General features: G+C 36.5%; 2 protein-coding genes across 3 annotated transcripts; both read left to right on the top strand.

Annotated features, from left to right (window-relative positions):
- Nucleotides 1-7,197: 7,197 nt before the first annotated feature.
- On the top strand, nucleotides 7,198-59,960 carry kntc1 (kinetochore associated 1). Of its 2 annotated transcripts, none has more exons than XM_079872687.1 (60): nucleotides 7,198-7,579; nucleotides 8,601-8,721; nucleotides 8,824-8,939; nucleotides 9,328-9,409; nucleotides 9,542-9,654; nucleotides 10,256-10,366; nucleotides 13,293-13,386; nucleotides 13,489-13,541; nucleotides 15,036-15,148; nucleotides 15,254-15,305; nucleotides 15,624-15,728; nucleotides 17,182-17,225; nucleotides 17,373-17,438; nucleotides 17,756-17,831; nucleotides 17,922-18,044; nucleotides 18,435-18,601; nucleotides 18,758-18,869; nucleotides 20,258-20,401; nucleotides 20,757-20,813; nucleotides 21,104-21,175; nucleotides 21,284-21,403; nucleotides 24,010-24,153; nucleotides 24,950-25,045; nucleotides 25,747-25,850; nucleotides 26,337-26,439; nucleotides 26,598-26,732; nucleotides 28,101-28,220; nucleotides 28,462-28,534; nucleotides 31,162-31,229; nucleotides 31,327-31,655; nucleotides 32,615-32,787; nucleotides 32,924-33,021; nucleotides 33,645-33,786; nucleotides 34,028-34,084; nucleotides 35,008-35,171; nucleotides 35,808-35,912; nucleotides 36,006-36,134; nucleotides 37,334-37,450; nucleotides 37,553-37,662; nucleotides 38,948-39,179; nucleotides 39,417-39,506; nucleotides 39,604-39,772; nucleotides 39,913-39,971; nucleotides 40,694-40,910; nucleotides 41,326-41,399; nucleotides 42,744-42,954; nucleotides 43,228-43,340; nucleotides 43,524-43,579; nucleotides 43,720-43,798; nucleotides 46,965-47,089; nucleotides 47,275-47,410; nucleotides 48,116-48,211; nucleotides 48,530-48,586; nucleotides 49,636-49,690; nucleotides 49,788-49,851; nucleotides 53,612-53,741; nucleotides 54,423-54,512; nucleotides 54,593-54,747; nucleotides 58,463-58,565; nucleotides 58,658-59,960. In XM_079872687.1, exons 1-60 carry the CDS (start codon nucleotides 7,448-7,450, stop codon nucleotides 58,706-58,708), a joined length of 6,702 nt encoding a protein of 2,233 aa, XP_079728813.1. In that variant the 5' UTR covers nucleotides 7,198-7,447; the 3' UTR covers nucleotides 58,709-59,960. The 2 variants fall into 2 exon arrangements, with proteins under 2 accessions (XP_079728813.1, XP_079728814.1); XM_079872688.1 differs by having other exon boundaries at nucleotides 17,376-17,438.
- A 1,962-nt stretch (nucleotides 59,961-61,922) lies between these two features.
- On the top strand, nucleotides 61,923-102,349 carry hip1rb (huntingtin interacting protein 1 related b). The gene is made up of 32 exons (XM_079872694.1): nucleotides 61,923-62,334; nucleotides 72,039-72,102; nucleotides 75,149-75,291; nucleotides 76,269-76,325; nucleotides 76,445-76,531; nucleotides 77,652-77,728; nucleotides 79,567-79,628; nucleotides 79,876-80,016; nucleotides 80,367-80,424; nucleotides 81,710-81,785; nucleotides 81,913-82,071; nucleotides 82,267-82,319; nucleotides 82,478-82,550; nucleotides 83,734-83,917; nucleotides 83,997-84,085; nucleotides 84,296-84,412; nucleotides 84,496-84,597; nucleotides 84,801-84,995; nucleotides 86,060-86,207; nucleotides 86,320-86,406; nucleotides 86,505-86,612; nucleotides 87,967-88,103; nucleotides 90,067-90,177; nucleotides 90,505-90,563; nucleotides 90,690-90,720; nucleotides 91,341-91,403; nucleotides 94,161-94,261; nucleotides 94,374-94,479; nucleotides 95,629-95,752; nucleotides 95,887-95,948; nucleotides 100,192-100,425; nucleotides 102,051-102,349. The coding sequence occupies exons 1-32, from the start codon at nucleotides 62,242-62,244 to the stop codon at nucleotides 102,057-102,059; spliced, it is 3,210 nt and encodes a 1,069-aa protein (XP_079728820.1). The 5' UTR covers nucleotides 61,923-62,241; the 3' UTR covers nucleotides 102,060-102,349.
- The last annotated feature ends 11,376 nt before the right edge of the window (nucleotides 102,350-113,725 follow it).

Raw genomic sequence — 113,725 nt, forward strand, 5'->3', positions numbered from 1 at the left:
ATATGACAGTTCTCCGAATTAACACAACAAAATATGCATCCACAAATGGTATTTATCAAAAATATATTCACAAACATTGTATTTACTAGTGATGGGACGGTTGATACAAGGGCTCCAATACTCAAAGCACTACTGTATCACACACTGTACCGATGCTGCTTGTCCCGAAATGACAATACCACGTGAGTGATGACGTTTGAAGCTTCGAAAGTCATGCAGTATCTGAAGGTCAGGACAGCTGGTTTGAAAAAAATTGGTGCTTCGCGGGAATCGCTACTCCATCTGATGCATAAAAAATGGAAATGATTATGGAGGAGGCATTGTTTAAATGATTTAGGCCAAACACTACACTTCCCCAAAACATAATTTACTTTTTTTTTTTAAACAGAACACCCAAAATATTTTTTTTTCAGTTACAATTACTATAATTATGATCACAAGTATACTTTATATTATTGATCAATATGTGAATCCGTTGACCAGGCTTACTTATGATGTTGCTGTCAAGTACTTTTCTACTGGTTATTTGAAAAGGCGGAGGAGCCATTCAATATGTCCCGCCTTAGCTTCCTGTTTCAGTGGAAATGACGTCAAAGCATCATACAAAGCTGCGCGTTTCAAGGCACTTCAGTGTGCCTTTAAGGGTATTTACCACCCGGTTACATCTCTTTATTGGGATGAAGAAGTTGCTCCTCTGGAGGTTATAGATCTTCTGGACAGGATCCAAACTTTCCCAGTTCCCCCTAACAATCTCTCTGGGTTTCCCTGGTCTGTCCAGCAGTCTCCCCCACCATCTTATGATGGGCCCTGTTATGACCCACTTTTGACGGGCCCCACTTTCGATTCCAATTCTGGAATTGGATACATAAGGTCAGGAATCAGATACTTGTAATAAAATAAAAGTTTGACTCCGCTTATCGATTCCTTTGTGCGAATTTTAATGAGATTTCAAACCATTTTCAAGTGCAAGAAGACACAAAAGAGAACTCAAATTGTCTTGTAGACACCTATACTCATATAGTACACGTCTTCTTGCGCTTGAATGCACAAATACACACAAAATTATGTCAAAATATCCAGTAACACTTTATTTTGATGGTCCCTTTTGAACATTATGTGACTATATATTATGACTATAGACAATATTATGACTATAAGTAACGTTACACCTATGTGTCAAATAACTCTTATTAAGGTATTAGTAAACTGTGATGGTCCCCAAACAGACATTCTGACTATAAGTAACTTTGCAACTATGTCAATTTATTCTAACCCTAACCCTACCAGTCTACTAATACTCTAGTAAGACATGTAGGTGCAACATTACTTATAGTCAACAGAATGTGTTAAAGGGACCATCAGTCGGTTTTGTCTTAAGTGAATATAAACAGTTGAGAAAGAAAACGTATGTTTTTCAAGTGTTTTTCATGTTTTTCAAGTGCATCCTGAATTTTCGGTTTCAGGCCACTATATTCATTAACTGTAGGTGTATCCCCTAACAGTATCCTGCATTGGGTCTTAAAGTGAGAGCAGCCTAATAAACCTGCTGCAGTCTGTCATTAACATTAATCAAAGAATTAAGAAAAAGAAAATCACTCTCTGACATTGACTGAATAACTTTTGTATCTTCAATTAATGATTAATCTATATTTTATTTATAAAAAGAAAACTATGCAGTGTTATTTTACATTTTTACATACTTTCTGTACCAGAACTTTGTTCAGTTTTTTATTTATTTGTGCTATTGCTAATTTATTTGCGCTTATTTTATTACTGTTTATTTGTCTTTAATAATGTTTGAAATTGATATTGGTTAGTACAGTTGTTTTTACTGTGGTATTTTTGTTTAAACCATAGGAAAATGCTATATATCATCACCAGAAATGGATTAATGCAGTTATGAATGCGCACCATGCCAGATAGGCTTTGGCCAGAGGAGGACTGATCCCCCATCTGAGCCTGGTTTCTCCCAAGTTTTTTTCTTCTCTATTTCTGTCACCTGATGAAGTTTATAATACCGTTTTTTTTTTTTTTTTTCAAAAAACAAAAAATCACATAAACTAAAAACCTGTCCTTGATTTACATTATTTAATAATGTACAACACTTCCACATGAAGTAACACAAACATAATTTGTTCACACATAACTTCAAAAATGGGTTATTTTTATTTTAAGTGACCAAATAAAGTAATCTCAAAGTGATTTTATATGGTTCCCATGGTTCTCAATCTCTCCTCCGTTAGGTCCATGCCTTTCTGTGACAATAAACACCAACTTATCCATGTTAAACTGGCATTTTTCCACACTCTGTCAAACCGCAGATTCCCAGTCTCTTTAGTAGGCTATACTGCATTAGTTTATCGTGAGACTCTTTGTCAGGTGCATGGATAATGATGTCATTTGAAATGCTCTCTGCTCCTTTAGTGCCAGCCAGAACAGTGGCTATTTTATGCTGGTATGGTTTATCCGAATCTGCTCTCCTTACACATATGTTGCATTCACATTATCTGATCTCTACCTCCTTTTTTGGACACAAGATTCACTGTCTCTTTTACCTTCATTTCTGAAGTGATGTGCATTGCCGCCATCTGCTGTTCAACATGTTCGCACTGTGCTTGATGGTCTTTATCAGCAACAAAATCACAATCCTTCTCTCTCTCTCTCTCTCTCTCTCTCTCTCTCTCTCTCTGTGTGAATGCTCTTTTATAGATTTGCACCTCTGAGTTCTCTGAATTCCAACTTCCACCATCCAAGAGAACCTGCTGATTCTTATAGATGCTTGAAATTCTATCAAAATACTACTACTAATAATAATAACAACAAAAAACTCACAACATCACAATTAAGGTCTAGGTCCAGGAGGAATGAAAAATCAGATTTTTCTTATCGTATTGAAAACATCTGATATATTTCCTTTCTGAATATTTCAGGTTTGTAAATTATATTTATTGCATGTGAAAATTATGCTTTTTGATTCATTCTTCTACAAAATGAGTGTAATGTGTTTGTAAAGACATTATTCTAGGTTTTGGAAAAAGGCTAATTGCTTCCTTGCTTTAAAAAAGAAAGTTCCCTTTCGAGGGAACTCACGCTGCGTCGATGACGCTTTGGGAACGCATCTGCGTGATTGCGTCTAAAGCACGACTGTCAACTAGTCCAATGGCGAGACAGAATGTCACGTGCGGGTGACGTCACGACTAGGAAAGGATAAAAGCACATCCGAAATGACCGGCGTCAGCTTCTGTACCTCAGCAAGTGCTCTGTGTCAAACTGTGTGTCTTAGTTATTGTTATCTGTCCCGATTTAGTGCAGTACACAAAATCACACTTATTTTGGCGAACCAAACATGCAAACAGTGTGCTTCTCACTGCCTGCGCTTCCTAACGGGTGGGGATGCACACGACTTGTGTGATGTGTTTGGGAGAGGATCATGCTCTGTCAGCCTCTGAGGAGCATTGCGAGCATTGTGAGAGGCTGCCGATCTACACTTCACTCCCGCCTGTCACTTTTCGAGGAAAGTCAGGTTTGCGTTCCTCATTCTGGCCCCGCTGCTGCCGAGGCAAATGGATCTCTCGGAGGGGTTAGAGATGGGTGCATACTTCCATTCTTCCTAACTTCCACATACTTCCATGTCTCCATCCTTCCACAAAACAGGAAGTTCTTGAGGTTTACTTTTGGGGGCGAAGCAGTATCGGGTTCTTCCATTCTGTCCAGTTCTATCACCCCAAACGTTCACGTTTCAGTTTTCAGAGACTATTGGGTCTGATGAAGAGTGTGAAGAGTGTGCTTTCTCTATTACAGAGGACCACCTTTCTTGGTGTGGTGTGGGATATGTAAGGAAGTAAATACTTTTTAGGGAATAAGAAAAAGCCATAAAAAGTTTAAAATAAGTTATACTGTATGTCTAATTGCGCTTGCAGGTTCACCACCTGGTCCCGAAAGGGAGTGGTAGGAACCTTGGGCACATATCCAGGCCGGGGTCTCAGGATGACGTAAGAGTTAGCCGGCCCAAATTCCAGGCACGATTCGTCGACCGAAAATGCGTGCAGGTCCCCTACCCTCTTGATAGAGGCCAAAGCAAGCAGGAAAACTGTTTTTATAGACAGGACTTTTAACTCTGCTGCCTGCAGTGGCTCAAAGGGAGGTCTCTGCAGTGCCGTCATCACCAGAGATAAGTCCCAAGAGGGTATGGGGGGGGGGGGGGGGGCAAGGCGGATTCAGTCTCCTCGCGCCCCTCAGGAACCTGACGATCAGGTCGTGCTTTCCCACGGATCACCCATCAACTGCATCGTGATGTGCGGCAATAGAGGCAACATACACTTTGAGGGTGGAGGGAGACAGCCCTCGCTGCAGCACCTCTTGCAGGAAGGAAAGCACAATACCGATCGAACATCTTCTGGGGTCTTCTCGGAGAGAAGAACACCAATCAACAAACAGGTTCCACTTCAGGGCGTAAGCATGCCTTGTAGAGGGTGCTCTCGCAGAAGTGATGGTGTCTGCGACAGCTTGAGGTAGCTCATGAACCTCCGCGTCCCGTCCAGGGACCAGACATGGAATTTCCAGAGGTCTGGACACGGGGGCCATACGGTGCCCCGTCTCTGAGAGAGCAGGTCCTCCCTGAGAGGAATTGGCCAAGGAGGGGCTGTCGAGAGGAGCATCAGTTCGGGGAACCAGGTCCGGTTGGGCCAATAAGGGGCAATTAGCAAAACCTGCTCCTCTTCCTTCCTGACTTTGCACAGTGTCTGTGCGAGAAGGCTCACTGGGGGAAACGCATACTTGCGGAGGGCCAGCTGTGTGCCAATGCATCCGTGCCAAGGGTCCCCTCGGTCAGGCAGTAAAACAACTGGCAAGGGGACGAGTCCGGATCTATCTGTGCGCCCCCAAAGTGGTCCCAGATCAGCTGGACCGCCTGGGGATGGAGTCTCCACTCTCCCTGGGCCACAGGCTGTTGTGAGAGCTCGTCGGCAGCATGATTGAGCAGGCTGGGGATATAAGTGGCACGAAGCCACCTCAGATGCTTCTGACTCCAGGAGGCGGGCGAGTTGCGAGGGGAGCGTACACCACCTTGATGGGCAAAGAAAAAAAAATCCTGTTGCACTACCACACTTGACGGCATGTTTCTTGAAACATAAAAGCCTAAAATGACATTATATTACTATCTTTTGCTTTGTTTTGTTTTGTTTTCTTTTTCTTTTTTTGAATGCAGAAATAATGTCTTTGGTTTGTTACTTTTAGTTATTTGTGTTATTTATTGTTGTTTGTTAAAAAACAAGAAAACATATAATTTCCTGTGTTAAAATGAAAACCTGAAATATTTAATTGCATAGTTCAATAAATAAAGAATTATAATAAAGAATAATAAAGAAATAAAGAATATTTTGATTATATTTTTAAATTAATTAGTATTAATTAGTTCATATTTTCTGATTTTCATAGTATGTGTATGAATTCACTTTTACCATTAAGTGACATATCAACCATTTGTTGGAGGCCAATATTTTAAAAATTATGGGATGTGCTGAAAAAAAAATACATTGAGTGCAGTCACTAGCGACATAAGGAGATATGCTCTTTCTTGGTGGGGCAGTTAAAGTTTAATTTTTAATTTTTATGATTTAATTAGTCTGCTAAATAGCTTTTAATTAAACTCAAGAACCCAGTTCCACCAGGAATCCCAGTCTTTGTATTTGTATATCAGTACAAGATTACCCTATTGAAATCAATGTGATAAACAAGTTACGTCAAAAGTAATCAAAAAGTAATCAAAAAGAAGTCAGAAGAACACATTGTGAAAAATCGATTACATTACTTAAACTACAATTTTTGTCATGCATGTCATTTGGAATCAGTAACTGACTTCAATTTGTAAGCAGGGGAGCGCGGGGCACAACGTAACGCAGGGCTAGTTGTTACAGTTGTTTTAAATACTTCCACACATGCTAGGATGACGAAACTTGGTGTATTTACTAGTTGCCATATCAACACTATATAGAGAAAAAATTGCGCCAAAATTAAAAAGTTTTTTGGAAGATATCCATAGACATTTATTAAACCATAGCAAAAGTAAATTTCTTACTTAAGTTAATTTTTCATCTCTATTTTTTGTGTTTATTTAAAATTAGACAAATCTGATATTATTTTAATCTCCAATATGTTATTTAACAGTTGAGATAGTTCTTTAATGCTTCGCTAACTAGCAGAAGACACTAGCAGGGTTTAAATCCCAGTTGTGCAGGCGAGGGCATGTTGTAACACTGCGTTACAATGTGCCCCTATTAGAAATATGCTGTTATATTCTATAGTTTTATTAATTTTATTGAGAAAACGTGAGAAAAAGGTGAATAATGATTGAGAGTCAATGTTCAGAAATTACTAATTATTTATTTGTTTTGAATTATGTAGCTGTGTTTTCATGTGTTCGTAGTCAAAACTCAAAAAAATAGTTTATATTTAATTATTAAAAATTTCCATTATTTTATATGAAAAAGTTTTTTAATTGTATTTTATTTAGAAAATATTTTAGTTTGTTTTGTATATTTTTTTTATTAGATCAGATAACATTTTAAGCTGTTATATGTCATGTTACAATGTGCCCCACACGTTACAATGTACCCCACCTATGGGGCATGTTGTCACATTTCACTTCCATTCTTTCGGGGTATATCCAGAAAAAAGTATATACTGTATTAATAAAACAAAACCACATAATTGTACTAGACGTGGGAAATGAATGTGGGAAAAAATAAACACTCTGAATCATAAGTAGATTTACACAAACTGAGAAAGTCAAAAAGCGTTACTTTGTGCCCCGCTCTCCCCTACACTACCCAACACTGTTTATGGCAGCGTAGAATAAATGACATAATAATATCTCTGCAAAGAAATGGCTTCTCTGCTCTCAATAGATCATTTTATATAATAGGAAAGCATGATTCTGGCAATTATAATAAGAATGAGAATTTGAAATAGAAAGAATCCAGCACAGAGAAGAATTAAAACCTCTTGATATCAAGTTATATTCTTGTATAGCATATAAACTATTTAAAAGAAATAGCCCACATTTGTGTTACAGAATAAAGATTATGTTATACAAATGTAGACTATTTCTTTCTCAGTATTTTCATATAGCAACGCGTCACGCTCCAGCCCAGTAGATGGCGGAAATGCACCAATAGCTTGACAACCGCCGTTAAACCTAGTAGAAGAAGAGGAACAAGAAGACGAAGAAGACATCGGCGCCAAATTTCAACGTTCATGGCAGAGTTTGCTTTCACTTGCTGATGTATAGACTTTACTTTATGCAATCATGAGTATTTTTAAGAAATTGTACTAAATGGCAAATCGTCTGGAAACGCCTGTGACATTTTGCGACTTTTAATTCGAAGTGTCATGCCGGTTGATAGTTAAAATCACGCGTCGCGTTTCACCTAATTAACAAGCGTCAAGAATGTGGAATAACGTCGAACTTCTGCTGAACGAGGACACTAACACAGTCCGACTGTACAGCGATGCTGAACAAGAGTCCGGGAACGCGTTATATCAAGTGGATACCTTGGTTAAAATCTCATCCTCCGAAAGGGTTAGCAAAAACTGTCTTTGTTGCTAACTGCTATAACGAAAAGTGCTCTCATATTGACATGGTTTTGGAACAGTGGTAATGACAGCTGGGTTTTGACGTACCGTGTATTACGATCTCATCAATATACAGCAGGACGGGTCAAAAGTTTGGAAACATGACTATTTTCAGTTGTCACTTTAGTTCAGCACTATTTATGCTGATTTGATACTCAGTTATTATCAATGTTGGAAACAGTTGTGCTGCTTAATATTATTTTTGGAACCTGTGATACTTTTTTTTCAGGATTCATTGATGAATAAAAACAGCATTTAAAAAAAAGAAAGAAATTTTGTCTAACAATATAATCTTTACTATCACTTTGTATCCATTTAATACATAATTGCTGATTAAAAGTATTAATTTCTTTCAAAAAGAAAGAAAAAAAATCACTGACCCCAAACTTTTGAGTATTTTGTTACAAATGATTTCTTTTTCTTTTTCTTTTTTTTCCCTTTTTTTTTTATTCATCAAAGAATCCTGAAAAAAAGTATAAAAATATTAAGCTGATAATGACTGAGTATCAAATCAGCATATTAGAATGATTTCTGAAGGATCATGTGACGCTGAAGACTCCAGTAATGATGCTGCAAAATTCAGATTTGCATCACAGAAATAAATTATATTTTAAAGTTTATTCAAATAGAAAACCATTATTTTAAAGTGTAATAATTTTTCACGATATTCCTGTTTTTTCAGTATTTTTGATCAAATAAATGCAGGCTTGATGAGCATAAGAGATTGCCTTCAAAAACATTAAAAATAGTAATGTTTCCAAACTTTTGACCGGTACTGTATATGTAATAGTTTGTACATTTTTGCATTGCATTGATACCTTGTTTAAGTGTTTTACACTGAAATTAATATTTTTTTTCTATACATCTGTATTTGAGTTGGTCTGTATAATGATGATGATAATAATAACAAATATTGTTTCTTTTCCTTTGGTTGTCATTAGTATTGTTCTTGTTCTTTTATGCTCCAGGTACTGTCTAATCCAAAGGTCTACGCCTCCAGTACTCCAAACTGCTGTATTGTTGTTGCTGACACTGCGGTGGTTGTCTTTGATCCTGGTTTTCAGACTGTTCTGATTCACCTGTATTTTGGTAACACAAGCTCTGTCATGCACAGTTAACATTCACTGTCCACAGTACTGTATACAAGATAAGGAAAACCTATATCTTTAATTGCTCTCATGTGTGATTCAGACTCCATAGTAGATGCTGTTACTGCTTGCCCCCAAGGCCAGTTTCTTCTGGTTGGAGAGAGAAATGGAAGTCTGCACATCATCTATGTCCCTCTGAAGAAGACGGTGCTGACCAAAGTAAGCTGCAATAAATGGAATTGTATTAATTGCTAGTTTGACTCCAATAACACAAATTTCAGTTTTTTTCTTATGGTAACTTACATCCGAGTGGAACGGCTTCTGGAACGGCAAGAAAAAAATGTAGGACGGGACTTGATTTTGTCCTTCAGGAATTGATTGAATCACTGTGGTTTGTTATTGCTGTGATCTCATGTGAGTGACAGGTTGTCCTCCTGCCCTCGCACCAGTAAACCCAGTAAACACATCAACAGAGAAGAGATGAAGCTGGAAGGGGAATTAAAGAAAAAGATTACAAGGGCACATCATTTTTAAAAATGTGCACGGATAAAAAAAAATAAAAAAAGAATTAGCTATTTGATTTCATGGTAACTAATCTTTTTTCCAGACTCTGCACCAACAAAACCCCTCTGATGGTGATGAGACAACCTTTAAGAGCCTAATTCTACATGAGACACCTGGTTCTAAAGGTGAGTTTCTATAAATGCTATAGTAAGCAGTAAAATAAAGATATGCTACATATATAGATGTGGCCACTGACAGCATTTCCATAGTCTGTACTTGTTAAACTATTAAAACATTTTCTTTCTTTTGTGTTTTAGGAGTGTATGATCTATTTTTCATTGTCAACAATGGTTTCCTACACACGTCGAATGTGGCTTTGGGAAAAATACAGAGCGCGATTGAAAACATGGATCTAGTGGCTTTAAATAAGGTAGATGTTTCAATTAATCAAATGTCTCTAATGTTTTTCACACATTTTCTTTTATTAAAGGGATAGTTCACCCACAAATGGAAATTCTGTCATTAATTACTCACCCTCATGTTGTTTCAAACCTGTCACCCCTTCAAGGCCCAGAAAGGTAGTAAAGACATTGTTAAAACATAGTTAAAATGTTTATGTGAATAAAAGCCTAGATTAAATATCTTCATCATTTAAAAGTGATTGTGTCTCTTCAGAAGACTTGGATTAAACCACTCCATTCATATATATTACTTTTACTATTTGTTAGGAAAATTTTTGAAGCGTGACATTTTTGGGAGAGTCGGCTTTCATTGGAGGGACACAAATCTCTCAGGTTTTATTAAAAATGTCTTTGTGTGTTATGGAAGATTAACACGTTTTATGGATTCAAAAACTTGAGGGTGGATAAATGATGATAGAATTTACATTTTTGGGTAAACTGTCCTGTTAAAATGATCATAGCTGGTCATAGGAATGGTTGTCTCATGAGATATGAGACCAGTCTAAATCAAAGGAAACAAAAAATGAGAAACAGGAGAAGGGAAAATTAATTATTTTGTTTTCCCTACAGATCCAAGATGATATTCTAATAAACTTCTGCTCTACTGAAGAGATTCATGAAGATGGTTGCATCTCAGCAGGTCTGGTCTGCTTTGGAAGCACAATCCACCTTCTGATTGGGGTAACTTTGATTCTAAATCTTAAACTCAACTGCATTTTCTCTTCCTTCCCCAAAATAATCTGATGCTTCTTTTCCTCCCGCTTTCCAACAAAATGATTTGCTGTGGAATTATGACACAAGTTGATTTCTGAAATAAATTTCAGGTGTTAAGGGGCGATCACAGTAAAAATGTTATTCCATTGATTTCCATTTATACACATTTAAATGCAGGAGATGGGGAAACTAAAGCTCAAGTAGAGAAGTTTTGCTGCATCCAGAAGTTGTGAATTTGTATCACTTGAAGAGAAGACTTGTGACTAGGGCTGGGTGATAAAACGATCGATAAATTTCCAATATAATGTTTATGCGTCAAAAGCGGGTCCGTATCACATGCCCCATTTATCCACTCAGCTTAAAGTTCAAACGGCAGCTCAGAGCGAGCTTACTAGATCAGATGTGTTTACTTGCTGATCGATCTCGGTCATGTGACCACTAAACAGTGCAGTCAGAAAGCTTTTCAATCTACAAATTGCCATGGATTTACTGTAGTAACACTAACTGCACCATGGTATTGTGGCAGAAATGTGGGATATTCATATCAAATTTTATGATATATTTAATGTAGATGTATTAGATGTATTAAAGGAGTAATGTGATTAAGCTATAGCATTTGTGCATTTTTAATAAATGTTTGTAGTCTAATGTTTTTTTCATAAAAATACCATAGAAACCATTCAGTTACATTTTACCATGGTAGTAAGGTGTTATACATGGTTTTAATCTGTGGTTAACATGGTCTAAATATATGCTACTATTGAAAATCAGTGGTTCATTTTAATAAAACTCAAACAGTCAGAATATTACAATTTTACCATATAAAAATGGGGTGGTGGTTAAGTTTTTTTTACAGATGTTACTGTTTTTTTTTTTTTTAGGGATGAACAGTTATGAAAATTTTGGTGGATACCGATAATTATATATATTTGAATGCCGATAACCGATATATTGGCCGATAAGTCTAAATCCAGATTTTGATATACTTTGAGAGCCTGATTACAGCCATGTCCAAAAAACTTCAACATAAATAAAAAATATTCAATACAGTAGACTAGTTTGAACCGAGTGTAAGATTCCTAACTTTTAAAATAAATGTTACACTCTTATGGCCAACTTTCTTTATAATAAAACAAATGGTAACACTTGCAATAAGGTTTCATTTTGTTAGCATTAGTTAACATGAACCAACAATGAATGAACAATACTTCTACAGGATTTCTAAGACATTTTTAAGATGCAAAGTTTTATAACATAGTTAATGCACTAACATGAACACAAATATTTTAACAACAAAGGTTATTACTCTCTGTTAGTTCATGTTAGTTAATGCATTAACAAATGAGACCTTATTGTAAAGTGTTACCAAAAAATCTTATTACCTAACAAAAAAATAAAATACCTAAATAATGCATTGCAAACAATTCACTGAACAACATAACTTAGGCTACATATAAAGAAACAAATTGCATGTGCCATGGATAAATAAAATTAAATCGCCTCCGCATGGACAATAAGGAAAGAATTTTAATCACTATATTGTTGATAAGAATAAAAGGAGAACAATACAAGTGCTAGTTATTAATAACGCATCAATGTTTTAAAAAGAAATTACAGTAATACATCTTTAATTTTACTGTTTCAACTAACATCATTGCTGTTTGAGCTCGGCGCGCTGAAGCTGAAGAGAATGAACACCCGTAAACTGAAGCACTTTGCTAGGAGGTTAATTAATTCAATCGAGCGCATCTTATATAAGATTCATCAGATAATTATACAAAATAAACATAATGCTACAAGTTATTTTTGCACAAAATCACGCACAGATGAACTTGAACTAAATTAGGACAGCCCCAATATATATGTGTGTGTATGTATGTATATATATAACTTATAATGCAGTTAAAGCAGGAATCAAGGCTTCATTGAGACCGCATTCTTGCAATGCACGGAGAAGAGCAATTACACAGATGAAGACGAGCCACTCTTTGGTTTTCAACCACTCAAAGAATCAGACGCTGCGGCTTTTTATATAACACATTTCCCGTTAGGAATTATGATACCGCTTGTTTTGTTGGTCCGTTGGGTTGGATTGCTTTCTCACCTCAACCAAACCACTCCAGAGTTAGTTTCAATCAGACCGAGATCACCTCGTTCAAGCGATTGTTTTGGTGAGGATCAGAGCCCGATTGCTGTTTTCATAAATGCCTAAATGAACCAAGCTAAGGGAGAAAACACACCAGGTTTCGAAACAAAAGTTCCAAACAAGCCAGGTGTGAAAACGCCCTTAAAGGAACGCAAACTTTAAATCTGCAGTGTTGCAGTAAAGTGAAGTAGATCGCATATTTTTACATTTTTTAAGTATTATATGTTGAATTATGTTTTTAAGACACTGCAGAGTGATGTCTTATTGCGACTTTTGCAGTGTCCGTAAAATTTTGCGTGCTCAAAGTTTAGTGTGACAACGGCTTTACAGCAGACAAGAATGGGTGGGGAAGGAATTAGGTACATCAAGTATAAAAAGAAAACTAAGAATTGATGGCTTAAACAAGTTAATTATCTATTGCTTAACTATATAAGTTTTAAAAGACCTTTAAATGACCTTCCCAAACATATTAATGTTTCAGTAAAAAAACAAAAACAGATTCCTGTTGAATTTTTTTTGTTAAAGAATCATGGACAGACTATGCCTTTTATTCTCTCTGCTTCAAATGTTAAACATGTCTCCTTTGTTAAGGATATCGTCAAAGATATGGATATATTTTAAGTACTCTTCCTTAGATTTATTGATGGGAGAATTAAAATGCATTTTCAATTTCATTATTCCCTTTCCATGACTGATATACAGTCATAATTTGTAAAATTAAAATTTTCACCTTTATCTGTATGACAGGCTGATGGTGCTAATGTTCTTTCACTTTGGACCATTGGTCATGGGCAGACATCCCTGTCTCTCACAAAACTCCTTGACTCTGCTTTAATGTCAGGTACTAAATGTATTCTTGCTCTGTTTACATTGATTATTACTAAATATGACGTGTGTTAACATAGCTGTAAATAAATTAAAATGTTCTTTTTGTCTATTCAAGAGGTGAAGAAGATTCAAGTTGTGGATAATTGGATGTATGTCCTAAACAAAGAGGTAAGGCCTTGTGGAAACTGATGTTGATGCTAGAGATGTACCCAAATTTAAATTCTTGCCTGAAACCCAAAATATTTTGGACACTAGGGGTGTGTGACACTGACAAAAAAACAAAACAAAAAAACGGTTCTGACACACTCATTTCATTCACTCCTTCAAGGGGACTATATTATTGGACTAATGTAGGGAATAGTGAATGAGTGTATAGGAAGTGATTCTGACAAACACAAGGCTGTGAAAGCAGACTATTGCGCATACGAGTTTACCTGTCCAGCTGATGATTAATGTCCCGGAAAACGTCTGTAGTCCCATTTAGCAACATGTTAGCAACCACCTTTTTCAAGTCATGTAAAAGCATGAGTGGGGTATCACTGGTGTGTTTTATGTCATAGAGTAAAACGTAAAAATATCTTGAGCTTGTTTTCACCTGAGACCTTATTTCAAGCTCTTAACCAAAAACTAAAAAAAAAAAAAAAAAACATTGAATTTGGGATGATGGACCCAGAAGTGCTAAAATGCTAACTTGTTTAGCACTCTATAGACCCGCTGTACCTGAAAAATTTAAAGCAGTTTATTTCATTTGTACCTTTATTTTGTTTTTGCCCTATTCTTTGTAATTAGTTTTTTAATAACAGATAAAATAAATAATGAAATAAAATAAGTGAAATTATATTTGATTGGTCATATTGCTCGCATGTACTTTGGTACTTTGTCATTCGCACCCCTACAGTCAATGATCGCAGTGTTGATATCTGCAGTGTACATTATGACTAGTAATAATTGTATAATGAATATCTGCATAAATGAATTTTGATTTGTCAAAAATGAATTATGTAAGCTATTAGTCAAGCTTGGGGCATTAATTAGTAAAATGGCTTGCTATAATGTGTCAGCTGATGAGATCAGTGACATCATTAAAGATGTATCAAATGGAAATTTGACTACTCTGTTTTTTTCTGAAATCTTGAATCATCAGTCTTCAGGCCTTATAGCGCAAGCATGGTGTTGATGCTATTTTAGCTTCTTGCATGTCATACATTAGGCAGATGCTGTTTATAGAACTTTATTCTCTGTGGAATTTGTTATGAGCGTAGATGATACAGGCAGTTGTAAACAAACGTTCGTTTTATTTATTAAGTCCTTCCTGAGATCAGAGATGTAGGAAATGACATTTGAGTTTCCGGCTGTTATCTAGCTGAGATTTAGCTGCAATTCACACCATTTGAAGTCCAATGTAGTTCTCTGAACTGTTTAAAACTGTTTAATGTCAGCATTATTATTGTTAGAATAATTGACAATTAAATGACAGTTTGGTGCAATTTTCTGTATAATTTGTAAAAGTGTTTCAATGGGAACTTTAAAAATACATATTCTTAGTGATCTGATTGATATGGGCCGATCACAGTGTACAGAAAATCTGTTAATGGCATCAGCTTAAAATTTCCTGATCAGTGCACCACTAATTTGTATATAAAATATTCTTTTTCTTTCTAGGGCATGCTCAGCTTGTTGGACATCCACTCTTTTGTCATGCTTTGTTGCTGGCCGGATCAATACATTGTTGATTTCCTGCTGATCTCAGAGAGAAACTCCTCATCTATTACACAGCAAGTGTCTTGTTTGACTTCTTTTGTAAGACATAGAGAGACAGGGTGCTTGTTTTTCATGATTAATCCACACATTGACAGGTAAATGTCTTTTGTGTTGAACAGGCAAGATGATAACAGCTTGAAAATCATGACCTTGGTAGCTGAAGAAAACAAGGTATGTTTATTGCTATTTCAGTCATAGACGACTCTTGCTATACGCGAGAGACTGTCCATGAATTTTCTTAGCAATTATTTTTTCAGGGGTAGGTTGTTAGGTCTTTCCCCAACCCTCCCCATTACTCACACTCACACACACGTGCACTCACACCCACGGACAATTTAGCATCACCATTTCACCTATACTGCATGTTTTTGGGTTATGGGGGAAATTGGAGCACCTAGTGGAAACCCACACGGACACAGAAAGAATGTATATATGTAATTGAAAATACAGTTTTATTCCTCACTTGTTTTCTTTGTTATCTATGTCAAGGGTCATGCTAGGAAGCTTGTGATTCAGTCCCTGCCTTCTATGGAGGTTTTCTACTCACTAGAAGTTTCTTCTGAGTCTTGGTTGATCCAGAAGGGAATCAATATGGTAAATAAAACAATGCATATTTACAAAATGGAAATATATGAAATTAAACGTAATGTAATGCAAACCTGTAATATTTGGTGCTAATGTTCAACGGGTTGTCCTTAGAATTTCTTTGTCATATTTTGTAGGGGAGATACTGGTGGAAATAAAGCTAAAATTTGAATATTTGAAAATCGCGATTATGCCAGTGTTTCTTGGCTGAATCTCCAATGTCTGAGCTATGGGTGCAACTGTACACAAGAATGACAAAAGTGGTTCAGTAAGTTTTCAGCATGGCAGGAGGGAAAATCTAAATATTAGTTGCTGCTTAAAATTTCTGGAAATCCGTATAGGCTCTGATTGTATTTTTTATTTATGCAATAGTTCTTGTTTAGAACTCTATAGAAACGCTGTACCTGAAAAATTTAAAGCAGTTTATTTCATTTGTACCTTTATTTTGTTTTTGCCCTATTCTTTGTAATTAGTTTCTTTGTTCTTACTTTTAATAACAGATAAAATAAATAATGGAATAAAATAAGTGAAATTATAATTGATTGGTCATATTGCTCGCATGTACTTTGGTCTAAATGGAATGTCATTCGCACCCTTTCGGTCAATGATCGCAGTGTTGATATCTGCAGTGCAAATTATGACTAGTAATAATTGTATAATGAATTTCACATAGCTTTTTTTTTTTTGTGTGCCTATGTCATTTTCTCATGCTACATAAAAACATTAACAATGTCAGTCATATACTGTTGTAGGAAACATGCGCGAAGTCGTTGCAGAAACAGGGTTGTGTTGCAAAGTGCATTTTGAGCGAAAAATAACAATATACTATTTTTCGGCCTGGTCTACACTCTTCTTTGAATTTTGTGACCAGTGAAGACGGCAGCACGGAAAATAAAGTCACGCATGCCATCCTTCTACGTCTCTGCCACTGCTTCATAAGAGGTTGCAGTCCAGCGTCGCCACTGCACATTGTCTTGTTGTAAGACAACATCTGTATTGCAAACACCTCTATGTTGCTGAAATTTTTATGGCAATGACATTGGTAAGTCTATGCCATAAAAACCAAAGCAGATAGTCTGGAAAAAGACCGCCAGTGTATCAGTGTGGACAGTTAAATCATTTAGATCCAATTCTCATCGGATACACAAGTTTTTATTTCATCTTTAGAGGCCACTGTTGTACTGTAGAATGACAACAGGCCCTTTGAGTCTAGTGCTGGAGTAGCTGTGGGAGAAGGAACAACTTTTTTGACAACTTTGGACTCGTTGATATTCAATACTTCCAAAAATTGGTTACCAATGCAAATTAATCTGCAAAACCTATATATTGGTCGACCTTTAAAAGAAACGATACTTGCCAGTTTCTACCAGTATGTCATCCATCCCAAATATAGTTATGATTAGCCACCTGCCCTTGATATCTTGTGTTGAAGGTAATTCATAAATTCAACTCTTTTCCTCAGGACACTATCTATTTGCTGGAGGGAATTTTGGCGAACACCAAGAGGTGACTAACAGACACAGTTATGACAGTCTATAGATATTAAGGGCAATTAACTTTTGCATTTATATTGTGGTGTTAATATGTTGTATTGAATTCATCACATTTGTGGATAGCGAAAGATTAATTTCAAATAATCTTTCTGTCTTAAAGCAGCCATGAAGATCCAGTGTCTACTGTTGTGATAAGATGCTTCACAGAGGCGCTGCCGGAGAACAGGTGCGCTCTTGAGAACATAAGTAATACTGATTATAATTGAATTTACAATTTAATTCTGATTTGGTTTTAATTTTATGTTGGTTTCAGAAAGATATTTTTAATAGATTCCACTGAAGGAATGCACTTCTTGATTTTAATGCTTGTTTGGGTGGTTTTGCTCCTTATGCATTATTTATTTTGTTTATTTTATTTTCTATACGTTGCTTCACTTTAATACTAAACTTTAATACTATACTTTAAATTATACTTTTCTTCAGGCAAGCAGACTGCTTTTAATGCATTACTTTGTACACTATTTCTCTCTCTGCTTCCTCCAGACTGAACAAACTTCTTTATAAGCACAAGTTTGAAGAAGCAGAGAAATTTGCAAAAGCTTTTGGGCTTGATGTTGAAGTAAGACATTAGTACATTTTCCATATCAACATTTCCTATATAAAATATTTTCCATGGTAAGTTGACAAGGTTTCTTTTTGTTTGTTTTAGCTGGTGTATAAGGTTAAGCTGAATGTTGTGCTGGAAAAGCTCATCTCAACATCAGGCAGTGATCAAACCCTTGAGTGGCCTGAGCTCATTGATGAGGCTAAAACCAACCTGATGAAGATCATGGTAATATCAGATTTGCAACAAATGTGAATGCGCAGGCCTTCATGTGAGACTTACACAAAATGGTGTCTGGAGAAACTAATAACACTACTATCATTCTATCTTACACATATGGACAGTTAGTAATACTACAGTGTGATGTACTGTTGGGATGCATTTGTACATTTGCTGATATTAAAAGGGTGACATAAGTAATACAATTTTTGACATACTGTAGTAGTGGTCATTGGTCCTACTCTACCTTATCACTTTCATAGCCCACCCAGCAGTTATTACGATGCATTGCAATACTTCACAACTGGTTAATATTATATCTTATTATTCTTTAAAGGCAGTCATCCTATGTGATATATTGTGAATGTTTAGCACTTAGTCTTCTCATATGTCCCACAGGATGAGCAGTTTGTGGTGCAGTACTGCCTAACTGCTTCCTGGCCTACTCTCAGCATAGCTGAGGAGATGTTAAATTACACCTTGAACCGTTTCCCGTGCTGCCAGATCCAAACAGCCTTGGCTAAGCTCGCCACCTTCGCCAGCATGTATGGACCCAACAACTTTGAGTACGTTAAGCTGGCCAGCAGTTACTTTTTTCTAAGTTTTTCAAATGTTAGACATGATTTTTTTCCTTAATAAGCTTTTAAAACTTTAGAAATCATTTAATCACTTCTTGTCCTACACATCCTTCTGGCTAATTGTATTCTCCATCTCCATTACAGGGGCATCTCATGGATTGAGTTTTTGAACAGCACAGATTATCTTAAAGACATCCACGCTCTTCTGAAAGAAGGGAATCTTAGTGGAGCACAATATTTGTGGCTACGACACGAGGTAAAACTTGAAGTATGGTTTGTTCTGTTGCTTCAGTATTTGACCAGGAACCTGCCAATGGCTAGTGAATTGAGAATTTTAGCCACAATTTTATACTGGCCTTGAATGTGTATTTTACATGTTTCATTTTTACATAGTAATATTTATTTATTAGTTTTTTCTTTGTGTTTACAGCAAAGCACAAATCATTGTTATATACTCTAGCCTGGTGGTTCTCAACCTTGTTCCTGGAGAGCAAGAGCAAAAGTGCTGTCTTTTCCGGAACATTAGCATGATTGCGAATGTCTTATTGATTTTATGAAACCGGTCAATAAACTACAAAATAACATTTTCAGTTACATTTTAAAGACATTATTGTTTTTTTGCATTATTCTGTCAACAAATTTCCCAGTGAACCATAGCAGAACTGTTTTGCGTCTCTGAGCAACACAGCAGTGCTTTGCTACTGAATAAATCCGCCTTTTGAACTAATCAGTTTAATGAATGATTCAACGACTAAATTAATCAGCCCTTTGAATGAATAATTTAAATGAATAACTCAATGACCCAACTCATTTATTGTTACAGTGATTTGCCGACACAGACTGGTGGTTTTAGTTTCATATTTTAAGTTCATATTTAAAACAAACTTTGCTTGAGTTTTAAAACGAACTGCCATGACCAGCAGTTTTCACGCTACAAATCGAGTATATAAGCTTCACCATCAAGTTCTGAGCACAAACATCTGCCGGTCACAGACACTAAAAGCCTCTGTGCAGTGCAGGAGTCAGACGTGTACCTGCACCAACAATCAACACCATGTGGGAAATCATTGAGATTGAATCTAGAAAGGTCCATTGTTAAACAAAGGCAAATGCATATTAACAGTTCAGAGACGAAGGAAAACAGACAAAAAGCAAAACATTGAGAAATAAACAAACAGCTTTAATGTGATGGGGCAGCAGTTATTAAATGAACTTTATCCATCCCAGAATCCCGGGCAATATGAGTCAGTATGGAGTCCAAAACCACTATTTCAATATAAGAGCTTGTTAAACTTAAACTAAAAACAGAGTGCACTTTTAAGGCATGTTATGAATTTGTTACTCATTTCATTTTGGTAGAACTTTCCTCCATGTGGAGTTTTGACTATGAATGAATTTCTGACTTTGTATAAGTTTCTGAAGGTATACTTTATTTACTACTAAGGTAGAAGGTGCAGGTGCAAAAAAACAATAACAAAAAAAAAACAAAACCACTTCCCTAGACTATTTAAATTTGTTTTTAATTCTTTTATCTGTTTTTATTTTGTTTTATTAACAGTCAGCAATGTAACTTAAAGTTGTTACTACTGGTTCTTTCCCCATGATAATTAGGTTTGTCTTTTCTTTTTTTTCTCTCTCTCTCAGGGTGAGTTTGCCAGTGCATTCGATGAAGACTGCCTACATGCTCTGTTGGGCTCCATTTCATCAGACATCCCATCACAGGACCTAAGTCTGTGGTTTAATGGTGTTGTGGTCCCATTTATATGGAGAGTGTTGCCCAAAGGACAGGTATGAGGGCAGTTAATACACTTGATTTTAAACTACACAGTTTTTTCAGATTGTCTTAATGACCTTAGTTTTATGCGACTTTGAATCACAACACCAGTTATCGGGAATAATTCTTGCCCTGCAAGGTGGATAAGAAAGGGTTTTGTGTGTATGCCAGTTTTGATGAATCACTATAAATAAGGTAATACAATTCAAGCAAAATGTTTGAAAAGCAAATAGTTCTTGCACAATCTTACTGTAATTTTAAGTTCTGTTGTAATCTCTTGGTTGAGAATGGAGCAGTGATTTTTGAAATTAACTAGTTACCGGTAGTTGTGCTTCATATTAACACTTTTTATGTTTTAAATGTACACAGAAAATCCTCGCCAGGTGGTTGGAGCAGCGTGTAAGGAATCTGGAGTTAACCGAAAAGGTAGTTAACTCTTAAGACAAGTTTTTCAAAAAATTTGAATTATTTTGAAATATCGGGATATTACTTTTCAAAATAAATTCTGAATTTCTAAACACAACCTAGAAAATGATTAGCCAGCCCATTTGTGACCCTTTCTGTCTCTAAAGCATCATTTTCCATTTTGATAGACATCGATAGTCACACATTGTGTAGCCAAATCTCAATTGGGCCAAAGTAAATAGAAAGATTCTCTTTCTCAGGTAATTTGATTTATTTTATTAGTATAATTTTTATTTTTATTTTTTTTATAGGGTGACTGGCCTCATAATGGACTGGTTCTGGCTGAACTTGGCTTGCCTTCCCTCTGGAGGTCTATGGGTTTGGTAAATGTCAAGTTTGTCCCCAAATTTGAAGCTGTTTAAAAGTGTTGAGGACCATATTCCTGGAAAGTCGCAGCGACTTCCTCAGATAAGAATTAAGTTGTTTTTCAGGCTGAAAACTGTGGAGCAGAGGAAGTGCAAAATCTGAGGTCATTAGTGGCAAACCTCCGACAGCTGTGTGACCTCTACACCAAATATAACTGCCACCTTTCATTGTCTGACTATGAAAGGGTGAGTATGAAAGTTTAGACTAAGTTCTACAGATGGTGGCACTAGCAGCTGATTTTGTAGCGCTAGAGGTGGGTGGTGGGGGAGGGGGGTTAATCAAAGGTAATTAAATATTAAAATGACTTGTTTTGCATCAGTAAGTGCAGTAACTAATAATATCACATGTTTATTTCTTGTAAATTTGACAGGAAATGTCTTGAAACATTTGACTGTAAAGCACTGAGCTTAAGTTGAGATGCAGATAAAATCAACTTTTATTAAAGGGGTCATATGATGCGATTTCTTGTTTTCCTTTTTCTTTAGTGTATTAAGTAGCTGTTAGTGCAAGTATAAGATCTGCAGAGTTACAAAACTTACGATCGTATCGCCGGGTCCGTCACTTATTGGGTTCCCCGGAAACATTTCCGTTGTGTTCTGTCCTATTTGCAGCGCGTTTTTGTATTTGTTTGTGTTGTGAACTTTTGCAGCGCGTTTCTGTATTTGGTTGTGTTGTGAACTTTTGCAGCGCCTTTCTGTATTTGGTTGTGTTTTGAGTATTTGGAGCACACATGTGTTGTGAAACTGATGAAGATGTTTTCTTAATTTGCGGGTATTTTTCTATTTGCATGTGTTTTCTTCAGTTGCAGCGCGTTGAGCTGTCTCGGCCACCGTAGATATGCCATATTATAAGCATTTAAAGTTAAATTAACACACGATAAAATTATAGCTACTCCAATATGACATGGAAAGACATCTAAGCACAAAAAGAGATACATTTAATACATTTAAAGGTAGTTTTATCACAAAGGTCCATGTGTGAGCCACAAAGGCTCGTATGCTTGTGTGTGTGTGGAATGTCACGTAGCAGGAGAAAGTCCTTATCTCTTCGGTGCATCTCTTTGAGGCTTGCGAAGCTAGGAGAAGATGCTGTGTCGTGTTGTTCTGGTAATACTCCAAGGTGCAATAAAGTGTCGGGAGAGACCATCTATTGCAGACTAGCTGGAGCCGAACGCATTATTTGTATTTGGGAGTTCAGAGGCTAGAGCTTGGATTTTAAGGAGGAATGTGCATTTGTGTTCAGATTCAACGAGCCATGATTCATTAATTCAGAACCAATGAATGAATGATCTGCTCATACGCTACAGTGTTCTCACACCCATAGCGCGGCACAATGCATAAAAAGACAGTATAAGTCATTATAATCACTAATTATGTCCCCAATGAAATAAAACCTTACCAATCTGATACAATCTGGTCCAGTTGCGCTAGCAAAGTTGATCGATCAGCTTGGACATCTGCGTTTTCCGGTTCAGATTCGGGCTCAAATTGATAAGGTAGTACCGACATTATCACCTGTCATTATTGCTTTGGGAGCTGATGTTCCAAATATGGTATGGGGCGTGACATTTCCGTCACACGCTTAAGGTTTTTGGGCCAATCACAATGCACTGGATCACTGGCCAATCAGAACACTCTGCTCTTTTCAGAACGATGAGCTTTTTAAAAATCTACGTGTTTCAGAAAGGCGGGGCATAGAGGAGTAACAATAATGTACAGTATGTGTAAAATAATGACTTTTTTTAACCTAAAACTGCAGAAACACATTGCATTAAACCAAATACACAAAATAATGTTCTTTTTTGAACCATCAGATGACCCCTTTAACAAGAGTTACATGTAAAAAGTGCTTCAATTTCACTCTTAAAAGGTTGTACGAACCCTGAAATGAATAATGTAAAAACATTTGACTATTTGTGCCACAATACCATGGTTGCAGTTAGCATTACTACCTTAAATCCATGGTGGTAATTTTTGTACTGAAAAGCCTAGAATAGAACCATGGATGGAACCAAATCCCCATCCTACATTTTTCTTTTTTCGATAATCTAGATATATCGCTACTTCTGTTTCATTGCGTTAAATAGACGTTCTAGCACCTTAGGTTATATTTATACTGTTTTGCTGCTTATTTTTTTTTATCCCCTGAAAGTGTCTGGGCATCACTCACCTTATGTGAATGGCACTTACTGATTTCCAATAGTTCATTTAGTGAATGTATAAAGTTAGTTCCCCTCCCCACAGTTATAATTTACTACAAGAGAAATGTGATATTGCCCATTAATGGCAGGCGGGCTAAATGAAAATGCAAATTCACTCTCTGACAGTAGGTGGTACTTATTGAAAAGCAGAAATACAGCAGTTACCCCTGTACATAAACCATCCCACCAAATTTCAGATCTCTAAGTCTGAAATTTCAGACTTAAAGTTTGATGCCCAGACAAATCCTTTTGTTGCAGATGTCACTTGGTGTCATACTTTTCATCTAATGGATTCAGAAAGATTAGTCTCTGAATATTTTTTTCGAGGGGCAACATGACCCTTACAAGACAACATGCTAGTGTTGTGACAAAATTACAGTATTCTGTTTTAATACTAGTAGAATTCCACAAAGTCCACACGTTTTCTTTTTAGAACGGTTTCAGTTTTTTTGTTTTGTTATTGGACCCATTGAATTAGGTAAATTTATCTATAAAATGTTTTTTTGTGTGTTTTTTTTACATTTATTGATTATTCATGCACTGAGTATTCACATTGACACAAAGCATTGATTAACCTGTGTTCTGTGGCAGGGAAGCACACGTAGTATGGCCTTTCTGATGCTGGATAAGGTGAAGGCCCCAGAGCTGATTCCTGCGGTTATTGAGAACAGCATTGAACCTTATGCTCTTGAGAACGGATTGGACCTGGACCAAACCCTCTTACACTATATCAAGGTCACCTTTATTTTTCAGTAATTAGGAAAATGGTTGTTTATCGTGTTATTTATAGATCTACTCTTGTTGCACCAAAGTTTTATATTAACATGTTTTTTGCTGTGTTAAGCATTGTAGCCAATCTCACACATGTGATGCTTTGCAGAAGGCCCTGTCGAGGCCACTAGACAGCACTCAAGTGTAAAAACACTCTATATTATAATCAGTAGTAGTCATATAAGGTCATGTATTGTGTGCATAAATTCTGGATTCTGTTTGTAAGGGAACAAAGTTGAACGAAAAATGATAATTAAATCATACAAATGTAAAAATAAATTAATAATAATTAAATGTAAAATTATGTAATACATAAAAACAATCAGAATAAATCACTTACTAAAAAAGATTTTGTTTACCTGTATAACAGTTGACAATTAATCAACCTCAGACAACCATGTTAAATTATTGAAATATAAGATTAAATCCCTGTGAATCCCTAACTATATGATTGGCTTTATATTCCTAATGTTTCATCGCATTTTGGTAGTTTTAATGTTTTAAACATTTAACGTTTTTTTCTCAAGTAAATTATCAATTTTACATGAAAAAAAAACCTTGTGCAGGTAAATATGACTATTAAAAAATATATAAACGATAAAGAAGTCCCTAATATATTTGTGTACAATGTACACTACAGACATCAGTGGTCTATTAGTCTACCTTTTGGGACTGGGAATTTTTAATGAATTGTTATTATAATGTAATAGTTTTAATTTATTGTGTTGTCAGTTTATGTTTTGATGTGTTTAAATTTTAGGACCTGCTAGACTGTTGCAGCTCTCAAATCACCTCTCTCTTCACTGAATGGGAGGCCAAAGCCGTGGCTGTACTACACTGCATGACAGACACTAATGTAAGATCTGTTCAAACATCTAACACACAATATCCAATTTATATAAATTATTTATTTATTTATTAACAATTAGTGATGCAATTAGTGAAAATTCTTTACTCACGGTAGGGATCGACATATACTCTAGTGGTATCGATACTTTTAATACTGGAGTTGTATAGAGAGGATCGATCCTCAGAAAAATATTGATAGTGTTTGACTAGGAATTTTATGAAATATTTAGTGCAAAAAATGGCAAAGAGAGGAGAAGAGAAAAGTCACAGAGAGAAGTCATTTGTAGTTCTCTTTCTTATCTCACTATGGGAATGGTTAGACAAGCCTAGACAAGCCTCGAAAGAAGCCTCGAACCAATGTGTGTGGATGAATATTAGGGAGGTGGGACTCCTGCTTCACTGTCGTGACTCATGATTGGTCTTTCAAATGATAGATATTGTGATATTGGTGCTTCCAGGATTGGTCAAATTGGCTTTCAAATTTAATTACTCATTTTGATTTAAATTTATGTATGTATGTGTAGGCTATATCTAGAGAGCTGTCAATTTGAATCACATGAGAACTAGAGATTGCTGGGGATGCAGCAAAGTTGAGTAGGGTTCCTAAATGCTGTCAGTGTGAAGGCCTACTGTCAAATTTACTTTAACTTCCTGTTTTTAGTCACAGTAGATTCTGTTAGCAAAAGATTGTCTTTTTACATGTTTTAGAAGGTGATGGATGCTGTGATTGAAATAATGTACAAGGCTGTGGTGCCCTGGAGTGAAACCATCGAGAAACTTGTTCAGCAGCACTTGGAGAAGGAACATCCAAAGTGAGTGGTGTGGTAAAACATAGTTAATTTTTTTCTTTTTTCTTTATAAGCTCTTTTACATGACTTCACTGTAGAGTGAGGCTTCAAGGCTAGCTCCGGTGGCACATGTTAACAGCACTCAGAGTAGTTAACACTATTTCAACACATCTGCATTTTACTTTTTTAAAATACAGCACATCATTTTTGACTCATGCACTTTAAAAATTTGATTTCAGTTGGACTAAGGTAATAATTTCACTTCAAATAAACTCTGACTGATCTCATACTAGTCTGATTTTTGGGAAGACCTGAGTGATGAAATTGTTGCTTGACTCCATCCAGAATTTATACATTAATATGACATATTAATAGAGCATTTGTACCCGCAAATGGTCAATGTGACCTCAGACTTTACAATTGGATTACATATATCTGTGTGTTTGCAACATATAGCTGCAGTACATCAAATTCAGTTAGCACTATTTGTAAGTATTTTCTTATCTACAGACAGGAGTTACTGAGAGAGGGTTACAGATTGATGGAAATAAAGAAGCTTCTCAGATGCTATGGCATCCGCACCTTAGCCCTCTCTAACACTCGTGATATCATGGTAAGTTTGTCTTCATTAACTTAAAAGTCCTATTATGTGTGTTCATTTAACAATTTTACTGTTCCTTACTTTCTTAAAGATGTAAAGGTTTTGACCTTTGTATCAGCCACTCTGTTCATGCAAGTACCTGATATTTCATTGATGTTTGCTTTGTTTAGATGCTTGTGAGGCACATTCTGAAGCAGGACCTGCCCACCTCTCTCGAGGACTCACTGAAGTTGATTGAGGCCTACAAACTAAACCCTGCAGAGATCCACCATCTTCACTGCATCCAGCTTATACAATGCAATAAGGTATTACTTCCACAGAATTGGGACTTGGCGGTATATAGGTAACAACATGATGGACCCTCACATTTCTTCTAAGAGGCAGAACTCATAAATGGGTACATTTATATAGCGGTAAATGAGGGACCTACAGCAAACATCATGATTCCGTTTCCTTTTGCTCAAATAAGAAAGGAAAATCCTCGATAGACTTTCCAAAAGAGAAGAAAATATATAGAGATTAATTATGCCCGTAGAAGAGAGAAATATGTAAATTTTACCATCACTCCCTCTGCCGTTGTATTATAAACACACTTGCAGGGTAGTATATCCAAAAAAAATAATTGTGGAACACGTCATTACACCTGTCATTACCAATGTTTTTACATCTGTCCACCTGTCTTTTTAACTTTTTCTCAACTTTTAGCTATTAATTTAGCACTAAATGAAACAATCACAAGTCACGCGGAGACGTTCTTGACCACTTGAGTGATAATACAAGCTAAATAAATGAACTGGCTCAGCAAATATTTTAATGATCAATGCAGAAGAACTGATTCAAGAAAACGTTCAAAGTCAAAACGCAGTGCTATTGCGCATTCTACAGGCTTGCAGTTTCAGAGCAATTCATAGTCAATGAATACCAATTGCTTACGATCTACCGTTGATGAATTGACAATATTGACTTTATGTTGTTTGTATTGTGATGTTTTAGATTGTTCTAAGAGTGCATATTTTATCTCCCTTGTATGTTTAAGTGAGGAGCTGGAAAGTAGTTAAGGTATTTCAGGCTTTTTTATAATTAAATGTCCTGGATTATACAGAGCATATTTTTTTTCTGGTTATAATTGGTGTTTCGGGTTACAAAATGAAGTGTATCTGGCATATACTTTATTAAGAATATACATAATTCCATAATTATTAAATAAACAATATTTGAAGCAGAAACATTTAAAACCTAGTTAAAAAATTATAATAAATGAATCATGTTGCTTGTAAATGTCTCCTTGTATCCCTATATTAAAAAACAGATTTTTGATATATTTTTAATATGCCAGTAAATTTGCTCCAGAATTTCTTAAATTAGGAGCACATTTTATCTGAAATTATCCGAGGCTACTAATATCAGAATTGACCCATGCCTGAGGCACTTTTCAAATTTTTGGACCTGAACTTGCTCGGGTCTCGGGTCAGACCTCAGGTTTTCGAATCGAAGTGTACCAATGAAGACCTCTAATGAAACCACTGCAGTCTCCAACAAATTCATATTCAGTATATTTAAAAATATATATCTCCTAGCCCTAATCAGCAGTTACAACATGGAAATGTTAAGAAAGCAGTTTCAATTCAGATAGGAATCAAGGGTGATATATTTGGATATTGTTGTATTCACAGAGGGAGAAGTGCATTGCGCTGCTGAAGAATCTGCCCCATTCTGAAGCAGAATTTGTGATTGAGCGAATGGCCTGTTGGGCAAGACTTGAACTTCAAGACAAGCGACACATTTCTGAAGAGGTCAGAATTTGTGTGAGAGAAATGTAGTGTTAATTGGTTAAAAATAAGAATTTATATTTTGCATAAAGACTATAGATTTAAATGGACAAAGTTTCAATGGAAAAAAATCTTAATACTAAAGTAGGATTATTTTTTTATATGAAAATTTTTTGAATTGTTATTGTTAAACATACTTGGAAATGTTCATCTATATAAGCAAGATTGATATGTATTCTGAATTAAATGTATTTTCTTTCAATAGCAGAAGAAATTACAAATGCTAATATCACAGATTATGGTTGAAGCTTTGAAGTACCTGCAGAGCATTCAGACAGGTGAGTGCACAACCAAGTATTAGTACTGGTTTTCTGTCTAATAATGCAGTTTTAAAAGGATAGGTCACCACAAATAATTTACATTTGTGCCCCTACACCCCTTTGAACCCAAACACTAGAAATGAAGTACCCAAATTAAAATATAGTTTATGAAGCCCTTGGACTAGAAGCATAATTGTGGTCTCATTTGAAAGACAGTTGGCAGTTTGTTTTATTCAATTCAGACTCAGAATTACAGTCACGAAGAAAAATAGTTATAAAGGCTTAAATGTTACACTTTTATAAAATAAATGTCATTAAATATTTTGTTCAATTTTTTTTAATTGGCCTTGTTGCAGTCTAGAAACCCAGCGCAAGTTTGACCATATTCCATTTGAAATAAACATCAGCTATGAGAATTTGTGAGATTAAACCATGTTTCTTTTTCTCCATTATCACTGTATAACATCAGTTTAGAGTTTAAAATAACTTCCTTCTGTTGTCTGAGGTGGTTTCTTGTAGATTCATAGTTTTTTTTTTTCCTCAGTGGATGCATAAGAGGCTTGTTAAAGGCATTGATGGCATTTTTGATTTTATAAAAAACATATTTCCGGTCCTTGATTCTGATTGGTTGAGCCGCGTTCAAAGCCGTTGTAAATTACTCAACAAACATACACCAGTGACTGACCGCATTACATTAGTATTACTACGCAACTTTGTTGCTGCACGTGTTGCTTGGCAACCTCTTTGGAACTACATTGCTTGGCGGAGGAATAAATGTGTTATAACGTTATATTTTTTGTTGCTGCTATTTATTTTATGAATAAAATAAATATTAAAATGAATATTTTTGAGTAACCGTTTTATAAAAGCAATAAGCCCTTTGAAGCCGTGTTTTACAGTGAATTTAGAACAGCTAAGGTTTTTTTACAACGCCCCTTAGCTGTTCTAAATTCACTGTAAAATACGGCTTAAAGGGGCTTATTGCTTTATTATACACTCACCTAAAGGATTATTAGGAACACCTGTTCAATTTCTCATTAATACAATTATCTAATCAACCAATCACATGGCAGTTGCTTCAATGCATTTAGGGGTGTGGTCCTGGTCAAGACAATCTCCTGAACTCCAAACTGAATGTCAGAATGGGAAAGAAAGGTAATTTAAGCAATTTTGAGCGTGGCATGGTTGTTGGTGCCAGACGGGCTGGTCTGAGTATTTCACAATCTGCTCAGTTACTGGGATTTTCACGCACAACCATTTCTAGGGTTTACAAAGAATGGTGTGAAAAGGGAAAAACATCCAATATGCGGCAGTCCTGTGGGCGAAAATGCCTTGTTGATGCTAGAGGTCAGAGGAGAATGGGCCGACTGATTCAAGCTGATAGAAGAGCAACTTTGACTGAAATAACCACTCGTTACAACCGAGGTATGCAGCAAAGCATTTGTGAAGCCACAACACGCACAACCTTGAGGCGGATGGGCTACAACAGCAGAAGACCCCACCGGGTACCACTCATCTCCACTACAAATAGGAAAAAGAGGCTACAATTTGCACGAGCTCACCAAAATTGGACAGTTGAAGACTGGAAAAATGTTGCCTGGTCTGATGAGTCTCGATTTCTGTTGAGACATTCAGATGGTAGAGTCAGAATTTGGCGTAAACAGAATGAGAACATGGATCCATCATGCCTTGTTACCACTGTGCAGGCTGGTGGTGGTGGTGATGTAATGGTGTGGGGGATGTTTTCTTGGCACACTTTAGGCCCCTTAGTGCCAATTGGGCATCGTTTAAATGCCACGGCCTACCTGAGCATTGTTTCTGACCATGTCCATCCCTTTATGACCACCATGCACCCATCCTCTGATGGCTACTTCCAGCAGGATAATGCACCATGTCACAAAGCTCGAATCATTTCAAATTGGTTTCTTGAACATGACAATGAGTTCACTGTACTAAAATGGCCCCCACAGTCACCAGATCTCAACCCAATAGAGCATCTTTGGGATGTGGTGGAACGGGAGCTTCGTGCCCTGGATGTGCATCCCACAAATCTCCATCAACTGCAAGATGCTATCCTATCAATATGGGCCAACATTTCTAAAGAATGCTTTCAGCACCTTGTTGAATCAATGCCATGTAGAATTAAGGCAGTTCTGAAGGCGAAAGGGGGTCAAACACAGTATTAGTATGGTGTTCCTAATAATCCTTTAGGTGAGTGTATACCTCCTATAACAAATGTTAAAAAAACAAATGTCACTATATGATTTATACGATAAAACATAGGCATTATAAGACATATCAAGCCTTTCTAATTGAATAAAAAAAATGAAGACTTATGCAGTAAATATAATAAAACAAAGTGATTACTGAACAAACAATACTCATTTTGACTGGAAGAGAAGTGTGTACATAAGGTCAAAATCTGCAATTTAAACATTTTAATCGACTGATGTTACTACTACGAGCAATTTAATATATATATATATATATATATATATATATATATATATATATATATATATATATATATATATATATATATATATATATATATATAATTTTTTTTTATTTATTTTTTTTTTTTTTTTTATGAACTAGATTGATTGTTTTAGACAGTTTAAGTTTCCTGTCCTTTCTTCTTGTAGATGATGCGTTCAAGAAGACTGAATGTGGGAACAGTCTGAACATGTTCACAGCCATGTCTCATCTACAGGTCTTTATTTGTTCATAATGGATTTGAGGCATTTAATGCCATTTTGGACATGCATCTACAAATGGGTATGTTTATTTTTAAATGTTTTTGACTTTAGGAAGACTTTGACATCTTCTTAACACCAGAAGAATATGAGGATCCTTTAGTGAGACATAAGTTCAACCAGCAACTCATCACCGCATATGAGAATGCACAAGCATGGCGGCGCTCAGGAAAACAACACCCTGACAAGGTTTCAAGTAGTCACCTGAATGGTAATGCTGCAGTAGCCAATGATCCTGATGGTAAAACGAAGACACTCTCTACTGAAGCTGGGTTACACCGGCTGGCCAGGCAGCTGCAAAAGACAGAGCAGGAACTTTGGGCAGACCTGGCACTGAGAGCTCTGGATGCTGGAGATGTGGAGAAAGCCCTGCAGATCCTAAGGTAAGGGAGAAGGGAATGATGGGTGGGTATTTAAGGATCTAAATGCTGTGAAAAAGTGTGTACATTCGGAATAAGCAGTTATTTCTCAGTTATTTTCATATTAACAAGCATACTTTTCAATCTACAGTCTAATAAAAGTTCATCAGAAAAATAATACAACTGCACCTGATTCTGAATATTGATTGATCAATTGATCCAAAAAGTCTATAACAAAGTACAAAACAAAGTGGTAGTTGTTAATAAAAAAAATATTTTAGTATGCATAGCCTACAATTTAATAATATAGTATAATAAAATTTTGGTTCAAATGTGTGGATGAGGAAAATATAGCGTCTTGAAAATCTCTGCGTCTCATCAAAAAATAAAAATCTTGCGGCTCTGTCAAATGAAGGAAGGGCGTTTTGAGTTTCCAATGCTGATAAAATAAAGATAAAATACACAAATAACCTGTTACTTCTGTATCTGAATACAATCCTGCCAGACAAGCTGCTCCACTTCACTGTCCGCCTCTAATATTTCCTAATTTTATAATATTATCCGTGTAAATGGTAAGGCGAAAACTAGCAAATTTCAATGGTCTCATTACTCTCTACGTTTTACAAATATTGAGCTGGGAAAGATACAAAACAATTTGTAATATGCGCAAGTAAACTGCTCAAGTCAAGTCAACTTTATTTAGCGCTTTATACAATACAGATTGTTTCAAAGTAGCTTTACAGTGATAACAGAAAAAAGATTCAGTGTTGCACACTTTCTCACTTGAAAAGCAAGCACATTTCAGCAAATGGATAATTTGATGAGAGAATATAAAAATATATTAATTTGTGTTAAGATGAACAAATGTCTTTATTTTGGAATAACTAGAGGGTGAGTAAATGATAACTACGTTCATTTTTGGGTGAACATTCAGTTTAACTTCTAATATCTTTTCTCATACTTTTTCTTTTTACCTCATATAGTGAGCTATACCAGCATCACTCCAACTGCAGCACAGGACGGGTTCTGTTCAGCACTGCGCAGCGCCTCTGCCAGATGCTGGAGGAAAACGTCCCCATGGTTCTGCCTGAAAAGGTTAACCTCCCTGCTGTCATCCATAAGCTGGCCTGCCAGGCCATCACAGTCTGCCACAGTGGTACTGAAACACTTTCACCATTCATATTCTCTTAAAGTACATATCACTTGAGTTCTCAACCAGTCAGCTTATTTATGTATCACTCATTTGTCCTCTACACCAACTTCAAAAAGTACATGTATTTTCCCTTTCACAGACCTCTTGCTTGACTGTTTGGAGCTGTGTAAAAGCACCAGAAGTGCTGCAGATGTGTACAGACAATGTCAGATTGAAGATTTTGGATTTTTACCTAAGGTAAGCTTGCTAAACATTGTTTGTTCATGTATACACACACGTGAGTGTTGACAGCACCCCAATATATTTCATCAAGCTGTCATCACTGGAAGCATCAGTGGCAAGCCTTTAGTTGACAAATACTATCTTCATCTGGAGTGATATTCAAGCCACTTTGCTTTCCCCATACACTAAAAATATATGGAATAAGAATATATATAAATTCTGGAATAGATATTGAGTTTATATTGATATCCATTATACATTGAATTGGCTCTATCACTCTCTCTCCTCTCCACCTATAGCTGGTGTGTGGTGAGCGCACTGGCGCCGTTGTACTGTGGCTGCCGTCGCATCATCCAAGTGGATGCTGCACACTGGTGGTGGTTGAGGAGAGATCCCCTGATATAATTGTAAAGCGCTTTGGGTGTACAGTAGTACATATGAAAGCGCTATATAAATGCCTCATTCATGCCTCATTCATATTCAGTGTTTCCTACTGAATTTTGTGAGATTGTTGGGTGAAGAAAGGTTGCAAGTTCGTTCCTGTGTGGTGCAACATTAATTTTTTAGATTTCAAAAGCTGCAATTTAAAACGAGATGTGTAGACTTTTAATATACCCACTGTATATATTTCTTTTCAGGAATCTGCATTGAGTGGTGAAGAGGACACTTACACTGATTCCCATTTTCATGATGTCTTTAATGAGGACTGCATTGTGCTAGATCCAGTCTCAGTGCTTCCGCTCCAGTATAAAATCACCAGAAATCTGTTGCCACTTTCAGGTAAGAGTTTGCTGTTACTGGTGTGATATATGCAAACTAGTTCCTTGAGTTGATATGAATGATTGTTTTAAATTAGACCTTGGAATTACCCAACAAATTTTAATATGGGAATTGTTGAAGTGTAGGGCTGGAATTAAGAAACAGTTTTTGTTAATTCCTTCCTTTGTGAACATATATTAATTTATTCCTATGATTGAACTAAAACGTAATGATTTAAACATAAAACTGTCCTTTATTCTAGAATCGAGACTTTATCCTTTTGGCTGTTCCTGCCTGTCATACTGTGCTCTCAAAGAAGGTAAGAGCATCATATTATTGCTTTGACTAGTATACTGTGAGACTGTTTTAACCATGCTTAATCCCAAGGTAAGTTTCTCATTTATTGGTCTGCAAAATTCTGCCGGCTAATGCAAAATGCATTATTTGGCTGTCAAAAGTATTTTGCTTGGTATAGGAAACCTGGAGAAAGAACATTGTTCATTTACATATACTTCTGACATTGTAACAATCCAAAGCTGGTTGAAAATCAGCGAATGTGTAAATGAGCAGAGAAGGACAGTCCAACCACTATCCAAGAGTTTGGTAGCGCGCCAACTCTGGCTTTTTCCCCACCATTGAGGTCAAATTCTAAAGTACCAGATGCCAATTGGTATCCCTAAACCGGGCAAAGTCTTTCTTATTTTGACCACATAATATGGGAAGGGGTGAGCTAATCTATGTCTATTATAATAGGTTGTTGTTGTTGAATATTAGAATATTATGCATTAATTCACTTTCATGTTTTCATTATTTTTAGTGCATATTCAACATTACCAACTTTAATTGGTGACGACATTAGCTTCTTCTCTGTAGATTCTTTAGTTATCTGTTCAAGACTAGCAGCTTTAGGGGGCCATTGGAAAAGGGGTGTGTGTTAAACAGTAGTGCTAGTTGTTTAAGTGTAGTACTTGTCCAGGGATTAAAAGTGTATAGTATGTAATGTCACAACATACCTACCCAGGATTAATTACTGATTAAGGATAAATGGAAATAACCCAGGATTAAATTTTTCCAAGACTAAATTACCCTGGCTGAACCGTTTCAATTGTGAAACCCCCAAATGTGTAAAGGCTGTGGAATATAAAGAACTGTGGTTTATTATATTTAAAAAGCAAAATGTATTTTAAAATTTTTATCGTGTTGTGAGAGGCAGATTTAAATGAAATGTCCTTATTTTCACAGAAACTGATTTGGTTGGGCCTTTACTTAATCCCATGGCCTCAATGCTGCAAGTGCTACAGGAGTGCAGTCAGCTTGAACTGGCTCTGCGCCTTCTGATGGAGTCTTATGGCAGTATATTACTGCACTTTGTTTCTAACAACATGGACATCTCGCTAAGCAAAAGGGTGAGAATTCTGTAAAATAATTGAGTTAAAAAAACAAACTATTATGTCTTTTAGTCTGTAATGTTGGTGTGTGAGCATGAAAACGGTCTGCAAAGTTACAAAGCACAAAGACCACTCCAATGGGAGTTATTCTCTACATCAGTAAACACTGTTTCTGAACTCCCAGAAATGGCTTAATTGTAGTCTTGAGTTTTCTTCTGGGAACGAACACATCACAATATTCCTCATTTAAATAATTCCCACCCAAGGCATATGCAATTTAAATAAAAGTGTTAGTAGTGTGTTGAAACTCGCGGTCACAGTGATGGGCCTGACATTTATGAAACGCGCTTGAAGCGGTTGACCAATCACAAAACACTGGTCCAGCCAACCAATCAGAGCACATTGCTCTTTTCGAAAGGAGGGGCTTCATAGAGAGAGAAACTAAACAGAGCGTTGCTGACTGACTGGGAAGAGAGGTGCTGTGACAATAAAAAAAATTTGAAACATTTGTTTTTTGAACATTCAAACATGAAAACCTATTTTAGTAGACCCTAAAATCAAAATCAAGTCTTTGTTAAAGGGCATAATATAGCGTCTTTCAATATAATGCAAATGAAAGTGTTTTTTTGACGATGTTGTATTTCTCATTTCCAGCTTCATTCTAACAACCGCATGGCCAGAGACAAACAGACTCTTGACAGGATAGAGAAAACTGTTCTCTCGTCCGTCACGGTGGTTGTGGTCTCCTTGTTACAGAAGGTGTGCAAAGACACTTAAGATGCACAATTATATTATTTCTATGAAATGATGTAGTTCAGTCAGTTCATTAACTGTAACGGAGTTGTGTTTCAGGTGCTAAACTGGAGAGTGGTCGACTCTGATTTGGCCATCGGACTTTGCACCATTTTGTCCAAGGCAGCGGTCGTGGATATTCTGTGGAAGATGATCACCAGTGCCTGGCAAAATTACGACAAGATAAAGGTCAGACTGAAATTTGGTTTGTGACTCAAGCTTTCATTTATTAGTTGTGCTTGCCAGGTCAAACTCCTAACCCTAAAGACCCTATTTTAACGATCTGAAACGCAAGTATCAAATGCGAAACGCAAGTAACTTTGTGGGCGGGTCTTGGGCGCTGTTGCTATTATACCAGCGGGATAAATGACTCTTGCGCCCGACGCAAATCTAAAATGGGTTGGTCTGAAGTAGCTTCATTACTCATAGGTGTGGTTTGGGCGTAACGTGAAATAAACCAATCAGAGCGACATCTCACATTCCCTTTAAGAGCAGGTGCGCTTGTTCCATGGTGGATTGCTATTATAATGGCGGATTTGCCAGGCGCACGCCAGGAGCGGTTCACAGCCGAGGAGACCGACGTTCTCGTCAGGGCCGTAAAACACAGAGAAGTAACATTGTATGGGGATGGGAGAAACCCACCCTAATTAGCTTCAGTTAAACAGGCGTATAAAAATTTGGGTAAATGTGTAAGCTAGATTTATGCCTATTTTTTCACATCTTCATGGACACAACAATGATTTCCCTCGTGTGTTAATATTTTTCCTTGTAATAATGTATGGTTTTCTAAAAATGAAACCTGCTGCGTCTGTGTGTAGATGAGATAAGCAAAGTGCATGCGCGTTGTGCACACGCTACATTGATTATGGCCAAGCATGCGCCCTTAAAATAGCATATGAATAACATGCGCAATGCGCCACTGACTTTAGACTAGGTTTTTGCTGGTCAGTGGCGGAATTGTTTTCTAAACCTGCAAAATAGCACCAGGGAACGTTTGCGCCGGAGCACGCCGCCTCTTTGTGCTGAACCGCCCCCGGGAGCGCAAATGCATTTCATAGTTTACCGACGTGCGTCTGTTTGCGGGTGCAAAATAGGAATGATACATGCTTCTGTGTACAAAGTCAATTGCGCTGGGTGCAAGATAGGGCCCTAAGTATTGATTGGTAGGCAATTTTGGAGAGGCTAGCAATAGTAAGATAGCTTTAAAAGCATATGATCCCACCCTCCCTTCAGAGCATCTCCAAAGCCACACCTCCGTCAAAACATATAATCCAGGCGATTTTTGATTATTACTAATAAATTAAGCTACACTACTCCTTCACTCAAATTTTCTTTAGAAAATGTAAAAATATACTTGAATAATAAATGTATTCATTTATCTTCTATAGGTTGTTGCTATGGTCGGAGCCCATCTAAGTTTTTTGTATAAGGATGAAGAGGAGAGAGGAAAGTTTCTGTCTGTCATCACTGATGCAGAGTGGGGCATTCAGCTTGGCAAACTTGGGGTCAGTGCTGAAATTATGCAAAGTATTTCATTATTAAAAAAACACAATATGGCCAGAACTTTGTGAAAAACTTATACTATGTCCATTGACAATTCTTCTTAGGTTTCCATCCAGTCTGTGTTCAGGCAGTGCGCAGAGACGAAGAGAAACTTGATTCCTACACTTGTGAAAAATAAAAATATCACTCCTGACATCATACTGCATTACTGCAGGCAAGTCAGCTATTCACTATTTTGCTTTATTTATAATGGGTTATAAAACACATATTTGGTAAGGTTTCTAAGATCATCAATATTTATTAATAATAATGTATCATCAGTGTTTTTGAAAAGGGAATATGATTCTCATTAATACTGGGCATTACTTTTTGAGCTGAAGAGTGAATGAACAACAGTAAACTAAAGCACTATAGAAGTGGGTTAATTAACTTAACCAAACCAAACACTGTAAATGAGATTCTTTTAGATCTGCACAACAAAAACATAATATTACAGCTTACACCTGCACAAACGGATGAAAATGCAGAAGTGAAACTCAGCCTTGCTAGTCAGAATGTGTAACTTCAGTCAGATGCTCTCTTCTCATAACAACGTGCTAAAACACAGGTAAATGAAAGCACAATGAATTCTCAGCATTCTATTACATTTGTGTTCTCATAATGTTATGAATTTGTCAGATGGGAAAAAAAAAAAAAAATCAGTCAGCTGCACTTTTACAGTACAGTTTGTGCACTTACTGTGTACTTACTTAAAGGAGAACTCCGGTCATTTTTAACATTGAGCTAATTTTTTTGTAAATTTGGAGTGCTGTCAGTACAGAGAACAATGACAAAAATCGGTGTTGCCTACACCGTGTTATCCTCTTTTTAAAATTTGCACCCTGTTGACTTCAATGGGGCAAGTTTTAAACCTGCTTTTAGCCTCTTAACATCCTTGATGTGTCATTACAAGTGCCCAGCCATGTGACTGATTCCTTCAGAGTGAACACGGGTGAATCTGACTGCAGTAGATGTGAAAGATATTAATAAAAGTGATGTTAATTCAGCCAGCGCACATACCTGTATTTACATCCTGTTTTCGGTCGAAGTCCAGAGTAATCGATTGTCGAGTTCACGCGCATGATCATAGGTACTAAACCTAAACCTTTAAGAAAGTACTGGGTAATATAAGTTACCTATGCAGGTTAAGGTATGGTTTAGGTTCAGGTTTGGCACATAGTTATTACCTGGTTATTGTTCTTAATATAAGAAGTCAATAGTATTTACATGCAGAACAGGACTATAAAGTAAAGTGCTTCCGAATTTTCTGTATTAATTTGTCGCAAGTGTTTTGCCCGTATTTGAATCTCGCTTTGCACGGTATTTTAGAGTTGACGGAAATTTCCATAAACTTAACGGATAATGTCCTGGCAGAAATTTACCAGTACATTTTCTGTACTTGTTTTTTCTCACATTGTAGGCCTAATACTCAAGCTTTTTTTGTTGTTGTTATTCTGCAGCACATTTGGATTGGACAGCAATTCTGCCATCAATCTGTACATAACCACTCTACTACTGCAGGAAGATAGATGGTATGAGATGGAGATTGAAGAAGGTGATGCCAAAGGTACCCTGCGGGGTGAAGAGTCACTGCTACGAAAAGACGACATGCTAGAAAGAGCTCTTCAGATTGTTCCTCAGCTCGGCTCTACCAAAGACCTTGTAATCAGTCTCAACTCCGCCTTGACCAAGGTCTTGTATTGCATACTTCACCTCTGACAGCCTAATCCCAGTGATTTTAACTTCTATTCTCCATGGAAAATATTTCATAAGATTATTGTAATATTTTATAGGGTACAGGACATAAGGCATTGACTAATGTTTAGTTTGTGCGACTAAGTGACATTTGATTACTCAAATATCATTTTGATTTGTTATAGTAGATATTAATCTAATGGTGTATACTGTATATGAATGCAATATTTACAGTTAAATCCTTACAACTATGAGTGGATCGAGAGAGTCCTCAAAACTATTCAGATGGCGGATGAGAGCACAAACCTTCTACCCCTTGGTCAGGTCAGTGAAATTCCAAGATTAAACAAACAAACAGATGGCTGTTTGATTTGGCACAGGAATAAGTTTCATTGTAACATCTTTATGATTTATTGTTTAGATGGTTGGATTACTCCAGCATTTAAAGTCACATAGAAGAATCTCTCCTCCCACTGACCTGGAGAGCTCATATCTTTTGGAGAACGGTCTTGAACCCACTGCTTTAGCTAACACCCGCCTGCCTTTTCATCTGCTATTCCAGACCAACCACGCCTTCTGGAAAATTGTCTGTGTGTATCAGTGTGTTGATTTTTGGCAACCTTGTTTATTGTACCACTGCCTTCCAGATTTACCTTATTGTGTTTTTAATTTGTCCTTAATTACTAATTTATTTTCTGTTTCCTCTTTTTATTGTGTGCCGTGCCAACAGCTCCTGAACTTAGTGAGGACACTTTACCCACGCTGCTCTTCATCTGTAAATTGCTGAAGGTAACATACATGTTGACAGAGCTAAGATCACTGTTTGTTTCTTTTTTTTTATTTCTTTTTTATTTTTATTTGCTTGTCAATGATTTATTATTAGAAATGTAAAGTGACAGCACACAGTTTGCATCTACAGCGCTAATAAAACAAGGGCTTTGAAGTGCCCCTTTCACACAGAAATTCTGTAAATTTTCTGTAAAAGTCGTTCCACAACTGTTTTGGGATTGCGTGATTTTGTTCATTCACACTGCCAGAGCATTCCTGTACTCTGCATTTATTCACACACACCCTGGTCGGTCCGTAAAGCCAAAGTGACATCACAATACCACATCTTCGCCAGGAAGCCTCTCATAAACAATTGCATTGTATGTAGTACCGCTAAGCTCACGGTTCATTTAACTGTCTATACAATGACTATGGCCACCCCTAAAATAAACTGGCCACCCCACTGCCCCCCCCCCCCCCCCCACCACCACCATCCATCATCCATCAAAACCATGTTAATTGTTTACATTAAACCTAGTATAATATATTTAGCTCTACACATATTATCTGACATGGATAAATATCAAAATTCAACAACTCAACAATATTAGTGCAGTTTTTAAAAACATATAACTGACATTCATAAGAACAAAAGTTATGTGAAGAAACGTGTGTGTGTGCCACTTTGTGCCTCTTTTACAGGAGATATTTACAGTATTTTTTCTGTTTTGCTTTTTACCCAGCTTAATCTTGATAAGCTGTATGTTTTAGCTGTGAACCATGTGTTCAAGAAGAATCTTTTGCCTTTGCTAATGGATCAGTCTAAGAAAAACCAGCATCTTGGTCCCAGCAAAGAGTCGTCCAGTGTGACTCAGAGTATCTTTAAACATGCACTGTGCATTCAGAATCTGGAACTTGCTGCAGCCACAATTCATAAAATTGCTCAGGACCTTCCTGCAGGTGAGTCTGCTGGTATGACAGCACTCGATCCCTTCAACACTTTTTTTTTTTTTTTTTTTATAAAGCCTGTCTTGTTCAGTTTTCTCTTTTACATACCCCGTAAAATGAAATTGAATGTTGGCAAATGATGTCAAGCTAAGCTAAGATAATAGCCAAAAAGTAACATGAAAGTAGTTCATGTGACTTGCACATTATGTCGCAAGTCTTCTGAAGAAATACAATAGCTTTATGCAAGGAACAGACCAAAGTTATTCACGGACTGTGTTTTACAACGTATACTTTGGTGCCTGATTCTGCTGTAGTGGACTTGAGCAGAGTCATTGTAATAATAAATACATAAATAAGAAAATTGGTTGGACAGTGCTGTGTATCGCATTTGATTTATTTTTTACTTTTTATTATTATTTTATTTCAGGTGCAGAAAAGACTGATTTCTTAAAGTTCAGCTTGGAACTCGTACACAGGTTGCAGAAGTCTGATGCTCTGGAGGTATGTTGGCTTCCCAAAGAAAATCTAAATATATTGTTTTGAGGACAAACAATGTAAAACCATGTTTTGCAAGTGCACCATTTATATATTTTTAAGCTGTCTTGATAAATAGATAAACATGAACATGAAACATGGCTCATCTGTTAAACCCAACCCACTTTCCAAGGGAAGATAGAACTTGATTTGATCACACGTGGTCAGTTTAAAGACTTTAAGTACACCTGATATTAATGCATCTCCAGTAGCCTCTTGTGATCAGATTTTGTCGAGTGTGCTGGTTTTGTGACTACACATACTTTTAACATTTTGCACATTTTGATGCTAAGCATGACAACAATGAAGGATTAGATTTATTTAGTGCCTTTTCCAAGCAACACAATATTTTACATTTTCGTTTAACCATTTAGCAGATGCCTTTATCCAACTTACAAATGAGGAGAACAAAAGAAGCAACATATCAACAATAGGCAAGTGCTGTAACTAGTCTCAATTAGTAAATGCAAGTTATTCATAAATGCAAATTCATTCATAAAAGGAAACTCAACAGGTATAAAGTATAATTAGTAATCAAAGAAAAAAAAACACTGTTAATGAGAAGACCAGCACTGGACAGGTTGGTTTGAAAAGGTTAATGAAGGATAATTGTTAATGGCTGAAATCATGATTCATTGTTTAAATCAACAGCCCTAAAAAGTAGTAATAATAACTCTTTCCTTGAGAGTAAATTTGTGTTATGTTGGTGCATTAAATGTTGTTACAGTTTGCAGTGCCTCTATCATTAAAAAGGAACTGGGAACTTGTAGTTGCCCGATACTGTTTAAAATTCACTTAAAGGAGTACTCCACATAAACAAAAACAAAAAAAAGGCATTTGCTCACCCTCCTGTCATTCCGAAATTGAGACTTACTTTCTTCTGTGGAACCGTTTAGAACTGTCCATGCTAGTTTGCTGACTAGTTGAAAATCACGCAAAGTAGAAGCTGTTCAGTTTAAAGAAATAACATAAACACGTAGGAATGATTGAAGCAATTTCCCAATTTCTACCTGACAGCTCAAAATTTAAATCATAATTTTATATTGGCATACTGGCAGGCATTTGACGAATAAGCAAGGATGTATTTACCGCCATGGCTTTGCATTTTGGTTGACTATACTGTGTTTTATTGTGCAATGACACCTTCTCAGAAGAAAATTGGATTTCTGAGTTCATGATTCCTATAGTTTTATTAGTAAGGACTAAGGATGTTGTTAACCACATTTATTACACAAATCTCTGTCTGTCCCAATCCTTCATTACTCTGTCCCTCTCTCTTCTTGATTCTGTCTTGTTTGGATCATTTACCAGGAGAATTTGCAGGCTCGAGGTGAGGCACTCATCTCTAAACTGCAGTTGCAATATCAGCGCTCGGCCACAGAGAACGCTCTCCTTTCATCTCAGCTCAGCTCCCCAGAGCTCCTCAAGCTCACAGGCCTGCCTGGGCGCCTTATTGTAGCTCTCTTTGAGCATAGCTCAGTGGTGGACCGTATGAAAAACCCTGCTGGGATGACTTACCCTGGTAAGGACAAGGACTATAGTATATCTGTGCTGTAAGATCAATTTGATCTTGCATTATTTGCTGTATTTTATTGATCAAAAGTGACAGTAACCTAGTGACATGTTAAAGTCTTTACTAAGTTCTTTCGAACATTCTATTCATCAAAGAATCTTGAAAATAAGAAAATTCTTAAGAAAAACCTTATTGAATCTTAACAACCTCAAAAATGTTAATGGTAGTGCATGCATGTGTGCTTGGATATTTATTCTGCCACCTCTCTCTGAAACTGGACAGACATTCACAGCGTGGCCAAGGATATTGCCTCCATCAATGGTGTCGATCTTCTGAAGATCCGGAACATTCTTTTGGAGAAATGGTTGTGCCAAACAGGGCAGTCTAATGGCAAGGTGTGTAAAATATATCAGACATGCTGCAAATTCTGCGAAGTCTTTTGAGAGACCAACACATTTATTGCTATAGTTGTACAGCAAATTCCGACTAAAGCTTGATTAAATCTACACATGTAAACATACTTGGTATGAGGGTGCATTATTAAACTAGACTTAAATTCATACCTTCTTTTTCTCTAGGACATAAATCAGCAGGACTATGTGACTGATATAAATGATGACCCTGATCTCATGAGGTACTAATACAAAATACAAAAAGTTTTACCATGTAATATTACCAAATGGATTAAACATGTTTCTGTAACATGGTTAGATGTCTTATTGAAGTCTTTATCTTTCCCCTGTTTCATTTCCTCTCATTCTCTTTATACTGCAGAGTTGTTTATTTGCTGCAGATGCACCCCATGGATATAAGTGCTCGTTTGCTCAGTCCCATCCTGACAGCTCAAACGTGGGTAAGTAGGACTTTTCACCCTCAACAGAAACCTAAACATCAGGCCCTGTTTATGTGTGTTTTCGTTTTAACATGGCGTTTTAAAATGAAAACAATCCTCGTCCATACTGGCGTTTCTACTGCATTTCAGAAAAGACCTCCGTCCACACTATACACCCGAAAACGCATGTCACATGACCATTCATGCACACTGGGCATGCGCGTAGAAGTGTAAACAGTTGCTGATTGTTTCCGATAACTCTAAAATATAGGCTTGGCTCTTGCACATGCAGGCAGCTGCAGTAATATAAAATGCAGAGTTTAAGTGCACAACTGCTGCTAAAAAGGTTGTCTAAGTCAGCAAAGCTTGCAGTTCCGTCTCTATGTCATTGTTTGCACAGTCATCGGGGCTGGTATGTTTATGTTACAGAGCTGTTAAGAGCGACGGCTCTGGCCTGTTATTGTCATGTTCCAGTAGCGTAATGGTCATAGGATTAGGGGCTTGACGAATCAGGGAAGGATACGCAGTGATCCAGAAGACCCTATCAGGGAGCGAATGTGGGCAGCCACGCCTTCGTTTTCAACAAAGTGTTTTGTGTGAACTAGCACCTAATCATTGTTATAATATGGTAAAAACAAACATTTAAATTTGTAAAAAAAAATTCATTTTGTTTGGAATTGAATTTATTCCACGTAATATAAGAGGTGGTAATAGATTGAAACATTTACATTGTTATACTTTTTGGATTTATACACTTAAGGGTACAAAGTTAACTTTCTTGTTGTAATTATCATTATTATTTACTGTTGATGGATTATAAAAGTGTTTACTTTATGATGTTTATATCATATGTTGAAAATGTTTATACGAGTGAATGTTTTATCTTCATCTTTTTGAAAGAGCACTGGAATTACTAATAGTGTTTGTATGGTAGAACACTGATCGCATTATAACATCCCTGCTGAAAAGATCAGCATCGCTGGTCACTAGTGAGGTGTTTTAGATGCTGGTCTGTTGCATGGGATGCTGGTGTTCCCACCAGGCTTATGAACTAGCTTCACCATTTTCCTTGTTCATCCAGCATCACCAGAAAGGCCATATTGGTTGACCAGAACTTTAGCATAAAAAATAAAAGTAAAATGTTTTATTTTAAAAATACAGTAGCGACATTCAATTTTACATATTGAACTTAAATTTACAGTTAAAAAAAAAACACTTTAATGAACTGATGTAATGTTAATACACCAACTTTTCGTACCATACAAACACAGGTGGTTAAGAGAAATCCTCACAATAAATCAAAGTATATTTTCCACAAGCTGAGATAAATACTAATATATAGATGGTTGTATGGTGTCATACAAACGAATACAAAACACATCATGGTAACACACATGGCACTAAAATAATGCAATAAACATTAATTTAACATCATAAAATGTGTCATAAAACCCTAATTTATATAACTGATAACAATTTTTTTTTACAATTATTCAAGTAAAAAAAAAAAAATACAAACAATGCTGATTGTTTGCTGATCTCATGCTGAGAATTCTGGGAATATCAATTTATCAGTTTTTCACTGTAATTTATATGATTACTTTTTTTTGTAAAATTGCTAGGGCTGTGACGAGATCTTCTGTCATGAGATCTCGCGATATTAAAATGTGACAAGATTTCTCATCAAGGTGAAAATGCTCCATGACAGACCATGAGGGTGAAATACACAGAAAATGCCACCGATACATTTACATCACATTACGTTCCCCACCGTGGCACTGCCTCCACTTTCGTTTAGCTTTTTTATAGAAATAAAAACCATTTAATTCAGTTGGATAACGGTGGTTTCAATTGTAAACTATTGTAAACGTCTGCTCTGCTCATCCAGCACGAGCTGCAGAGTCACACACAGTGCAGCAGGAATCACAGTTCACTGATCACGCAACGAGAGTAAGGCGAGATGACTGACAAGGAAGACCATGGTGGAGGATTCGTTGTGCAACAGAGACTAATAAATGTCTTGTCTTGTAGAATGCACAGTCAGGACCGCCGCACACAGAGTACGTGCGATCGCGAATCCGAGTAAAGTAAAACGTGAGCTCCCTGATGCGCCCAAATTAGGCTAGATACGATAGCCTGTCTCCCAATATCAAACCTATCTTAGGCTGGACTGTGTAGTTGTAACCACTTCTTAGCTCTGGTCTTTGTTTTGGTCTCTGTTTGCACATTGAATATTGAAAGAGTACTTTGATTATGGTTGAACTTGTGATTAAGTTTGAGAAAAAAGTTTTAAGAAAAAAATGTTATTTTTGTTTCTGTTCAATTTGTGGAAAGGAGTTCAATAAAGAGGTCACACACAGCCTCAATCAGAAGTTCTAGAAGCTCATAATTCATGTATAGTCAGGTCTGAAGAGACTCATGTGAAATCATACACGAGAGAAGCCAGTCAGTTGAGTTTGTGGCAAAAACTTTTACAGTGCTTGTATATTGTTGTCTTTCAATGCATATGATAATTCATACTCAAAGTAGAACTGAAATGACATTCATTTACAATATGATTAGTTAAAACATTTCAAAATGCACCTGCAGACTATTTTTCCAGTCATGAATTTTGTCATTAAGAATTTCTTAAAAAAAACTGTGCAAAAATCTCGTCTCGTTCTCGTGAACCCAATCTCGTCTCTTCTCATCTCGTGAGCTAAGTGTCTCGTCACACCCCTAAAAATTACATTAAAGCTTCTGCTAGATCTATAAATATAAAATAGTAAAAAGTTATAGAACTTACCATTAACCAGTTAGCGTTTTTACAGACTTTTACCGTTAAAAATTACAATTATTATTTTACTAAATTTTAACTAAACTTAAAAAATGATATTAAAATAGAAGCAAACTTGAAGATGCAAAACAATATCTTGTTCACCAAGATAACTTTATCTCAGGCATGCATTAAATAAGGTTTTGTCAGATTGCAAGAGTTACTTCTGAAAATGTTTGAAGCATCATTTAGAATGTGTTGAAAATAAAGAAATCAGTGATGTGTTACACATTATACACCATAGTTTTCCAGCTAAATAAATGTTTATACTGTTATAATTGTTTTTTACTTACCTTATAAAGTAATTAGTGGCATATTTGTTGGCAGGGAAAGTAAAGGTCTGACATGCTTAACATTTGTTCATCTTTTCAGCCCCTGGGAGGATCGGGCCTTCGTCTGACCTTTGAACATCGTAGCCGTGCTTTGATCTGTCTCACTCACTTAGCAGATGCTAACACTTTGGAGGCACTTTCCAACCGGCCTAGTAGCAAAATCAAGTGAGCAGCATCTAGAAAATACTATTAAATTATTTCAGTTGTTTGCGTGCAATTTTAATAATAATAGAACTGTAACCATTTTATATGTCCAAGTGTTAATGCAAAAAAAAACCTTTTTGCCATTTAGTTTTAATCAAGATTGATGAATTTGCTGCATTAATGACCATATATTGATGTTTTCACAGATATTATTTGAAGTGTTACATGTACCTTGCCCAGATGGAAGCCCTGAACATTCCCTATACCTTGGAAATGTTCATCAGCAGCCCAAAAGAAGGCATGATCAAGGGTTTATGGAAGAACCACAACAACGAACCTCAGGTAGATATTGCAACTAATATTGAACCCCCTCATTTCAACAGACAAGTTCTGTCAGTTCTTACTACAGTTTTGAAACAAAGTTTAGTATGAGGAGGAGTGGTGGGGAAATTGAAAATGTTGAAATCAGTAAGATTTTTTTGTTAGTTTGTCTTTTTCTTTGGTTCTTTTTAAGAAATTAATACTTCTATTCAGCAGGGATGCAATAAGACATTTATAATGTTACAAAAGATATGTTGTTTTTATAACTTTCTATTTACCAAAGAACTTTGGAAAAAAGAAATTGAAGTTTTCAACATTGATTAAAGCGCTAAATTGAGCACTAAAATACATTTAAATAGAAATCGCATTCGGAAATCAGACTGAATGTTTGTCTTGATGTGAACAGAAGGCCATGCTGTGCTTGAGCATTTAAAGATGAAGTGTGTAATTTTCTCTGTTTTATATACTTTCTCCTATCCAATTTAATGAGCAGAGAAAACTGTTAGTAATCCATTTATAGTTTGACGACCTGAAGAGTATGAACACTGTGGCATTGCTCTTTTTGAGTGTCGTTGTAAAACATGTAAACACTAAAAAAAAATATAAATAAATAAATATTAGTTAAAGCTTCATGTATGTGTTTTATGTATATCTTTATTGTCATGCAGACTATCTCACAATTCCACTAAAGCATAATCTGCATACATTATTCATAATTTTTTCCAGGCTGTCCGTCTTGTGGCAGATCTTTGTTTGGAGTATGAGGTTTATGACTTGCAGCTGTGGAACAGTGTCTTGCAAAAACTTGTGTCGTTCAATATGGTAAGTCACATGTACATTACTATCCTTTTAAAGCTGTTGCAGTCATTAGAGTCATTTTGTGTACTAGTGCACAAACACTGCATCCTGAAACAATGGCGATAATATTTTTGATATTGGAAAAACCCACGAAAATTGTGCATGTGAACTATGAATCCTGTCTTTTTTTAGACGATTAGTCATGCTTTTCACTGGTTTGAACAGTGTACCTAAAGCTGGCTGATTCATGTGATGTTTCTTTAGGTGGACGGTACATTGCTGCCTCCTTGTGTTCATTGCTGTTGTAAATTTCAGAAAATGTTTCTTCTTTTTCTTCTATAGACAAGCTACTTGCAGAAGGTTCTTGAAGCTCTCATTGCAGTGCCAAGCCTTTTAGAGGTGATCATTTTCCTAACCTTTGTTTTTATTTAGATCTGGGGTGTCAGACTCATTTTAGGGCAAGGGCCAAACTAAAATATTATTTCTTGTGGGCCACAACATGCTCAACACAATGACAATAGAACAAGATTTAAATACAAATAACAGCATATTGTATTACTGTATTGGAATCTATATTTCATCAGTTGCCGGTGTAAAGAGGTCACAAGTGTAAAATGGTCTGTCGTCTTGTTATAAGTCTTGCAGCAGCATTTTGCGCAAACTGTAAGCGAGATAGAGAGAACTGACTAATGCCATGCAGTAGTCCAGACAGAATGAAATAAAAGCATGTATAGCATCCTTAACATTAGATTGCCCTGAAAGCCAATGCTCTTCCTGAGACATATACTCTACCCAAGAAATATATTTTTTTTAACCCTCAACAAAAAAACAATCCGAAACAATCTTTTTAGAAACATAATGCATCTCTGTGAGTCCATATAATGCAAGTGAATGGCTTCCCAAATGTTAATTCTCTAACAAAGCACACACAGCCATCATGATGGTAATCCATCTAAAGCAAGTGGATAAATCAATGTCTTCTGAAGCAAAACAATGTGGAAGCGCAGAGTACCGTATCTTCTAGAATGAGCCATAACTTCTAGTACTTACATCGCTTCAGAACACGTTTCACAATGCGTTTATTTTTACCTCAAGCCATATACTTTATCATATTAAGATTTTTACCCATTCATAGCAGAGGGCCTTCGATTTAAGTCCTAAAGAAAACACACCCTTTTAATGTAAAATATTTCAGTCAGAGGTCAGATCAGTTCAGATCAGAAACTAAAATCAGTTTAGAAAAGGGCCTTTATTCCTAAATTATCACAGTTTTTGATGTAAAAATCCAACATTATAATTGCACCTCAGGAAAGATGAAATAGAAATTGCTGGATTGGGCTCCTCCATGGGTAGTGTCTTTGACACTTCTGATTTAGGTCAATTTAACACGAAACTGCCAAGATTTTTATTTATTTATTTTATTTGTTTTTAATGTTATTTTCCTGCAGGGGCAAAGTCTTTCTAGGATATGGCGAAGTGTGATTCAAGCCCCTTTCTTGACAGGTAAAAATGGAAATACTTAGAAGTTTCTCTGCAATGTTGCATATACATTTTTATTTCTTATATACTTTTCACTGTTTGTCTTTTGATTATTTTACAGCCTCTCTTCCTCTCAGCCCTCAACAGCATGACGTTATGTATCAGACATTTGTCCTGCTTCTAAAGTAAGTTTTCAGTCCAAGGGTCTGTTTGATCAAAACAGAAAGTATAAGTATTGTAAGCAATAGCTTATTAGTGAAGTTGTTTACAAAAAAGTTGTTGTTAGGGTAGGTTTATCACTGAAAAATGTATTGTTCTTATTGTCTACTCTTATTGTAATAACTGAACACAATGGTAACAGCATTCTTACATGTGCTCAACGGCTTTTGGCTTGGTGGGATTGGGCAGAAGGTGCTCCCCGTTCCTCCTCTTCCTAATTAACTTACAGAATGCCAGTCTCTTTAAAATTTTCCCCTGCATTTGGCCTAAAACACTGTCTTCATTGTCATCCAGTTTGAAATGTTGACTACATACACAGGTTCGCAGCCTTTCACCTTATTTACGATTCTTTTCTGCCATTACCCACTGTCTACAACGCACTGGATCCTTAACTTGAAACTGAAAATAACTCACTCCCGCTAAACATTTACTCTTTGAATTCTTGTACACGGGAACAATACCAATCGAAACCATTATGACTAAAAGTTTGCTAAGAAGTATTTCCTACTAAAGCAAGGTGGTATTTGACTCTGGTGAAGCCTATCCATAGCAGACTGGTGGGAGTGGTAATTTTACTGGAAACCTTGCAGTTTAATAAATAAATAAATACACATTGGAATAGTGTTATCAAAAGACCCGGTACTTCGGTACCAAGTCGGGGTTACACTTTATTTTAAGGTGTCATTGTTTCAGTGTAATTATACATTTAATTACTGAGTAATATTAATTAACAACATGTACTTACTGTAGGGTTAGGGTAGGATTAAGATTTGGTTGAGGGTTAGTTGCATGTAATTATGCAAAATGTATTGTTATTACTATGGTAAGTACATGTAACATATGTAACAATGACACTGTAAAATAAAGTGTTACCGTAGTCCGTACTAAAAAAATTAAACCGTTACGGTACCAGCTTTTCTTAAGTACCGAAGTACTGGGTTAATCCGGTTCTTGATTCGCTGTCCGAAAGGTGCACAGTTGCGTCCTCTTCATAAAAACACTGAGACATGGCCACCGGCGGCGCTACTAATGCGGTGGCTCTGAATCCACTCGTTGACAAGAAAGGGGGAAAGATCCACATATGGAAATATTTTGGATTAGGCTAATGTCACGTTGCTATACTTAATTAATTTGTAAGTCGAATAACAAATACAGTCGAATAACAAAATAACACTTAATTAATTTGTAAGTCGCTTTGGATAAAAGCGTCTGCTAAATGACTAAATGTAATGTAAATGCTATAAGGGGCAGTTCACATAGCGCGTTTTTTGCTCTTGCAAATTCGTTGTTTCAAACGTAGGCGCGCGGCATGCATGCTCATAATAGAAGCGACACGCTCGTTTTTCCAGGCGCGCCTTTGTTCATGGTTGCATAGCAACGACCGATGCCACGGGAGAGCAAGCGCTTGTGGAAAGAAGGAGAAAGCGATGCGAACAGTGCTCTCCATGATGACGAGGAAGTAGGGTGACCAGACGTCCCGAAAAAATTCGGGACAGTCCCGAAATCTAAGCTTTTGTCCCGAATCAGGACCTAAATGTCCCGAAAATTATACTAAAGCAAAATCTTGAGTAGTTTTTGTCTGATAAAACATTAAAAACTGTGGAGGTTGAGTCGTCCTGCAGCCAGCACCTGATGGCTGCTCATTGGCTGCAGCATCTTTTTTGTTTCCTTTTTTGAAGTTCTGCAAAGATACCGTAGGCGTGAATTTAGATTTGCATTGATAAGCTAATTTTCATTAATTGGTTTCGTTGACATGGCTGGTGTCCGAACACCGTCCCGAATTTCAGCCAATCTCATCTGGTCACAGATGAGAAATAAAAAGCCATCCCTGTAAAGCTATGATCAGCTGTTCGGCCAAGCTTTCGATGTTGTTATGGAAAGGCCGAAGCTGATCGGTTGTTTTTTGTCACATGACCTGTTGAGATGAGATGTCGAGATTTTTTTCATCTCGCCGCGGCATAGCCTACATTTGAAAAAACGAATTTGCACACGCAAAAAACGCGATATGTGAACGGCCCCTAAAGTGGTATCGGGTGCGGTTGTATCGGGGTAGTTTTACGAGCACAGTATCGGACTGACACCCAAATACTGGTATCAGTATCAGTGCATCCCTATTTATGTCATTAAATCAGTCCATCAGAAAAGCAGTTCTAGGCTTATTCTTGGCTGGATCACTCTTAGCAGGTTTAAAAAGCCCTTTTAAAATTAAAGATGAACGCAGTTTTGGATTAAATAAAAGTACAGTTAAGTCAAATAAAACACGTTTTATCTCCTGTATTATAGTTTGGTAACACTACAGTAGGATACCATTCATTAACATTACTTAATTGTGCATGTTTGTTCACTTTATTCATTGTGCATTAAATAATGTTAACAGATAAAACTTTTAATTTTAAAAATGTATTAGTACATTTTTTAATTAATCCCAAGGAGAATAATTGCTACAGTATATAACTATTGTTAATTGTTAGGTCATTTTATCTAATGTTATCTAACAAATAGAATCTTATTGTAAAGTGTTTTTAATACTACAGTTTCCATCTTTGTAACCGTGATATACACTTTAATAGATGTAAATTTAATCTAAATTAAGCTTTGGTACCGAAATTGGTACCGAGAACTGTGGATTTTCACAGGTATTGGTACCGAATACTGAAATATTGGTACCGTGACAACACTACATTGGAAAATAAGTTCAAAGAAATTATTAAAATATAATGGCTAAACAAGCCATTCTCTTATTATTATTTTTTTCAAAAGTGCATACTCTTCCTGCCACTACACAGAATACTTTGACAACTTTGTCCCGCTACTTAATAATTCAATTGTATCTGTGATTTGATCATTTGTTTCTGCTGTCTTCAATATTTACTCAATACGGAGCACCTAAAGGGACGGTAGTGGAAAAAATATGGGATGGAAGGAAAACAATTGTTTTCAAAGCTACTGCATTGTCTCGCAAAACTATTGCATTCTCTCGCAAAGATTTTGTTCTCTCGCAAATCTTGTTGTGAGTTCAGGCAAACACTTCCTGTTTAATGTCCCGCTGGCGATGTTTCAGACAACTCCATACATCAACAATGGAGTGGTTCGTTGAGTTTTATTTTGAGCTTGGATTTAAGCATAAAGAAATCCAGTCAGTGCTTAGTTCAAGGAGTTCAGTAAATTTGGCAATATATTCACAGATTCAAACTTGTGAGCTAAATGTTGTTAAAACACAAATGACACCTCTTTCCAATCATAGTACTGCAGACAATGAGCTACAACCTTATTTTCCTCAAAATGAGCTTCATTATATAAATTGATCTCTAAGCAGTTGGCTGAGATTCAAGTATGAAGGTACCGTATGTAAAGTGCAAAACCCGAAAAGCTCTAAGCACTAACTGTATTTCTTTATACTTAAGTCCAAGTTCAAAATAGAACACTATGAAACGCTCCATTGCTAATGTATGAAGTTGTCTGAAACACTGCCAACGGGACATTAAACAGAAAGTATTTTTCCGAATTCACAAGATTTGCGAGAGAACGCAAAAGTTTGCGAGAGAAGGCAAATATTCTTAGCCAGAGAACGCAAAGTTTCTTGGGGGAATGCAAATGTTTTGCAAGAGAAAAGCAAAGCTTTGAAAAATAATTTTTATCCCATCCCAATTTTTTCCACCACCATGTCCCTTTAGGGGCTCCGTAACTCAAAGATGACCATTTCTCTCTTTTTTTTTTTTTTTTTAGATGTCCATTTTTATTCACTTTGGATCTGGTTGCCATTGCCAAGCGGTTTTCTCAGTTCAGTCTGCAGGCCTTCTCTTTGGGCACACTCTTGCTCATACCTTGTGTCAAAAAGAAGGAACCACAGATTCAAGTAGGTTCACAATTCATAACAATAAGAGGGATCATAAAATTGAATTTAGTTTTTTCAGTTGCCTTGATACTATTTCTACAAGTAAATGGTAAATATCTCGTCTTTTATGAGAAAGCCTGCTATTGACGAGATTGTACGGCTTTCCCTGTAGGGGAAAGGGGCGCTATTACACATCATTTTTCAGTTTTACGGAGAATCATGCTTTACAACCCAAAAAGGCTGAATGAAACCATAATAATATCATACCTTTTGTTTACCTTTGTTGTATGGAAAAGAGTTTCTTGGACATTCTGCACATACTGTATCTATTTAATGCTTTGCAAAATAAAAGTGCTAAGTTGTGTGAGTTTTGTATACTATGAGGGCAAGTAAATAATTATACGTTTTTTTCTCTTCCTTTAATTTTAATTACACAAACAGGCACTGACTAATATGAATTAACAACATTAGGATACAGTTAATATTGGGGTTTGGTTTTAGGTTAGTTGCTTGTAATTATGCATAATTTACTATTATTACTACTATAGTAAGTACATGTAACGTGTAACTATGTCACCTTAAAATAAATGATTTTTATTTTTAATGTATACAAGCTTTCCTGTTTCACTGATCTGTGATCTGAATAATGAGTTTGATTTTCAGTGTGTACTAAAACAATGTTTTGTGTGTTTTAAACAATAGAGCTTCCTGTTGTCCTGCAAACCTACCCTCATTCTGGATCAGATAGAGGAAAGCATGACCACTGGAGAGTTAGCCGGCATTCCTTCACAGGTTATTCCTTCTCTTATTGTTAAACAAATCTTTTCACAGTACTTCAGTTGTATATTTTAATTCATTTTTATTTGCTCTAGATCAGAGACACAGTGTTCACGTTCCTTTGTGAAAATGGCAAGTCCCAGACATTGATGAAGACCAAACACTTCACTTATTTGAAGAGGCACTTGATCTCGAAGGGTCTCTCTAAACTAGTGCAGGAGCTGCTGAACTGCCTTATGGAGCAAAATGGGTTAGTTGATCCTACTTGAAATTTCATACATTATTTTTTTCTGATTCAGTTCATTAGTTTGCTAAGTTAAACAGCATTTTTTTGAACTGTTGCTGTACTGGTGAAGCTGTTCTACATAACAGATAATGTACAGTCACCCGGTCAGTATTGCAAAATAAACCTTAACAGAGTGATCGGGAAGTATTAATACAAACACTGCAACAACTAAAGGATTTGTTTGTTTACTCATAATTTACTCACCCCCATGTCATCCAAGATGTTCATGTCTTTCTTTGTTCATTCGAAAAGAAATTAATGTTTTTGAGGAAAACATTCCAGGTTTTTTCTCTATATAGTGAACTTCAACGGGGAGCAACGCGTGACGTAGGAGGAAGTACCGACTCAGTGTTTACAAAGCAAACGTGCAAAGACTGAGTCAAACGCCCTTTACAAAAAAAGGTAAAACAACGATGTCGGACAATTTTGAAGTTGGGGGAGAAAATGAGATGGAGTTTTTCACCCTACCCTACATTCCGCCTACATCACGTGTGACCTTTCCAAAGTGACCACGTAATGCGTGAAGTCGTGGACGTACATCGCAAAGCTAGAGAAAGACAAGGATTTGTGGTTAAAAAGTATATCAACTTTATAAAGAAAATGCAATTTGGACCTTCAAACCGTTGATCCCTGTTGAAGTCCACTATATGGAGAAAAATCCTGTTATGTTATCCTCAAAAACCTTAATTTCTTGAAGAAAGAAAGACATGGATATCTTCGATGACATGGGGGTGAGTAAATTATCAGCATATTTCAATTCTGAAGTGAACTGAATCCTTTAATAGAGCTGGTAAGTCCCGCCCATCCGTAAAACCCCACTGGACCTCTAGATTGAAAAATCGTCAATGCAAGTGAATTTGAGAAAATAATTTTCTGGTCCCGTTTGAATTTTGCCATGAATGTGAACATATGTTGTCTGTGAATTTTTAATATAATGTTTCGTGTAAAGAATGCTACAATTTAGCTGGTAGAAGTTTGATACGGTTAGACTTTGTGTGAGAGCACTTTGTGGACTACAACTCTTCGCTGCTTTCAGACGGGAATCTGAAGAAAGAACAGCCCAATTTGGTTTGAATTGTGACATTTGGGTACAAAACACACAGGCATCTCGATCTGTCTCCATAGATTATCGCAGCATTAGCACCGTGATTTGACAAGTGGAGGGAAAATGTGTTATGGGGTGACGTCACATAGGCGACATGTAGTCTTTCTCGTTATGTCTTTTCTACAACTGCTAGCCAAAGAATCATACAATATACTGTCAAACTCGTAACATGAAAAATTATATAAAAAATTCACAGACAACATATGTTCACATTCATGGCACATTCATGGCACAATTTAAACGGGACCAGAAAATAATTATTTTCTCACATTCACTTGCATAAATTAAAATACATTCCCTTGAACTTGCATACAGACGTACTGTACATTTTGAGGTAATCATTACTTAATCACAGAGCCTGTTTTAAGTTAGGAGCTATAGCTACTATTAAAATGTGAGAGTTTAAAGCACGCAGTGTTTCTGACAAAGTGCACATTCTTCTGTGATTGAGTGCCATAGGTTGCCAACTCCAGTTTCAAATTAAGGTTTAATTTTACATTTACATTTCATACTTTATGATAGGCTTTTTTTCCCCAACTGAGTAACAGTTATTCAGAAGTTAAACATTCACATGAAGATACTGTTTAGGGAAAGTAACTACTTTCAATACATAATCAGTATTTATATTTGATTTGATGTTTGAGTAGTAACAATCAAGATATAACATGTATAACACAAAAGATTCTGGTTCTTTGTAATATATAGGAATGCACCTATTCTCTTGTCCAAGCAAATATAGCAAAACTAATTATCAGAGAGAACTGCTACAGATTTTACTCCGGCCTAACAGTAATGGGATGTTAATAAAGAGTCCCTTATATTCACAAGAAAAAATAAATAAATTACAGTGACATTTTATTTTTTTAGGTCACAAAAAACTGCTGTTGTAAGGCCCCCCAATTGGTCCAACGACAGTTTCGTTGTGCAATTAGTGGGTGAAGTTTTCTGCGCGTTTTGTCTTTTCAGAAGTAATTTAATTACAATTCAACTTTTTTCTGACTCCATTTTATCTCGACCTCATTCTAGGTTAGAATGACAATTTATTACTGATCATTTATATGATCATTTATCTAGACATCTTTTGAAACATTTCTATAAATACTCCTTTCTACCAAGACAGGAACCTCTTTCAAATGGAAACATGAGCTAACAATGGGAATCTGCATTAATCATGGTCCCAGACCTTGGCAGTTTACACTTTACTGAGGACAGAGGGCAATTTACATTAACGCCCGCCACAGTAAGCAAAATATCTCTAAACTCTTAAAACTAGGGATGCACCAAAATAAAAATTCTGGGCCGGAACCGAAAATTCTGGATGCACTTGGCCGAAATTAATTTATTTTAAATACATTTTTTGTATAATTGTATAATTATTATTATTATTAAACTTTTAAATTAAATGCAATAATTTTACTGAATCTGAATTTATAAAACTACAAGCCAACAAAATAAAATAACCACACTTTTATTTAAAGTGACACAAAAATTAGACAGAATAATATTAAATATCAATCTATTATTACAACAGAATCAGATTAAACAGATACCTTTTTTGACCAATTATCAAAATAAAGTAGTCCTACAACGCTATTACTATGAGAGCATGTGAGCATCTAGCAGGGAGTGGGTCAGTGAACGAGAGCACGGCTACAGCACAGTATCAGGCTATTGCAAACAGAAACAAGAGAAATTTCATGTTGGTACGTTATTTGAGCGGACTTTGCTTTTCCGGTGAGCGTGATCGGTACATGAGTGCAGTGTTTGGGCTGTGAGCGACAGAGCGCAGCGCACACACGGAGCAGAGCATTGAGCAGAGAACGCAGCGCGCACACACACAGAACGGAAAGCGCAGCGAACATACGGAATGGAAAAGCGGAGCCGCTCGCAAAGTTACAAAACATGCTGCGCGAGAGGGAAACCTGATCGCTGAACACCCTCTGTGCATATTTTCTGCCTTTTTTTTTTCTCTCTTTCGGCCAAAAACCGAAAATGCCATTTTCAGCGACCAACATTTCGGTGCATCTTCTGTGGGCATGAGACAACTGTACCAGTCGCCATGAGAAATTTCAAATGATCACAAACATGTAGAGTGTTGTTGGACAATTGTTCACATTAAACCTTATAGATTTGTAGGTGAATTTCAGGTGATCTTAGCATGAGAAGAGATGGGGAAAGAGGGGGTGATGAGGTGTGGTGCGTCTCGAATGGTGTTCTTACTTATGCAAGTGTGTTCAAATGTTAATTTCCTTTGTTTTCTCAGAGAGAGTAGCCCTCTCTTCCAGTTCTTCCAGTTTCTCCAGTCTTACACTGTTTTAACTGAAGCGTGCAGATTTTTTATATCCACTGTTACTTGCGTAATTTCCCAAAATGTTTCTTCACAAGTAACTTGCAGTTTTATACTTCAAACGCCAGAGGGCCAGAAGTTACATTGTGTAGCTTTAATGATGGAGGTATTTGTATTAGATAGGTGTTCCTAATCTTTTTAAGTAAAACAAGTTAATTTGTGTTTCTAAGTTGAATAAAAGAATAGTTTCACTGAATCTTTCACTGTCCTTTTTTTCCTTTGAATAGTGAAGAAGAGGCCATTTCCTTTGCCCACGAATATCTGAAATACAGAGAGATGAAAGGAGGACAAACAGCCCCTGTGAGCGACACTCTCTCGGATCCTGTCAGGGTAATTTTTTTTACATTTAATTGCTTTTTATTTGTAATGAATGTTTATTGTGGTTATATTAAATCTACTAAGGTTCTTGTTTTGTCCTTCAGGTATTTTTGGAAAAGGCACTGGAATCTAGGGGTGCTCAAACATCAGCATAACATAAAAAAAGATATATATTATGTGTAATCTGTGGGCAGTAATACAGTATTTTCACTCTGATTGCAAGACTGCACAAGTAAAATGTTATCTGCTTGCATATTTTACATTGTATATTGTTACTTAATAGTATTTCAGTACTCATGTTTTGTGGATATAAACACCATTGTGTATGTAGACAGCTGATTTAAATAAAAATTACTATTACTTTTTCGAAAATATGGAAGTGTTTATGGAGCATTTTAAAAAAGGACCAAGAGCATCCCCCGTCACGTGTCGCTGTCATGGCTGGTTTGGACCAGAGCCTTTGAAAAACAGAATGCCGATGGACTACCATAGGAATTGAAGAATGCAGAAGTAATGCGTCGTTGGGCAACCAATAGTTCCAAACACTGAATAGTTCCAGCATTGAACCCCGTTCATTTCAGTGTTTCTCAAGCACACTTGCTGGTAGGTTGATGAAATGACTCAATTTTTGACATTCTTCAGGAATCTAGCCAGTAGTGGTATTTTCTGGTTTAGTTCATGTTTATCATTAGATAATAGATAGTTGTACTCTAATTAAAGTTAGCTGATGTGAGCAACAGTTACCATGGCAGTTGTTAGATAGAATACTGTGATGAATGTAAGATGCTCCACATGTTTATTGCTCCCTGTGACTAATAATTGTCAAAATTATTATTCCATTTAATTTCCCAGAAAAATGACTTGTAATCTTTTGAGAATGTAAAAGAAAGATCTCATTCTCTTGATTCCAACCTTATCTGAAAGAAGCACATATTACACTGCTGCTGTAGTGAGACTTTGAACTTTAATCTATCACTTTACTTGTGCATAAAGAAATGTATACATCTTTCAGTAAACAGGCCAGGTCTAGTGAAGTGACGGAATTGCAGGCCGACTTTAATTGAATGAAAGAACTACAGTTTGTTTATTGGATTTACCAATTGTTTTTGGATGTCATTTCATTTTGCTTTATTTTGGATAACAATTTTGTCCTCACTTTTAGGAGATGGTAGAGGAATCTCTAGTATGCAGTAAATCTCAAGTTCCAGCTGTTGAACAGATGGGATTTTCTTATGGCCGAGGCTACAAGCACAAAGTGAAAATAGTAGTTATTTTGTAAATATTAGTTCGATATTAATTAATGCAAATAGTGGCAGATACTATTTGCACCTCACTATATTGTTGTAGCTACATACAAACAGTATGCAATACTAACATTGTGTATATGATTAAATTTATAAAATCATTATTTATTCTGCCTTCTGTCATTTTCCATATCAGTAAACACCTCTGACACATTTTTTGTTTTGTTTTCTTGGTTATGTTTTACTCCTTTTCTGGTGATAAGTGATCATGAAAGTGATTTCATTTGTCACACGTTATATTAGGTGTCTTTAACTACTATGTACTTGCTTAAAAAAATAAGTGCAATGTATTTATTGTGTTTATGTTGTATTGCAAAAGACTTTTGGTGCTATAGAGGTGGTATACGGGCAGAGGTGGACAAAGTACACAATTTCCTTACTTGAGTGAAAGTACAGATACTGCTGGTCAAATATTACTCCGTTGCAAGTAAAAGTTGTAAAGACTGATATTTACTTAAGCAAAAGTACAGAAGTACTTGTTTTTAAAGTACCTAAGTATCAAAAGTAAAAAGTAAATGTCAATGCATTGTTTTATTGTTGCATTGTTGTATGTAATACTTACAGTACCTTATGCCTCTGAATCTATGCCTGCCCCTACCCTCATATCAATATCATATTTATTTCTAGAACACAGTTCCAGTAGTGGGATTAAATGTGAGATTGAATAAGTGCACTCAATAATGTCCACAATGGTTTCGGACACCCAAATGGCTGTTCCCTCAAATTTAAAGGTTTGGGGCTTTCAGTATGAATATGTTAGCCTTACTGCTATAAGCTAGTGTGCTCCAAAACAATGACAAAATTTGCATTTAGAAGACCAAACCCAACGTTGAAAATGAAAATCAGATTGATGTCAGAATCCAACGTCAGATTGACGTTAATCTCCAACATTGGACAGACGTGGTATTGTGGTTGAAAATGAAAATTGTGTTGACATCAGAAACCACTCGACCCAACTTTCATTTCCAACCAAAATGCAACCCCTGCAACCAAAATCATCCCCTAACTGACATTACTACTTTCTAGTCAAGTCAAGTCACCTTCATTTATATAGCGCTTTTAACAATATGGATTGTTTCAAAGTAGCTTTACAGTGATTATAGGAAATTACCATAACTGATTGTTTAGGCTTTACAGCAGCTCTAGGATAAAGTTATTGTCCAGCTTAAGTTAGTTTGTATTGATTGATTCACTTCAAGAAACTTGACAGAAATGTAGTAGAGTAAAAAGTATGATATTTGTCTTTTAAATGTAGTGAAGTTAAAGTAAAATGTTTCCAGAAAAAATAATACTCAAGTAAAGTACAGATACTCAAAAAGTGTACTTAAGTACAGTACTCAAGTAAATGTACTTTGTTACTGTCTACCTCTGTATATGGGTAGGTTAGGGACAGGTTTGGTGGTTTATGGTTAGGTTTAAGGGTGGGTTAAGGTGTAAGGGAAGGCTATAATTATCGACGTACTATTATGTAATTATATGCTGGTGTTTTTGTTTTTTAAATATAAGTACTATGTAAAAACATGCATGTACATAATAAATGCATTGTATCAAACGATAAATTGAAATGTTAGTACATAGTAGTTAAAACAAATAAACCAACGTCTATGCACAGCCCTGTTGGATACATAAGGCTATAATAAAACCGCAATATTCCATTTTTAAAAAAGTGACTAAAAGAGTCACTCTTCTCATAGCTTTTGCCATGCTGACTAGCTTGGCATTTTCCTGGTCTTTGATAAATCACTCATCATGAAATAAAGCTTAAACTGAAAGGCTGAATGGTATTGTTTGGTTCAACTCACCTGTTGATCAAACATTGTATGTAACTTGTTGTACCAGATTTATTTATTTATTTTTATTTTTTTCTTTGTTGACTTTGGAAGTAGACTTTATTTTTCATTTTTGCAATAGGCCTATATTTATCACTTTGATTATAAACTCTTATTTTCCTTATTCATTAACTTTTTGATAGCTGATAAACCAGACCTGCTGGAACCCATATGTCTTCTAAATAGAAATAGAAGCTGAATTGTAAGTTTCAGATGGGGTGGACTGTATACTGTAGCGCGTATGACGCAAAGGCAGCACCTCTGCGATGATTTATCACTTTATATGTGAACTCTCTTGACCAGATGTCAGCTTAGGCGTTATTAAAACGCGCATTATTACTCCTCCCACAGACAGCAATGCTGTAGTACGACTCAAACCGGCAAGCAAAGAAGCCAGAACAGGTTTTTCCTCCATGTCCTACTTAGCGTCGCAACACGCAAGAAAACAACCCTCACACAGCCACACTGGATTGTCTAAGGACGGATACTTTGGAGCATAACACGATACGATAGGGAACTGTTTGTTAACCATAAACCACGAGAGCACCATAAAGGATGAATTCAATACGACAGGTGCCTTCGCGGGTTAAAAGCAAGAGGACGGAAACGATGTTAGGAGGCGAGAGAGATCATTTCGAAAAACAGCAGGTATGGCAACCTATGTATAGTTGATATCTTGTTACGATGCTAATGGTTAGCGTTCTTTTGTGGATACTGTGCTAGCAATGACTACATTTTACGACGTAATATGGTGTAGGCTACACTCGAACCAGCAGAATAGCCTACATTACTGTGGATGCACGATTACAAACACAGCTTGCGTAGGCACTTTCTCATCTACACTATTGCAGTTTTAGCGTATTTCCAGAAATGTCGGCCGTTAAAACATTCAAGTGTATTTATTTATTTAAAGTGTTAAACTCAAACTTGCTGAAACGAAACAATAGGTTTTCAACAACTGGCAAGACCAGTTCATTTGACATAACGTCATCCGGGGACTCGTTGAACCTGTCCATACAAAATGATAAGAAGAACACAAATGTTCACCACGTGATATTAACATATGTTATTCTTTTGGCTATGATTATTAATTCTAGACTGCTTCCAGGATTATCTGACTGGACTATATGATTTGTGATGTTCGTGTGCACTGTCAGAGTGATGACGTAAACTGTATCAAAGTAAAACGATACTTATGCCATAGATTTTTTTTTTTTTTTTTTTTTTTTTTTTTTTTTACGGTTACCTTTAGATTTATCAAACTACAGTCACATCTTTCTCTATTATTTGCCAAAAAAAAAAAAAAAAAAAAAATATATTAAAAAATACTGAGACATATTACTATATAGCCTAATACAAATCACATCATCAATTAAACTGGGATAATATTGAACAGTACAGGCATGCATGTATGGGCTAATCTTGATTAAAAAGTTTAAATAGACAGACTGATAAAAACAAAAGATCTGAAAGCATGGTAGTGAATTGTGGTCTTATATTAGCCTACTAATTTGGAACATTTCAAGGGAATTAAATAGAAACCTCTTAATCAAATAAGATCCAACTGAATAAAGAAGAAAAAATAACTATAGTAGACTATTCACTGATTATTATTATTTATTTATTTTTTTTGGCATATTGAGAAAGAAAAGAATATATCTTCTGTTCAGACCATTAAATATCAAACTGTCACAAAAGTATGTATAGATATACTATACTATAACTTGTCAAGACACTTACAATAGACCTTAAAAAACCTAACCATATTTACTTGGAGTTAAGGGACGCATACCAGACATAGTGTATCTCTGGTATGTGTCCCTTAACCCCAAGTAAATATGATTAGGTTTTTTAAGGTCTATTGTAAGTGTCTTGACAAGATATTTCTGTTTAATTATATGTCAATACCAATCTATAGTCATTTATAGCATTTCAGTTGTCACTTTCCCTAGTCATTAGCATTTTGAACAATTCCACCAAATAATGCTACAACTAAGTTGAATAATATGTTTCTAATGGAAGTGATTGTTTATGCTTCCAAGCAAATTATTGAATTAGAAATAAATAAATATTAATGTTTACTGTGGTTAATCCATACATTTTGATATTTTAATTCAATGTTTCATGTTGATCTTACAATAGCAATGCTACTTTTCACATTACCTATTAAGTTGCTGTTAGAGGAGAGGGCCAAAATTTGTGTGATAAAGCATCATAGATTTGGTTAATTACCCTATATAAAAAGGGTAACACTATTTTAAGGTGTCATTGTTAGACTGTAATTAGCGCTGAGTAATATTAAGTAACTACATGTAGCCTACTAACTACAGGGTTAAGATTAGGGTTTGGTTTGGTTTAGGGTTAGTTGCATGTAAGTATGCAGAATTTATAGTTATTATAGTAACTACATGTAACTATGTAACAATGACACTGTAAAATAAAGTGTTACCAAAAAAAAAAAGAAAAGGGAAAGCATGTGATGTTGCATGATTAATGATGCAATGGCTGCATTTTTCCCCTTAGTTATGCAGGACCAAGAACCTGGTTTGGCAGGTTCTTCTTCCCTTTTGCTTTGTATTCCACACATAGTGTTGTTGCTGGTTGAAAATGGTGAGGATCAGTCAGTACTAAGTGACTTAAGATATCAGGTAATGGTTTGCATACTATAAGTAGCTTGTCAACTAACTCTGATTAGAGTATTAGTAGACTTTTAGGTTAAGGTTTGGTGTTTGGGTAATTGGAATAAGTTGACATGTTGTTGACATATAAAGTTACTTATAGTCAGTAGGATGTATTTTGGGTGAGCATCAAAATAAAGTGTTAGCAGATATTAGGTAAACAGTCTACTAATACTCTGGTAAGTGACATGTAGTCGCAAAGTGGACCATCGAAATAAAGTGTTACCCAGTTAATTAGTAGTTTTATGATAAAGAATTAAACCATGAAATATTTTCAGAAATGTTATGTGCTTCCAGAAAGGTATGTAATTTAAAGGGATAGGTCACCCAAAATTCTAATAACGAGTATAACTTGTTCTTCCATGTTGCACAAAAATAAATGTAATGCAGAATGTTAATGACTGCCAGCCTCAGTCACCATTCACTTTCAGTGCAACTTTTGTCACTCTGTCTCTACGGCCCAGTTGTTCAAAAGAAATGTAATCAGATTTTGGTTTTCGGACTGGCTCAAATCTTGAAAATGGGTTGTTCAAACGAAAAAAAGTCTGATTAGATCATGTAATCCAATCTTGATTTTGATCTGGATCAAACCCTCAGTAAGAGTTGTTCAAAACTCTTTAGTAAGATTGGAACACTTTTGATCCCAAAAATCTGGATTATCCTGATCCCAGCAGAAGGATTCAGGATTAATTTAAGGCACAAAACGTAAAACTTGGTCAAAAATGGCAATGTTTGTATTTATGTAGTAAATGTACACATTTAAATATTTTGCACTTCATTTGTTTAAACATAGCTGTAGGCTATCTATTAAGCATTGCAGTAAAGTAAAGTTAAAAACAATTGAGATTGTGTCCCCATAACATTTTCCAGCTTCCAAAAATGATGAGATGAACCAGTCCGAGGTAGTTTCTAGCAATTGCACCCCTTATTGCATGTATATATGTATTAATTTGGTGTGGGTCAGATGAGCGGCCTAACCGTTTAAAAGAAATTGGAAATTTATGGTGGTGTTGTTTATATCATATAAAGGGATAGGCCTAGTTCACCCAAAAATGACAATTATCATCATTTACTCACCCATATGTTGTTCCAAACCTGTATGAGTTTAACACAAAAGATATTTTAAAGACTGTTGGTAACCAAACAGTTGATGATGGTAGCCATTGACTTCCACAGTATTTATTTCCCCCAATGGCTACTGTCAACTGTCTGGTTACCAACGTTCTTCAAAATATCTTCTTTTGTGCTAAACAGAAGAAAGAAACTCATACATGTTTGTAACAACCTGAGGGTAAGTAAATGATGATAGCATTTTCATTTTTGGGTGAACTATTAGGCTACATTAATTGTGCTGCTTTCAGTCTCTTCAATTAAAAAAAGTGACCCTATAGCTAGTAGCCAACATTATGAAATGTAGTCCCATTTAGAGCTCTGGAAATAGGGATTTGGCAAAGTTTGTATCTAGATCAGGGCGATCCGGTCCAGAATTTCTTTTAAAAAAGAATTACCTGCAAAGCAAAATATGACATTTCCCAATCTAGACCCAGATTAAAGTTTTTGAAAAACTGGGCCTAAATGAAAGAAAGTCATTGGAACAACATGAGAGTGAGGGTGTTAACAGACCTTTCATTTTTAATGGAACTGTTCATTTAAATGCTCACACAAAACGCCAGAAACGATCTCACACAAAAGCTCAATGTTCTTTTCTCACTGACTGGTCAACTATGCCACATAGTTCTGTCTGTTTACTTTGCAGCCCTGTGTGTTTTGCGTCAGTCTGCTGTAAGCTCTCGCGTGAGTTGGGCCGCCCTGCATGGGCAAATGTTGCCAAGCAACCTATTGCCTTTGTGTTATCTCTCTGTAAAGCGAGTATTCAGAGGTGGTGAGTATATGTCACCCTACCGTAGGGATGTCCTTGCATGAGTCAGTGAATGCACTCTCAGTGTAGGTTGTGTCAGGAGGGGCATCCGGCATAAAACAAATGCCAAATAAATATGTGAGTGATCCTCTGTGGTGACCTCTAGCGGGAGCTGACAAAAGTGAGAGAGAGATCGTAGGGATGCCCTTGCTTCAGGAGTGTGTATGCAGAGGAAGTTACCTTGAAAGAACAGAGTGTATTGTACACTGCTGACGTGCTGAGCTTTTGTTGGTAACCAGACTGTTGACTGTAGCCATTGACTTCCATAGTAGTTTTTTCCTACTATGAAACTCAATGGATAGCGTCAACTGTTTGAATACCAACATTTTTTTAAATATCTTTTGTGTTCAACAGAAGAAAGAAACTCATACAGGTTTGGAACAGCTTGAGGGTGAGAAAGTGATCTAAAACATTACAACAAACCACAACTATGACAACAAAATATATGGTACAAGAGGCCAAACATATTACACGTTAGTAATATAACAACCGTTGGTTGTTTATTGTTGCCAAACAACATAGTACATTAAGATAGATTGTTCTCAGATGTGTGTGTGTGTCAGCATATTTTATAATGGCTTTGGATGTGGCTAATCAAACCAGAAATGAAAATGTATGAAAATCTGAAGTTGTCTGTCAGTATGTAATGTTTTACCAGTGTTCTTGTACCTCAGTTTCACACAGTCGTCCTTTCTTATTAAGTAGGTATAGAATGCCATTCTATTCACTGAGAGCAGGAAGGGCAAACTCAGTTCTGGCTCAGGTTTCCTTCAGTGTTGAGAGTTTAGCCTCCTCTATTTGGTGACACAAAAAGACAGTAGGCAAAATGAGAAGCTTGTGAAACAAAGTCTTCCAGGGACAGTTTTTTGCTCTGCTAATGGCCAAATGGAGTTACATTTCATGCTCTGGAATTGTTTTATGTAAAATGTATACCCATCCTTTCCATTTTAATGGTTTAGCCTAATGATTTTAGCCTACCCTTTTACAAATTCTTGATTTTGATTTTGTAGAATAGGTTTTCATACTTGAATGTTAAAAAAAAAAAAACATTAGTTTTTCATATATTTTTCATTATTGCAGTACCTCTATTCCTAGACTGTAACACTTTGTTTAGTTCCTGTCTCTATGATCCCTGTCTTTCTGAAAAGCGCAGTGTGCTCTGATTGGTCGCTGGACCAGTGGGTTGTGATTGGCCATCCGCTTCACCACGCCCCTTACCCTAACCATGAGTGTCAACACACTACTAATGTAGCTCAACCAGGCCTTGCCCTTTATTTTTTCTTTGCAAATGCCTTGGTTAGGAATTATTTAAATGAGGAATAATGTGGCACGTTCATTCCCAGAAGAAAACTTTCAGGGTGTTTCAGGGAGTGTGCACTGATATAGAGAATAACTCCCTTTGGAGTGACTTTGTGCTTTGTGACTTTGCAGAACTACAGTAAATAAAAATGTGAAAAAGCATAATAGGTCCTCTTTAATTCATTATTCATGTCAATTGAATTCATAAAGCTTAATTTAATCAATATTTTCAAATCCAATCAATGAAAATATAACAATTCATTTTTAAATGAACATTTTATTGTACAATAGTAAGATATTTCTATCATATTTTCTTTGTTAACCAGACTTTTGTGAAGACTGTTGAGATTCTGTTTCTGTGCAATAATTACTGACGCTAGTCCATATCACGATTTGAAAGTCCAAGTCCTAGTCCAAATCCGAAATTTGCCAAATTCCATGCTATATACAGTAAATTCCATTTATATGCCTGCATTCTAGGCATATCTGCTTTTGTTTTTCTGCACTGTGGAAATCATAGGGTCCTAATTATCTGATTGTTTTAACACATTATGTTAGAAGAACTGTCAGTGATCTCTTTTAATGAGTTGCCTGCTTAGTTTTTTCAGTGGACCTTCATGGAGTTAGTGTTAGTGAGACTCTCATGTAGTGGTTAGTGGATTTTTTAGGTTTTAGATTTCTTTTATGCTCGTAGAGGTATGCGATATTGACACACACACACAAAAAAAATCTCGATATTTTCTGCCATTTTGTTGATTACAATAATTGTGTCTTTGTGCTGGTACCTTGGCTGTTTTAGGCCCATCGTGGACAGCTAAGTCAAGTCAAGTCACCTTTATTTATATAGTGCTTTATACAGATTGTTTCAGTTCCGTTGTATAGTTCTGTTATAACAACTCTCCGAGTGTTTGGCATGGTAATGGGTTTGACAATGATTGGTCTTGGTGAAATATATCTGCTACGCTGCTGCTGCTGTTATTGCTGCTGCTGCAGAGAAAGTACGGGACTTGCTACTGCCAATACAATCCCGACACGCTGCTGTGAGCAAGTAAGACATGCTGCTGCTGTACAATATGAATTACCCGTTGTAGATCTATACAGGTGGAGCTGGGGAAGATGCAGGGTTTCTAAAAGCGTGCTGCACTGCTAAGGCAAATGCTATCTGGCACATTCTCACCTCTGAAAGGTTATCCCATTTCAAATGGAATTTATAGCTTGGTGGTTTTTACAGCCATAGGCTTCACAATGCTGTGATATTTTCTATGAAAATTAATTGATTTGTAGTGTGAAGAACAGCGTTATGTTAACTGTTCCAAGATGGCGGACGCATCAACGTGTCTGGAGTGGTCGAATGTGGCATCTATCTATGTATACATATCTATGGTAAAACCTGCCAGTTTAAACCAATGTGACAAGATGGGGTGGTGTATCGTTTCCATAACACCGGCTCTTTACTTAAAGTCTGTGTGAACCGGAAGTTGCAAGCGACTTTACTTCAGTGTTGTGACGTATTTCCTAATGAAACTGACATCACTGGTAACAATCCTCCGCTATCTTTCCTGTGATGGCCCTTAAATATCATTCTGTGCGTCTGTTTGGTGCGGCTGTGCATCATCGCACTCCATGTGCTGTAGAAACAGTATATTTCGTGATGTGGAAAAAGCTCCTTTATCAGACAGACCTGATCCTCTGATTCATAATGAGAAGCAGGACCGCTCACACCCTGGAAGTTTCTGGATATATCCATCATAAACACACTTCTGTCATCTCTCAATGATATTCTTAAACTATGTAATAGGCACACAGTCTAACAAACCCATTAGTAGTAGTATTGCTGCTGTAGCTCGTCTCATGCTTTCTGTAGATTAATGCAAAGACTCATGGTTATGTTATGTATAATGTGTTCTTAAATAATTTATTATGTATATTATTTTAATATGTCAGGATAAGTTATTACAGGATAATCCAGATTTTTGGGATCAAACGTGTTCCAATCTTACTAAAGAGTTTTGAACAACTCTCACTGAGGGTTTGATCCAGATCAAAACCAAGATTGGATTACGTGATCTAATCCGATTTCAGAAGACTTTTTTTCTTTTGAACAACCCGTTTTCAAGATTTGAGCCAGTCCGAAAACCAAAATCTGATCACATTTCTTTTGAACAACTGGGCCTTAGTGACAGACTGATAAAAGTTGCACTGATGGTGACAGAGGCTGTCAGTTTAACCATGGAGGGAAGAACCCCCCAAAACGGGGTCTATCATGAAAGTTAGCCAATAGGAAGACCATCTGTCTAAGATAGTGTGCCAGCGTTTGGCACCTAACCAACCCAATTCCTCGGGCTGACATGCTTTGTTCTGCACAATCTGCTCTTTGTGCTGTCCATTGCCTTCATTTTGTTCGCCCAGATTTGGGGCCAACAAACACAATCTCACTTGCACATTAATGAGCCACAGACCAACATTCAAAGGAATGCACATTAAATTCTGTGCTTCTGTTTTGTAAAACATCTTCCAAACTCAAGATTAAGTTGTCAACGTTTTATTTTATTATATATACCCTGGCCTAGCCGATCTGAGAAATCATTCACTGCTAAACATGCAAGAGAATTTATAATATAATGTCAATCATTTATTCGTTTTTTGTTGTTGTTGTTGTTGTTGTTTCTTTGCATTATTTTTCATTTTCAAGTATGTATGTAAGACTTTAAGAATTATTCAATTAATGTAATGAAGATAATTGTTATTTCTAGTAGTATCATTTGGAAGACGTGGCTGCGCATTATTAGTGAGCCAGTGATAAAGAGTGGTTATTTTATTAGTGGTAAAGATATTTTCTTCAATATTTTCTTGTTTTAAAACATACAATGTGCAGCATTAAATTATACCTTTTGCCACGCAAAGGTTTATCTAGTGTAAAATTCCATCCGTAAATTGGATTATATTTAATTTTGAGAAAACAGCATTTTTCTGCAGTTCCACAGCACGTCATGTGACGCCTGATCCCAGAACCAAAGATGTGTTCACAGCATGTTGGAATTACTTGTAGAACTTATATTTACAACTTGTAAACTCTACCGCTACAACTTGTACCACATAGCGCTGCAATGTGATGAGACACTCAAAATGGCAGCAGTAAAAAGCAGTTATTTAGGAATATTTCTGTTTAAAAATTCCTATAATTGACTATTGTTAATGTCTTAATAATGTAAAAACAATCTGAAAATAAGACATAGAATACAGTTTAATGTAGCTAGCTTAGAGTTACTAATGTCTTAAATAAGGTAAATAAACTTAAGGCATAACTGTTACTTGCATTGTGGTTGTGGTACACATTGTGGCGTTAATATTTATGTTTAATTCAGTTTTTGAAAGGAAAGATAACAAGGCTGTGAGGGATGGAAGTACAGTGAGCCAAAGACCAACATTCAATGAGTTCAATGTTCAATGGATTTGTTTAACAACAGACCGATTGTTCAGCTGGCATAACATCTTTACAAAAAAGTAGACAAACACGTCATAAAACAGTTTTGAAAGTTGTAAGTTGTGAAAATTACATGACCTAGGATGTTTATAGGGTGCGTGCCATTGTAAAGACTGTAAGGGCAAATTCCAAACAGCGTTTTTGCAGCCTTGAAGGGTCCCATTTTTCCCATTTTTCGAGAATAAAGTCGAAACATTTCGAGATTAAAGACGAAACATTTCGAGATTAAAGTCGAAACATTGCGAGAATAAAGTCAAAATTATGAGAAGTCTTCCATATAAGTTTTTGTGTGTGTGTCGTCACGAGCCCATTTCTTTACAAAAAAATAAAAAAATAAGAACTTCTACGGAAGACTGTATTCTCGTAATTTTGACTTATTCTCGAAATATTTTGACTTTAATCTCAAAGTATATCGACTTTATTCTCAAAATATTTCGACTTTATTCTCAAAATATTTCGACTATAATCTCGAAATATTTCGACTATAATCTCGAAATATTTCGACTTTAATCTCGAAATGCTAGAATTTTTTTTATGTTGTAGTTCAGGACTTCCGTAATTTAATGCATCCTTGCTGAATAAAATAATCAGTTGTTTCATTTCTTTACAAAAAAAAAAAAAAAAAAAAATTCCTTACTGACCCCAAACTTTTGAACGGTAGTGTATAATGTTACAAAAGCTTTATATTTCATAAAATGTACTCAACTGTTTTCAACATTGATAATAATCTGAAATGTTTCTCACTTCGGATTGGAAGTCTGTCCCTCACAGCCTAATGTGAGCCTTCACATAATTATAGAACCTTCACATGACAAGACACCATGCCTAATGTTTTTGGTTTACTGTTTTTGTATTTATTTGACAGGGAGACCTTGAAAATTCACTTTGAAAGGACATGAGGATGAATAAATAATGACATAATTTAAAGAAACTTGCATAGTAATTTTTTTTTTTGTTTCTCTCTCCTTTTTAGCTCAGCAGTATCAGTAAGGCCATCAATTCCACAGAGACGCCGCTGAAGGAGAAACATGCACGCAGTATCCTTAATTCAGACATCTATTTATTATTGTTTATTCAACCATTATCGTACCAGGTACAGTAAGTCAACTGAACCCTTCGCTACAGGATAGGGAGTAGTACTGCAATCCGGTCTGAAGTTCTGTGTTTGTTAATATGGGTTTAAAAGTGTTGAAAATAGTTTCAAACTTTGCTGTCTGATAATGCTGTTAATGCTGGTCATATCATTGAGTGTGTTGAGATGCACATTCTTAAACCGATGATACTTAATAAGCTGACATCATGCGTGGTCATATAAACACGTTGAAGCGTTTTCCTTTATTGGTGTAATAAACTGATCAACAGAGCTAGATTTTTTACCATTACCTCGATTTCACCCAGCATGTAAACACCTTAACCTGTTCTGTCAGTTTATTGAAGTGTGCATGTGACTGGAAAACGTCCTTATATACAAGAGGCTGCTCACTGCAGAGCAAATAGGTGGAGCTTACGTCTAGCTCCTCCTCACTAGACGTCCAGCGGGGAGGAATGAATGTAATCTGGGCCTAATGGGTGGAGCTAGAATATCCAACCACATCCTAACCCTTCCCACAACTCTATCACTCCACCCATTAGACGTCCAGAGAGGTGGAGCTGGATGTCATCTGACTCTGCAGTGAGCACCACTTGTTATATACAGCAGATTAAAGCGCATCCAGCCACAGCGAATGTTTTGCAGTAGGGGAGGAGAAATATATCGCAAACTCCGACTTTTTGTTGACCCAAGAAATACACTGCCCAGCCAAAAAAAAATAGGCAAATGTTGAAATAGTCTATGATTGGATCATTATTGCAGTTATTATTATGTTTCTAGCATGTTACATGTTTGGCAACGGTTCTTCTAACCCTAATTGTTGGAGTGTGTAGTTTTTGATTTCTTAAACAACCATGTAGGAAGACACGTCATGGCCATATTCCAGGATGACAATGTCAAGATTCATCAGGCTCAGATTGTGAAAGAATGGTTGGGAGGAGCATGAAGAATCATTTTCACACATGAATTGGCTCCTCTGAGTTCAGACCTTTAACTCATTGAAAGTCTTTGGGATGTGCTGGATGAGACTTAACTAAGTGCTGGACTCTTGCATTGTCAATACAAGATCTTGACCAAAAAATTATGCACCTCTTGTTAGAAATAAATGTTGTGGTGTTATTTCCATGTTATTTATAGCGACTTTTCTTTTGGCCAGGCAGTCTATAAAAAATATGTTCTCATCTCGTGCAGCCAAAGTACAAGTGGTACATTTGTAGAAACTTCAAATATGAGAGGAGAATGAGTGTGTGCAAGTTTGACATTTTGAAATACTCTGGGGTTTTAATGTTTTATTTAAGGTTTTATACCGGTTTACAGGGGGGAAACATGAATGAAACGTACTTGACATCAGCAGTTCCTATATCAAAATCCTAATGAATAGATAATTATCAAAGTCATCTTACAAAATCATCATACATTGTTATGCAGCAAGCTTTTCTTGTGATTTTGTTAACCCTCATGTGTACAGGACCAGGTACTTTTCATACACTCACCTAAAGGATTATTAGGAACACCTGTTCAATTTCTCATTAATGCAATTATCTAATCAACCAATCACATGGCAGTTGCTTCAATGCATTTAGGGGTGTGGTCCTGGTCAAGACAATCTCCTGAACTCCAAACTGAATGTCAGAATGGGAAAGAAAGGTGATTTAAGCAATTTTGAGCGTGGCATGGTTGTTGGTGCCAGATGGGCCAATCTGAGTATTTCACAATCTGCTCAGTTACTGGGATTTTCACGCACAACCATTTCTAGAGTTTACAAAGAATGGTGTGAAAAGGGAAAAACATCCAATATGCGGCAGTCCTGTGGGCGAAAATGCCTTGTTGATGCTAGAGGTCAGAGGAGAATGGGCCGACTGATTCAAGCTGATAGAAGAGCAACTTTGACTGAAATAACCACTCGTTACAACCGAGGTATGCAGCAAAGCATTTGTGAAGCCACAACATGCACAACCTTGAGGCGGATGGGCTACAACAGCAGAAGACCCCACCGGGTACCACTCATCTCCACTACAAATAGGAAAAAGAGGCTACAATTTGCACGAGTTCACCAAAATTGGACAGTTGAAGACTGGAAAAATGTTGCCTGGTCTGATGAGTCTCGATTTCTGTTGAGACATTCAGATGGTAGAGTCAGAATTTGGCGTAAACAGAATGAGAACATGGATCCATTATGCCTTGTTACCACTGTGCAGGCTGGTGGTGGTGGTGTAATGGTGTGGGGGATGTTTTCTTGGCACACTTTAGGCCCCTTAGTGCCAATTGGGCATCGTTTAAATGCCACGGCCTACCTGAGCATTGTTTCTGACCATGTCCATCCCTTTATGACCACCATGTACCCATCCTCTGATGGCTACTTCCAGCAGGATAATGCACCATGTCACAAAGCTCGAATCATTTCAAATTGGTTTCTTGAACATGACAATGAGTTCACTGTACTAAAATGGCCCCCACAGTCACCAGATCTCAACCCAATAGAGCATCTTTGGGATGTGGTGGAACGGGAGCTTCGTGCCCTGGATGTGCATCCCACAAATCTCCATCAATTGCAAGATGCTATCCTATCAATATGGGCCAACATTTCTAAAGAATGCTTTCAGCACCTTGTTGAATCAATGCCACGTAGAATTAAGGCAGTTCTGAAGACGAAAAGGGGTCAAACACAGTATTAGTATGGTGTTCCTAATAATCCTTTAGGTGAGTGTATATAATACATATACAACTCCGAAACACAACTGTTTGCCATAGTTATTGTGTAGCAAACATTACCTCATAGCACCATCTAGCATCCAATCAGTGCTAATAATCAATTTGAACATGGATACCATACTGGTGTGAAAGACATCATCGCAAGTCTACATATCAGTCTTGAAACAGTTAGACAGCAGGCTTTCCCTTAGTTTGATGAATTGTGGTATTACATAAAACAATTTATAAGTGTGATGTGATAATCAATTGTGTTGAGATCTTTTCCTTAAAGGCATGAACAGGAATTATTTTGGGAACCCACAGAGAGAAGGGGGCCTATACCTTCTGGTCATATGCCGTTGGTCTGCCTTTGCCAAGCAGCGCCATCCTTAGCTGGAAGTTCTCCCATGTGTTACACAAAATCTTGCGTGATGGTCACCGAAATGTAAGCATGCTTTCATTTAAATTTTGTTGGAATTATCTGTTCAAATACACTTTTATTCATCTATTTTTGAGCACAGATGCATGCGATCCCGAATTCAGTTTTCTTTCACAGCTTATTGCGCTTGCATGGTCAAATACACACACAATTGTCAAAGTGCACTTTGTGCGGAGTATGTATGTAAACACAATCTGCTATGTCCTACGTGAACATCAACAGTTAGGAGAAAATCAGATGTGTAACAGTAAATTAGATCCGTGCATTAATTCTTAAAGGGACAGCAGCCTTATAAACTGCTGCCATCCGTTTCATTAATGTTAATAAAATAATTCCTCACTGCTTTTGGCTGAATCACTTTTGTATTTTTAATATGAATCAATTTATATTTAATTCATAGAGCGAAGATTATACAGTGTTTTATTTTTACATTTGATTATTTGATTTCTGTACTTCTTACTGCATGTTAAATAAGCCTAGGCTACTGTACCTGAAGAAATTATTTCGTTCAGGTATTTGTCTTATTGTTTGTAATTAGCTTCTTTGTTCCTATTTTTAATATAAAAAATTAAATAAAATTGCCTGCGTTTCTTTATTAGAGAAGATTGCCAGTCATGTGTGTAATGATTGCAGTCAGCTTAATAATAATATTGGGTTGACTAAAATGGGAAGAAAAACTAAATAAATGTCAAGGTTCACGTTTAATTCCGTGTGATTTATTTCAGTCAAATAGGAAAAGTAACACGAAACAGTAAACTAGAATCAAATCTATGCATATATTGAAACGAAATTTGATTCAAAATCAAGAATCGATTTAATGAGGCACTAAAAGAATCCCACCCCTATTGTTTTAGAAACATTTTCGTATTTCTTGAATATATTCATTTAAATTACAATGAAAAATCAAAGTATGTGTGCATTGTCTAATGTCTTTTGTTCTTGGAGCAGACTGTATTGTTTATTGTCTTATTCATTCTTACCAGAGCTTACAAGACTGCATGAGACACTACAGCAACATTGCTGAGACAGGGTTAATGTGGGTAAGTCAATGTTCATCCACAAAATCCCTAATCTCAACATTCAGAAAAAAGGAAACTTTCTTTTTGACAGGTTTGACTGAAAAATGTAATGGTTTATTGTCAATAATTTCCATCTTCAGAATAACACACGAGACAGACATGGGTATGCACAGCTGGTTTCTCTACATTCCAAACTCCTCTGCACCAAGATTGAGTTCCACACAAAGGTAAATTCTGATATATTCACACTGAGCCCATAATATATTTTCCACATTTGACAGCCATTATTTTAGGTCAGTGGTTCTTAGCCTTTTGGACTTCAAGGCTCTCTTTTGTATGAGACAATATTCAAAGGCCCTCCAACCAGATCTCATGAATAAATGTAACTATTTTACGAGGTGACGATTTTGTATGAGAACGTATGAATAAAGTTCACCCATAAGCAAATCAAACAGAAATGTATCCATGACATTGTACAAATTCATACGAATTAACCACCAATTTGCCAAAACTTTTGAATTGCGATAAGAGTGTGCTGGGCCTCTTGTTGTAACTCTGCAAAGCTTTGGCATATTGACACCAAACTTTTCACTGTCACCTCACACTGACCACAACACACTCATCTGGTAACATTAGTCAAAAGGGATAAGCATTTAAATCATATTATTAGTGATTGTATTTATGATGTTTCAGCTATTTTGACTTATATCATCTAAAAATGTCTTTAATTACTCTTTGTTGCAGTTAGTCTGATGCTCCCAGACATGCTTACATAACTCATTATGCCTTTTTATGCTTGGCCCTATTGGTTGCTGCTTGCAGCTATATTTTCATTTACAATTATGTATATTTAAATAATTTTAAAACTTGGAGGATTGACGAGGCCCCCTAGTGGGCCCCAGTCCCCTGGTTGAGAATTACTGATTTAAATATTTTATATAAGTATACCTCAGTTTACTCAGAAGAATTACACCTAAAATGTGAAAAGGCTGTTCTTAAATATGGTGTAATCTTTTAAGTTTTGCCATATGATGAAAATGTCATTTAAATTGATAAACCATACACTTGACATCTCCAGCAAATATAAAGGGAGCATTATTTGCATTAAATGCCAATGTTGACAGTTTAAAAATAGGAAAAATGTTTTATTTTTATTTTCTCGTTAATATGCTAGGGAATGGTGTCTTGTTATGAGCCAAATGCTCATGTGAATAAGTTTTGTGCATTGTTTTTTATAAAATAGGAATTTGGATTTCTATCCCAATTTCACCATTATCCCCATTCCAGTGTGAACAAAGGGATAGTCCTGCTTAGTTTAAATGAAGATTATCTGTGCTCTCTTTGCAGCATTCTGAAATTCCAGCCAGTCTAGAGGTCTCAGATGAACTCCTGGAGCGTACAGCGGGAACAGACATCAATAATGTGTATGTGGAATTCCAATTACTCCAAATTTATTTCTTCTGTATTATATCTCGGCAACAATAGCTTTTCAGACTTTGCACTACAGGACGCCTACATTAGGTCTCCAATTATTATTGGTACTCAATTATTAATAATGGATCTTACATTTTTGTGGAAATTGTGATAGTTTTTTCAGGATTCTTTGATGAATGGGAAGTTTAAAAGAACACCATTTATTTAAAATGGTAATCTTTTGTTAAATTCAAAATTTCATTACTGTCACTTTTAGATCAATGTAATGCCTCCTTGCTAAATGAAAGTATTCATTTTTCTTTTCTTTTTTTTTCTTTTCTTTTCTTTTCTTTTCTTTTCTTTTCTTTTCTTTTCTTTCTTACTTACCCCAACATTTAGAATGGTGGTGTATCATGGTTTCCACAAAAAACATCAAGCAGTGCAACCTTGATAATCGTAGGAGTGTTTCTTGAGCACCATCAGCATATTAGAGTGATTTCTGAAGGATCATGTGACACTGAAGACTGGAGTAATGATGCTGAAAATTCAGCTTCGCATCACATGAATACATGGCATTTTAAAATACTTTACAATAGAAAATAGTTATTTTTAATTGTAATAATATTTACTGTCTTTTTGATCAAACAAATACAGCCTGGCTGAGCAGAAGAGACTTCTCTCAAAAACAAATCTTAATTATTCCAAACTTTTAACTGATAATGTTTTTTTTTTTTTTTTTTTTCACTTCAAACATTAAGAATAATGTCAATATGATGGTGTCAATGTGAAGTTCTTCTACGGCTTATTGCTGGCCTAACAAGTGAAAGCACTTTATAATAATAATAATAATACATTTTATTTGTAATGCGCCTTTCTCAGACTCAAAGTGCTAGATTAGTAAAGCACACTTTACTAGATTAAAATGACAAGCCACTCCCTCTCACTCCAAATACATTTTAGATGGTTTTAAAAGAGAAACATTATGCTTTATTGACAGCTTTGTTTGGACACTGAGGACCCAAGAGCAAAGTTAATCAACCTTTGTTGAATGATAAAGTAAAATAAATAATAATAATAATAAAAACCTCTCCATCGAAACATATTGTAAAAGATGCTGGCTAATGTAGATGTGCACCAGGTCATTTTGAGAGATTTTGAGGCCCGTGATGGAATGTCCCACATGGCGTGCATAATGATGTTAGCCATGTGGGACATTCCATTCTATCTAGATGACGAGTGCAGTAGCTAAAAAAATTGTGTATTCTTGTGCACATCAAAAAAAAATTATATTAGCCTCAAAATAGCAAAATAATGTTTCCATGTTGCTTGTAGTGTAAGCCAATCACATGGCAGCAACTCAATCCATTTAGGCATGTAGTCATGGTCAAGACAATCGGCTGAAGTTCAAACCGAGCATCAGAATGGGGAAGAAATGTGATTTAAGTTACTTTAAACGTGGCATGGTTGTTGGTGCCAGACAGGCTGGTCTGAATATTTCAGAAACTGCTGATCTACTGGGATTTTAACTCAGTCTTTTCCTCTAATTTGGCGTAAACAACTTGAAAGCATGAATCCATCCTACACATCCTGAAAGCATGGGCCCAGATCTCAGGGACAAATCTGCAGCAACTGTGTGATGCTATCAGGTCAATATGGACCAAAATCTCTGAGGAATGTTTTCAGCACCTTGTTAAATCAATGCCACGAATAACTAGGGCAGTTCTGAAGGCAAAAGGGGGTCTGACCCGGCAATAGCTAGGTGTACCTAATAAAGTGGCCGGTGAGTGTATGTTACCTTACTTTAAAATGTTAACTTCTAAAAGGGTTTTGTCTCTGATTCCTGCTTCAGGTTCCAGCTCACAGTGGAGGTGTTTGATTACATGGACACAGAGCTTCGATTAGCAGAAGCTGGTGAGTGTTCAGATTATGGTGTTGTTCCAAAAAAAGGTTTTCTGACTTTGCAAATGTGGTTCAAAAACTTTCTGGCAAACCAAAATCAACCTTATTATAGAAGTATAAGAAGTTAATGTTGGAAATTGTAGTCTCCTACTTTTAGTTTGGTTTTGATTGTGTCATGGAGGTTACTGTCTTTTGAGTTTGACATACATGAAAAAATCTGGTGCGAGGTTATTTTACTCTGTATTCTTTATATTCCTAGTGCTCCGCCAGCTCAACATGTCCATTGCTATCTCCACACTGACGTCAAGCCAGTGTAAACTAGCACCGCTCATCCAAGTCATCCAGGACTGCAGTCACCTGTACCACTACACCGTCAAACTGCTCTTCAAACTGCACGCCTGTAAGAGCTCGAGTGCTGCTGTGGCTCCATCATGCTTCCAACACTAATTCTACTGAGAAAACTTAAAGCTGGTCGACAAAGAAAATAGTTGTAAATGTCTTAATCAAAAGCTTCTTAAAAGCTTACCAATGGGCAGTTAAGTGATGTTGGCATTTCTACTTTGTCTTTTTAACCATTCATAGGACCCATTTATTATCTTAGTTTTCAAAATTACTGAACGTAATTTGTAAATCAAAATCAAAACCAGCTAATAATACTCTAATAATACTCTGCATTTCTAATAAATGCTGAAACTGCACCCTAATTGCATTTCTGGAGCTGGTTGTTGATACTGGTTGTTATGTTGACAGGTTTACCAGCTGACACACTCCAGGGACACCGCGAACGCTTCCATGAACAGTTCCAGAGGTACATTTAATCATTTCATGCTAGATAAAAAAAACAAACATTTTTATCGTGTCTGTAGCATTCTGTATTCACCATATGATTCACTGAAAATGATTTGGCTTTTAAGTGTACAACATTTATATTAACATAGCAGTGAGGGGGCATATTTCCATGTCTTTAATCACTGTGTTTTTAGGAAATGGGAAAGAAAATGTTACATGTGGCTAAAATCATTCAATTCGTGGTTGATTTAAACAGCTGTCACTTCAAGTTCACCCAGAAATGTTATTTCTGTGATCATTTACTCACCTTCATGTTGTTTTGAACCTGTATGTTTTTCCTTCTATGTATAAAATGCTTATTCCCAAGTATTCTGAAGCCAAACTATAGCATTGTGTAAGAAACAGACACAGTAAATAGAAATCCGCCTTAGCTCTTAATGAAATGCCATGCTCTTTTTATGCTCTTAATGAAAGTAGCAATTTTTATGCTCTTAATGAAATTTAGCAATTTCTGAATTTTTTGAACAAATCATTCTTTTGAGTCTTCTTTTTTTTTCCAACAATATTTTATTGGTCAATTATGAAGGCAAAGTATGAACAGTAATTGGAATTTTACCATTACAAAAACAAGAACCAATCAATCATCAATCAATCCATCAATAAATAACACACACACACATACATATTCATAAATACATATATTATACAGTACATACATGCACATAAAAAACACCTTACACCTCCAGGTACGGATACAGCAGTAGCATCTTAAATTGTTTACTTATTCTCATTATCTATCATTTTCATAATTATTTTTTTCAATGTATTATAAAAAGTGATAAAACCAAAATATACAAAGATATTTTTGAACAGAAGATTATCAGTGAATAATGATTTAAATTTCTCATACAAAGAATGGCTTCAGAATATTTATGTAGCGCACAAGTTGTATTTATGATCATATTATAGTCCTTTTTTAAATTTCTTTTTGAAGCAATATCCGCTATCCATCCTCTTAATGGATGGGTTTCTTTTGTAATTTTCTCTGGCTCAATCAGACAGTGGTGGGCAGAGGTGGGTGGAATGAGAAAATGATCACAACATTTTTTACTGTTTAAACCAAATCAACCCAACAAATTATGAAAACGACTATCTACTTGTAACACATTTTCTTTGATAGAGTAATAGATTTATATTTACATATTACCTCAAAGATTTTTAAAGAATCCCATGGAGATTTTCTTTTCTTATGTACAGTTTATATGATTATTAATTATCATTATGATGATGATTATATTTTTTAGCCTCCAAACATTCCTCAATAAAGCACGAGATATGCTATACTTCAAAAGGCTCATCCAAATACCTAGACTGCCTGATGTAAGTAAACTATCTTTGAATTCCGTTCAGCTTATTGAAACATAATGCTGACAAGGAATAAGGATATATTTGTAAGTGTGATACATATGTATCTTATTAAGTATTTTCCTTTCTTTTTTCATTGAAGTCTCCACCCAACTTTCTCCGGGCCTCTGCTCTGGCTGAGCATGTTAAACCCATGGTTGTCATCCCAGATGAAGAGGAGCTTGAGGAGCCTGAAGAGGATGAACCCGAGCCTCTGATAGATGTTAGCGAAGCACAGCCTGTCATGGCATCTCAGCCAACGGTACTTAAAGCAGAAACTAATGAGCATGATCATATAGATAGGGTGATAAATAAAACAGTAATTGTGTTGGCACATAGACCTTTTTGTGGATTGTCAAATGTTGGAGCTTTATAGAAAATTTAGCATGATCCATTCTTGAATTTCTCAGCTCCGATTTATTTATCTTCTTAAATGTCTCCTGTTTTGTTTTTTAAGAGTGATATATTTGACCAGGCCTTCGGACCGCCTAATAATGGATTTGATGATAGGTAGGTTATTTTTGATGATCATACCATAATAATTTGTTTTTATGGGGAATTATGAAAGAGACATTTATGAAAATGTCAGAAAGTTCATATTTTAAAAACTCTCTGTATGTCTACAAGTATGTACCTGTACTGTACTCTGTACTTGTTCTGTAACACAGGGACCTCCAAATCGAACATTTGAAACGAGAAATTGAATTGCTGCAAGCTGAGCTTGAGAAGATCAAAGGAGAGGTGAGACACTGTCCGTATTATTTTCAAGCATTTAAACCTTTGAAATTGGAATAAAGTTTTTGAGATGAAACAAGACTCCAGACTAACATCTGAGAACAGTGGCACCTAGACTTGCCACGATATCATAATTTCAAACCGGTATGGTACCATGTATAAATGACCCCTGCGGTGTGGTTCAAAGGAGTAGCGCTGTTTCGTTCTGCTTTTGGAGTGTGTGCCATTTGATGTTTCTCATATACAACAGATATGACAGTCCTTATCAGTTGAGCAACTTGAAAGTGGCACCAGCAGGAAAAAAGGTCGCAAAATGTGACCATTTAGTCACAGTTTAGAGCCCTGTAAAATGATACTGGCTGTTTTTTCCTTCATGCTTCAGCCAAACAGCAAGTCCACACAGCTAAATATATATCGGTTCAGATTTTGTTTACATTTGTATTGGAAAAATTCTCATATTCCAGCTAATTTTGTCAGCAACAACTAGACGGGATTCTCAACTCTGGCCCTCGAGGTCCACTTTCCTACAGAAATAAGCTCCAACCTTGATCAAACTCATCTTCCTATAACTTTCTAGTAATCCTAAAGACCTTGTTCAGGTGTGTTTGATTAGGGTTGGAGCAAAAATGATGACACCTATTGAATCGTAGATTACGATGCAAGTGGTAAACAAATAGAGCACGTTGAATCGCGCTTTGGTTTTTATGTGCGCTAAAAAAGAGGAAAAAGCGTAAAAGGGCAATTCCACGCAAAAATGTCACATCCATAACGCCAACTAAATACCATTGCATTGTGTTGGTGTTATGGATGTGACAGTTTTGCGCGGAATTGCCCAAAAGGAGAATATGGACTAGAGGAAAGTGGCCAACTTGGCATTTCAATTTTGCAAATGAAGCTTGAGTGTACAATGTGTACCGGGCATTGCTCAGACTTGATGTTTCTAAACACCATCCTAAACCAATTAAGTAACAATTTCATACAATGATATGTCTATATGATTTGTTTGCAACTTTTGCATCCTTTTCGAAGCTTGAAAGCGAGCCACTATTCACAGCCATTGAATCAGGCAACATTACTGGAATATTCATCACCTTTTGTGCATTGGAATATGTGCTATAATCTCAACATTGTGTTTTTTTTCTGTCCCTTTCGCCCGTATTCTACTCTTCCACCTCTCCTCTGTGTTCAGGCTCAACGCTATATCACACAGCTCAAGTCGCAGATCAACATTCTTGAGGCAGAACTGGAGGAGCAGCGCGTGCAGAAGCAGCGCACCCTGGTGGAGAATGAGCAGCTACGCATGGAGCTAGAGACCGTCCGCCGCCGCAACACTGAACATGAGAGTGTACAGAGCAACTTTTTTGAGGCAGAAAGTGAGTTTGTGCAAGCATGCAAATAGATATTCTTAAACGAAAATATGGCAGCTGATGCTGATGACTTTCTCACTCATAGAAAAATCCCAAGCAACAGAGTTGCGTTATAATAAACTGAAGGAAAAGCATGCTGAACTGGTTGCCAACCATGCTGAACTCCTACGAAAGGTATGACAAAGAATACAGTGTACCTATGTGTGTATATGCGATCACAGAGATATTACTTACCTTAGTTTGTCTAATAACTTGATATTCTGTTTTCTGGAAATCTGAATAAATCAACTGGTATATGCCTTTATTACATAGAATTTTTGTACATTTGCATATGTGCATGTTTAAAGGATATGCAGTTGTGAATGTGTCCTTTATCTTTTATAGAGTGCGGACACAGTAAAGATGTTGTCAGCCACACACCAGACTCAAGAGGAAATTGAACGAACTAAGCAACAGTTATCCTTTGAGGTAGATAGAGTCAGACAAGAATCAGACATGAAGGTAAGTGTGCACACAAGTCTTCCTTCACTTGAACTGTAAAAGCACCCAAGGACTGATTTTAAGACGTCATCTTGTTGCTTTAGATTGAAGAACAAAAGTTTGAAATGGATAAGCTGAAAAGGGAGCTTGATGCGAAGAATGCAGAGATCCAAAAAGTCAAGATTTCATTGCAGACCTCTGAGATGGTATAGTATCTAGTATTAACATAACTTTCAGGATGCCTTTCCTTAGCTCGTTGGCTTGCACCATCAGCCAATGAATTACTGTTATACAGGCTTCAGACAGTTGACAGGTTTTCCCATACTGTCATTTACTGAATGAGTGTCTGAGGTTACTGAATGTGTAAATAAAGTCCTTTTTTTTTTTTTTCTCTCTGTGTTTCGTTCAGTCAGGAGAACAGATGAACAGCTCCATGGCTGCACTTCTGGCAGAAAAGGATAGGCTAACACAGTCTATGAGCAAGAAAGATGCCGAGCTGTCCTCCCTGAAGAAGGAAGCTCAGCTGAAAGAGTCTTCTCTACAGCAGGAGCGAGACAAGACCATCAAGGAGCTGGGAGAACTACAAGGCAAACTCAAAGAAAAGGTAGGGTTATGGGTTATGCTAATGAAGAAGACTTGGACTGATCTATATTGTGGCAAATTCACTGCAAGTCATTGTATAGGGCACAACATGGCCGCCCACTCAGAACACCTTAGCAACCCAGAACACCACTGAAACCATTTAGCAACTGCCCACAAAACCCAAGCAACTGCATCTATTTATCTACCTATTGTGTGTGGGTTATATGCTAACTTCACAGTTCTTACCCAGTGCAGTTCCGTGGGTTCTTGGTTTTGTTCTGGTGATCACAACACTTTATTGAACATTTGGAGGCGAACATCATGAATTGGCCAATAAAACAAGTGTTGTGATCACCAGAACAAAACCAAGAACCCACGGAACTGCACTGGGTAAGTAGGTCATCCGGGTACTTTTCCTTCATTAGTACTGTGAATTCGGACATACTTCTTTTGTCACATACTGTTTTTTGCCTACTATATAGTAGGGAAGTATGCAATTTCAGATGCAGCCACAGCCTCAGAATGGCAGCCATGTTTCTCAAGACACACTACTAACACTGCATGCAAATTTTGAAGACAATCGTACCAGCAGTTCTTTAGTTAGAGACAATTTAATGTTTTGTTGTATTATAATGCCACCAAATGGCATCTCCAAGTTTCGTAACAATACATCAGTGCTTTTGTAAATAATAGTATTGTACTGCAATATTCAAAATGGCCTGCTCACAAAATGGTTGACATGGGAAAATTGTGTATCGATCATTTTGGTACAGTATGATGCACTGAATCTATCGAGACCAGTCTCATGATTTTTGGTCAAACTATTTGGAAGTTACAACTAAGCAACAAACGTAATCATTTATAGCAATGTATCCCTTTGGTTTGGCACGGATACATGTACTGTTGCAGCCAACGCCACTACGTGAATGTGGAATTTTCTCCACATTCGTTTTGCGGTATTAAATTTAACAATTAATTTGAATGAATATCCGATATTAAAATTCCTGACCGCTATTTTGGGGGCACTAGCTTTATACACATATACCAGCACTGTGCTAAGGTAATTTTTGCGCTATGTGTCTGTAGTCGAGTCATGAGGAGCAACTGCAGCAGAAGTTGTTGGAAGAGCAGTTTACACTTCTGCAGGCGACAGTCACTGAGGCTGAGAACATCATTCAGGACGCTGTCGCTACACTGGACGACCCCCTGCACATCAGCTGTTCCAGCTCCCCAGGTACTGCCACTCATCCCAACAAAACTTTTTATCTAACGAGTATTTACATTTTTTATGAGCTGGATGATCTGCATGATTTTAATAAAACAATCCTCAAATTGACTGTCACTAGATTACCTCATTACCCGAGCAGAGGCCACGCTGGGCTCCATTGATAATGTGAAGACGGGCCACTCTGAGTATGTGAAGAGTATGAGGGGTATGTTCTGTCTCTCACTCCCTTACCATTTGTGTATATGTTTGCATATTCTTTATTCATGCTTGAATGTTATTTCCTGTTTACTGTTTTTGGTTCAGATGCTGGGGGTCTGGTTAGGGCTCTTACTAAGTTTTCTCATCTTGCTGCTGACACAATAACCAATGGAAGTGCAACGGCACACATGGCCCCCACTGACGACGCTGACCGTAAGAGCACACACTTATAAAGCTTGCTCTTTGTGGAAAACACTTACATAAGCACAAAGCCCACAGCTGTGTTAACATGGATTATGATTTTGTTTATGTTCAATTTACTGTTTTGTTATGTGAAGACGAATTTATGTTTTTGGACGAATCTCACAAAACCTGTCAAAAACATGTTCTGGTAACATTTCACTCCAAAATCAAATTCATAATTAATATATTAGAGAAAATAATGCCTATTTTTGCAGCATAACATTATTTCATGACAATTAGGCATATCCTCCCAAACTCATTACTGTATTGAAATAATTATGTAATTCTCTTTTATTGTAATATGACAAATTTACTATTTAAATTGTACTTAATATTGTATTAATAATTTTATTAGGGCTTGCTGATGCAATCATATATAGGTATCATATGTAATAATTGATATCAATGTTTCAGGTTATTGTCTATATTTTTATTGGTTGATATGTTAATTCATATTTCCCTTGCATTTGCTGCCAATATGGATTTAATTAAGTTATTGTACGGTATTGAGATGTATTGAATCATTCCAGATGTCATGGAGTGTATCATGTTGTAAGGTTGAGTTAAGAGAGGTGGAGTTGGACAGGGGATAAAAGAGGTCGGACTCAAAACTGGGTTCTGATGAGCCAACAGCTCTTAGGTAGCCTAGAAATCTAGACGCACCCTAGTGGCAGCAAAAATTATTTATCAGCCAGTGAAGTCTAGCAACTCTCCGTTGACTTTCGAGCTGGAAAAACCAAACTCTAGTCAGACCAATCAAATCGTGTATAGAGTCGGTGGGCAGGCTTTACATAATGACGACAGAGTTGTGAGTGTGACGGTTCCGCATGAATTCCCTGCTACTTGAAAACAAAGAAGAGCTGCTGCTGCCGGCGAACAGCGGTCTTTCCAATCGGCTTTGTCCGTGACTCTGGAGGACTTGGAGTTAAGTTTATCTTTGAGAAAAGAACAAAGAACGGCACTTAAGTCATTCTTAAAACAGGAAGATGTGTTCGTAGTTTTGCCGGCCAGATATGGCAAAAGTTTAATCCATCATCAACTAGCTCCGCTGTTGGGAAAACGCTCTGGTTGGTTGTAGCGCTGTCCTATTGCATACAGAGCGAATTTGAAAGACAGCCGTTTATCCCGCCCCTCGGATTGAGCCCTGACAATGCTGAGTTGCCAGACCTAACATCTTGATGTAGGTCTGGCTTGCCAGGCTAGCTCTTAGGTACTAGTGGGGTGAAATGTGAACCTAGGTATACTTTCATGAGATTTGCTCTTGTAGAACTGCCTACGATGTAACTTTGTGTCAGCTTATGTGTGTATGCGTGTTTATTTATAGGTTTGACAGATAACTGTAAGAGTTGTGCCACCCAGAGCCTGCAGTATCTTAGGAAACTCAAGTCAAAATCAACTGTAAAGGGGGCTGATCCCACCTCGATTCAAGCTGCGGTGCAGAAGATTCTTAGAATAGCACAGGTGAGGAGTTGCAAAGCACACACACTCTATTGCAAAACAGACTGAGCTGCTTTGCTGTCTATATAGGCAGCTACTTTCAGCATCATTCTTACTGAAATAAAACACTCTACATAGGCAGCAGTTTTATTGAAGCGGTCATGACATGAGAAATCAAATTTGCCTTGATCTTTTGACATATAAGAGGTCTTTGTACAATTAAAACATCCTATAAGTTTCACAGCTTAAAACCTCCTCATTATAAATAAAGCAATTATTTAATCAAGCTCCAAAAACATCTCGTTTGGATATTGTGGGATTTGTGACATCACGCGACTTCCTCCAGAGCAAGACATCAATGAATAGCTTTACATCATCGCACCATAGGCCCTGTTTAGTGCCCACTGGCATTCAGTCTCTTAACAGCTGATATTTACCTACACTGGGTGTGAGCGTCGCATTGCGTCAAACGCAAATAGAACCCATTATAATCACTGACACTGTCTACACTGGATACAGTATACAGATGCGGGTTCAGTTTCTGACATACTCCACACGCTTGAGTCTGCCGACAAGAGTTCAAATGGAAGAGTGAAAGAACGTTCGCTTTGATGTGTCTAGTTTAAACAGTTTATTTGTGTCTCTGTACAGACTTCAGAAGGATATTTTAATGGCGTCCCGGATCGCATCAGAGGATTATTTATTTGTTCGTAGCATTTTGTTTTGGCACAGTGTAATGGAGAGTTCGCTAAGAAAATTTTGTTGAAAAATGAAGCAGCCAACTGTATTGGATGTGACAGTAGCTGCATCACAAATCTTAAGTAAATGATTTTATAATGCTTTTAAAAGCATGACTGTAAATGACGATTTTTGAAATTCGACGATATCGCAGATTTTGTTTTTGTTTTTACCTGAGGGAGGGGTTCTAGCAGACCAATCACAACGCTTCGGATCTGCGTAGAATAGACCACGTGTTGTTACATTTTTATGAGAGGTGCATGTCAGGCTACGCCATAGGCTATGGATGCTACACACAGCCTATGACGTAGCTACGGCGTAGGTTCGACACAGAAGTATAAATCAGCCTTAATGGTTAGAGAGTCAGACTGGTAACCCGAAGGTTGCGGGTTTGATTCTCAATACCGGCAGGAAACGGCTGAGGTGCCCTTGAGCAAGGTACCTAACCCCCAATCGCTCCCCGGGTGCCAAAGCAAAATGGCTGCCCACTGCTCCAGGTGTGTGCACTAACTTGGATGGGTTAATGCAGAGGACAAATTCCGAGTATGGGTTACCATACCTTACCATGGCCTTCACATTTCACTTATAAACACTTATATACTATCTTTATTAACATTATAAATTAACCTCAAGGAACATATTAAAATATTTTTAAAAATCCAAGTCATGACATCTTTAAGAGTCACACAATTGTGTCATATCACACAAATAGTGCAGCACATCCAAAGTGAGCAATACAGAAAGTTAGCAATACAGTACTCTAATGAAAGCACACAATTTTGGGGTAAAATTTTGGGTAAATTTGTTTTCATTATTACATTTCATAGATATACTGCAGCAAATTTATCAATTTATAGCTCTATTTATAATTCACGTTCAACATACGAGCTTGTTGCAGTGCATTGAGTATTAATAGATTAAATATCATTCTTCCTTCTGTTCATTTATTGAAACAATGCCTTAATTATTTAGATTTTTTTGATTTTTAGTTATTAGATTAATCATTTTTCTACCTCACATTAATGACTGCGTTGTTAATGACACATATTATATACTGTCTATATACTGATCATTTGTTTTAGCTATACCACCAAACTCAATACACAGTATTTTATTATACATATTTAAATGCTCACACAATTAATATCTAATCATTCTTTTACTCCAACTTTTCTCTGCTTGTTTCTCACTCTCTGTTTTTTCTTGTCCCTCTATATCTTGTATTATTTATTTCCTTTTCCTTTTTCAGGATCTGAGGCCAAAAGGAATAGATGTTGGTAAGGACGAGCTGGGTGACATGGTGGATAAAGAAATGGCTGCTACCTCTGCGGCTATTGAGGAGGCTGTTAGGAGAATAGATGTGAGTAAAAATGGTACAGAGTCATTTATTAGTCACAGAAACACTCTGCTATCTTAAGCATCTGCTGTAAAACATTCCTGACATATAATAACTTCTTATTGCAGCTTAGTGTCCAGCGATGAACCACAGACGTGTTTACAGCCCTGTTATGAATAATAGCTTTATGAAGTGTTATGTTAGTATTTGTGTTGATACTGGGTCACAGAGGAGCATATTTTGTTCGTATTCACATTCATTTTAAGATTTTGTTATTGAGGCATTAAGGTTATTATATATTATATCTTTTGCTTTTGTTTTGATCATGATTTTAATTGTTTGGCTGTCTAGGAAATGATGAGTCAGACCAGGAAGGACACAACAGGAGTCAAACTGGAGGTCAATGAAAGGTCTGTGATTTGTATGCCTGTAACCAGTTGATTTGTTGAGACCTATAAAGTGTCACTCGTTTAATATACAGCATGCTTGCATGTTTCCATTTATATGCATTTTCTCTTTTCATATTTTTCTCTCAGGATCCTAAATAGCTGCACTGGCCTTATGAAGGTAAGACTAGAACTTATGAAATTATAGATGCTGGAGCCACTATATATTGGAACTGGAAAATTTGAATTCTATTTACTTCAGTAGATATGTTTCCATTCACCTATTTTTATGCAAATTTGGGGGTATCGCAGGGGTATCTAGCAACATATAGAAACTTTCAAGCAGGCTTTAGCTACTTTCTGTTGAAAGTTGTCAACATTGCACAACATTTTTATTACAGGTATTTTCCCAGGAAGTGACGATTTTGTTCTCTTAAAACATAGGGGATGAAAACTATGCTTGTTATTTTGTGTGCAAATATTTGATGTGATATTCCAATTTTGCGCATAAGTGAAATTTGCAACTTTGATTGGAAACATAGCTAGTGATGTGAATAAAAGAAACTTGTTCTATCTGTTGAGTACTTTATTTTAAGGTGTCCGTGTTACTGTGTAATTACACAAATTAGTACTGAGTGATATTAATTAACCACATGTACTTACTATAGGGTTAGTGTTTGTAAATATGCATAATTGAATGTTATTACAATAGTAAGTACATGTAACATGTATAACAAGGACACTGTTAAATGAAGTTACTGTGTTTAATTGATATATTTTTCGAATGTTAATATCCTTCAGGCAATTCGTCTTCTGGTGTTGGCATCCACAGACCTGCAAAAGGAGATTGTGGAGAGTGGAAAGGTAAAGTGTTACAATTAGTATTCAGGGCCCGGTTTCCCGATAACGCTCACTCTTAGCGCGCTAAGAAAGCTCAAAAGATATATCTTTACAAAGCTGTTTATGTTCCTAAGTGTGTTCCCCGAACCATACCTTAGGAAGCTGCTTAAGATATACCTTCTTACGTGCGACGTTACCCGGCGCTGTCCGTGGCGATGGTGCTGAATTGTTTGATATCGATGGCTCGAGAATCAATTATTCTCTCGTGCAGGGGCTGTTTATGTGAGAAAGCGGTGATCTTTATAAATGAAGCACTTCAGAAATAGTTGAAATTGCAATTTATTATGATTATTGGATATTATAAAAAATAATCCAAACTATAATAGCCTATAATAGCCTAGCCTACATATTTTAAAATTGTAACATACAATATATTGCTGCCACAATAACCTTTTCAAACATTTACGTGCCTTCTTCTCTTTCCCATTTTTGTTCGCTGAGGTGGAGCTGCGATGAAATATTGTTCTTGTAAATACTTTCCAGCATTTCAGTAATAAAAGTTTACATCTTGCGTACGGTGCTCGGCAGTGATCAAAAAGGATTTAAACCGTGAATTTTGAATCTCTTGTAAACTCAGAGATGTGGATTCAGACGGCAATTAAATTACCACACGACCTGTTTGTCAAAAAACAGAAGGTACTGATTTGGCCAGGGATTTTTACGCGGGTTGGGTGAGAAAAACACTGATATTATGGATTCGGACGGGACTAAAATCACCGACTTACCCCTGTAAATGTTTAAAATACCGGACGAGCCCATGAGAAACAATATTAGCGTCCGAATAGGACTTAACTGACAGTAGCCTATGCTTTCACTGGCCTTTAAAAGAGCGTTTTAATTAAATTAATAATATTGTATAATAATATAATTAAAAATCTAACAACAATCAGTGTAATGACAATTTTATTCTTTGCATGAAAACACTTGAATTAGCCTAATTTAATACTGTCTGGGTGTATTAAAACTTCAGAATTATATTCATATAGACCTGCAACAGTAGGGATGTCCCGATCCGATCCACGGCATCGGTATCGTGCCGATACTGGCCCAAAACGCTAGATCGGATATCGGAGGGGAGAAAAAAAATTATCCGATACCTATGATCCGATACCCATTAGCAGCTAGGGGTGGAACGGTACGTATTCGTACTGAACGTACGTTCGGTGCATGGATTTACACAGAGAATACACGGTATAAAAATAAATAAATCTCGCGTGCACATTAATTAATGTAATACGGAACTAACGTTACTGAGATACGCGCATATGCGGGTTCTTTAGGGACACCTAATCTGTAGCCCGCCTTAGCTCTGAACGCGCGTCTATATCGCTTCAAACGCTCACTTTATCATTATACGCGCGCGGCGCGTCCTATTCGCTTTGGACGCGCGAATGGATTCAAACTGTTCAAGCATCGAACTAGACGCGATAGACGCAAATTTGACGCTCTATTCGCGTTTGGTGTGGACGCAGCAAAATGAACAGGCTGCGATGTCAAGATTGCAATGCTGGAGTGTGTGTGTGTCAGAGAGAGAGAGAGGCACGGGCGCGATCGAACAGTGGAAACATAAAAACATACTCCGTCATTTTCATACAGGACATCATTAAAACTGCAAAAAGTGTTTAGCCTACTTATATTTCTGTAAAACACAACATTGTGCTTTTGTCAAACTGTCAACTCTTGTCAAACTGTAACTGTCACCCAACCAAAATCACACACACACACACACACACACACACACACACACACACACACACACACACACACGCTGTTTAAAAGCAAAAATGATCTCATCTTTTGGACATTCATCATTGCATTGATTTTCATTTCTTGTCCTAAAACAGAGCACTAATCTGTTTATTTTTAAGTTACACATTCTACATTGAATAAAAAATAAAATCAAATGTGTTTTTAAAAGTAGTATTTTATACAGAAATACATTATTTATAATTCAGATGAGAATAAAGGGTTAATTAAAGGTTAATTAAAATTTTAAGGAAACAAATATATTGATCTGAAATATAGCAAATTAATTTTAAATTCATTCAGGTTACCAAACATATCTCAAGGTCTTTTGAATAAAGGCTGGCAGTCTTTCATTATCAACTGTTGTTGTGGACTATATACTGGAGAAGTATTTGTTCTCCATTTGACTGAGATGTTTTTATGTGGCTAATTGAGCAAAGTGCTTCCATTATATTTTATTATTAATAGTATTAGTTCAAGAATAAAATTAAAATATCGGATTGATATCGGTATCGGCAAATAGCCAAAGCTGCGGCATCGGTATCGGTATCGGAAGTGAAAAAGTGGTATCGGGACATCCCTACACAGTGATAAGGTAAAGCTAAGAGTGGTCCAGACCAACCTTACGAAAGTGTGACTTACAGAAGATATACTTAGCGAACGAACGTTTCGGGAATCGTGCCATAAGGTTAAGAGAGAGGTTAAGGAATAGGTTAAGAACTACTTAGAGATAAGAACGCTTTGGGAAACTGGGCCCAGATTATTATCCTTGTCATTATTGTTTTATACTTAAGTGATCCTTGGTGGCCTAAATTGTACTTTAAAGTTAGTTTCAGTCTGTATTATCAAATGGAAAGTTTTAAATCCTAAAAATATGCATTTTGTGCATGTTTACAAAATTTTTATAGAATTGATATACATGTGATTGTTGCGTGTGTGTTACCTGAGAGATCCCTCAACATGCATTCTTTCTAGGGCGCAGCTTCGGTGAAAGAGTTTTATGCTCGTAACTCTCGCTGGACAGAGGGTCTTATTTCTGCCTCCAAAGCTGTGGGATGGGGCGCAACACAGATGGTGTATGTATTTTTGCCACATGTCCGAGAGTTATAATACATCTTATGATACAATTTTTTTTTCTTTTCATGAAAACTGTTTTGTTAACGAATGTGTGCTTTCAAATTCCAACAGTGATTCTGCTGATAAAGTGGTGTTGCACACTGGGAAGTATGAGGAGTTGATCGTCTGCTCTCACGAGATCGCTGCTAGCACTGCACAGCTTGTTGCCGCCTCCAAGGTGACACTTTTATATCATATATATAAGGCAGCAAATCGAAAGCGATCAGAAAAAAAAAGAATGATGCAATAATTTTCTAATGCATTAAATGGTCTATATTAATATATGTTTTTCCCAGTCCTAATGTTTGGGTTTATATGTTAATTTTAGGTTTTTTTGGGGGGGAAAGTATATATACAGTAAATATACAGCTTTTTTGTTGCTTGCGACAATACTGTTGCACCACCTATTGCCTGATGGACAAATTTTACATGGCTCCTTAGAATTACATCATATGCATGTGCATTATGTTCTGTGAAAAATGGAAATTTTATTCAGTAGTAATAGCCTTCAGAGTATACCAGGCTACACCCATTACTAAATGTCCAGGAGAAAGCATGCTGGATCCAACTAATACTTATTGACCAATACATTTTAAAGAATCTTCCTACACTGCTTTTGTTGAAATTGACACACATCCAATAACTACAGAAATACATGACAACAGTGGTTCTTGAAGCAAAGTTATTTAGGTTGAAAGGACCCATCGTGTGCTGAATTAATTGTTGAGCACTGCAATAAAATCATTTATAAACTATAATAAACTGTGAAAATAAATGGCTGTAACTTTTGAAAGGAAAAGCAATAGCCATTTAAGTAAAAGTGGCCATGCCCACTACTTTTACTCTCACTATGTTGGTATACAGCCTAATCTAGTCACCCATATTGAATGCACATTTATAACATTATACTTTGTGTACTTTGTTATATTACCCTGGCATTAAATTAAATACACACATAGACAAAAAGTAAACACTGCTGCAATAGGGTGCAGTTGCAGAGGGAGAGACTAAACTGTTCACTTTCTTCAGACTGTCATAATCCATCTCTCATTTTTCTTCTTGTGCACAGTCATGGAAATGCATTATTTTATTTAATTTTTTTAGTTATTTTGCAAAAGGGAAAAATATTTATTATAATTATTTGCTTTTGGTCTCCCATATGCCTCAAAAGACGTTTATCCTGCATTTCAAACCCAGAAATGTAAAAAGGGTCCATAATGGTCTATACTGTGTTGTCTTGTCTCGACCATTTAGTTGCAGTCTACTATTGTTTGTCATAATTCGTAATATTTGCTTTGTTTTATCATCTTTGCTCTATCATCTACAGGTGAAAGCTGACAGTGGCAGTAAGAGGCTCGGTGTTCTCCAGCAGGCCTCACGTCATGTGAACGAGATGGCTGCTGGAGTGGTGGCGTCCACCAAGACCGGGCTGGACCAGATCGAGGATAAGGGTAAGTGGGATGTTATAGGGGCTTTTGTGTCATGGTTGCTCATGCTTCTCTTTAATAAAAAAAATATATAGTTATGCTATGACATATTTATTAAAAAAATATTTTTTTCTTTTTCTTCTCATGTGCATATTAAGACACCATGGACTTCTCTGGCATGTCTCTAATTAAGCTCAAAAAAGAAGAAATGGAGGCACAGGTTTGTTTATTTTTGGTCACATGCTAAATGAAATTGTAAGGATGTTGTTTATTTGCATGTATGACTTGACAAATACTTTTTCTGTAAGGTATTAGTGTTGGGGAACAAAGGTTATCAGATCTTTTGGAAGGTTAAGATATCAAAACCTGGGAGTTCTTATTTAGACTGTAGAATGAGTGGAGACCTGGTTCGACAGGGGTATATGAGATCTAAGCTGAAGCCTCTGTACTCTTTCCCCTCTAACCACCACACACTTCCTTAATTTTCCTTCGATTTATGAAAGTCTTGATGGTTTCTTCTTGAAATCAGAGAGCTGCTCAAGAGAGTAGTGGTGAAGTTGTGTCGGGGTCTTCCGGAGCTGAGCGAAGAATGACAAACTTCAACAATGTTATGTTGACTTGATGGTTGTTGTCTGGAAGTCTTACTCAAGAAGATCTGAGTCAGACAGTGGTCTTGAACTTCCACAGAAGTCACACTATTAAAAGTAGATTTGCCAATACAAAGGTGTAATTTTGTGCAGAGAAAAGTTTTCTAACTTATTTACATAATCAGAGTAAGCTGGCAGATTTCTGTGCTGTTAAACTCTGATTACTGCAAAAGAAGTATAATGCAAGTTATATGGTACACATCAACATCCAGGAAAGTAAGAGATATTATTTTGAAATGAGACGTTACATTAATTAGTCAAGCAGTTCATTCAGAAGGTACTATAGCCTTCTGAAGCACAGTTTTAGGTTTAAATTTTTTATTTGGCTTATAATACAATATATACTATATGAAAACAAATTGAAGCATTTGAACAGATATCTGCTAGCCTGGATACATACAGACGATTGGTCTGGGAACGCCCCCGGGAACGCCCCGTCACGTGATGTGAATTTAGCCCGTGGGGGAAAACATTGCCTTGGCGCTAACTGAAATACACGGGACAATCATGCCGAAGAGTTGCTGTGTCGTTTTCTGTACCGCCAATAAACAAACAAATTATGAATTGAAGTTCTACATCATTCCTAATAAACACACAGAACCAGAAAGGAGGACAAAATGGCTTTTGAGCTTTCTTTTTTGAGATTACAGTGTGAGTAGATCCCTGTGTGATATAGTAGTGGGTGTTAAACTCATATTAGGCAGTGGGCCAGATTTGTCTACATCCCTTACGAAAAAGAACTATAGTAATCCTATAAGATTTCTATAGTAGTGTGTAATACTTCTGTGATGTTCTGTAATACCTCTATAGTACTTCTATAGTATCCCAAAATACTATAGTATTATTCCTATAGGATTACTATAATATTTTGTCCCAAAATACTACAAGATTCCTATAGTTGTTTTTCATAAGGGATGTCTCATTCACATTAGCGTTTTCAGCTGAAGGCTCGCTTGATAGGCCAATCGCGAACGAACCTATGGAGTAGTTCGAGGTCTACACTCATACAGACTGCAGTCTGTGAGTTAGGGATAACTGTCAGCACAGTCCCTCGGCAACTTCGTACTACTGATCACTGTTTTACAAAAGGATTAATAGTTTGGAGTGAAGCATACGTACAATTGGTAAGTGACAAGGTTTTATGGAGTTACAGTATGCAACATATACGAAAGTTGATTGAGTTATAGGCTAATGTTACCGCTACAGCTACCGCAATGTCTTACCTGGAGATTCAACCAGATAACAAAATATGTCTGGAAACGACACCTCCGGCCATTTGGTTGGGTCATTGACCCAGTTTTTAATTAAATAAGGACAATCATAACCTATTGCAGTTCATTTTGCAATGTACCGTTGCCGGTCGGCAGGCGTCAATGACTCGCAATACGACATTTTTGTCATTCAAATACACACGATGTTCGTGGTGTTTTCCCCCACGCCGACTCCACCCTCGCCACGCCCCCAACCATGACTAGATGCCGACTGTATGTATGCCAGCCGAACTTAGCCCCGCCCACAACATTTGAGGTCGGGAAGTTCGGTCTGGACTTGATCCGTTGTGGAGCAACTATGCTCGAACCAGAGCTGTTCGGACCAATCAAATTGTCAGGGCGGGCTTTATATGATGATGGACAGATGATCAACAGTAACGTAATCATCCACATCACCAAAGAGCGATTGTTTTGATTTTGTTTACAACAAAGATGGCTGCCGCTGGAGAACTGAGATGTGTAGATTCCGCCATCGCGTCTGTTATAGAAGATATCGACAGCGCATTCATGTGAAAAGAGGAACAGAGAACCACGATCAAGGCATTTTTCGATCGGAAAGATAAATGAAGAACATACGTCACTTACTCCGTTGCTCTGATTGGTTGTAGGTCTATCCAATTGAGTGCAGAGGCATTTTCTCTCCTGGTTCGGTTGAAACACGCCCCTTAAAGGGATAGTTCACTTTGAAATTAAATTTTGGTATGTTTTAGCTTACCTCAAGGGCATCCAAGATGTAGGTGTCTTTTTTTCCGCAGTAGTTTCAATTTTGATATTTTTAGGTCAAACCGTTCTTGTCTGTCAGTCATATAATGCAGGTCTGTGGTCACTGTCTCAAAGAGCATGCACAGAGTCCAAATTGACCTCAGATCACTTGGATGTGGCTGGGTTACAAGAGTTAAAAACAATATAAATACTGTTCGTTTTCTCACACAAACCGCTCGTTTCGTGTCTTAGGCCATCAATGTGTACTTACGATGGGGAATTGTTTAATTTGGACGATGGGGAATTGTTTTAATTTCGACTCTGTGCATGCTCTTTGAGACAGTGACCACAGACCTGCATTAAATGACTGACAGACAAGAACGGTTTGACCTAAAAATATCAAAATTGAAACTACTGCGGAAACAAAGACACCTACATCTTGGATGCCCTTGAGGTAAGCTAAAACATACCAACATTTAATTTCAAAGTGAACTATCCCTTTAATCACAGCCCAATGGAGCAGTATTAGACTCATATTCTGACTAGAATCTGAGTATGACGACGTCAGGCTAGATATCTGCTAAATATTTTTAAGAAATGTGAATATGTGAATTATTTGTACTGTCATCTAAGGTTCCCTGAAAGAAACAAGGTATTTTAAATGTGCACACCCGTCATCCATTATTTCCACCACTTAATCAAGCAACTCTTTTGATGACATGACGTTTTTTCATGACATTTTTTACCCACACCCTAACCGATCTGACCCGTTTAGCATAAAGACAGTGATCCGAAATGCACGGCATTAAAATAAATCTACTAATGCATCACCATATCTGATGTCAGGGGAGCGTTTTGCAGGGTTTCTGCGTATCACGTCACTAGCCTGTAATGAGGATTGTATCTCGAGTCGTGCGTTCGGTCTGCTCAGCAGGGGATGATGGTAATAGTCAGACAGGCAGAGGTCAGCTCTGGGAGATCAGACCACACACAGTGTTAATCCAGGGATGAAGCGAGATCAAGGTCAGTAACAGGCAGAGTTTGTTAGGAAGAAGCAGTGATGATAAAGCAAATGAAGCAAATAAAAATGCGGCAATCTCACTCTTGGTAAGAGTAGTACACAAGATCAAAGCCAGACGTGATAAACCGAAGAGTGATGGAAGCATCACTGGGCAAAGAGATGGCATGAGCTCTGGACACATGTAGTCACAAGAATGAACAGACCGTGAGCCCAACAGGGAAACGGAGAGCAAATCATTGACACAGAAGAGCTGCACAGCAAGTCTAGATTTAGAGCAAGTAATAGAGCAAGCCTCTTTGTGGGGAGATAAAAACAACAACAAGCACACTCTAGTTCTGACATCGCAGCTATTACACAAGGTGAAAAGCACAGGACCCTAGTACTAAGCCTTGTGGCACTACTTTTGATTGACACAACGCTTCATTTACTGAAACACAGTGATAGCAGTCGGTCAGATAGATAAGATTTAAACCGAGCTAATGCCATGCTTTTTCAAGCCAATGTAATGATGATGAATAGCGTTAAAGTCTGTAAAGTGGCTAGATGAGCGCAGATTTCCTTGATGTGTTGACGTAATTTCAACTGAAACATGAAGTCATATAAAATAAAATGCCATAGTCACAGGGTTGATTCCCTGATGTGATTCAGTATACACCACTAAGCTGACCTCAAGAATTTCACTCTTAAAAATCTGTTCAAGACCTCAGTAGTTTAGTGTATTAATGAATGCAAGTGATAAGTTTCTGAATTCAAGCAGTACTTCTGTGGGTAAACTCGATATGATGCATATAATACAACCTTGCCTTTTATTTCCTCTCCCAGGTGAAGGTTCTAGAGCTTGAGACCATGTTGGAAAATGAGCGCCTGCGTTTGGGTGAGCTAAGGAAGAAGCACTATGTGATAGCTGGCGTCCCTCTAGAGGAACTGGCTCAGGACAACGGCCTGGTCGCCTCTCCAAACGTGACCGCTGGCCCGCCATCCCCCAAACCCTCAAAACCCACTCTAATGAAGAAACCAGTTCTTGCACAAAAACCCAACATCCCACCCAAAAGCACGGTAACACTCTTTTTGTAAATGTTACACGCAATTTCATCTGTTTAGGTTATTGACTTTGAGGGGTTTTCGTATGTTGCAAGGAGTCTTTTATAGATGTAAGTGAATACGAATAGTCATTTTTGGTCACACTTTGGATTAGGGTCCAATTCTCACTATTAACTACGACTTTTGCCTCAATAAACTCCTAATTACTGCTTATTAATAATTAGTAATGTAAGGGGATTTACAGTCAAAGACCCAGAGCCAGATATGATGAATGAAGACCCGGAGTCAGAATTATAATAAATTGAAGAAAAGTTTTACTGAAGATAGTTTGCGGTTTCCTTAGGCAGAACTCAGCTTCAAGACTCACACAGGAGTTCGTAGGCCGCCCCGCTTACAGTTACAAAGATCACAGCAGTTATACCCTTCACCACACACACACACACAGCAGTTATACCCTTCACCAAGGTCTAAGCTACGTCCTTGCTTCAGGGTGTAGTTTCTGATTGGCTAAGAAATAGATAAACAGTAATTTTCCACACATATACAGATAGGCTGAAGCATATCTCCATCGATTATGCGGCTGACACTCGACCCTGAAGTCAGGCACGTCGTGACCTTCCAGGTCGCAGATTTGGGTTGCCGGCCGCCAGCATGTCCAGAACAACAACTCAGTCAATCTCCAATAATGCCAGTGGTTCCTTAACCTGTAACCACTAAGACTAACACACACACCGACACACAGCTTTTCCAAGGTTGGGTTTGGCCATGCTCTAACTATAAACAGGAGAGTCGTCTCCAAACATCAAGATAATGTGTTCTTTCTCTCAAGGAGAGCTACTCTTTAGTCTAACTGGAAATAAGGCTTTAACAAAGAAATGGTCCCTTAAACTGTAGACTTCAATGGCCATAGTTGTCAGGGTACCCTAGAAAAACAGATGTATGTATATGTTGAAGACCTTTCTCAACAAAACAAGTCCATATTTCATTTCTGGAAGCCGGGCTAAATTGCATTCATATCAAATACAGACATTAAAGTAATCACACTGGTAACTTCTATAACAAAGTAAAATCTCATAAGCCTAGAGAAGTCATTCAACTCATTTGATATTTAGAAGGAAAAATATTGATTAAGCAACTAATGATGTAGCAACTAATAGTTTCAATACTACTGAGAGCCAGGGCAGACGCTAGTAGTAACACACAAACACAACTTTGTTACTCTGAAATTCATTAGAAACAGACAGATGTTGGACACCTACGGTTTACTTAGGAACTTTTCCCTTTAGAGGCAGTAAAAGCAGGTTTTTTCTTTTTTTTTTAAACAGTCATCGGACTGTTGGTTTATAGAAAATGTTGGATCGAATCTCCACGGCAGGAATATTGAAACCATTCTCTTTACCAGATCCTGTCTCTTTTGTTTGGTATCTAAAACTGTTTTGTCTAATATTCAAAACAGAAAGTCTTGTCTAATGCCCATTTCTGGTACCAAAATTGTATTAACTAAAGTTTTAATCTAATCTAATGGGCCATTTCTGAAAAAGTTATTGTGTACGTTAGTCATCAAAGGAAACTAGTTAACAGGCTTGTGATTAGTTTTTATCACGCTTCATCAACTAAAGCTTTCTGTCCATTTCTTACAGCTGAGGTGAGCACATCTGGATGAAGATATTTGAAGACTCAAATTGACATGCACACAAAACCTTTACTAAAATTCTCTTTCTTTTCCCATGTGTGGTCATTCAAACGGTTTACCATTTACATGTGAGACCTTTGCCTTCTTTCCATTTGAGAGTGCCTTAGAGGCTACAGATTCTTTTTATCTTAGATATGGAGCAATATAGTACTGGGTGTTCATCATTTGCATACAGTTTCAAACCATTTAGTTTTTAAATTATAGACATTGTTTTATTTACAATACACATAGTATGTAATAGGGAAAGTAGTGAAAAACGTCTGGCTTAAAGGGATAGTTTACCCCAAAAAATACTAATTCCAACATTTTTGCAACACTACAAAAACATACCTATACATACAGATCACAGCTTTTATTCATTTTCACACAAATTATGATTACAGGGCAGATTTATTCATAATTTAATTTAACTTATTTCAATATTTCAACTTTTTTGTTCATACAATGTTGGTTTGGATCTCATTGACTTTCATTGTACAGAATTGACAACAACAGCAACAACAAACAAAAAAAACACTAAGATCTATTTTTCAAAATGTCTTTGTGTGTGTGTGTGTGTTCCACCGAAGAAATGCAAACAGGTTTGGAATGAGTAAATAATCATGTTGATGTGAACTATCCCTTTAAGGACAGAGATAACGGTATTGCAATGGATTTGTAATGTATCTGCATTCACAGACATTATTTTATGTGTTATTCTTATATAATGTATTTAAAATATATTTAAAACATACTTCATTTTATGAAATACATAAGGGTATTAACATGGTGGAAAATAATTCTGCAATGTTGTGCATATATCTACCAAGTACTGTATAACTGGGATTTTGTGTTTTAAAATAGGGTCTTACAAAAATGTATTTTGCTTTTCCACTGTGTCTTAATAAAATGCGTCTATGTCTTTACACATCAACATCTATATATATATTAACATATTTTAGTCATGTTTGACTGTCCCTTGTGATAAATGTAAAACGAACAATAAATATTTGAAGGAAAAAAAATGTTTGGAAATTGACTTATTTGTCAAATGCAATAAAATTGTGGGCAATGATTATAAAAATATGAATGGCATTTTATGTACTATGATTTATGTTGTATGATTCATCATTTCTTCGAGGATGTGGTGCCAGGGCTGGAACTAACCTGCTTTTTGCAGAAAAAAAATAAATAATAATAATAATAACAATAATAAAAAATCTTGTGACTGTCCCCACAAGGAGAGAAAATGACATCAGCTACAATCTCTGCGTTAACTTAAAATAACACACACATGGGAACACTTTACAATACGGTTTGTTAACATTAGTTGATACTTAGTTTACATGGACTAAGGATGAAAAATACTTCCAAACATTTAACAATCTTAGTTAATGTTAATTTAAACATTTACTAATACATTATTAAAATCAAAAATTGTATATGTTAATATTATTTAATGGACATGAGCCACGAACTAACAATGGACGATTCATATTTATTAACTAACGTTAAATATGAATAAATAGTGTAACAAATATTACTCATTGTTCGTTAATGCATGAACTATTTATAGATGTTTTATTGTAAATAAGGATTTTATGATGCTTAAATGTTAGATATTAGTGAAATTTCACAATTCTCCATATACCAAAATGTTCTCAAGGAATTATTAAAGACAATTGCACAATCAGTAATAACATAAGAACAGAGAACTATAGAACTATAAAATAAAGGCAGAAAAGTAAGAGGTCCATAAAAATAAATTCAGGACTAAATTTAATTTAAAATGAATTGTGGGCTATTTGTTTAGTTTCATCAGGTATATTCATTTTTCATTTATCTTATTATTACATATCATTTATTTTATTTAAATTGCATATCAAAAGAGGTATCTTTATCACTAATCAGCAATTAACCCCCAAGTTATGCATTACATGCGTGTTCCATGCACTGTATTCTTTTCTGGGCAATATAGGCAAATATTCATATAACATTTTATATTGAGGCATGTGTCTATACCTAAACTGACTTTCAAAAATAAAACGACCCTGAAAAATATTGCCTGGAGTAAAGTGTGACATCTCACCCCGGTCTCAGAATAGTTTTCAAACGATTTGTACTGTCATGTCGCCTTTGACCGCTAGATGGCAGTTTAACATAAACTCCGTTAGTGTTTGAGAGAGAGAGAGAGAGGAGAGAGAGAGAGAGAGAGAGAGAGAGAGAGAGAGAGAGAGAGAGAGAGAAAACAAACACATAAAATGATTTTGAATAATTTACAAACATAACACATGTGTTTTATAGCCATGCTGTTTGCAAACTACTTTATCATATACAGATTTGCCATCAGCCTTTACAGGCCTTACAGGCTAATATATCATTTTATTTCGGTTTACCAGCTGGAAGGTCTTGAACCCCTCTATGTCCATTGTTTACGCCCTGTCCTTGGACAAATTAATAGCCAGCTTGAACTAGTTAGAAATCACTTAATATGTTCCTTTACACAGCTACTGCAGATTTCAGTGGATTTTCAAGCAGAGCGAGGAATAATACAGATGTGGTCTTTCAAAAGCATACAGCACACACACACACACACACACACACACACACACACACTGCAAACAAGGAGCCGTGAAATATGCTTTGATTAAAGGCTATTGAATCTTGTTTATTAGAAGTTCATCATCAAAATATGTTTGATCATCTCAATCAAAGTCTAGAGGGGATACTGACAGGCCCCATTTACTGATACTATAAATACATGAGCCACACACACACACACTCCCTCTCTTTCTTTTTTGCCTTTCTATCTCACTGTCACACACTTCTACATGTCTCCAAGGCAAACTTTTTTTGACTTGTCCCTTGAATTTCTTCTGAGAGAAAAAAAGATAAATGGATGCGTATGTGGAGTGAGTTTATATTTGTCCGACTGTAATCTGCTGGCATATTTTTGCTATAAAAGAGACATAAACTGAACAAATTTCACAGCCATTTGACAAACTGAAATGAAATAATGAGTCCCTGAACAGAGCATCTCATCTTCATGGACAGCAGCAGATTTGTCAGTTCTTGCTGTGAGATGTCACTCCACTCTTCCACCAAGACACATCTGGAGGGACGATCAGCTGTCCTCCCTGTCTCTCTTACATTACAGACATTGCAGTTTACTGCTCAGGCCTCATGTGCAGTGACATCAGTTAGTGACATCACTAACCCTAGAATTTACATAAACCCCGCCCCCAGAACACGATTTATAGATGATCAAGATAGAATAATGCTAATCAGTGACTAGAAGATAACTACACATAAGCTACATAAATTCATCAACTAACCATTCAGAAATGTTGTCTACATGTTATCACTTATTCTTGAGTGTCTCCATCTTTGTTTGAATCCAGTTTGAACATAAAAGGCTAAAAGTTTTTGAAATGTTCAGTGCATGTCTGTGTGAGGTAATAGAAGCTGCTAAGAACGAGCTGTTGAAGCTCCGCCCCCTGTGCCGGGAGCAGCAGCTCATTTGCATTTAAAGGGACAGACACAAAAATGCTGTGTTTTTGCTCACCCTCAAAAAGTGACAATTTTAACATGCTATATAAAAATATCTGTTGGGTATTTTGAGCTAAAACTTCGCATACACACTCTAGGGACATCAAAGACTTATTTTACATCTTGTGAAAATGGCATTATACCCCTTTAATGACATTAATTAGGTTTACCAGGCGGAGATCTGAAACCATTCAGCTGCGCACAATTTCAAGATCGTTTGAGGAGAAATTTCACATCTGGAAGAGAGGCATACACACTTTTTTGAGCGTACGTTCGTTTTCTGAATCACACATGCGCACATTTGAGATATGGTGGTCGTAAGATCAAATGTAGGGCGGTTTCTATGCAACATTTTATAAATGAGGCCACTGTTGTTTTTCAGTTAGTCAGTATAAGGTCTCTTTAATGTCCACTCCTGGAACTGTGACCTTCATTGTCTTCCACCTGTAAACTGTTAGTGTCTTGAGGACTGTTCCACAGGTGCATGTGCAAAAATTGTTAGTGGTTCATTGAATAAGCATGAAAAACATTGTTTAAACACTTTCCAATAAAGATCTGTAAAGCTTATTTGGATTTTATAAAACAAAATCGTGAATCGTGATCGTGATCTTGAATTGCAGACTGAACAATATAACCTATATTTAATGTTTGTAACTGTTTTTGTAACACTTAAGTTTAGGGTCCAATTCTCACAATTACAGTTTTTCTCAGTCGCTTTGGTGCATTTCTCACATCACTATTTACATTTGCACAACAGTTAGTTCAACCTCCACAACATTTAGTCATTTGTGCACATCATAGTAGCAGTTTCTCATTCCTTCCAACAAATTGCAAATGCTTTTGGACATGCATCAATTGCTTTCATACAACTCTCTGCTGTTTTATAACATTATCATTTGCTTATGTCATGTCAGTCAAAATTAACTATACTTGTGAATGATGAATAGTCATTCCATATAAAACTAATAATCCTCATTTCATTGCTTGAGTCATTACATACAAAAATGTTGAACTAGTTGTCAAAATCTGTCATTTAAAAAAAAAAAAAAAAAAAAAAAAATCCTGAAAAAGTCTCCTAAATTGAACAATTTGCAATTGAGCAAGAGATGACATTCGCTGGGATGTAGATGAAATTATGTGACCAGACAGAGAGGAACGTCTGGATGTGCATGAATGATTACAGTCCTATGTATGTTGAATGTTCAGTTCCAATACAGTATATAGGCCTACTGCAATATTGTTTACAGTTGTGCACAGCTCTACCCAAAGGGGGTTTATGTTTGTTGTAAATAATGGTGTATTTTTTCTGTTGCTCAATGCTGTGAACAAATTAGAATTGCAAAGAGCATATAAAAATGTGAAACATACATATTCAGTGTCTTGTACTCAGTTACCTCATAAATACAGTAATGTGTAACTTTACTGTATTTTTCAAATGGCTGTGCAAATAGTATTTAGTGCTGTATTGAGCATTTTCAGGTAGTGTCACCAAGATCTGACTTTTATCATTGGAAAACATTTACAGAGTAAACTGTCATAATGAAAACATGACTAAGCCATTTGACTATCTTGTTCATAAACAATGGTGTCAGGACTTTTCATTTTGATGACACTGACACATTCATTGACATAAATACTTGCTTTTGAGGAATGAGCTATCCATTTTGAGCAAGTGACACGCTTTTGCAGGTTATCAACTAGGTTTTGCAGTTTGTACTAATTGTTTTGAGAACTGCATTAACTGTTGTGCAAATGTAAATAGTGTTATGAGAAATGCACCAAAGCGACTGAGAAAAACTGTAACTAGTTTTGTATTAGCATGCATATTACTAGAATATTGGTGGTTTATTAGTACTTGTAAAGCACATATTAATGCATGACCATATTCTACATCCCTTAATCCTAATACCTAAACTTAACAACTACCTTACTAACTAAGCATTAATTAGGAGTTTATTGAGGCCAAAGTTGTAGTTAATGGACCCTAATCTAAAGTGTGACCACTGTTCTTTCAAATGTTAAATCCCTAATGGAATAAATTAATACAAAGAGTCAAATCAACATGGCAATTCTCTGCTTTTCAAGTCACATTCATTTTTATACTAAACAACAAACTGAAAATCCTTGTTCCTTGGTCCACCTGCTTCTTTTGCCATTGCTTGTCAACTAAAGCACAGAAGTTTGGAGATTTTCTGTAGCTCACAGCTTGAAATAGTAGTTTATTGACTGTGCGCACTCAAGTGTATCCAGATGGACACGGACCCAGAGAGTGTATTTGTGGAAAAGCCCAAAAACCCATCTGTTGTTTGAAGTGATTCCTGTTGGGACGAGGTGGGAGAAAAGATAAAGAGGCTGATCATGCCTTTCATCAAACTGAAAAACGTAAAAAAAACATAGTACAATGAAACTTTTTTGTTAATTACATTTTTTATTTTATACTTATTACAGTGTTTTGGGCCAATGGTAATTATATTTTAAGTATTATTCAGAATATTCCATTGTTTATTATTATTATTGTTGTTTTGTAACTTAGAAAGCTACAGGATTTTTTTTTTACAACCAGATTTTTATGTTTCTAAACTGGTTCCTGTCTGCCCCAGATCTGTGGTGTGGGTCACAGCTGGTGTCCCATCGGCTCGGGTAGGTTGGCCCGCAGTGATGTAGAGAGTAATGCAGGACAAAGACTGGCATCTGGCATGGCACTAGACACACAATTCCATTACAAAATTAAAGGCCCAGGACAATTGATGGACCTGAGAAAACAGGGTTTTTTTGCATTTACAGGTCACCTGGTGTACGTAAAATTCACATGATCATTCTTTAAAGATAGCGTGGTATGTTTGGTCAGAAGACGAGACAACAGGCACTACAATAGGTCCATATTGCACAACTCAAAAAAGGTTGATCTGTTCATCTGTAAATTCACAGTTCCTCTGTAAAATCGTGTTCTATAACCTCCCAGAAAGACCTCATACGTGGCCACTCCCAAGTATAAGGTGATTGCCTTGCCATTAATGCTTGGATAACATGCCCACGTCTCCTTCAATTAAAAATGCCGTGATTTTTGGAATGACGTATCGCGCGAGAGGATAAAAAATACGTTTTAGTTACATAACATCGGTTAATGGAAACGCCGTCCTTTCACAATCGTTTTTTATTTATCAACATTTAGAAAATATCACTAAAGATTTGCACAATTCTGTAATGGAAACCAGGCTATATAGCTCACCGTTTTTGTGAGACTTTCATATGTCACAACCGCACATGTTTTAAGTCAGAGTAAATTAAGTGCAGCTAGCACAGTGAATATATCATAGATTATATAAATGATGTTAAAGAGGTCCTATTATGCCCTTTTACAAAGTCATGGTTTTGTTTTTAGGGTGTACTAGAATATGCTTCCATGCTTGATTGTTCAAAAAAGGACAAGGATGATACACATTTTTCACATATTTTACATTATTATAGCACCTAAACATTATTATAGCACTGTAATTGGCACCACATAGCGTGCTTGGGAAATGTCACACCCCTCCATAACTGCGAGTTTCATCTGCTCAGGTATATATATTAAGGATGGCGTAAATTTCAAACCTGATTCAAGACTTAGGAGTGTTAACAAACAAGATTTCATGCACAGACTTTGCAAGCACAGATTTCACAGGTCGTTTCAGAGTGGTATGTTTTTTTTTTATATATAATTTTCTTAAACATTTTAGATACAATGTTATCCGCCATCTAATCATGATACTTGTCGGAAAATTAAGGTAATACAGTAATCGATTCCAAAACCATCTTTAATTTTCCTAAGGGGCAGTGAACAGTCTTACAAAAGTGAGAGCCTACAAAAGCTACAGTAAACACTATATCAACACTAATGTTGGCTAGCAGGCGAGCGGAGGCAAAGCCCTTTGTTTACATCGTAGCAACAACATTAAACAACAAAAAATTAGGACTGTTAATAGAAAACGCAACTACAGTTGTGATTCAAAAACAACAGATTGTCCCGACAAAGTGGGACCATTTCAGGAGAAGCTTTTGTGCGTAGCCTGCATTGAAGTTTGTCAGCCTTAGGAAGGTCAAATAAACTAGTTCTACCAGAAAGACTCGGGAGAATTATTTCAATAAACCATACATTTATTGACAGCTCAGCAAGCTGATAATATACAAAGTCATTTGGCGTAGGCCCCGTCCGTAGTGCATAATCCGAGGGTATCGGATCTGCAATTCCTGCCTGAAGATGAAGGCAGGGGCGCAGCCGACCCCCCTGGGAGGTATGGACAGGACCATCCTGGTGGTGGTGGGGAGGATGGGGGTAATCGTCGCTTCAGTATCTGCGAACTCAAACATGTGTAAGTACCGAGCTTTTATACAATGAGCCTACGAATATGATTGGATAGAAGTGAAGGCAATAGGTGACGTAGTAATTGAGTCTTCCCGGCAGAACTTATGCTAAAGCTTTCATTTTTGGCAAATGGGTGGAAAAAAACAACATCTCTTTGACATATAGCAACAACACCATCTTCTCTAATGCAGCTCAGCCAGGCCTCTGCCCCCTTTTTTGCGTATTCCGTGGGCAGGGATTATTTAAATGAGTAACATTGTGACTACATAAAGCCTGGAAAAAATGCATTGTAGTCCCAACTAGCCGTTTGTTGTAGTTCTTGGAAAGTGAATTCTGTTAAATAAAATATCTCCCTTTGGAGTGGACTTTGAGCTTTGTAATCTTGCAGAATCTTGCAGATCTCAAACAGCAACATTACACAAGTAAGCATAATAGGACCCCTTAAATATATTAAATATTTACATGAATGATATGTACATCAGTTCTCTGAGATTAGAAGCATGAATAGAAACTACTGTATTCCCCAATCACGTCCTGATTTTGCAGAGTTAGACTGTAAAATCAACATATTCAACATATCCTGGGTCAACATATTTTGTTGATCCTGGAACAACATTCCTGTCTGAAAATTTTGTCCGAACCATATCACTAAACCTAACCCTACCCATAAATGATCCCTACAATCAGAGGGATATGATAGGTGAATAACACTGATGTAGAAGCACCTAACCCTGGTTGTAAGCTTAAATTTTACATAAACTGTAAACTTGTCCCTCAAATCTGATGTTGTTTCAGGATCAACAATGATGTTGATTCCAGGAACATGTTGTACTTTCAGACAGAATTGATCATTTTTAGCTGTCACAAAATTGAACTCGTTACACACACACACACACACACACACACACACACACAAAAAAAAAAATATATATATAGTATGGAATTTGTATGGAAGCTTGTTCCCGCCATGGAATAATAATAAAAAAAAGTAATTGTGACTTTTTATCTCCTTATTCTATATCTCAACAATTCTGATAAAAAAAAGTCTGAATTGTGAGATAAAAAGTTGCAATTACCTTTTTTAATTGCGAGTTTGTATCTCACAATTCTGACTTTTTTCTTGCAATTCCAAGCTTATATCTCACATTTCTATTTTCCCCCTCAGAATTCTGAGTTATGAACTTGGAATTGTGATAAATAAAGTCAGAATTGTGCGATATAAAATCAAACAAGCGTCCATGCTCTCAGCTAACAGGGACTTCTCAGAACTTTGTCTAACGTTCTGTCAAGGTTCTCTCTCTAAGTTATAAACAAATGTTCTTAACATTATAGAACATTCATTCAGAGTTATCTGGTCTTTAACAATGTTCTCAAAACGTTAGCACAAAAACATTGTTTATACATTGTTCATGAAGTGTTTTAGTTGGATGTCCGTCTAACGTTTTTAAATGTTACTACTTGTTTTAGAATGTTCAGGAAACATTCAAAAATAACGTTCCTATAATGTTTGAAGAAAGTTAAAAAGGAATGTTCCTTTAAGGTTCGCATAACCAAGAAAAGCCATTTTTAAAACTATAGATGTTTTGAACGTACAGGAAAAATTCAGAAATAACATTTTAATAACTTAATGGGAACGTCAACAAAAATTATATATTTTTGTCAGCTGAGCTATAACTAATGTAAGGCACTAAGTATATAGGTAGATTAAGCTGAAATGACCAATGCTATTAAAAACCATACTACCAAACATTATTTACTCATCTTCATTTCATTTAAAAATGGCATGACTTTTATTAAGGAACTGTAAAAGTATTCCATATGGCTTGTGTGCTATATTTCACATGCTGAAAAAACATGTAAACCAGCCTAAAAGTTAGTTTGACCGTCTTAGATGGTCTTCCAGACTGGTGAAGCTGGTGTTCAACAGGGCATCTAACTCTTCTCCCAACCTAAATAGCTTGAAACTGCACAAAATCCCTTTAAAACCAGCCAACAGACTAACTAAGACCAAAAAAAAAAAAAAAAAAAAAAAAACAGTTTAGGGTGATTTATTTATCTTATTCTTTATGTTGACTCAAGTCTTGAGAGGATAAGTTTAAAATGTAAGTTGCTACTTGCAGAAGATCTTCACCTTGGCCATAGCTCTCAATTCTTTAAACCCTGGAATGCAAGTGAAATGTAAGAAATTGTCAGTCGCTTGTGACTATATGCTTTTGTTGTATGAAAAATAGCAGCTTGAACTGAAAAATGTTTGGAGTTGTAACAAAATGTGTATCAGAAGTGACATAAGCAATGTCATTTTTTTTTTTTTTTTTTTTTTTTTTGGTTGAACTATCTGTGTGACTAATTCAAACATTCCCTTATGAATAGAGCCAAGAACTGCAATGGCATTGAACCGCAACTCCAGAAAATAAATGTTTCAGATGCCTTCGCCCAAGGATAACTCCATTCTCATAAGATAAAAGCAGTGAACAGTGTTCATCTGGACACAGGCTAAAATGGAGGCTCAATGTTAAAATATTGCCTTATCCAACCTCAGTTTTATTCCCACACTCCATCTACCTCCTTTAGTTTTGCATTGCTCTCATTCTGTCTTTTACTCACATGTTTTATTTATTCTCTCTAACTGTAATTTTCTCGTTTTCATTCCCAACTCCCAGCCAAGCTGTACAAATGCCATTATTGTTTTTCCTCAACCATGTAAATATGTATATTCATTGTTTCAAACCAGCCCATCTCAGTGTGCGACTGAGACCAGTTGGAGATGGTAAATGAGTCTGTGAAGCCACAGGAAAACTTCCCTAGTGAGCCATTTAATTCAGCTTGGAAAACTCTAGCACCACCTCAGTCACACATCAACATCACAGGCCTGACGGTGCACTGCATGTGACTAACAATGCTACATTTACCATATATTTTCTTTCCTTTGCCATGGAATTGTTTATCACAGTTGATTTAGAAGGAAAATGAGTTTTGAAGCACTGCTGTTTTTTTTAGGACATGTCAGATGTCCTACTCTCTGAAAGAAAATCGTTTTGTAGCCTATAGTCAAACAAATTTTGACTCATTCCACATCAATACATTCAATTCCTCTTCACAGCGAATATTCACAACAAATTCACTGTATGTATCTAAGCATTGAGATGTTGTGATATATTGTGAATATAGCTATGGTATAAAAAAAAGAAGACAATTGAAGGGATAGTTCACCCAAAAATGAATATTCTGTCATTAATTCCTCACCCTCATGTCATTCCAAACAGGCAAGACTTTCGTTCATCTTCGGAACACAAATAAAGTTATTTTTGATGAAATTTGAGACCTTTCGTTGATGCTTCAGAGATCATAAAACTAATCCATATGAATTGAGCGGTTTAGTACAAATTTTCTGAAGAGACTTAATCGCTTTACATGATCAACAGATTGAATTTAGGCATTTGAGACATTCATCAACTAACACATCAGTGGTAAACGGAAGCTCAAGCATGTTCATTTGACGTGCGAGAACCAATGAGCTTCATTCTCGTGTTACATGCACGTTTGAGCTTCTGCAAGAACCAATGAGGTTTGTTCTTGCGTGTCAAGCAGGTTCGGTTGAGCTTCTGTTTATGTTCACTGATTAATGTTTAAATGTGAATAAAAGCCTAAATTCAAGCTGTTTATCATATAAAGCGATCGAGTCTTCAGAAAATTTGGACTAAACCGCTCAATTCATATGGATTTGTTTTATGATTTCCTTGTAAACTTTT

This window comes from Squalius cephalus (assembly GCF_949319135.1).
Source record: "Squalius cephalus genome assembly, chromosome: 5".
NCBI classification, from domain to species: Eukaryota; Metazoa; Chordata; class Actinopteri; order Cypriniformes; family Leuciscidae; genus Squalius; species Squalius cephalus.

Excerpts from the sequence above, each read along its gene's own strand:
- kntc1 (XM_079872687.1), top strand. The coding sequence starts at position 7,448 with ATGTGGAATAACGTCGAACTTCTGCTGAACGAGGACACTAACACAGTC. Across the intron at positions 10,367-13,292 it reads CAATCCACCTTCTGATTGGG|GCTGATGGTGCTAATGTTCT; the intron begins GTAACTTTGATT and ends TCTGTATGACAG. Across the intron at positions 49,691-49,787 it reads TCAAGCCCCTTTCTTGACAG|CCTCTCTTCCTCTCAGCCCT; the intron begins GTAAAAATGGAA and ends ATTATTTTACAG.
- hip1rb (XM_079872694.1), top strand. The coding sequence starts at position 62,242 with ATGAATTCAATACGACAGGTGCCTTCGCGGGTTAAAAGCAAGAGGACG. Across the intron at positions 75,292-76,268 it reads TGCGTGATGGTCACCGAAAT|AGCTTACAAGACTGCATGAG; the intron begins GTAAGCATGCTT and ends CATTCTTACCAG. Across the intron at positions 95,753-95,886 it reads GGACCAGATCGAGGATAAGG|ACACCATGGACTTCTCTGGC; the intron begins GTAAGTGGGATG and ends GTGCATATTAAG.